The sequence below is a fragment of the Amia ocellicauda genome, chromosome 12 (assembly GCF_036373705.1).
Source record: "Amia ocellicauda isolate fAmiCal2 chromosome 12, fAmiCal2.hap1, whole genome shotgun sequence".
Lineage (NCBI taxonomy): Eukaryota > Metazoa > Chordata > Actinopteri > Amiiformes > Amiidae > Amia > Amia ocellicauda.
In genome coordinates, this window is record NC_089861.1 from 24,626,153 (window position 1) to 24,732,708 (window position 106,556).

General features: G+C 49.1%; 7 protein-coding genes across 8 annotated transcripts in view; 6 read left to right on the forward strand and 1 right to left on the reverse strand.

Moving 5' to 3' along the window:
• b4gat1 (beta-1,4-glucuronyltransferase 1) overlaps positions 1–2,929 on the forward strand; it is a 3,510-nt gene extending 581 nt beyond the window's left edge. Inside the window, exons 1-2 of the mRNA XM_066718908.1 lie at positions 1–1,024; positions 1,126–2,929. The exon at positions 1–1,024 is cut by the window's left edge and continues 581 nt beyond it. Of these exons, the coding sequence (XP_066575005.1) occupies positions 1–1,024; positions 1,126–1,317 (1,216 nt within the window). The 3' untranslated portion in view covers positions 1,318–2,929. The remainder of the gene's footprint in view (positions 1,025–1,125) is intronic.
• Positions 2,930–15,132: 12,203 nt separating this feature from the next.
• On the forward strand, positions 15,133–29,251 carry six7 (SIX homeobox 7). The gene is made up of 3 exons (XM_066718909.1): positions 15,133–15,931; positions 22,040–22,203; positions 22,415–29,251. The coding sequence occupies exons 1-3, from the start codon at positions 15,524–15,526 to the stop codon at positions 22,611–22,613; spliced, it is 771 nt and encodes a 256-aa protein (XP_066575006.1). The 5' UTR covers positions 15,133–15,523; the 3' UTR covers positions 22,614–29,251.
• A 146-nt stretch (positions 29,252–29,397) lies between these two features.
• Positions 29,398–40,307, reverse strand: hif1al2 (hypoxia inducible factor 1 subunit alpha, like 2). 2 transcript variants are annotated; one of them, XM_066718910.1, is made up of 16 exons: positions 39,968–40,307; positions 35,245–35,495; positions 34,879–35,027; positions 34,267–34,351; positions 33,872–33,978; positions 33,505–33,683; positions 33,189–33,295; positions 32,698–32,845; positions 32,406–32,557; positions 31,707–31,783; positions 31,504–31,605; positions 30,808–31,148; positions 30,563–30,701; positions 30,363–30,477; positions 30,056–30,199; positions 29,398–29,838 (listed from the first exon to the last, which is right to left on the reverse strand). In XM_066718910.1, the coding sequence occupies exons 1-16, from the start codon at positions 39,997–39,999 to the stop codon at positions 29,669–29,671; spliced, it is 2,298 nt and encodes a 765-aa protein (XP_066575007.1). In that variant the 5' UTR covers positions 40,000–40,307; the 3' UTR covers positions 29,398–29,668. The 2 variants fall into 2 exon arrangements, with proteins under 2 accessions (XP_066575007.1, XP_066575008.1); XM_066718911.1 differs by having other exon boundaries at positions 35,245–35,523; positions 39,968–40,306.
• Positions 40,308–46,659: 6,352 nt separating this feature from the next.
• dpp3 (dipeptidyl-peptidase 3) lies at positions 46,660–54,815 on the forward strand. The gene is made up of 18 exons (XM_066718912.1): positions 46,660–46,754; positions 47,416–47,775; positions 47,970–48,059; positions 48,175–48,312; positions 48,594–48,668; positions 48,900–48,993; positions 49,086–49,216; positions 49,696–49,826; positions 50,167–50,225; positions 50,393–50,587; positions 50,673–50,785; positions 51,094–51,186; positions 51,463–51,525; positions 51,610–51,734; positions 51,988–52,108; positions 52,211–52,390; positions 53,298–53,460; positions 53,692–54,815. Exons 2-18 carry the CDS (start codon positions 47,506–47,508, stop codon positions 53,832–53,834), a joined length of 2,184 nt encoding a protein of 727 aa, XP_066575009.1. The 5' UTR covers positions 46,660–46,754; positions 47,416–47,505; the 3' UTR covers positions 53,835–54,815.
• A 609-nt stretch (positions 54,816–55,424) lies between these two features.
• On the forward strand, positions 55,425–62,169 carry LOC136764671 (actin-related protein 2). The gene is made up of 9 exons (XM_066718914.1): positions 55,425–55,749; positions 56,946–57,056; positions 57,233–57,448; positions 57,691–57,763; positions 58,091–58,227; positions 58,362–58,511; positions 58,613–58,758; positions 58,968–59,100; positions 60,821–62,169. Exons 1-9 carry the CDS (start codon positions 55,702–55,704, stop codon positions 60,992–60,994), a joined length of 1,188 nt encoding a protein of 395 aa, XP_066575011.1. The 5' UTR covers positions 55,425–55,701; the 3' UTR covers positions 60,995–62,169.
• A 16,212-nt stretch (positions 62,170–78,381) lies between these two features.
• On the forward strand, positions 78,382–82,726 carry gal3st3 (galactose-3-O-sulfotransferase 3). The gene is made up of 2 exons (XM_066718915.1): positions 78,382–78,464; positions 78,890–82,726. Exons 1-2 carry the CDS (start codon positions 78,382–78,384, stop codon positions 80,202–80,204), a joined length of 1,398 nt encoding a protein of 465 aa, XP_066575012.1. The 3' UTR covers positions 80,205–82,726.
• A 6,040-nt stretch (positions 82,727–88,766) lies between these two features.
• On the forward strand, positions 88,767–105,679 carry LOC136764673 (ras and Rab interactor 2). Its single transcript, XM_066718916.1, has 11 exons — positions 88,767–89,091; positions 96,622–96,807; positions 97,964–98,078; positions 98,360–98,432; positions 98,831–98,922; positions 99,362–99,903; positions 100,205–100,805; positions 101,744–102,049; positions 102,276–102,407; positions 103,100–103,263; positions 104,321–105,679. The coding sequence occupies exons 2-11, from the start codon at positions 96,622–96,624 to the stop codon at positions 104,648–104,650; spliced, it is 2,541 nt and encodes an 846-aa protein (XP_066575013.1). The 5' UTR covers positions 88,767–89,091; the 3' UTR covers positions 104,651–105,679.
• The last annotated feature ends 877 nt before the right edge of the window (positions 105,680–106,556 follow it).

A 106,556-nucleotide genomic window follows, 5' to 3' on the forward strand; every position in this document is an offset into this window, starting at 1 on the left:
CCGCCAGCAGCGCTACAGGTACTCGGAGCTGTTCGGCGCAGGCGCCAAGAGGAACGCCTTCCCGCCGCAGAGGAGCGCCCGCAAGGAGCGCCTCAAGTACTCCCTCTCCACCGGCGGCATCTTCGACGCCAGCGGCCAGTACCGCGTCTACAAGAACCTCATCAAGAGCGAGTTCTCCGTGGGCCAGAAGGCCGGGGTGGCACGGCCGGGGCTGACGTTGGCCACCCACACCACCATCAACAACCTCCACTACATCGACGCCCTGCTGGAGCGCTGGCGCCACCCGCTGTCGGTCGCCATCTTCGCCCACGGCCAGGATGTGCGCTTCGCCACGGCGCTGGCCTACGCCCTCAGCGTCTTCTGCCCGTACGTCCAGGCGCTGGTGAACTTCCACCTGGTCTGCCTCTCCGGGGAGACGGCCAGCTTCCCCGAGCAGGACCGGGAGCACTTCGCCGGGCTGGAGGACTGCCGGGGCGTGTTCCAGCGGCTGGAGACGCACCGGGACCGGTTTAAGAACTACGTCATGGGCGGCAACGTGTCCTACCCCAACAACCTGCTGCGCAACGTGGCCCGGGGGGGCACGGAGACGGCCTACGTGCTGGTCATCGACGTGGACATGATGCCCAGCCAGGGCCTGCACGACCAGTTCCTGAGCCTGGTGCACCGGCGGCCGCCCCCTCCAGACCGGGTCTTCGTGGTGCCCGCCTTCGAGATCCGGCACACCCGCAAGATGCCCGCCACCAAGCCCGAGCTGGTGCAGCTGTACCAGGTGGGCGAGGTGCGGCCCTTCTACGAGGAGCTGTGCCAGAAGTGCCAGGCGCCCACCAACTACTCGCAGTGGGTGAACCTGCACTTTCGGTTGGCAGGGGACGGAGGTGGTGCGGGAGGAGGGGAAAGCGGGGAGCTGGAGGTTGCATACACCCTGAGCTGGGTGGACCCCTGGGAGCCCTTCTACATCGGGGCCAGTTCTGTGCCTCTGTACGACGAGAGCTTCCGGCAATACGGCTTCAACCGCATCAGCCAGGTACGGAGGGAGGGAGAGAGTGGGAGTGGTGGGAGCACCCTCTCTCCTCTCTCCTCTCACTGTCTCACACTCCCTCTCTCTGTCTCCCTCCCCCCCCCCAGGCCTGCGAGCTGCACGTGGCTGGGTTCCAGTTCTCGGTGCTGGACTCGGCCTTCCTGGTGCACCAGGGCTTCAAGGTGTCCGGCGAGTTCCACGCCAGGAAGGACGAGGAAAACCGGCGCAACCGCATCCTCTTCCGCCGCTTCAAGGAGGGCCTGAAGGCAAAGTACCCCTCCTCCCCCCGCCGCTGCTGAGAGCGCTGAGCCTGGGGGGCTTGGGCGTTAGGGAATGAAGGGTCTGATCCAAATCCATCTGTGTCCTATACATACATGTATATTGATATATATTGAGAGAGGCCTTGTAGTAATCCCATGCCCTGTTTTATATTGCATGGGGTGGAGTGAACCCACTCACGTCCTACTGAGCGCATGCGAGTGTGAGAGTGAGTGTTTGTGTGTGTTAGTTGGTGCCTGTGTGTCTTTTTTAGAGGCATTTATCTTTTTTTTCTTTCTTTTTTTTTACCTGTGGACAAAACTAAATGGTCACATTTCAAACGGGTGTCTGTAATTGGCGCTTTGTAGTTCTCAAGGTGTCAGTTGCAGGAAGTCCAAGAAAGGTTAAACTCAAAGCCATGACTTCTGAAAACATGACTGTTACTAGATGACTGAGCTGACACGCTGTCTGTGTGAATGCTGCCTGGGAGACAGAGAGAGAGAGTGTGTGTGAGAGTGGGTGGGGGGAGTGAAAGTGAGTGAGGAGAGAGATGGAGAATAAGAGAACAAGAGTGAGTGAGTGAGTGAGCAAGCGAGCATGAGAGAGAGAGAGAGAGAGAGGGGGAGATGGAGATGGAGATATTTGTGATTCAGCTTTACTGGAATAGCTGGTTTGACTCCCAGCAGGCTTTAGTCCAGCAGGGCAAATGAACACGTGACAAAGTAGGAGGTAAAAGATGAGACCGCCCACACAAACCAAGTTATCACTTTACACTACAGGGTGTTTTTCTCCCCTTCTTTTAAGCCTCAAACCATTTCAGTTGCTTTTATCTTCCTAACCACTGCAGTCTGGCAGCGGAGAGTTGTAGATGATTTGGTGTCTAAATGGAGCCTAAAAAGGAATATAGGAGCCTCATCTCCTGATTGACCCTCCCACCCATCCTTACCGAGCTACTGCAGCGCGGCGTGGCATAGTGGGGCCCGTGACTTCTTGAAGATGGCACCCGGTTCTCAAGTTTACCTCGTTGTTCAGCTGCATAACTACTCTTCTTGTCACAGGCTATGGTGTTTATGTCTCCGAAGCCAAGCAAAGGGGTTCGTTCAAGCCTCCGCCGGAACTTTGCTGGGCTGCACTGGGTTCACTGGGACGCGTCGTTTCACAAGGAGGAGGACGTGACGTCTGCTTTTGATTTTCTGCGGAACTGAAGTGGCCTGATGAATATTTTAAAATCAAAACAAACAAAAAACCGCCTTGTAATTAGAAACTGTGACTCCCCCACACTACCGGAGTGGGGGAGGAGGAGACGCTAGTGTGAGTGTGTAGTTTTACTGATGTATGTAAAGATGTCTGTACTCCATTTGTATTGGCCGGTTATACACGAGTCAGACAATACGTTCAGCCGCAACGGGGTACAAATGTGTAAGTTGCTTCCCTGGGCTTTGATGTGGGCCAGGCTTCGATCTGAACTAAAAAATAATAAGAAAAGTGACATTTTGTTTTTGTTTAGAAGTGTGTGTGTTAGTTTTTCTGATTTATAAGTGGAGCAGTGAGTCATTTTGTCTTCGGTCAGTCATTTCGGCTGCATCACAACTTCACACAATGTGCTGCTAATGTAATTTTATTTATCAATAAAGGTTAAAGACGGAAAGCACAGCCTGGTCTTTTGAAGTTTACTAGTGGACAGGACACAGTGGAGTCCACTTTTTTTATTATAATTTTCTGATGTTGAAAATATTGTTGATCAACTGAGAAGATGTTTCTGCTGCAGAAGCTGATCGGTACCACGGGGCTCCTGTCGTAGGTAAATCCAGAATAATTGGTCAGGACAGAATGTGATTACTGCATTTCAAAAGCACGTTTAGAAACTCGTCATACAATTCGCACATTAGGTTTTGAGTTGACATATTTGCTATAGAAAAACTTTTTTACATCCTAGTTTAATGTTATTATTATTAATTATATTATTATTATTATTAACAACCAGTTGTGCACACTAGGGGGCAGCAGATAATAGGAGCCATTGTTGAGTAATATTGGAAACCGTTGTGGATTTGCACAGCACAATTGGCACAGAGAGTCATGAATAATTCTGGGGACTCCAGAAGCTAGAAGTTACATCTCATCCTGTTAGTAACTCAGCTCAAGGGCAGCATAATACAGCCATACGGCCCGGTCTAGACCTACCCTGCTGTGTACTTTGCAACGTTTGGGGAAACTAAGTTACAGTGGCTCTAAAAAGTTTTCACCCCCCTTGTTACAATATGATATCCGAATGGATTAAATCAGGAGTTTTTGCCACTGATCAACAAAGAGAAGTCATCAACACAGTCAAAGTGAAAAATATAATCTGCAAATTGTTCTAAAATAATTACAAATACAAACCAGAAAATACTTGAATGCATAAGTATTTGCCCCCTTCTGTCAATATTTGGTAGAGGCACCTTTGGCAGCAAATACAGCCATGAGTCTATGTGGATTAGTCTCTACCAGCTTTGCTGGATACAGCACTTTTTGCCCACTCTTCTTTGCAAAATTGCTCAAGCTCCTTTCAAGTTGGATGGGGACCTTTGGTGAACAGCAATTTTCAACTCTTTCCACATATTCTCAATTGGATTGAGGTCTGGGCTTTGACTGGGCCACTTCTGGACATTGACCTTTTTGTTTTTAAGCCACTCCAGTGTGGCTTTGGCTGTATGTTTGCGGTCATTGTCCTGCTGGAAGATTAATCTCCCTCTATCTTTACAAGGTTTCCAGGCCCTGACATAGAGAAGCGTGCCCATAGCATGATGCTGTCGCCACCATGCTTCACGGTAGGAATGGTGTTCTCAGGATGATGTGCTGTGTTAGGATTGTGCCAAACATAGCACTTAGTGTTGAGGCCAAAAAGCCATAAAGGCCTCTTTTGTGAAGCACCCGGGCTATTGTTGCAGTCTGCACAGTGTCTCCCAGCTCAGCCGTGGAAGACTAACTCCTTTAGAGTTGCCATAGGTCTCTTGTTGGCCTCCCTGACTAGTGCCCTTCTTGCCCAGATACTTAGTTTTTGAGGACGGCCTGATCTAGGCAGATTCACAATTGTACCATATCCTCCCCATTTCTTAATAATTGACTTTACTGTGTTCCAGGGGATATGCAATGCCTTGGAAATGTTCTTATATCTTACCCCTGATTGGTGCTGTTGAAGAATCTTATTCCAGATTTGATGTGAATGTTCCTTCGTCTTCATGATGTAGTTTTTGTTAGGAATTGTACTAACCAGCTGTGGGACCTCCCAGAGACGTGTATTTAACCTGAAATCATGTGACACACCTTAATTACAGAGGTGGACTCCATTCAACTAATTATGTGACATCTAAAGACCATTGGTTTCACCACAGCTCAACCAGGTGTGTCATAGCACAGGGGTGATTACTTATGCATATCATTATTTTCTGTTTTGTTTTTGTAATTAATTTAGAACAATTTACAGATTATATTTTTCACTTTGACATTATAGATATTTTCTGTTGATCAGTGGCAAAAACTCTTGATTAAATCCATTCTGATTTCATGTTGTAACACAGTGAAATGTGGAAAAGGCCAAGGGGGTGAATACTTTTGAGAGCCACTGTATATAACCTGTGATCCAGACTTTGTCTTTCTTTTTCTTTTTCATCTACTTTTTCATTTTCTTTTTTTCCCTTCTATTTCCTGCTTTTTCTTGTCTTTTTTCTTTGTAATTCTCTTTCCTTCTGTCTATCCTTCTTTTTCTCTTTTCCCTTTTCTTTCCTTCTGTCTTTCCCTCTTTGTTGAGGTTGCCATGACCTGTGCCCTTGGAGACCTCGCTCCCCTGTCAGTGCAGGGGCCCGTACACCAGGGGGCAGCGCAGGTGACAGCCTCTGACAGAGCAGGCTATTCCCATCACAGCAGCACCAGGAATAGTTAATAGGCCGGGATGAGCAGAGGGGTCCTCCCTGGGCACCGGGCCTCTCTCTCTGTCTGCCCATGCTCCTGACCTCTCTCTTGTGCTCCCTCTCTCTCTCCCTTCCCTCGTTTTCTCCGTCTTCCACCACTTTAGCCCCCTCTTCTCTTTACCTGTTTTCCCGTATATTTTTTGTCTGTTCATCCCTTGTTCTCCCTCTCCCTCCCACCCTCTCTCTCTCTCCCCCCCTCCCCCTCAGGGGCAGCAGAAGGAGGCCGTGTGGATAAGAGACTGTCTTAAGCCAGGTTCGGTGAGGCAAAGGGCAGGCTTATCCCGGCATCTTGAGGAGGGCAGCTAATGAGGGATCGAGCGAGGGGATGTACGACATAATCAATTAAGAGCGGGCCCTGTGTTTAATGCTAACAGGAGGTGTTATCTGAGGGGATTAGGTGCCACAGCGGGGGAAATAGGGCAGGGGATACTGCAGTCACACCAGCTGGGATCTCGGTAGCTTTGGGGCGGGGGGGATTGGGGTGCAGGGACAGGACTTCCCCAAACCTCAACCGAGGGGGCAGGGGAATCATTTTGACCGAGAGGGCTACAGTTTTGTGGGGGAGAGAGAGCAAGAGACGAGGCAAAAGAAAACAAGAATTGAGTGCCCTGCTGCAGAGCTCAGACCTCTGTCCCCGATTGTGTCTTGTGGACAGTCACGTCCACCGTCTATTTTCTCTCAGCCATCGGAGGTTAGCACTGAGAGTTGGAGAGCTGACCGGCGTGGCAAAGGTCTGAGTTTAGGCGGGGTGTGGGGGGGTTGATGCGTAAGTGGCTGTGGCAGGGCGGTGCGTGTGTGCAGTGGAAAACGCTGGAGGGGAGGAGCTGGGGGGGTAAAAATAGCCACGGATCGGACCTGCGTAAACACCATCCGCCTTCACGTGAAACTGAAAAGAAGGAAAAAGTGTGGCAGTGTGTGATGTATCATGCCAGGACTGAGTGGCATAATCTTCCCCCGTGAAGCGAAGCTCCTACAAAATGTAAAATGACCTATCGGTTCACCGGAAATGGAAGTCTCCACCATAAAATGAGACCGACTGGCAGTGCTGCCTATAACTTTTGAGTTTGAAAAGAAATAAACTACAATAAACAGTGCAATGATCGCTGTTTATTTACACTCTAGGCAGCAAAAATACAGCGTGCAGACACCCGTTTCAGATAATCATGAGACAGCTTAGACAGCCACCGACTCCTGCATTAGAGCAGGCAGCCCGGTCAGCGCTCAAGCCCGGGCCCCTGCGCGTATCAGCCGGCCGGCAAATGCCCGTTCTTGGCCGCTCCTGTGACGCGCGGTTTAAACGCATCCCACTGCGAGGGCCAGGCCTTAATGAAAGCTGACTAACCGGGGGATGAACATTGGTCTCAGAGGGGTTATGGTAATCCGTCGAAGAGGCAAATAGCTTAATATCATCGGGTTTTAAACTCAGACCATCAAATTAATTACTGAAATGCCCCCGGAGGAAGGCGGGGCGGTGTGTGTGTGTGTGTTGGGGGTGGGGGGGTTAGGGAGCAGCAGCAAAGGAAGAAAAGTTACTGGTGTCAGGGGTTAAGCACCACAGCACCGATCGATACATTTAAACAGACCCTAATTGGATCATATCGCGCCAGCTGCACTGAGATCACCGTGCTGTGGGTGTGTGGTCGAGGGCTGCGACTCCACAACCCAGCCGTCAGCTCTGTCACAAAGTGCACTGAGAGGGCCTCCTGATATGTCGGCCTTTCTCGTGACTTGTATTGTTCTTTTGTTGTTGTATTCATCATAAAATGTGTTTCTGGTGCTGTCATTATTCCAAAGAGGAGAGCCCAAAAACAAAGGTGAGGGCAGTACCATTTTTGTTATATTTCTTAGCTGACACCCTTATCCAGGGCGACTTTTACAATTGTTACAATATATCACATTATTTTTACACACAATTACCCATAAATACAGCTTGGTTTTACTGGAGCAGTCTAGATACAGTGCCTTGCTCAAGGGTACAACAGCCATGTCCCCCACCTGGGAACGAGCCCACAACCCTCTGCTCCAGAGTCCAGAGCCCTGACTGCCCTAACGAGGAAGAGAAAAATCAGAGCAAGCATGCATTCCGCGAGCAGAAAATGACATACTTGCTATGACGTAAAGGCACTGGGCTGACCTGTCTATAGGTAGAGTTGTTCAATAATGTATTTTAACGTGCATCGAGGACCCATCGGCAGCTTTGATGACTGTCGTGTTAATGGATGTGCGTGTTCGATCGCTGTAGTTCCTCACATAAAGGTATTCTGTAGAACTGAACCAAATTAAAGGCCTTCATATCCCCCGTTATAGTGTGTACAGTGTGAAGTGGGGTACACACCTGTGATAGGGCGCCAGTCCCCTCTCTCTGGGTCTGCCAGTCTTAGGGCCTTGACAAGGAGGGAAGGAGGAGGGGGAGAATGGGCAGGGTTGTGTGTGTGTGTGCGTCTGTGGGTCCATGTCTCTGTGTGCGTGTCTCCGTGTGTCTGTGTGTGTGTCTCTCTGTGTGTGTGTGTTTCTGTGTGTGTGAGTGTATCAGTGTGTGTGTCGGGGGGATGTCACTCTAGCAGGAGTTAATGAGTATTAAAGTATTAGGTGAGAATAATCCCTGGCTGTAAGCCCTTTAGCATTCCTAAACAACTCAGATAACACCTGTTATATCACCAGATCGCAGGAGGTTAGCGTGTGAAGGTTTTTAAATACCTCACTTACTAATGACTCGCAGCCCCCCCCCCCCAATTTCCTCTACAGGGTTTCCTAAATATGAACAGCAGTGTGATTATGTCCCCACTTATATGGCCTAGAACTGGCTAATCTGTCATATGTTGTACATTTGTGTTTTTAGTTTTATTCATTTCATTTGTATGAAATACATATTTTGATATAGATATACAATTGTGTTTGTTGCCAATGAGATCTTCTTCCAAATGCGATTAAAAGTTCGACTGCAGCAGTGACCGGTTTCCCAGCTGAAATATGTTATTGTCAACCTACCATGTCCATAAAACTCACAGTCCGTGAGAATGACACACAATACTGAAAAACACAGGTGTTCTGTAATGTTCTGTAAGATGCCTTTGAAATATTTGATGTGTTTCATCATGTGATTAATACAGTATTGGCTGGAATGTATGCATTAATGCCTTAAATTGTCCCCAGATCATATTCAATATAGTGACTTAGCATATATCAAGTATTGACAATATATTAGATCCATGTTTGGTATATGCATGTAAAAGGGATAGAAGTAATATATTCTCCACACATGACTAGTCCCTTTGAGTCTACAATCCTGTGAGTAATAACCATATTGATGTCATAATCTGAGAACAACAACTCACAAACTGAGTGAGAATTAACTGTTACAAAAGATATAAACACTTTTTTTACTTCAAACTAACATCAGAACCCCCCCCGTGCACCCAGAAGTCGTTCCTTTTTCCAGATGACGTTCACTTGACCTTTACCCTCTGAGGCGATACGCAGTTGACACATTGCGTTCTGTCCACGTCATGCGAAGGGGTGGTTTAGTTGTGTTTGGTTCTGGTGCGAGTGAAAATGTGGCCCACACCTGTGACCCCCATTCCCCCCCAGAGAAGTCGACGTTCCGTGATGGTGGCACGTCACATTGTTGTCCCATGTTATGGGTTCCTCTCTGCAAGCGCACACCTCAAGGGTGAACTGACTCACTTTGCAGGCGTGTACACCATTTCTGTGCTCTGTTCTGTGCTCACTCTGCTGCAATGCTGCCGCAATTATATTTTATCAGCTGGGTGACCAGCCGGCGGGGCGACAGCCATGAGATTTACATGCAGCCTCAGGGCAGTGGGCTTAGCGCCACTTGTGCTTACATCATGGTGGAGGTGACCGCTCCTACCCTCCCAGACTCCCCGCTTGCAAGCATGTGAATGATCCTCCACTGGGTATTTTTAAATTTTATTTCCGTGACCCCGGTGTGACCCCGGAGTTGGTTTTATTTTAGCCCCTATCCTGGGAGGAGGAGGGTCTTGGGGGGCATTGCTAAGCTCAACCTAAGAGGAACCCGCCTGAATGACGGCCCACAGAGATTCGAACCATCTGGTACAACTATCCGCCGCTAAGGGCACAATAAAAACCTGAAAAGACAATTCGCTGGCCTCAGCGACCCTGCCAGCTCTGAGCACGACATCCTCGTGGCGACTGGGGGAAATGCCCCGAACTGAACCTGTGCTGGGAACTGGCCTGGTCCCCAGCTTTAGACGTGCCAAGGCAACAAGGGGTCAGTCATAAGCCTGGCGCAGAATTCCACTAACCCTTAAACAAGAGGATTGCCAGTGACGCGCCAGTCCCTAGTGGGCATTTTTAAGCAGCATAGTGCTCTGCCATGCTGAAACAGTACAGGTGTACAGGTATGCTCCACACAGGTGAGCTTTAACACTCTGTTCTTAGCACACATATAGTGTCGATCTATATTTCATATGCCAAAATAGGCCCCTCTTTGGTGCTTTTGAAATATGCTGGATGTGTTTGAAATGTATTTCAGTCTGTAATCCTTCTTTTTGGTTTGATAGGTTTAAACATATATATCACTTTGACAATTTATTTTCAATCTATATAATAAATACATGGATGACAGATGAAAATACACTGAAAAAGTGTTGATTTGTATTGGCAAATACTTAAATTATGTATTTTCACTAGTATTTGATATTCTCCATTTTCAATCATTTGTATTAGAATATTTGGGTTGCATTTGAAAATATGACCTTATTTGTACATCACAACAACATGAACATAGCACATTAACACAACATAAGAAGATTCCTCCTGGAAGCTTTTCAGCTATATGGGAGAGCCATGCACTGATCCTAAGGAATCTCTAACCATTAAGTTCAGGAGCAGCTCTCCGCACCTCATCTTCCACCATCTTCTGAGCCTCTTCAGTTCTGGAACATGCAACTCTCAGTAGAATAGCTGCTGAATACACGCATGTTGCACATAACACATATAGTCAATGATAATCATAATAATGTTAACAATTTACAACATAAAAGTGGCCATAACACAACAGAGAAGGTAGAGACATCAGCAGATCAACATTTACTTTCAATTGGAGTCTTTATGTGTTGGTAATTGTAGACCATCTTCATTGTTGTGCTGAGTTTGTTGTGATGTACAAATGAGATTATGGGGCAGTTTCCCAACGTTTGTTATAAGCCTCCTTATACTGCAAAACCTTGACTTTTGTAGAAACAGCCTTTATATGCAAACAGAAAAAAAACAAATATAATACAATATCAACAGGGCAGTAACAGGTTGCTTTCAATACATTTTGTGCTTGTGGTGCATCGTGAGTAGAAAGAACATGTCTAAATGTCACCACTTTTTCTACCAAACTCAACAGAACTGGACAAATAAACCCAAACCACACACAAAACCTGGGACAGGAGAGGCGGTGTGTGTGTGTGGTGGGGGGTTGTTGCAAATGTTGAAGAAAAAAGCACCCTCTGTGTTACAGAATGGCCATCTTTGCACTACGGACCAGATCTGCACACTAGCCGCCCTCCCGCCCGCTCTGGTCAATATTTGCTTTGGCCGAGGGCTGCCTGTTGTTCCTGGACCTGTTTCCCTGTTGTAAATCAACCATCTCTTCTCTTTCTTCCCTTCCCAGTGGACCGAGAGGAAGCAGTCTGTCAGGAGCTTCAACAAAATCCATTAACATCCTGTCAGCTAATGGGGGTGGGGGCAGGGGGGGGCATTGAGGTGCTAATGAGGCTCTAATTAGACCCTTATTATTACCAACTGTGTTTGGACCTGCGTGCAGGAGGGTGTTAGTCAGTGTTGTTTTGGCTTACTTGTCTCATGAATGGGCCCGGGGTGATTATTAGGAGATAAGGCTAACTGATTCTCCTCCCCATTGCTTGTTAATAGTGTGTGTGTAGATTTACATTGTTTACAGACCCCCCCACCTCAGACCCCCCTCCGAGCCTCCAAAATCTACAGCTGACCCTGTACTCTGTTTGGCAGGGGGTCTGGCCTTAAGCTGTGTTAATTTGTGGAAAGTGCTACACCAGCTCAGTGTGATACCCATCGGGTTGCTGTAGATACCCCTCTGGCCCTCCCCCTTCATACTTAAGCATGGTGTGGTTGTGCCATCTTAGGAGAAGGAAGAAATAATGAATACATAAATAAGTAACAATAATGAAGACTTCTGTGCCTCATTGTTCTATTCCTGCCCACGATTCCACGTCCTGTTTCAGTGATTGGCACACAGAGGAGGGTCCTGCCTTCCTCAGTCGGCGAGGGGTGGGGGAGCAGAAAGCGGCTCTGTCTGGGTCAACCCTGAATACGTCCTGGCATCCTCTTTTATTTCACCCTCGATTATGGTGTGGTATCCGAAATTAAGCACCCCCTCCGATGCGTGCCTGGCTCCTCCTGGGAGCAGACGGTGCAGCCACAGCTCCCCGCGCTGTTGAACGCCCCCCAACATTCTCCGGTGACCTTTGTGCGACCGCGCCGGATGTCAGCATGTCCTTTGCTGGTCTCTGCGGCCGACGTGGCTATGGAGCGGTGGCGTATTGGTCCGTATCTGGGAGGGGGAAGCATAAGAAGGTTACACACGCCAAGCTGTGTAGGAGACCAGGAGGAGGCCGGGTAAGAAGAGTGTGAAGATGAAATCAAAACGATTAGTTATTGGTGCTGAGCAGTTTGGTCACATAAACAGACTATACTATATGAACCGTAGAGTTCACATCTTTGGGCAGCAGTGTGGTATCATGTTTAGTGCTCAGGACACGTGAGCAGAGGGTTGTGGGTTCGATCCCACACTGTTTTATTGTACCCTTGAGCAAACAAACATTTGTTCCTTGAGGGTGGGAATTTGATCTATGTGATTATTGATACATTATTGCTCAAGCCTCTCTTGACGATTTCATTCAGAAATGGAAACCTGGAGATGTGCTACCAGCAGCGTCCCATCAACTGCGTAGAATTTCAACGCCGACAAGTCAACACCCCTAGAGCCAAACACGAGCGTCTCAAACGTGGTTGGAAAATGGAGGCAGTGAAGTCTTTTACCTCACCTCCCACCCCAACCTTAACCTTATCCCCCCTTCCTTCCATTTTCTTCTGATTTCTTCCCCCTGTCCTTCTCCTGCTCCGCTCACCTCTGTGTCATCTGCGTGTTTGTTTTTTTGGCCGGCTTTGCCCGGCTGGAGGAGGAGATGGCGGCTCAGTCTGCTGGGATGTGTAAAGCAGATTGTGGGCAGGATTTGAGGAGCTGTTAGCGGTAATCGGGTGAGCTGTATCGGGCTGCAGCAGGCAGGGTTAATAGATGAGTGTGCAGGGGGGGAGGGGCAGGACGGGGGGGTGACAGTAAGTGTCTGGGACTTGTCATTGATGGATTAAGGGGGGGATCAGTGTGATTTGCACTGAGCTAATTTCTCTCCTTCTGTGCACCAGCAGTGACTTGGAGAGGGGGAGAAAGACAGGGAGAGAGAGAGAGAGAGAGGGAGAGACAGAGAGAGAGAGAAGCAGATGAGACCCAACCAGGGCTCACCTATCCAACAACAGCAACACTCTCAGGACACCAGGCGACTGACGAAATGCTGGAGATGCGAGAGAGGACGTGCTACTTAGAATAGCACTTGTACTTTTAATTTTTTTCCCTCTTTCTCTTGCTGCATTCCTCCCCCAGAGACCTGGAGAAAACCCAGGTAGCCAGGGGGGTGGGGGGAGCAGGTTCACCCAGACAAACACACCCAAGGCCCGGACTCGGACCCCAGGGGCCCAGCAGCAGTGAGGCAGGGTGTCACTAGTCATTTTGTGACTTGTACCTGATAAGTGTCTTCTACAGTCTGGACCAGGGAGTGCCAGATCTTAATTACTTAATTGAACTAATTAACAAAGGTACATTGAAAACCTGCAGGAGTCTGGCCCTCAGGGTCTGGGGTGACCCCACTGTGGCCTGGATGGACAGGAGGGCATGGGAAAGAACAAAACACGCCACTGACACAGTGCGGTGTCATCCAAAAAGCAGTCTGTGCCGCGCAGCCTGCCACGTAAGCTCTGACCCAATCCACAGCTGGCTGAGCGAGGCCTGTCCTTTAGCTTGGGGTCACACAGTGAGCATTAGAGTCTCGGTTGGACAACACTACACTGACATAAGCAGTCAAGCTGAGTTGTCTGTCTCTTGTCTAAGACCTGGGGTGACTCTCTGTGTGGCCGACAGAGTTTGAATAATCATGTGAGTCAGTGTGACCAATTACATCACTGTGGAAGGCAGGCTACATGAGTAATAATAACAATGCATCCTATAATTACCTGCCTGTTTGGCTGTTATTTTCTTCATCTGTGGAACGGTCAGCAAAGTGAATGGTGGGGGTGGGTTAGGGTTTGTGTCGACCCGGCTTGAGAGTGGGGTGCACTTGGCGTGTGTTTTTCAATGGGCAGGTTAAGAACTCACCTGGGTAAAGGAGCGAGGGCGGGCCACTGCGTCGACGAGCGCGGTGGCCGAGTTAACTGGCTGTTTGCTTTTCCAGATCGCTCGGGCCTCTGAGCTTCTCTGGACGACATCTATCTGCAGATATCTTGCAGGTCAGACGGAGGCGAGCATGTGATACTGATTTTCACGGCCTAAGCTCCTAGCATCTCCAGCGAGCACCAATCCCAATTAAAGACAGAACGCCCTGTACAAAGCTGTGTCCTTCCCCAGCGTGGACACCGTGCGAGGGAAGCTGTGCTTGGGGGTTTGGGTCTGTCACTTGCCCCCCAGGTGTGTCTACAGTCTATGGGGTGGGAATAACAGTGAGTCAAACTCTCACTCAGGACCTCCAATGGCGGCAGTGCCGATTTTATTTTTTTCTTCAGCTGGAGATGAGATATTGACGTGTGCGTGTTTTTCCGATCGGGGCTGATGTTGGCCCTGAAATGGGTTCTGAGCCACTTTTCCACAGCCGGGGACGGGGGAGAAAGAAGGAGAGAGAGAGAGAGAGAGAGAGAGAGAGAGAGAGACGACAGGCCCGGTGCACTGTGGGCTTCCTGCAGCGACCGCAGCTCTGACCCGCTCTCTGGGAGTTGTGTTGTGAGCACGCGGGGGCACGCAGTGACACAACCTGGGGTAGCAGGGGTCAGCCCCAGGTAAGAGGAGGCTGGTGTAGGAAGAGCTTAACACACCAATTGCTGTGGCTGTCCTGCAAACGAAGCACAGCGTCTCCCTTGCTGCCTATGCAGAGAACTGAAACACAGCTGCAATCAAGCACCTCTTGTCTCTTGGTGTTTCTCTGTCCTGTTAGTTCTGATTTTGTACTATAGGACAGAATGACAATTAGTGGTACAGCGATGGAAAAAACTGCCACATGAGTCACGTTGTATTAATTTAACTGTCAACATTTATTAATAAATTTAGTCTGCACTTCATTATTTTGGTGCTGTTGCCCCTATAGCTTATAGCCTACAAACTGAATTCAGCTCATGGGACCTTTGCATATTGCTGAGCTGTGCATCTTGTCCTTTGTTTTTCTGCCGTTCATTGTGTCTTTCTGGGAAGTGTCCCTAAACTGTATAGACCCATTCCAGAGACCATCACGTTATCCCAGGCGGCCGTAAGCGGCTACACGTTGACAACAATTATTCCGACAGCCTATCTATCCGTCAGCTAAGCCAAACAACCAGATCAAGCAGAAGTCACTTCCCCACACCCGACCCCCCACTTAGCGGCTAACGACCGAGGGACATAATCCGACTCGCAACAACGACGGAAGATGCTAATTCTATCTGCGTATAAATACGGGCACACCGATGGCATTTCTCCTTTACAAAGGTGAAGCAAACTAAAGGAATACAGCTGCTCTGATACTGTGTGGACACCGGGACAGCGTTGAGAGAGAGAGGGAGGGAGGGACAGGGATGGAGGGAATAAACGGATTGGTATTTCCACAGCAGATCGTTAAACTCAAGTACCTTTTCCCCTGTAAGCGCAAATTCGTTTGAAGAATCACTGTTTTTTGTTTTTGTGCATCATCAATTAAGCTCTAATTGGACATTCTGCACCTCAAGATCCTCTGAAGTTACTGGGATTTTTTTTTTGTTTTTACTGGAGGGGCGGGGGAGGATATTGCTGGAATTGATATCCGATTATATAATTACTGACTTTTCATGTTTTGTCTCAAGGATAAGCATACATCCTCTTTCATTACCATTATTCATCTATAACTAAAACCATTTTCTTAAGCTTCGTGCAGCTGATTGGACACTTTGAAAAGTAACTGAACTGACATCAGTTGCAACTTATTGTAAGCAGCTACCCGTAGCCCAAACCCCGGGCATGTTCCCGTTGCCCATGTTCACCCCGGAGCAGGTGGCCCGGGTGTGCGAGAACCTGGAGGAGACGGGCGACATCGAGCGCCTGGGCCGCTTTCTGTGGTCCCTGCCGGCCGCCGTACCGGGCTCCGCGGGCGACGCTCTGAGCCGCCATGAGTCGGTGATGCGCGCCCGGGCCCTGGTCGCTTTCCACGGCGGCAACTTCGAGGCGCTGTACCAGATCCTGCAGAGCCACCGCTTCACCCGGGAGTCCCACGCCAAGCTGCAAGCCCTGTGGCTGGACGCCCACTACCGGGAGGCGGAGCGCCTGCGAGGTCGCCCGCTGGGCCCGGTGGAGAAGTACCGCATCCGCAAGAAGTTCCCCCTGCCCCGCACCATCTGGGACGGCGAGCAGAAGACGCACTGCTTTAAGGTAACGCCACTTCTAAGGGCTGAGGCCGGTCTAGTACAGTCCATGACCATTATTAACACGGTGTGCTACATCTGTTATCTCTCTTTCCATCTATCCATCAACTTATCAATCTGCTATCCATCCATCTATCTCTCTATTATAGATTTTTTTTCAATGCAATGCAGAGAGCTTGGGCACGCCAAGGTTAGACAAGTATTTCAAAAGCAGTGACAGCAAACAACCAGTGAAGGTTCACTCTCATCTCCAGCCCATATGGACCCATGGTTGGATGAAGGCCACCTCAAAATATTTCCACTCTTTTCCATGTCACGTCATCAAAGTTTATATTGATATATAATGTGACTTTAGAGCATCTGTACCCGCCAGCGTCTTCAATGCCCATGTGGTGCCACCCCAACAAGGCAAAAATACTAAATGATAAGGTATTGGGCAAAGTTCAGTTTTATTCACATTCCGCGTTTGGACACTCCTGTCTTCAGCAGGTATCTATTTCAAATACCAGGACAGGTGTTTAAAAAGCAATTAGAATGCTCAGCCCCCTCCCCCAATTATCATTACATTCCAACAGATAACCATTCATGATTTTAGGTGCAATCAAGGGTCATTTTGTCCCATTCTGTCTCCATGGTCAAAACACACAATCAACAGACCACAATACAATAATAAAACATAATAAAAACACTATAGCTTAGCCAATTATGTCAATTAATTAGTTCCGTTTCTAATACCAGTTGTAATTAAGGCACAGACTTCACATATCTTACTTAATATATCATTAAACAATCTTGTCAAATGCCTTTACAGTTTGATTGCGACTACAGAAACTATTTTTCATATATATATATATATGTATGCATTCATTTATTAATTTGAATTGCACTTAATATTGCGCTTGTATTTTGTAAGTCGCCCTGGACAAGGGTGTCTGCTAAGAAATAAATAATATTATTAATAATAATAATAATAATAATAATAATAATAATAATAATGAATGGAACAAACACAAATGTGACAGATTGCAAGAGGAACAGATCAAAGATGGACCAAGGAGGCTATTGAATGGATCTTAACAGATAAGGAACACCGAAAAGATGAGAAAGAGTAAATAATATACTTTGCAATAGTGACATGGAAAATACATCAAAGCGAGTGGAAACATATTGGAGAGGCCTTCATCCATCAGTGACTTGATATAGACTGATGGCGATGATATATATATAATTAAACCAAATATATGTGTGTGTGGCTCTTTCAAAAGGTGACTTCCTGAGATGCGATGGCTGGAAATCTCAGTGTTAGACAGCTCGCCGTGTGGAAGAGCTCCAGTGATTAACTTTCCATGATATCTGGGCTAAGCCCGTGTGTGTTCATTGCTGTCGCTGTATTAAGAGCGCGGTGCCTGGATCTGCGCTGCAACTGAGCGGCCAGTCGCTCTGTGTAAGTCCCGTAACAGGTGTCAGTTTCTGAGCTCAAAACCGTTGAAACGGCTTAGTTCAGCAGATGTGTTTTGTTGTACTAGTTTATATGTTACAGAGTGTGATTTGCATTTGGATGCAGCTTTTATTGCTATGATTTGAGAAATAAGCCTGAGCAACTGAGAAACGTGCTATAACTCCGGCAGGTTTCTGTTCTAGCTCTGCTTTCAGTGACATCACCAAACCTTTAATTACAGCTCATCATTAGCACTGACCTGAGCTTCTTCTCCATGCTAAATGGCTGTGGGGAAATAGACCATGATAATATGACATTTGATTGGATTCTCCAATTAATTGATTCTGTTAAAAAAAAAAGTGAAATTCAGCCATTTAGTAGTCCAGTTAACATTTCCATGAATTGACCCGAGATCTCAATCCGAACAGAAAGGCGCATGTCAGTGCCCCCATCCCCCACTGCTGGTGGGCAGTGGGATCGGAGCAGGGCGTCACTGTGATTAGGTATCAGGTCCAAGTTGGCAGGTCTTCGGCTTCTCGAAAATAGCACAGTGAAAATCAGACTGTGCTGTCTGATCTCCTGCTTAAAGACGGCCCACAGAGGCCTTGACCGAGGCCAGGGGTGCAAGGAGAATATACACAGGTCACAAAATGGTAATACTTCGGATTAGGCATCAACAATAGATATATAGATAAACATAGACTGTCTGTATGGTCGGTAAAGACGATCGCATTCTGTTGAGTGTTAGTTTCAAATAACCTTTATAAACATCAAGGATTCAACCAGTGTGAGATTGTTTTTCATTTTCTACACTAACAATCAGATCATTTAAGCTGGATCCTCTTATTATTTCATCTTTAAAGTGCACCAAATGTTTAAAATCTACATGATATGCTAATCACCCATAAAATCCAAAATACTACCATATTATTTTTTATCCCTAGCAGCCCCAGCTCTAAGCCTAGAGAAAATGCACATTTTGAATAGCAAAATTACAGACTTGTATCCCACGGCAACATATTTGATTTATACGTGTAGTAAGTAGCTTCCGATTCACATTTAGTATTTCTTTAACATTGGATAGAGTTTAAGTATCCATGTATTGAAGCTGTGGATGTGTACAGAATATGTTCTGGTGTATATCCCCTGCACCTGTGTCTGTTACTTGTTTGAAATGTGTATATATAGCCCACATAGAAAGTACACATATAACCCAGGACGTGTTTTGATCCTCAAGGGATTATTTGCTGTTCTCTGATTTAACTGCTGTCAAACCTTGCGTGGTGTGAGCTCTGTGGAGGAGAAGGGGGCTTGACTGTGGAAAACTCGAGCTTGACTCCAGTCTTACAAGTCTAGCGAGGTGGAGGGCATAAAATGTCCCTGTAAGATGGAGAGGACTCAATGTAGAGTCTGCCGGTGGGGTCGCACCGAAGGGAGGTGGGCTAGCAAGCAGAGGAAGTGTGACTCAAGGCCTGTAAAAATATCCAACTTAGACATGAAGGAGTTGAATAAAGGGAAGCAAGTTACCTACAGTGTTATAACAGAAATACAGGAACCCGGGCGTTATGTAATAACTGTCAGTGGGTTCATATGGAAGTCAGACAGGCACTTCGGTGGGGGTGGGATGAGGTTGCCAGTTGTCTGTGTTGCCCTCGCACCTCATTCCAATAACCGCCAGGCCCCTCTGTGCTTTTTTTGGTAAACTCCTGCACCGCTCCCTAGAATCACTGCGAAGCCCTTGGGTGTTTCTGAGCCCTGTGCAACAACAGCATCTTTCACGAAGGCAGAATGTCCACATCTGCCTGGAAGAGTCGTCAAGGCCTCCCCCATCTTGCGTGCCGGAGTGACAGAGGCTGAAATCCTGTTCCTCGTTTCCAGTGTTCGAAAAACGAGATTTGAAAACAAAAAGTAAATCAACAAAAAGCGCGACTTCCTTTAAAACAACATCCCATCCATGAGACATCCCCCCCCCACCGCCATCGAAAAAAGCAGAGCCCCTATTTGTTTAGTCGAGTGGGCTTGTTTTATTCACCGTGGGCACCACTCTGGGCCCTGCAGAGCTGTGTGTGCCCAAACAACAGAACGCCCCCCGCGCACAAGATAGACGTGCGATAATCGCTGTTAATTATCCAGCACTCAATTAACACAGATCCTTAAGGTCTTAGAAGCCCCATAAAACGGCTTATTTTCCTTTAGTCGTGTCCCCAGGCCTGCTGCGAAAATTAAACCCGGAGTTAAGCGGGGTTAAAGCCCAAGTGTTAAGGGCCCCCTGCTGGCCTTTCTATATGGGTCCTGCCTTTAGGACAGGGGAGCAAATAAGCCTCTTGTGTTAGAGTCCACCTGGGGTATTAATCCACAATTACAGAATGCATTTAACCCCCTGTGCACCCGCCTCTCTGCCCCAAGGAAGAATCTCAAGAGGATTCCTTCAGAACACAAGGGACGTGTGTGTCCTTGCGCTCCCGGGTTACAGGCCTAAATCTGTCCCCCCGAGCCGAAAGACTGTGCCCGTCCGTACCCCCATAAATAGTGTATTTTTGGCAAAGTAAGAACTTTTTCCAATCCACTCTGAAAAGTCTGTCTTGTTGTGTGTGTGTGTGTGTGTGTCTGTCTGTCTGTCTGTAGCAACAGGAAAAGGTGGGATTTATTTATTGATCCCCCCCCCAGAAAATAAGAGCAAACAATTCCCCTGCTAGAGACAGCCAATCAGGTGTGACCAGGAGTCTTTCCTGATTGATGGAATCGGCCCCTGAGGTGGTGTGGCACGGCACAGAACGGCACACAAGGCTGGCCTACACGGTCTCTCTCCCTCCATCTTCTCCTTGGCACTCGTTTCCCACTGACCCCCCCGTGGAAATAGGGGAAGAGACCTGGCCACTGAGTCCCTGATAGAGGGGGAGGTCCTAAAATTTCACTGGAAAATCTGCCAAGTTACCTAGTGTTTTAACAACACCAACAGAAATGCAGGAATCCATGTAATAACTGAAATCTGAGGAGAGAAGCTTTACCCCCCCAGAGAGAGAGAGAGAGAGAGAGAGAGAGAGAGAGAGAGGATTCTGTGTGTTCTATTGCCAGGCCTGTGAGTCCAAGGTTTTACAGCAGCTGGGTCGCAACTCAGAATGGGCCTTTGTATATTTTATTTTGTATTTTTGTAATGATTTTAAATTGTTGGGAGATTTTCCTTAAATATATTCATCAGGCACTTGAATGCTTTGGTGTTTTGATAAGCTGAGTGATTTAAAAATAAATTAAAAATTAAAAAATGAAGCACACTTTCCAAAAAGAGAATAGCTGTCCAGGCCGAATCTCATCAACAGCTGACCTGTGACCTGAGTCTTGTCTGAGTTGCTAGTCCAACTTCTGTTACCAGAGAACACATGTGAAGTTTTGACAGTCTTATTTTTTTGCCTAGAGAGCTGGAATTAGTGGTATTCTTGAGACACAGCCTCTAGCCTCTGTGCAAACACCACCTTACACACACTGGCTCTCTAATCTCCGCAGCCAGAGGATGTGCAAGGCCTTGAATAATGATTCTCACACAGACATGACATATGACAGTGTGCCACACACAAAGAACATACATAAAAGGAAAAGGGAATTGCGTGCCGAACCATTGGCCAAAGACGGTCAGTTAGGTGTGTGACGGGGCATCATCACCAGCAGTGCGGAGGAGATAAAAATGTGGGATCGAGTGCTTAATTAATGAATTAGTCAGTCATATTCCTGTAGGTTAGAGGAAGTCCTTGTGCTGTACTGCCCAGGAAAGGGAGGAGGGGGCTGAGGTGTTACAGGTACACTGTGCACAGGTGTATATGTGGGGGGGGGGACCATTCCACCATTTTAGGGGGCAAGGAGGAGAAAGTGGGGGCACGGAAGGAAGGGGTTCGAAGAGATGTGTGTGTGTGTGGCGGGGGGGCTCATTCTTCCAGTGGGGTTGGTCTGCAGAGAGCACCTAGAGAGTGAGGATCAGTGTTTATGAGCACAGAATCCCTGAACAGTGCACCCCCCCCCCCCCCCCCCCCGTTATTCAGAATTAATGAGCCCCGCCACTCCTGGGCTGCAGAGTAAAGATGTATCTGCTGATCTTTAATGTTGCTCTGACAGGCTGTTTGTTGCCCCCCTGTGGTCGGCAGTGCACACTTCAGGCAAGCAGTAGCCCCCCCCCAGGGCTAAACCTGCCTTAATCGCAGCCAATCTCGCCTGCCTAAGCTCCTTTCCCCCGAGACAATCATTCAAAATGTTTCACTGGCTTATAATTATCTATAAATACTGCTTAATGAGGTGGCAGATTATTTCTAGCATGTCTTAAGCACGCCTCTCTCTCTTTCTCTCTCTCTCTCCCTCTCTCTTTCCCTCTCTCTTTCCCTCTAAACAAACTAACAAACCCATCCAAGCCAGAGGAGGGATTAGGAAAGTCTGGGTGAATCAGGCATTTGTAAATCTGTACTATATCATGTATATTTTATATATTTTTCTTTCGACTCCTAATGGAGCAAACTGTCTTCTCGTCGTCTTTATTCTGTTGTCCTTCGAGAAGCTCAGTCAGTTTCCCTGGTATATCGATACCCCCCCCTTTTTGCTGAGTCAGCCAGGGCCAGACGCACACTTCTCATTGGTTGTGTGTGCTTGTGTGCTGTGACACAGAGGGATCTACCAACATGTGTGTGTGTGTTTCAGGAGCGGACCCGCAGCCTGCTCAGAGAGTGGTACCTGCAGGACCCATACCCCAACCCCTCCCGGAAGCGCCACCTGGCCCAGGCCACCGGCCTCACCCCCACCCAGGTGGGCAACTGGTTCAAGAACCGACGCCAGCGGGACAGGGCAGCGTCTGCCAAGAACAGGTTGGTCTCCCCTGCTGCCCTCCCTCAGGACAGCACACCACAGCACAGCACAGAGTAACACAATACCACAGCGCAGAGTAACACAGCACAACACAGTGTAACACAGCAGAGTATGATTCAGTACAGCACATAAGAGTTTAACACAGTATAGTGATATTTTATAGGCTGTACTAACACTGTGTCTCACTCTCTCTTTCTCCTCCTCGTCCAGGCTGCAGCAGGACCCGGTACATCTGTCCTCGGGGGGTTCGCTAGACTGTACCCCGCGGGAGTGTCACCCCCACCTGCCCGCCTCCTCGCCCCCCCACCCCGGCAGCCCCGAGACTAGCGACTGCAGCACGGGCACCGAGCCGAGGGGCACCTCCACCCCTGACATCTCCGTCTGCAGCGACAGCGACTTTGAGCCCTGAGGAAGGAGGGAGCCAGGGGCGGGGGGTCACATGAAACCTGAAGCACCCCCCTTCAAACCCCTCCTAAAACCAGGACTAACACCCACATACTGAACAAGAGCAGTGTATGGACACAGATTTCACACACTGTCCCTTACACATACACACATTTAACAGATCCCCACGAAACATGGCTGTCTCACACAGCTCCCCCATACCTTCCCTGGCCGTCCAGAGCTTCCCCTTCAATGAACATTCACAGTTTCACCCAGCCAGAAAACCATCAGAATCCTCCTAGGGACTGAGACAGCAGACTACCATCCTGCCATCCTGGCCCCAGTGTGACGCACACCAGCACAGACACCCTGCTGGAGGCAATGTGTGACCACTCCTCTCCAGAGAGACCTCCCCCACTCCACCAATTCAACAATGGAGGGCATCATCTCCAGGGTTCAGCTATCCTCCTGTATTTTGTTAATGCTGGGTAGGTGGGGGGGATTGTGTCCGTGTGCATCAATATGTACACCGATTCCACTCAGGGTTTCCCATCTCTTGATCCGTTCAAGAGTTTGAAAGCTGGGAGGAGAATCTAATTTCAGTACAACGCTGTTTATATATGTATACCAGGGTCTCCAGCCCCCGATCCCCTGGAGATGCCCCATTTGTCAGGTTTTGAAGACCCCTGTTGTGCTGGACTGTGTCTCTCCAGGACCAGGGCTGGAGACCCTGCTGTGCTGGACTGTGTCTCTCCAGGACCAGGGCTGGAGACCCCTAATGTAGGGAAATTCTGTCCCATGATAACTTTCATTAGCTACAAAGATGCAATCCAATGCTTCTGTTTGAGTTTGGTCAGGGGCCCGGGGGGGAGGCAAAAAAATGAAACCATGCATGGTCCCCCCCCTCAGCCTAGAGAAACAATCGGGCATCTTGTGTGAGGTCCCTTCACACACCCCTGTGCCCCAGCCCCTCTTTATTGCCTTGTCCTGGAGTACAGTGAAATCTCCTGACCCCCAGCCTGCTCGGAGTAGCTGTGCCCCTGTCCCTAAAGAACCCAGCGCCCTGCACGTCCCTCCATGCAGCGCAGTGGGGTGAAGTGAGGTTGCAATTCCAGCCAGCTGTCCGTATCTTTATCATGCCCCAGCTCCCCCATCCTCTCATGACCTGCTCTCATCCTCCCTTCAAATTTCCCACCCATTGCCGACTCGTAAAAGCATCCCACATTGGCACAATCTTCGTACTCCTGCTGCGTTACCTGCTCTGTTTTAAATTCGTTCGAATGAGTATTCAGGGGAATTAAAAAAAAGATATATATATCCAGGATCTCAAGCCTGGTCCAAGTTGAAGTTGCTTAATCTACACGGAATCTTTTTGGGACAAATAATCAATTTTTGTTTATGTACGCTAGCACAATTGGAACTGTCCCCAGTTAACGCTGTGGCGGCCGTGCGATACAGTGAGCACCTGACAAAGCGATGTTGTGGGACAGAAAAATGGTGACTCCCAAGAGGGGGGCCCTGCTGCCAAAACATTCTTAAAAAAGCAAGACGTACAAAATCGAAACATATATGTTTATAACTTTATTGAGGAGGAACTATATTTGCAAATGACGCTTTTGAAATACACAGAATAAACAGCTGTGGTAAAATGATTGAACAAAATATACTGTATATTGGTGCAAAATGAAACTGTCTGTGCTTTGAGGTGTCCAGTTCCTGAGGGGGATCTGTGACACAGGCCGTCAACGCGATGACGCCACATTCAGGGAACATTACCATTGTTTGTGCAAATGCATTTCTCACCTTGTCTTTGTCGGGACCAAAAGTAAACCAAACTCACTCCTCGCACGGTGTCGCCAGACCGAAAATGTGTCTGCTGGGGAGACCGCGGAGTACGCCACACTGACCGGTGACTCCGTAAGCACACCGAATGCGTATCAGAGCTTCCGTGTGACTTACAGGCTCCTCACTGCGTCGCTGCTGCTCTGTTTTGCGTAATCAAAATGGAAGCATCTTTAATCTTTGCTGCTTAAACCTTTTTGCCCTTTTGAAAAGACATGGCAGAAGCCCAGTCCTCGTTGCCTGTCCGGGCGGCGGCGAGGCGGGCGTGTCTGCCGGGTCTGATTTTGGAATTCACGCCTCTTTGAGGATCCTGTCCTGCTGGACGGGCCCATGTCCCTCTCAGCTCCAAAAGGATTCTCACTGTGGCTCGCAAAGGGGTTTATCGAAGCCCGCCTATGTGGGGGGCCAATAGGAATACCATGAAGCTGATTCCCCCACGCTCCCCTGCGACGTGGAGCTCCACCGTGAATGGACGAGAGCTGTCGGGGTTCTTGAAACAGCTTGATGGTAAACTTGTACGTGACTCTTGAAGGGTCTGTTGTATAACCTCCTCTGTTTCACAAGGGGGAGGACTGTCTCATTAAGCATTACAGGGCTGTGCATTTTTGGTTTGTATGTTTTCTTCTTGTTGTGTTTTAACCACTCATGTGTGAGAATATCTGCTCTGGGCTTTGGAGCCGTTGAAAGAGACGTGCAGACCCTCCAGTTCAGACTGAAGGCGTTGATCAAAGGATCCCTATTTCATTTTCACGTGGTTGCTCTGCTTTCAGAATCGCTGCGGCTCAACGGCGAAATCCAAAGTTAAGCATTAAAGCACGTATTTGTGTGCGCGTAAATCCCTAGTGCCGGGCCGAGCTTTGTGCAAAAAGCAGCCCAATGTCAAAGGCTCTGAGGCCGCAGAGTGGACAGCCCTGTGATTTATAACTGAAGTCATCGCAGTCGAACATCTGACCAATCATTTATTCCCAACCGAGGAGGCAATGTCCCCAGCGGCCCAGGTAGTGGCTCAGTAGCTGAGGCTGCTGTTGTTCCTTTGAGGTCTTTCAGGTGGGTGATTGTGACCAACTCCTGCTCCCGAAGCCTCTTGGGTGTCTCCCAGAATCTGGTTCAGCTGAGTCCCGACCACAGCACCCAATTGATAAAGTAACCCCACTTAAATGGCTTTTCCTTTTTGAATTATTGTCGGCGGTCGAATGGTTGTTCACAATCGTCCCGCTCAGCTTCGTGAAGGCATAAGAGCTCAGCTGAACGTAGGGGGGGAAACTAAGTTGCCTTGGGCAAGGGGAAGGGGGATCTCCTAATAAATAAATAAATAAATAAATAATAATAATAATAAAAGAAGAAAAAGGAAAAAAAGATGCTTTAGATTCTTCAGATCCTGAATCCACCCTTGGTTACATGCTTCTTGCGATGGCTTTAGTCCCTGTGTCTATTTATTCACAATGTAATATAATGTGTAAACTGGGGGGGTCACAGCAGTATGACCTCCTTTGACCAGAGACGTTCGTCTCATTTGTACCGACTATCTACCTACCTGTACTTTTATTGATTGATTTGATTTGTTTTGCATGTACGATATTTTTGGGAGGCTCATTCATGTGGGGACAGTGGTCGGTCCTCCTGTTCGCTTCTGTGTTTATTCATATGTTCTTGGTCTTTCAAATGCACTCCAATCACAATGTGAATGAGCCACGGCACGAATTGCTGCGCCTCCTCCCATGCCTGCCTGTGCTTTAACCCCCCCCGGCCCCTGTCCTTGTCTCCTCCATTGTTCTTCGCTGCACACCGCCATGGCTCTGTGCAATTTCGTCCCCTGTGCTTTGTGTTCATTTCTGTTGGCTTTATAGCACATTCACGTGAGATACTCTCTGTGGTGGTAATTAACTCCGTGCTCTCCCTCTCTCTCATATTTTCCCCTATCAAAATGGTTGCTCCCTCCCCTTAAACTGTACTGTGCTTTTTTGCCTTGTGCCTCTGTGCTTTAATCTGTCATCGCCGTGCTTCATCGCACTGGCTGGGGGGGGCGAGTGGCTTTCTGTTTGCGACAAGGCCACAGCACCCCCACCCTCATCCCCTTATGTTTTTGTTTTTAATTTTTAAAACCATTGTTTCTGACCGGTGGCATCGCTAGCCTGGGGTACCTAAGAGGGGGGAAACCCCAAAACAAAATCCCAGTAAACTATGGCCCCCTGTACATGCAAAGGCTATCTGAACAAAACCCGAAAGCTCGGGGGCGCTTGAGAGACTCCACAAGCTGGGCTGTAAGCTCCAGTTAAAGGCAGACCACTTCAACCACCTTGCCTGTCCCCTTCAGACACACAGGACAGGATCACATCAAAAACCTGTGACTGACCCACGAATGGCAAAGCACAGACCTGTAACCTGCCAGGATTTTATTTATTGCTACTTAAAAAGTTTCTGGGAGAGAAAGAAAAAGAGAAAAGAAAAAGCCCAAAATGGACACTGCATCAGAGCATTTCTTTTTTGTCAATTTTTTTTTAAATTATGTCTGTTAAGCCAGCTGTCGGCCCTCTTGTCCGGCCGTCGCACCGGACCGAATTAATTGTTTTCCTTCCAGCTGATGGGAGGGAAATGTAGAAATCGTGAAATTGTAAGAGTACGTAGTGTTTGTGTCTCTTACTTCGGCATCAAGCTCAGATTTGGGAAAGGAACCGTGGCCCTCGGCGTTTCAAGATTTTCAAAGCAGCCAAAGCTCCTGATCCTAACTACTTTACTGAGAAGGAAACTCATATAAAATGACGTTCGCTTTTGCAGATGCTTCGAGCGGTTAAGTGCTATATTATGTATTGGGTAAAGTCAACCTAGGGATGTCTTTGTCACATAATGCCAAAACGAAATCAGAGAAACTAAAACGGGAGAAAAAAAGTAAACAGGCCGCTTGTTGCTGGAAATCCGGTTCGAGGCGCCGCGAGGTATTGGTGCCGAGGTTCCCAAACTTAATGCCGATTTATTTATTGCGTGGAGCTGAGAGGAGATTCTTCTGGGGACTTTTTTGCAAAGATGTTTCATTTGTCCATAGTTAGCTACTACCGGAACCAGAAGAGCTTGAGGGGACCAGAACCTTGGTCTTGCTCGGAAGGGTTCCTGCAGAGGTCCTGGGTCCGTTTAGGAACCGGACACAGATGGACCCGGTGGCCTCTTGACCTTCCCGCCGCAGCGGTACCGGCGTCAGATGGCGAGAGTCAAAAAATGACGGACAGATCGCGGTGAGCCAAAAGCTTATTCTCGGTGGCAGAAAGTTCTTCTCCTCTGAAGTTTTTGGCTTGCCGGGTCAACTTCAGGAGCGGCACAAAACCAGCCCAGCCCAAAGGCTGTGTGTGTGTGTCGGTTCTCAAGCAGTTTTCCGGTATCGTTCCTGTATAGAGTAGGACCCAGAAGAGTCTCGCGAGTCCGACCACTTCACATGTTTTTTTTCACATGGTACTGAGGGAGGCGGGGGATGTTTATTATTATTATTATTATTATTATTATTATTATTATTATTATTATTATTATTATTATTATTATTTTTATTTCTTGGCAGACGCCCTTATCCAGGGCGACTTACAACAAAAGTGCAATACAAGCACGCATGATGGGCCCCTGCTCACCCCTTTCTCTGAAAACGTATGTGTTCCGGAATGAGAAATTCTAAAGAATGGGGTTGGTTTTGATTCCCCCGTTGACTCCACGTAACGAAGCCACCAGTCTTTGTGCTCTCGCTGTCTCCTTGTGCGGTGCCCTTCCTGCCTTTTTTTGTGTTGTCCCTGCTGTTGCCAATGTGGCTCCCCCACCCTTGGAAACCTCACTGCATGTTTCCTTTTATGTCTTGTCTTTATTTTATGGTTTTAATGCGCTCCCAATGTTCAGCTTGTGAGACAGAGAGCTCAATCTCATCCCCTGCTGGACAGCACTCGACCGTACCGATTGCAGTTCCCTAGCACCAAAAAGCATTAGAAATATGTAAACAGGAAAAAAAGAAAATGGGCAGTAAACCTGTGCGGATGTTGTTGTTTTTTTTTGTTTTTTTAATGTCCTTTTGTTGTTTTGTTATTTAAAAGGAAAACAACAAAGAAACCTATTTACTGTATCATCATTGAAGGTGCACCTGATTTTCTCATCGAGTCAATGCCTTCTACCGTCAGACCTACCTGCCTGGGTGTGCGGCTCTTGAGATGGCAGAATGCCCCACTTGGCAACGCACAGCGTTGCGTCAAATACTTTTTGGTGTGTTTTTGTTTTGTTTTTGGGGGGAGTGCAGAAACCACAATTGCAGTGTGTGTCCCACCTGTGTTGGGCTGTGTTGGCAAACAGCATACTTGCGCAATATTAGGTTTTCCAATACTCCCAGGCGGTTTAACTTTGTCTCAAGAATTGTTTTTTTTTGTGTTGTTTTTAAAGGCAAATTTCAACACCACGAAGGAGGGAGGATTGGAAAACGGACCTAAAAGCTGACGCCGGATACTTGGCGATGGGCTTTTTCAGCTGTTAAACAGCCAAAAAGCCCATGCCGTGACACGTAACAGAACTTAAAGGGAAAACGAATACCAATTGACGCACAAGTTGAACTTTATGGAATTATTGTGCCTGTGCCTTTAAGGACAGGGTAGTGGGCATGGTTATCTGGCTGTCCGTCAGCATTTGTGACACTTCCGTCGTGTGTGTGTTCGTTTTTTTTTATTCGTCGTTGTCGGTGTTACCGTCTCCAAACTGAATTGGCGAATTGAAAAAAAAAGCGAATGCGACAAACTGGAAAATCGACCAAAACCAGAAAAAAGGAGAATTAAAAACTGATTTTGTACATATCTGGTGTAAATAAACTCCAATAAATGACAAATTATTTTTATCCAATGCATTGTGTGTTTGTGGATTTATTCACTTGTCTTTTCCTGTGGGCTACAAAGCCGTAGGGATTTAGTAGATTTGTAAGTAGATAATAATTTAAATTAAAAAAAACACAATACAGGTTACAATAGTATAAGAATAGTTTAATGGCCTTCCTTCTTTCCAAGGTGTTCTTCTCTGACAGACAAGTACAAAAGTCACATCTTGTTACACAAATACATAAAAAATACAAATGTATAAACAATAGATACATAAAACGCTACCAAAACCTGGTCAGATTAATGTACAGAAAAGGGGAAAAAACAAATATTAAAGCTGAACAAAAAGCCCAGTTTATTTTCCTCAGGCAAATCCAATCCAAATTCTAAACATTGTCAGCGCAGCGCCAGGTCCTCACTCAGTGCCCAGCCGCTCCGGGCCGAGGTGGGAGGTGGCCTGGTCCAGTACGCGGAGGATCTCGGCGCCATGCAGCAGACTGGAGGCTGTGCTCAGCGGGGCATTGACCTCGCACTCCCACCGCGTCAACACAGGCAACGCTGGACACACACTCCCCGCTGACCAGTCTAGGGCAGAGACAGAGAGAGGCGCGGAGGGGTTACTTAATATATGGTTTGTGTAGTGGTTGCACTGGCCCTGGCTACGGGGTTACATACATAAGACTGAGCTGTCACAAGGGAGAGGGAGAGAGAGGGACAGAATGACAGGGAGAAGAAGACAGTGAGAAGGAGATAGAGAGATGGAGAGTGAGAGAGAGGAAGCAAGACACAAAGTGAACCTTACCGGAGCGGTGAGTGCTTTTGACCGGTGTGTCCGTGCTGCAGAAGGGGGTGTCAAGGCGGGGGGCCCCCCCTGCAGTCTCCGTGTAGCCAGGAGCCCATGGGACGGAGGCCTGGGGTCCCACACACCCACAGCAAGCAGCCCTGCCTGAGACAGAGACACCAGTGCTGTGAAACCAAAGAGCAATGACCAAGCTTTCAAAGTAGCTTAGGCCGTAAAAAATAATAATGAATGAACTATTATTATTATTATTGTGGTGGGTATTGTTTCTCCAGGTGGTATTGCGGTTGTTCTGACGTGTCTGCAGTACCTAAACTCCAGGGGTCTCGTCTCCGGCCCTGCGTGATGTAACTCTGCAGGTTCACTTCCCCAGGCACCTTCATTCTCTTCCACAGGGGGGCACTGCCATCTAAAACCCAAGTCTCCTGAAAGGCAACAGGGTGGGTCAGACACCAGCTGCTCCCACACCTGCTCTATGGCCACACAGTTCTGACTCAGGGTCTGCAGTACCTGTGTATTACAGCTCCAGAGGGGCCCGGGCTGCTCTTCCCTCCAGTGTCTCTTCTGGTGCCTGCTCTGCCACCCACGCATCTCCTGGGCAACCTCTGCTGTGCAACGCTTCCCAAGGCAACAGCACTCTGCCCGTTCACTGCAAAGGGGGCGAACAGACAAACAAGACAGTCCTTGTGGTGGGACTGCTAAACACATCGGAGCACTTCCTGTACTCATCTCTCAGCACCTGCTCGGGTCCTTACCTGGGCTGTGCGGCCATGAGATGTGGCTGGGGCTGGCGGGGGTCGAGGTGGGAGGGGTCTTTGATGTCAGACATCTGCAGTGACCCTCTCTGCTGAGCTCTGGGAACAGGAGGGGGTGCAAAGGGGGTCTCCTCACCAGGCACAGCTAGGCCCCTGTAGCTGCTGTCTGGCAACTCCCACGAGGACTTGGGGAGAGGACTAGGGCCCAGTTCTGCTCCGTCGCCAGGTCCCAGGGCCCCCCGGTCCCCCGCTACCTCAGGGATGGGGCTGAGCTTGAAGTCCTCTCCGTCCATAGGGATGTAGGGGGCCAGCGAGTCCAGGTCCAGCTCATTGTGGTTCTCCTGTAAGGAGTCAAGGTTACTGGGTGAAGCATCTTCACCGATCATCTGTCCACCCCTCTGTTCACAATGGTCACTTCATCCAGAACAAGGTCAGAGAGATGGAGCCCAGGCCAGTGGGCACAGGGGCACAGGGCAGGGTACAGTCACACACACACACACACTCAAATGACTACAGGGCAATCTTAGATTAGCCAATCAACCACAGCAGCCGGAGACCCTTGCTCCAGTAGAAACCCGGATGGACAACAGCAATGAAGAATACAGCTCAGAAGAAGCTGATTGATTTCAATGCTGACAGCAAGATATGGGTGGATTGAAACAGAGAGAAGGGAGATGGGGGCTGGGGGGGGTGTACCTGGTTTTTTTTCTGGAGCCCTCCCTCGCTGTCCCACTCCAGAAGTCTCTCCATCAGAGAGACAATGGCTGCCTTGGCCCCCCCATCTCTGGGATCTGTCTCCTGCAGAGAGAGAGATAGAGAGGATGTGAAAATTGAAGCTACACTGGTAGGCCAGAGCAGAAACCCTCCTCTCCTCCTCTCCTCCTCTCCTGTGTACTCACTGTGTATTCTGCAGGAAAGCAGCTCTCCCCAGCGAACCCAGTAGAGCCCATATACCCTCTACCCTGGCCACATCGCACTGGAACAGAGAGAGAGAGAGAGAGAAACGTTACCCCACAGAAATATATCAATACAAAATGTCTCCACAGGAGGATTTCATAGGCTTGTGTGACATGGTTGCAATTGGGAAATGTATTTAGTTGGCATAGTGTCACAGTTTTGGGGGGTTTGTGTTTAATTCACATTTAATTTGCATGGTTGCATTAATGTTTACTGTGGTTATTTCACCAGGCAAACTGCCCACTCTGCTATGCCTTCTAATTGTTTGTTAATTGGATAATTGGGAACAGCATTTTTGCTCTGGAATAAAACTCCTGCCTGGGCATTTCCTACATCTCCTGTCCCAGCCTTGACCCCTTTCAGGGGACAGGGTAAACCAGGATAAACCAATGCCAAACCTCCCTGCTGTTTCTGAGAGGCGTTCACAGTCACAGAAGTGCAGAGGTGGGATTGTACCAACTGGGCCTGACAGGGGGACTTTTTATTCACTCATTAGCTATGTTGTTGATTATTCAGCAGCCAATAGAATATGTTAGACTTCCATATTTCATCAGCATGTCTTGAATATTCATTGTACTCCCACTTTGATCCCATATATGGGTACAGTGGGCACCCTGGCCTGTTTTGCATGCAGACCTAACCTTGTGCTCTGCTTTCCGGGACCTGGGTCGGGCCGAGCAGGGGGGTGGGGACAGGAGCAGGCGCCAAGGCATCAGTGTCGTGGGCTGGGCAGGGTCTGAACAGGCTCTCTGTCTGCTCCAGGGAGAAGGTCACCTCCGATTCCTCCGGCTCACTGGAGGGAGGGGGGGAGAGAGAGAGAGGAAGGGAGGGAGGAAGGGAGAGCGAGAGTGAGAGGGAGGGGTCACCATTAAGATGATTGGCCTCCCCCAGTATATGCCTTGCCTGACACACTTATACACTACATTTTCTCACCTGAGGATGTAGTTGACGCAGAGGACACTGTGGGGCTGTCCTGTTCGCTCGTCGCAGACCACCGTAGCGTCGGTCTCCGCCCACACGTAGCCCCCCCTCCGTGCCAGCAGCCTGTAGCGGCCCGTGGACATCTGACCTTTGGAGAACACTGTCCGGGGAGGGCAAAGATCAAATATCAACAACGGTCACACTGAGGTGTACAGTGTGTCGGACAGTCTAAGGCAGTGGTTTTCAGACTTTTTTGACCCAGGGACCCCTTTGACATACACATTTTGGCTGAGGACCCCCCCCCTACCGTAGGATGACGGGGGGTGCTGAGGGAAAAAAAAATTGAGAGCGTGGGGGGAGGGGTGGGGGGTAGAGATGGTAAAAAGTTGAAGGGGGGGAGGGGGGTTAGAACTTAAAAACTTGTGAAAGCGGGCGGGGTTGGAGAGAGTAAAGGTGGAGGGAAGGTACAAACTTGTGAGACCAGGATTACAAGGGGGTCTTACAGTTATGGTGTGCCTTGAGGATGCGCCGGCAGTCTTGCGCGTGGCAATACTGGAACACCGAGCGGCCCAGCAGCTCTCCCTCCGAGTAGCCTGTCAGCTCCGTGACACTGGTGGGGGGGAAAAAATCACAACGCCACAGTGGTCAGGTGCGCTCCCTAGCACAGAAGTACTGCCCTGCCAGTGTGCCCACATTGCCATGGTGATGTGTGTGTGTGTGTGTGTGTGTGAGGGGTGGGACTCAGAGAGGTGTGGCTGGAGCGCTGTGGGCCCCGGTGGCGGTTATGGTTGGCCCGGTGCCTTTGCAACACGGCCGTACCTGGGCTGGCAGTAGGTGAACTTCATGTCTGGGCTGTGTCTACTCAGGAAGGCGTGGCGGTTCACACTTGCATCGCTGGCACTGGGCAGGGGCACCGGCTGGCACAATAAGATCAGGTAGCCAGGGAGGTTATTGATGGTGACCTGGGGTACCTTCGCCACTCCGGTACAGTGCAGCACCTGGGGGTGGGGGTGGGGGTGGGGGTGGGGGGGATACAAAGAGGGTGCGGCATGTGGGAGGGGGGTAGAAACAGAGAGAGTGCAAGTTACTGGAGAGGAAAACCAGGAGTAGCAGAGGGAGAGGGAGAGAGGGAGAGAGGGAGGGAGGCAGGACATGAGGGGGTCGCAGCCGACGGGGGCTCACTCACTTTCCACGAGGCTGACTTGAGGTGGACCGTCCGCCCCTGAGAGGTCAGTGTGCATTTCACCCGGGTGAAGAAATCGCAGTCCTGCTTTTCTGCTTTACCCCTGGTCTCTGGAGAGATAGAGAGAGAGTTAAACCTTGCTCCTGCTCTGCCGCCTCTTTCAATTCCTCGCTGGTGTGTGGATTAGCGTTGAACAGTTTCCCTTGACATGGCTGTAAAGTCTGCACAAAATGTGTGTTTCTCCGTGACTGTGGGGGGGGATTTAGAATAATAGAAACAACTGAAAGGGTTCAATGAATAAAAATAACACACCAAGAAATCCCACTAGAATGAAACTGGTCAGGGACCCTGTTCATCCATACAAGGCACAGCCTTTTAGACCGAAACGGCTTAGTCACCTTGTCTGAAGTTCAGAATATCTTTAATTTCCTCCTGGTCACAGGGGTGGATGAACTCAAACACACTCTGGCCAATGAGCTCCATCTGCGGCAGAGAGAGAGAGAGAGAGAGGGAGAGAGAGAGGGAGAGAGAGATAGGGAGTCACTTTGGTCTTGGGTCTTCCCAGATATTATTTTTTCAACACCTTTTTTTAATCCCACTGCACAATTTTCCTCCCCACGTTAACTGACTGCCTGGAGGGGGACATCATCGAGCCCTGGACCCCCAGATACGTCATTCTCTCCTGGGGGAGTTTTTGTGTTGTCCTCTTGACTCTTATGGCACTAATGACTGTATTGTAACTGTCCTGCATCTGTTACAGCCCAGTGCGCTGTGGCAACTTTCTGGGAAAAGTACTGATTGATTGATTGGTTGATTGATAAGTGATTAATTAAGGCTAATAGCGTTGGATCAGCCTAATGCATTTACTAGGTTTTCACTCCAGAAGCTTCTGTAATAATAACACAAACTCCTTCGTGGACTACAATTGTGGCCTCTTGTACTACCCCCACTTTTTTCCTGGGGTGTGGGATTGTCACAGTAAAGAGATGGGGGGGGGCCCACGCCGGTACCTGGGGGATGCCTGTGTGCTGGCTCACACCCTCTGAGATGTAGACAACCTGACCACTCGGGGACAGCAGCAGCAGGAAGCCCTCCAGGGCCGTGCCCAGCACCCTCTCCACACAGGATGTCCCATCAGCACCTGGACCCGGCCCAGCGCCTGCAGGACAGAGCACACATAGGGGGTCACAGGCCAGCCCAAAACTTATATCAGTGAAACTGGGAAGTATAACAGGTGCTTCTTAAAAAAAAAAAAAAAGATATGTCTTTCAATAAGTTGGGGGGGTGGTGGGTATTTATGTCCAGTGGGTGGGGTGGGAAGGAAGGGTCTCCTGCGGAACCAGGATGTGACGAAGCTCCGAGGTGTCTGTCCTTACCCTCTGCGGAGGCCTGGGTCTCGATCTCTGCACTGGTGGATGCCCAGCCCGGGGTCTCGGCTTCGTCCAGCAGGGCTCGGAGCTGCAGGTAGCTGAGGGTCAGTCTCACCACGGATGCTTTGTCCAGGTGGGTGGCTGTGCCTGGGGGAAGGGGCAACTGCTGCGCCAGTTCGCCGAACATCTGGCTCTCCTGGCCCCGCCGGCTCCGTGCCGCGTTCCGGGACTTCTCTCGCCGCTTCTCAGAGAAGGCCCTGCCAGAGGAGGGAGACGAATATGAGACTGAAAGTGAGAGAGAGAAAGAGAGAGAGAGATGGAGAGAGGGACAGACACAAGACATAGAGAGTGAGACAGAGAGAGGGAGAGACATTGAGAGACAGAGAGAAAGACTTGTATATGTTTGCATTTGAAATCTGTGATTATTGCTTTGGCAATACCGGACATGCCAATAAAGCACTTCGAATTTGAATTTGAGAGACAGAGATAGAGAGAATGAGGGAGAGAGTGACAGAGAGACACATAGGAGACTCCCCCTCCTCCTCCCTCGTCTCTAACTGCAGATGATTTTGCCTCCTTCTTCTCCTCCAAGATCGCAGACATCGGCTGGCTCTTCAACAGTCCCCCCTCCTCTCCCATCCCGCCCAAGTCTCCCACCGACCAACCTGTCTTTTCTTCATTCTCACCTCTCTCAGACTCTGAACTTTCCTATCTCCTCCTAGGTCACAAACCTACAACGTGTGCCCTAGACCCTCTCCCTTCTCGCCACCTCCAAGTGACTGCTCCTGATATACTCCCCTTCATCTCCTCCCACCTCAACTCCTCTCTTCTCTCTGGCTGTTTCCCCTCTGCATTTAAACAAGCTGCTGTCATCCCACTTCTCAGGAAACCTACTCTTGACACCACCTCTCCTCAGAAGTACCGCCCTGTCTCCCTACTCCCCTTCCTCTCAAAGACTCTCGAGTGTGCGATGCACCGTCAGCTCTCTGCCTTTCTTTCCCAACAATCACTCCTTGATCCTCTGCAATCTGGCTTCTGCACAACTCACTCCACCAAGACGGCTCTCCTGGCTGTCACTGACTCCCGCAGCTGTGCTCGGACAGCCTCCCTCTCCTCCGTCCTCATCCTCCTTGATTTCTCTGCAGCATTTGACACTGTCGATCACTTCATCCTCCTCTCCTGCCTCGCTGACTTCGGAATCTCTGGGATTGCTTTCACCTGGTTCTCCTCCTACCTCAGTGACCGGACCTACCAAGTGACATGGCGAGGTTCCTCATTCACCCCCCAGCCTCTCCTCACAGGCATACCCTAAGGCTCCGTCCTGGGCCCCCTCCTGTTCTCTCTCTACACTTGCTCCCTGGGCCCCCTCATCACATCCCATGGTTTCTTCTACCACTTCTATGCAGATGATGCCCAGATCTTCCTGTCTTTTCCCTCTTCTGACCCTCTCATCGCATCTCTTCCTGCTTGTCTGCTATTTCCGCCTGGATGAACTCGCACCACCTCAAGCTCAACCTCTCCAAATCGGATCTCCACTTTTTTCCCCCACTCTTCCTCACCTTCTGCTGATCTCTCCATCTTGATCCCCTTGGAATCCACCACACTCTCTCCTTCTTCTTCCGCTAAAAATCTAGGAGTGACCCTCGATCCTCCGCTCTCCTACACTCAGCACATCACCACGCTGACACGCATCTGTAGATTCTTCCTGAGCAACATACGCCGAATCCGTCCCTTCCTCACAGACTACTCGACTCAGCTGCTCGTCCAGTCACTGGTCCTCTCCCGCCTGGATACTGCAACTCCCTCCTGGCCGGCCTGCCTGCAACTACTACCCGCTGCTCCAGCTCATCCAGAACTCTGCGGCTCGTCTGGTGTCTCTCTGCCCCGATTCACACACGGTGCTCCACTGCTCCGCTCCCTCCACTGGCTCCCGATAGCGGCATGCATTCAGTTCAAGACTTTGACCCTCACCTACCGCTGTATCAACCACACTGCACCAAGCTACCTTCAGTCACTCGTCTCTCCATACATCCCCTCCAGACCACTGCATTCCTACTGTGCCAGAAGGCTAACTCTGCCTCCTCTCCACTCTCCTTCCTCCAGAGCCGCTCCTTCTCATCCCTGGCCCCTAAGTGGTGGAACAACCTGCCCACCGAAGTCAAAACAGCAGAGTCCTTGACCTCATTCCGGCGCTTAACTCAAGACACATCTCTTCAGACAGTACTTGTAATATTAGTCCTTTTACTCTCCTGTAAGATAGCACTTCACAACATTTTATCATGCTTCTTGCGTTACTAATACTTGTATTATTGATTTCCTCCTTGCTCCCTTTCCCGTAGCCCTTGACTGTGACCCTACATCTTGACAGCACTTAGTCTTTATTGTCCAGGATGTATGACCTCACTTACTGTACTTGCCTGTGTAAATTGGAAGTTGTAAAATGTATTATATTTTGAATTGCTATGTAAATTTGAATTTGTAATGTTTGATGCCTTGTACTTGTATTTTGTAAGTCGCCCTGGATAAGGGCATCTGCCAAGAAATAAAAAATAAATAAATAAATAAATAAATAATAATAATAATAATAATAATAATAATAATAATAATAATAATAGAGAGAGAGAGAATGAAAGAAGGAGGGGGTACATGGAGTCAGTGTTGGAGGTCGAACACCACTCGACTTGGCCTACTGTCCTAGGAAGGGGAGGGAAGGCGAGGAGGGTAGGGGAGGGGTGGCTGGGCACAGGCGCATTTGAACGCCCTGGTACATTTTGGGTAAAAAAAGGAAAAACAACCCAACCCACTAACAAGAACAAAAACAAGAAAAGGTACTGCATGTCCCGTCAGGCAGCCCAGAACACGGCCCCTGCGTAAGGCCGAGCTATCAGCCTGATCGACGGCTCCCAGGGACCGGCCCAGGCAGGGAGATAGAGGGCGAGCCCCTCCCTTCCCCGCTAAGTGCGGGCTCCCTGGCACGTCACCAGGGGCTTATCAGAGGGACACCGGGGGGGCTGGTCTCCGCGATACGCAGCCTGTTCCCTGAAAGCACTGCACACGGGCGGACACAGCGCTTCCTCACAGCACCACCCACAGCAATAGACTGCTAGACACACGAGACCCTTGTCGTTTTTCATATGCCAAATCTCCCCTTGGAAGTCTAAAATATGTGAGCCAGTATTTTACATATATTTGAGTGTCATCCACATGTTCGTCTCACAGATTGACAGCTTCATTTCCATGATATCTGGAACCACCAGGAAATGAATTAATGAATTAATTGCCAAATCAAATATCTTGCAAATGCCGGCCATTGATTTTTCATATCATTACATGTCATTAAGCCTTACCCAGAAAGAACAATAACGTGAATTTATTCTGGCAGAAATTCCTATGGTTCAATAATTAGACCAAACCCACAGATGATCACCAAGCACATGTTGTTTCTCCCATCAGACAGAGAGACAGAAGAGAGAGCGAGAGCGAGAAACCGAGAAAGAGAGAGAGAGAGAAAGCAAGTGGGCCCCCGCCAGCCAGGTTAGCCCCACTCGCTGGCAGACGTGGGGGTGGTCGGCGGGTTGCGCTGCCTTTGTGTGTCCAGAGAGGCTGACAGAGAGACAGAGATGCCCGCTGGGTCGCCACGCCGAACACAAACACGGCGCCGATTAGCAAATTTCCCCGTCTGGGAGATTAGATATGCGCTGATACCGTGACCATTTTGGACAGCTTGCTGCAGCGTACGTCAGAGCCACTGCATCTGACACGGCCATCGTACCCCCACCCCGTGATAACTGTGGACCGCATGAGATGTTTGTACACACATGGGTTAAAGCAAACTGGGGAAAAAGCCCCATCCTCACCGCCCCCCATCCCCTGAGACCCAGCCAGAACAAATAGCATCCGATCTATCCAGTTGCAACCCCAGGGCCGAGGGCGAAAATCAAGGGCCTAGACGTCCCCCCAAAAAAGCCTTGCCCATATCCCAAAAAGGTCAGAGTTCACTGCCCCTCTTGCGTGACACCTACCTCTTCCCTCTCAGTAGTGGATCGGTGGCTCTCGTGGGCCACAGGTGGCTGGCTTTCTCGGAGACCAGAAGACATTCACAGGCAAAAATTGCACAGCACTGACACGCACGCAACGCCCCCCTCCCATGGCGCGATCTGTGCACCAGCCAAGCGGTGGTGCGGTTAAGGTGATTTACAGACACCCTCCTCTGGTTCACGAAGGCCCCTCTGTTCTGTACTCTCCTTTACTGTGCTGTAATATACTGTAGTGTGCTGTACTGTACTGTGCTATACTGCACAAACACTAATGACAGATATTCAGGGACAGAGGTTGAGCACAGTACAGGACAGTACAGCTCCTCATTCCAGCAAGATGGACGCAGAAGGGCAGTAGGAGCATCAATGACAAATACCCAATGCTACCAGCACCACAAGGGTCAACCAGAGAGACGGTCCTGCCTTGAACGTGCGCAGCTGTGCGGACTAGCTCTCATTTGACTCGATTTTCTTGTCTTGTTCCGCAAATGCCAAAAGACTGAATCGCACACCGTTCCCAATGCCACCCCACCAGTCCCGGGGGGAGCCAAGCATGGGAACAAATCAGCTGCCACACAGGTGACATCCCTGTGGGTTCTCATGTAGAAATCCCCAACTTAATAAAACAAAAAGAACTTATTAAAGGTCCCAAGTTTTAGCAGCTGTTTAAATTGGGCAAAGCCAGCACTCACCGTTTCTTCTTCCCTTCGCTCTCGCCTCCCATCTCTCCGCCGGGATGCAGGGGTAAAAAAAGTCCTAAACACCAACAGTCATGTGGTGACGGTGGCAGGAGTCAGAGTCTCTCTCCCGGGGGTGCCTCTGTGTCTGTCTGAGCTGGTGTACAGTATAGCCCGAGAGCCAGAGAGGGAATGAGAGCAAGGAGAGAGAGGGTAGGGATTTGAGGAGCAGCTACCCTCGTCTGGAGTGGCTCCTCTAATGTAAACTCTCAGCCCGGCTCGTGTTGACAGGTCATTAATCAGACAGACTGACACCCTAATCATGGCAGCCACCCTCTGACCTGGGGGGCTCCCTGGGTCCTAGTGCCCAGGCAGGCTTTTACTCACCTCTCTCTCTCTGTTCACCACTATTAACTCTGTATTTCAATAATCTCTGGGTCTCATAGGGGGCTTCTTCTTGTGTGTGTGTGTGTGTGTGTGGGGGGGGGGGGGGGGGGGTCTCCTGTCTCAGTGGGATCCTCAACTTTCCAATTATTATTATTATTATTATTATTATTATTATTATTATTATTATTTACTAGCAGATGCTCCCACCAGGGCAACATACAGTTATCAGAAAACACATTTTGTCTCTAGTAGGTGCACAAATACACACCAGATACAACGACAACAACATCCAGCGCAGGTCCTCAATGAAGTAAACAGGCAGCCCACAATACAGGGGTAGTGACGTCAGTGCTGTGAGCAGTGTCGTCACAGCAGGCAGGGCGACCAATAGCACAGAGGCAGAGAGGAGAGAGAAGGAGAACAGAACACATACCCATATTAGCAATGGAGTGGGGGCACCGAGACGCTTAAATGCAAATTAGAAACAGTGTCATATTGTCCAAGAGTCGGGGTGGGGGGGGTTATCTAATTTTGTAATTAGCATCTGCATTCTCAACCACGCAACTCAAGAAGGTGCCAGAGTTTGGAAGCAGGCGGGCGTCGGTCGTTGGCACGGCGTGGACCGGCGTGCGTCGCCCACCGGCGTCGGTCGGGCATCCCTGACCCTTTCCCCGTCAGTTGTGGCCCTGCTGAACTGGATACGTGAGCTGAGCTTCTCCCGTGTATTGCTATGCAGTCGGAGGCGCACAGGACAGTCCAGCAGGATGCCAGTTCAGTAGACGGAAAGCGTGTAGAGAGAGCGCTTAGCATACTGAGCGCACTGTGTAAACTATAAACTGGTGTGTGTGTGTGTGTGTGTGTGTGTATGTGTGTGTGTGTGTATGAAAATATAATGGATTCAGCTATCCAGGTCAATTTCAGATTGGTATTTCCAGGTCAAACAGTGACATCTGGTGTTCAGAGAGTATTGCAACACGCTCGAAATTTATTTGCTTCCTCAGACAGTAAACTCTCAGTTACCTGTGGTTTGCTTTGATCACCTTCCTGACTGCTTGAAATTACACATATAAGTATAAAACATACTACCCTCCTCTCCACCCTGGAGGGGCGACCCCTACTGCCCCTAGGTTGGGTCCACACTCTCACCCCTGCTCCCAGTGAGCGGGTTGGATGCCCTCAGTGCGCCAGTCCTGTCGTCTCTCTCTCTCTCTGCAGTGCATCAGGGTCATCTGCTGGGGTTAATGAGAGCTAACTACCACAGACTAACTAACCACTGTCTACTAGGCCTTGAGGAGTCTTGTACTTTTCCAGTGCTTGTGAACTATTCACCTACCTTCCCTCCTCTATATTGAGTAGAGGAGCGTCTCTCTCTGCCATGGCTGACTGGCATCCGATTGGCTAGCTGTAATTGCGCTGTGTTTACTCGGGGCTCTGCGTGTTGGCAGGGGCCCTGGCTTCCCCTGCTCGGGGTGGCGCCACTCTCTCTTCCCACTGTAAACATGCGCCTGGGCAAGAGAGAGTTCAGCAACCCATTCGCCATGGCTTTTTATGCAACCTTGTGCTGTATTCGGGGAAAAGAGACGAGAGCCTCTTGGGGCCCGAGCAGAAAATCCCACCGAAAATACAGAACGCTCGGCGTGGGAGGAGCTGCACAATCTATAGGTGGCCCAGCGGCTAAATCTTTCTGTTTTTGTTTTGCTTGCTTGTTTGCTTAATCCCCAAAACAGGAACCGCGGGTCACATCTCCTGCAACTGTCCGCCTTCGTTCATGTGCCCGAATTTCCGCTCCCATTTTCTTCCCGTCAGCGACCTCCCCGGGGTGGCGGCCTGGATTGCAGCTCAGTGCTGCAGTGAGGTCAGTCCAGACGGGAATCTGGGCCCCCCGGGCTTTGTCCAGTTCAAGCAGCCGCCCATAGCAAGACCAAAAGATAAAAGAAGGATTATTGTTAAATAAATAAATAGGATTAATAAAATATATATATATTTTTGAAACCCACAAGTGTTTTGTAATCCAAACATCTTTTTATTGGATTGGACATATTTATCATAATTAACACAGACCTACCAGCTCAATATGACAGACTATTCTGCCGTCGAACACATATTTCTATTTTCTGTCAGATCAGGAGGAAAATGGAAGGTTTAGAGAGTGCCCCCCCCCTCATTTATCAACCCACAACAAGAACAGCGTAAAACTGATTTCATATTGATTGATTCACATTTTGTAGGCCTCTCATAATCTAAAGCCCTAAACTGCAGCCTGCTAAGCATCTGGCTAATTTCGTCCCGGTCACTGTTAATTAACCCCCTGATGAGCCATTTCCACTTTCAGGGTTGGGCCCGGGCCGTTTGTGTCACCTGGGTCCCTGCAGGAGCTCCTTCCAGAAAGTCCCCGATCCCTCACTCTCTCTCCCATCGCTGCAGCGTCTCTCCTTGATTCCGGGCATCCCGCTGGCTTAACAGTAACACTGCTGGGAGCCGCCAGGCAGGGCACCTCGGTTGGGGAACCCTTCAAAAAATCAACTCATCCCTTTTCCCTTCTTTTCTATTTTTCTTTCTTTCTTTCTTTCTTCCTACTTCACGCCCAGGATGGTCCGCCAATAGCCAATAACATACCTTGGCAAGAGAGCATCCAGAATGTGCATTTTGTAGTCCTTTTAATGTTGTCTGTGGTGGGTAGAACAATAAAAACAAAACAAACAATTCACCTGCTCAGAAATCCCAGGTAGGCCTCGGCACCCCAGTCTAGCCCTCAAGTGTCACTGTCGGGATCCCCCTTCGATCATGTCCCTCTTCTCCTTCTCCCCGTCTGATCTCTCTCTCTCTCTCTCTCTCTCTCTCTCTCTCTCTCTCTCTCTCTCTCTCTCTCTCTCTCTCTCTCTCTCTCTCTCTCTCTCTGTCTCTCTGAGCTGTCCGCCCTCTCTCGCGGTGTGGCCACGGGCGGTGGGGCACCAGGCCTTTTTGCCGGCCCAAAAAGTTGTCAAGTTGCGGTGATTTATGGAAAGCTGCTTCCTGTAGCTGGTGGGATGGTTGCCTGGCTGTTGCTCTCCAGGCCAGAGCGGGGATTTTTTTTTTCTAGTTTGTTTCTAATGAGGGAGAGAGAGAGAAACAGATGAGAGAGAGGGAGAGAGAAATGGAATGTTTACTTCTATTTTGTTACATTCTCTTTGCTGTATCGGTCGATGCTTTGGCAACACGGGTGCCAATAATGCTTGTTTTGAATTTAAATTTGAATTTGAGAGAATTTCTACCGTGACCGAACAAGATGTAACATGTATTTCTAGAGTGGGTTTACAGTAATTCAGGTTCATTCCTCATATGTTAATGCTGGTGAAAATCCCTAACAAGGCTAACGTGTCTGTGTATAATAATCAGTCCATTAGAGAGCCCGTTGGTGCCACCGATGGGCAGGTAGCGGCCTCCAGTGGGAGACTGGACTTGTGTTCCATGTCTTCGGCTGACCATTCGTAGCGTTATTCCAGGGTTCATTTCCCTGGCGCTTTCTCAGTGAAGCGCTGGAGTCACACACAACTAAATACAGATTTTTTTAAGGGTTTCTGGCTCATATTTCTGACAGGGAGATTTTAAATTATTATTGTTATTATGATGATGATTATTATGTCATTTCAGCTGGCCAAGTCTTCTCTAAACTCTCACTCATGGACTCCAGGTCAGGATGAATACCATGACTGGGACCCTGCCCCCTCCCTCGGTCCCAGTTTCCCACTACACACCAGCCCTCCCCCTGTGGAATGCCATGACAGGGGGTGATGGATGTGTTTTGGTCTGAAATGGCGGCACTGAACAGAGGAAGAAGGGGTGGGGGGGCTGTATACACCCAGTTCACCACCCCAACCGGTCTCTGGTGGTTTCCGACCTCCCTGCCTCCCAGTCAAAACATCCCAGGCAGGCACCTTGCTCGGGGCTTATGGGACGGAGGGCGGGCACGCACCCCGTTGGGATCTCTGGACATCCCGAAACCCAACCCAGATTACTTCACACACCGGCTACTGTGTAAACAGGCTGAAAGCATGCGGGGTGTGAGAGCGATAGTGATCAGAATTAGACTGGGAGGAAGACTGGGGAATAAGGAGGAAGAGCAAGAAGACCAAACAGGAGGAGTAAGAAGAGGAGAAGACACTGATTTCATTAAGGGGGGTTTGAAAGCAATCGCAGGCTGCCTACCTAGATTGTGTGTGTGTGTGTGTGTGTTAGTGCTACCCTGCCATGGCCTGGCGTCCCATCAAAGTGGCCCTGTGTCGGTGGCAGCAAAAGACAGCAGCAAAGTGTGAACACAGAGGACACACAGGGACAGTGTGAAGACAGAGGACACATGGGGACAGTGTGTAGAGAGAGGACACACAGGGACAGAGTAAGACAGGACACACAGGGACAGAATGAAGACAGAGGACATAGAGGGACAGAGTGAAGATAAAGGACAGTGGCAAAGGGACAGTGAAGAAGGACGAGAACCGGGCACTGGTCTGTGCTGCACCGGCACCTCAACGGTCATGGAGACTAGGAGCTTTGGCACGTAGGGATAATTTCTTCGTATCAGTCCTGGAGATCTGGCCCATCTAGGGGAGGCGGGGGTGAGGGGGAGGCGGGGATGCCAGGGGGGAGAAGGATGAAAGACATGGCTGGGTGGTCGAGAAGCAGCTTAATAACACAATCAGGCCGTTTCCTGTTTAGGGAAGCCCAGCACAAGCTTGTTAGAGTGGTAATAATAGGAGTGAGAGGGCACGGGGGGGGCGAGGGGCACAGGTGAGGGGCACAGGGGAGGGCAAAGGGGCACAGGGGAGAGTGAGGGACAGAGGAGAGAGAGGGGCACAGAAGAGAGAGAGGGGCACGGAGGGGGCAAATTGGTGCTGGGGAAGGTGAGGGGCACAGGGGAGGGCAAAGGGATGCTGGGGAGGGAGAGGGGCGCAGGGGAGGAGAGGGGGACAGGGTAACGACTACACTGGAATGGAGACTGACGGAGACAGGGAGATGGACAGTCAAAGAAGGAGTGAGAGAGGGAGAGGGAGGCACACTGAAAGACAGACAGAGGAACAGAGAGAGACACACAAGGCCCTCTAAGAAAAATCCAGAGAGAGGGTTCCTTAGACAGAGACAGAAAGGTGCCCAAATGAAGACACAGACACACAGAGAAAGGGACTGACAACACAGACAGAGACTTAAAGACTTAAAGATTCTTCAAAAACTCTACCTACATGTGCGGGAAGTATAACAGGAGATTCAAATCATTCGTACACACTAACATACATACTCAACACAACACAACACAACACAACACCGCCCAACACAATACAGCACAGCACAAACACCAATCACATAAACAGGGGAGTTTTCAATCCCGAACACAGATTTAACGGATTAAAAAACAGAAAGGAAGACACAATTAAAAACAACAAGGACAGCCATTCTCCCCCATTGCTAATTACAGAAGCCGGGAGCTGCACAGATAAGGCACTTGACTCTAATTGCAGTCAAGGGTCCCGGGGAGGATGTGGGCCTCTTGCAGTGGGCCGGCCCCAGTGTCCTGTGATTAGGGGCCAGTGGCACGGGCACACTGAGAAATGTGTCCGTAAAAGGTCCGTTAAGGTGAATTGCATGGTTTGTGTATGTATTGTTCCCAATGTCCCTGTTACTGCGCACTGGTCATTTCTGTCAATGCTTTGGCAATGCTAGTGTCAATTGTTCCTGCCAATAACGCTTTTTTGAACTAAGTAGAATTAAATTGAGAGAGAGAGAGAGAGAGGGAGGATTGTTGATTAATTGTTTTCTGTATTATTATTTTTATGCTGTGGTGATTGAGGGAAAGCAAGCACACAAATGGTGCTGCCATCTACCGTCTGGTGGTGGTATTGCGCATAGGTGTAGAAAAACACACCTATCTATCCGTACATAAACGCGTGTAGCTGTTTGAACATTTTAACATCGAATTAGTGATATCAAACATTCCAATTTTTAGATCAGAAATGTAATTATGTGTTAATATATAAAATGGAATGAATAGCAAAAATACATAATTGATACAAAATACAGTTCAAGAGAACCATAAGGCAAATTAGGTAGATGACTATTAAGACTAATGGTGAGCGCAAGTAAATGTGCGTCGTCAGTTATTTAACGACGCAAAACGTTCCCTTTAAGACACACTGCTAAGGCAATTCTGTGCGCCGTGATTGGGTGAATGCCCCGTCAATCCGGGAAAGGGGGGGGCAGAGTCCTCGCTTGTGATTGGTGGGAGCGCCTTGTCAGTCCGCCGAGCCGGCAGATGATTGGCCGAGGGGGCGGGCTGGGCAATGAATGAAAAGCGGAAGTGAGGGTGGGTAGGTGAGAGTGCAGTTTGAGCGACGGAAACAAGGGACGGACGGTACGCCGTAGGTGATCGTGCGAGAGAATTACAAATGTAAGTTACATCGTGTTGTAAGTGTTGCGTGTCTGTTGCAAACGGCGCACGTCCTTGTGTCCGCGACGCCCCCAGCAGCCGGCCACTCCGACATCGCGACTTCCGAAAAGAAACGAGGAGAAACGAAAGGAAAAGCAGAGTTAGAAATGTGGACTCTGTCCTGCGTCGCATTGGACCCACTGAGATTGGAAACGCGTTAGTTTAGCCTGATCATGGCGAGCTATTCAACAGCAGTCATTTAAAATCGTATTACTATTATTTTATTTAAATTGTGGTCTCTGTGTAGTTAATTCATTAATAACAGTAATATATGCCTGGCCATCTGTGCGCAGCTGCTGCAGCTGTGGGCTCTTGTTGACGCTCAGCCGTCACGCCTCTGTCAAAACACGGCTGCGCAGTGTGCTCCCTGTACCGCCTCTGGGCTTGGGTTACACTCCAGTCTGGGTTTGTCTGTTTATTTATTTATTTAGAAGTGTGTAGGACATTACTACATCCTCTGTATCTTTCTCCTTTTCCTCCTCCTACCCCTTCCATCTTCTCCTCCTCTTCTTCCATTCACTGGTAAAACCCATTTCAACATACAACAACCCTTCCAACTTGTTTACATCAATTTCTGATCCAAAACTGAGCGTCCTCTCCCCTCTTTGCCATCCGTTTCCAGCGTTCTTGCCCCTGCCCGCCCACCTCGCCCGCCCACCTGCTGCGGTTTGCCCAGTGTCTGTGCACATCTGCCGGACCCTCTACCCCGAAGATGGTGGACTCCCAGTATTACCTCCCCAACGACGTGGGCATCTCTGCGCTGGACTGTGGCGAGGCCTTCCGGCTCCTGTCCCCCCACGAGCAGCTGTATGCCCACTACGTCTCCCGCGCCGCCTGGTACGGTGGCCTGGCAGTGCTGCTGCAGACCTCGCCCGAGTCGCCGGCCATCTACGTGCTGCTGCAGCGGCTCCTGCGCCGCCAGGCTGCTGCACAGCTGGAGCCAGTGGCCACCGCTGCCGGCCTGACCCCCGAGGAGTTCCAGGTACTGCCCGCCTACCAATACTGGTCTGAGGGAGGGAGAGTAGAGTGGCAGAGGAGAGAGAGAGAGCGAAAGAGGGGTGGGGGTGATATTTCACTGCTTCATTTTCATACTTACACTGTAGTGACGGGCAGAATACGAAAGGAAAGTCAGTGTGTGATTTTATGTAACCTTTGACCTCTCCTGCTCCACCACAGGCTTTCCTGGTCTATGCTGCAGGGGTGTATGCCAATATGGGCAACTACAAATCCTTCGGGGACACCAAGTTCATCCCCAACCTCCCACAGGCAAGTGGCTCCCTGCCCCTGCCCTTGTCTAAATCTTGTCTGTGCTGGTGTGGAATTAACCCTATGTGGAGGGTCTCTGTGCGATTAGCCCTGTGACGTGTCCTGTGTGTTTCAGGAGAAGCTGAAAGCACTGGTGTGGCAGAGCCAGGCCTTCCAGGACAATCCCGGTGAAATGGAGGCTCTGTGGGCCAGCTGTGCTGGCCTCATGTACTCCCTGGAGGACAAGCAGAAGCAGCTGGGGCTGGGAGACAAGGCAAGGCCACCGACCGCACCCCACCTCCCCCGTGAAGCCTGTAGTGTCAGGGACCTCATCCCTCCCCCTGTTATGTGATCTGGATCGGTTGGAGTAGTGGGGTGCTTGATCTATATGTAGAGCTCAGATGAAAATTAAAAACATCCTGTCTCTTCCAGTATGCCCCAATTAGAGGTGTGCTTAGGCGGCCATATTGGAAAGTTGATTTGACAACATCGGCCTCAGGATCCGATCTCACAGAAGTGACAGACTCTGCTCATCAAATTTTTTCTCTCTCTCAGGGAATCACCACCTACTTCTCTGGGAACTGCTGCCTGGAGGATGCGGAGCTGGCCCAGAAATTCCTCGACTCGAAGGTACGGACTGGTTTGCATACAGCGGCTACTGAGAAGGGAGGGAGGAAGCAAGTGAACACTAGAGTCCTACCTCAACATTGTGGAAACTGCCCTATGTGTTATTGATCTTTATTTCTGTGAACTGTTAAATGTTTAGAGCGGGGAGAGAGATACAAAAAATAGAAACAAACCCCAGGTGATGTGGCTGGTTAACAGAAAGGTGTGCTCTTGTGCTCCCCCCCACCCACACAGAACCTCAGCGCGTACAACACCCGGCTGTTCAAGAGGGAGGAGGAGGGGGGCAAACGCCACTATGAGGTTCGCCTGGCTTCGGCGGTGAAAGAAGGTTGGTTTGGGGGCGGTGGCCAGTACTGGATTTCTCTGCAGTGTTTGGCTGCCCAAACAGTCTTGTATATTATTGTCCTCCCTCTCCCCCAGAGAGTGCCATGGACGGGGAGGCGGAGAGTCAGTGCGGCAGGTTTGAGTTTGGAGAAGCCGTGTTCGAGGTGCGGCGTGGAGACTACGCCCCCCTAATGGAGAAAGCGGCAGAAAACCTCGAGAAGGCCAAGGTGAGCTTTCGCACAGCGCTGGCTCCAGTCTGGGCCCCTATACTATACTATAGTCCCCACAGCACTGGCTCCAGGATGGGCCCCTATACTATACTATAGTCCCCACAGTGCTGGCTCCAGTCTGGCCCCTATACTATACTATAGTCCCCACAGCGCTGGCTCCAGTCTGGCCCCTATACTATACTATAGTCCCCACAGCGCTGGCTCCAGACTGGCCCCTATACTATACTATAGTCCCCACAGCACTGGCTCCAGTCTGGGCCCCTATACTATACTATAGTCCCCACAGCACTGGCTCCAGTCTGGGCCCCTATACTATACTATAGTCCCCACAGCGCTGGCTCCAGTCTGGGCCCTATACTATACTATAGTCCCCACAGCACTGGCTTCAGTCTGGCCCCTATACTCGCACTTTAGTCGGCACGAGTACTGGAAGGTAGTAGCTAATGTGCAACGTTTCGGGGTGGGGGGTGTTTCAGGCCTACGTCGCAAATGACAACCAGCGGCAGATGCTGGAGGAGTACGCACGCAGCTTCCGGTTCGGCTCCATCGATGCGCACAAGGAGGGCTCCCGCTACTGGATCAAGGACAAGGGCCCCATTGTGGAATGGTGAGTGGGGTGGGGGGAGTCAGTCTGTTCACCAGTGAGGTGCAAAACTGTGTTGCCCACATTGAGCCCCCTTGTCGCACTGGCCACACCCACACCAGCCAGGGTTCGGACCCCCCCTTATTTTTTTTAAACCACCCCCAAGGGGAAAGAAATGTTTAATTGTAGTGAAAGATACACCCATGAAATAACAAAAGCTCCCTCACACTTTCTGTTCTGCCACATATATGTCCGTTTAGTCTGAAACCCTCGGTGACAACCGAGCCATTGCGTTTTTTTTTGTTTTTTTTTGGCATTTTCTGGTGTTAAGAACTTTCTGCAGCAACTCTCTTCTCTATTTCAGTTACATCGGCTTCATTGAGAGCTACAGGGACCCGTTCGGCTCCAGGGGGGAGTTTGAAGGTGTGTGGGGGGTTCTCCTGATGGATACAGGGAAATGCATTTCAGAAATTTTAGTTTTTTGTTTTTCATGTTTTTATTTATTTTTGTTCATTTATAGCAAAGAATTGGAGAAGAAAAAAATATTTACAGATTATAACCGCTCTCTTCCCCCCCCCTCACCCCCTCAGGGTTCGTGGCCGTAGTGAACAAGGCGATGAGCGCCCGGTTCGCCCGGCTCGTCAGCTCGGCGGAGGTGCTGCTGCCCGAGCTGCCCTGGCCGGCTGACTTCGAGAAGGACCGCTTCCTCACGCCCGACTTCACCTCCCTGGATGTGCTCACCTTCGCCGGCAGCGGCATCCCCGCCGGCATCAACATCCCCAACTGTGAGTGCCTGTGTGTGTGTGAGTGACTGTGTGTGTGACAGAGGATATGAGTTACTGAGCTGTGTGTGTGTCTGTCGCCCTGCAGACGATGACATCCGCCAGACGGAGGGCTTCAAGAATGTGTCTCTGGGGAACGTGCTGGCCGTGGCCTACGCCACCCAGAAGGAGAAGCTCACCTTCCTGGAGGAGGCAGACAAGGTGCCCCCTCTCCCCTTCTCTGAACCAGCTGGTCTGGGCTCCGCTCCCCCCAATACCTCCCTCGTCCCTCATTGACAGCCTGGCAAACCCCAGGCAAGGTACCAGAGCTCCTACACCCACCCAGAATGCACCGCTGCTGCTTTCAGTGCACTCTGCTGGGCACCTCCTACAGTGTTCATAACGGATGTACATGACTGTGCTTTCATTCTCTTCCTCTCACTCTCCTTCACTCACTTCCTTTTTACCCCTCTTGCTCTTTCTCTTTTGCTCCCTTCTTTTACCTCTCTCTTCCCCCCCCCCCCCAAAAGGATCTGTACATCAAGTGGAAGGGCCCTTCGTTCGAGGTCCAGGTGGGCCTGCACGAGCTCCTGGGTCATGGCAGTGGCAAGCTGTTCGTCAAGGTGAGTGCCCCCCGGCCATGCGACTCCTGCCTTGTTTACACAACACACTCTCACATAGCGATAACTTGTATTAACTTTGCTGCAGTGCGGGAGAGACTGGGCAATCGGTCAATCCATTTTTGCAGGGTAGTCACGGAGTGCGTTGAGTATAAACAAACGCATAATACATTCATAATTAAGTCAAACAAACCATTTAGCCCGGAGAAGTAAAATGCACATTCCCACAGGAGGACAGAGAAAACAAATCTCTCCAAATCTAACTTTCTCCTCATTTAGGACGAAAAGGGCAAGTTCAACTTTGACCAGAAGAGCGTCCGCAACCCAGAGACGGGAGAGCTGGTGAGTGTTTGTCTAAGGGGGGTACCGTGGTCCTGAGGGCCGAGGGCTGGGTGGTCAGTGAGGCGTCCCGCTTTGTTCTCCCAGGTGTCCAGCTGGTACCAGGGCAGCGAGACGTGGGACAGCAAGTTCTCCACCATCGCGTCGTCCTATGAGGAGTGCCGGGCGGAGTGCGTGGGGCTGTACCTGTGTCTCAACAAGCAGGTCCTCAGGTCAGAGTCCCTTCTACACGCACACATGGTGGAGACTTGCCTATTAAGACTTAGGGCTGTAACTGCTGCCGAGGGGTCTGAACACTATCGATATATATTTTTGTGCTCTTTGGTTCTCGCTGATGTTTCCTGTAACTTCTCTTCCTCTTAACTTGTAACTTCACAAAACGGGACGCGGTGGGAAGGGTCTGTGTGCTTTGCTGCTGTGACGGGGGGGCTCACTGTTGTCCGTCCTGTTTCTGGCGGCGGGCAGCATCTTCGGCCATGAGGGAGAGGATGCCGAGGAGGTGGTGTACGTCAACTGGCTGACGATGGTCAGGGCCGGTCTGCTGGGCCTGGAGTTCTACACGCCTGAGAGCAAGAGCTGGAGACAGGTGGGCCGCCGCCTCACGCACACACACGCCTGCACGCGCCCTGCGGGAGCTGCCCGTCTTGCGTACTGCTTCTCTGGACTGATCCCTCCCTGTCTCTCCCAGGCTCACATGCAGGCCCGTTTCGTGATCCTGCGGGTGCTGCTAGAGGCGGGCGGGGGGCTGGTGACCCTGCGCCACACCACCGGGGCCGACGGCAGGCCCGACGCCATAATCTCTCTGGACCGGGACAAGATCCGCAGCGTGGGTCAGCCCGCCATCGAGAAGTTCCTCCGCCGCCTGCAGGTACTCCGGTGTGGGAGACCACAGAACCTCCCAGAGTGACCTCTGGTCCTGTTTATAATATTATTATTATAAAAATGGCAGCCTTATCTTGCCTATTTTACTGCCAAGTTTTAATGGTGTCCCGTAAAATTAGGCAATCCAGCCCCTGGCGTTAAAGGGGAGGTTTCTACTCTCTGCAGCACAGAACTCGCTTAAACTCCCCTTTAAACGCATTTGAGCCTTTAAGTCGCATAAAGGCAGCACTGCTTATTGACTTTATCTTTTGGCCAGTAAAGAGATGCCAACAGTTAAACTCTATTTACATTGTCATAATGTTTTACAACATTGTGTCTCAAGTCCACCAGCTGTATGTAAACATGGGTTATATTAATAAAAATAAGTTAAGATATTTTTTAACCCATTACACTGCTTACAGATTTCTGTTCATGACAACGGCAAATCACAAGTTACAAAAATGGCAACTGTCGTGTTAAACTGCACATTATACGATCTAATATGCGTTAAACATGATGTAGCATTTAAAAATAAAGGCGATAGACAGAAAATACAGTGAACCTTCCCTTTATTGAAACTGGGGTCTGCGTCTGGCGCTATTGGCTGATCAGCACACTGTAACTTCAGCACCGGCGTCGCAGTGATGTCATCAGCCAGCGGCAGGGAAGAAAAACGAATTCTAGAATAACACAAGCATTTTCACCGTCCTGTCACAGGCAGGAATACAGAGGATTCACGCAGCCCGTGTGTGTTAACCGCGCCCACTGCATTTAACAAGAAATATAAAATCAAAATGGGTTCCACATGTCAACCTGTATGAGTTACTGAACAGTGGTCTGTCTGAGCTATGTATGTAGTGTATGTGAGTTGCTGAACTGAACGCCCCCCTCCACCCCTTGCCTCCATCTCCAAGGTGCACAAGTCCACCGCGGACGTGGAGGGGGGCCGGGCTCTGTACGAGGGCTACTCCGCTGTGGATGATGCCGAGCCGCACCACTTCCTGCAGCTCCGCGACACCGTGCTGCTGCGCAAGGAGGCCCGCAAGATGTTTGTGCAGGCCAACACCCGGGTCAAAGGTTAGGGTGCCGTCCAATCACTGCTTTATATGGGCTGTTTTGGTGTTTGTTAGAATTTTTGTATTTTTTTTTAAAAACTTAATGGTTTCGTGAATTTAAGTTTCTACCCCTGTGCAATCCCGTCCCTCTCCCTTCCTCTGTCCCTCTTCCCCATAAATGGTTGAGTGAACAAAGCCTGATTACCTCGCCCTCCCGCAGCACTAACCGCTGCCAATGCCGTGTGTCCCGCAGGCGAGGCCGTGGAGCTGCTGGAGTACGAGGGCAGCGCGGCCGGGCTGATCCGCTCCTTCACTGAGCGCTTCCCCGAGGATGCCGAGGAAGTCGAGAGCGCACTGCTGGAGCTGAGCAAGAGGGACGCCCCCTGCTGGTGCTGAGACCACCCTGCAGATGGCACCATTTACACACATAGAAAAACACACATGCGCGCACACACACACAAGCACACGCACACTGCAGAGCTTGACCTCTCACTTGCCTTACCTCCCACCCGCTCTCCAGCTCACATTTCAAAAGGAGGCCTGGAGCCATGCCATATTAGAATGAGCAGCCCCGACAGGACATTTGTCCCACGCCGACACGGCACCGATTCCAAACAAACAAACGCACACACACAACAAAGTGATGCAGCCATCTGATATCTTCCAGTGCGGTGGCCTGGCCCGCAGCTCGCAGACAGCCACGGAGGCGGTAATTTTATATATATTTGCTGTGATGAAACCGACTACAGTTGCAGTTTGATAGGGCAGGCCTCCGCCGACCGGGTTAGAGTAGGAGACTTGTGGACATTAGACAACAGCAGCAGGGCCTTCCCGTATGCAAATTCACAACCAAGGAACTGGTGGACGCACTGACTGCCAGCCATAGGTATGGCACGGAGGTGGCCAGCCCTGCAGACACGTCACAGCGGCCCACGATGCGGTTATACTAACAATAAAGCACTTAAATATTTATGCACTTACGTTGAGAGGAGTGGCCGCGTACCCTGGTCCTGGAGAGCAATAGTGACATCATACAAATGCAACGGAGGAATTTAGCCAGTCACGTCAAAGAGTCCGTATCAGCCGCGGACACGAGACTCCTATGCACACAAATTAATGGCATCCTGAGTTGAAAACCACTTATTTGGGGATTTTGATACTGGGGTAAGCAGGGAAATCTATTAATCTATTAATTATGTCGCAGAATGGGGATGAGTGTCTGAGTGACCTGGACACATCCCTGCGGCGAGTCCCAGGAGTTCCCAGCAGATTGGTGTGTGTGTGTGTGTGTATGTGTGTGTAAACAGATGTGAAATGAATTGGATATTTCTGTATCCATGTAAAAATTCAAAATAAAATCTTGGTTTTTTTGCACTACTGATTTGTGCGTGTGATGTTTATGATTGGCTAATTGCTACAGGTGCCCTATAGGTCACTAATGAACCCCGCCCCCACGCTTCGGTGTTGCGTGTGACAAAGGCGAATAAACAAATGTATTGAGTCGCTGGAGGCTCAGCCAATGAAATTAATCCCTTTTTGCAGCGCATACGATGGTAAACATCTGGACGGGATTAACTGTGACACGCCGATTTATAAAGAAATAAACCGTCTGTTTGAACGCAATCCACAAACCCCATAGCTAAGACATGCGATGCACATCAACGCATTAATGCAATTGGGACCTTTAAAGAAGTTAACTAGTGAAATTGTATTAGGCCTTATCAAAGGCAAATGTGTTTATTAACAGAATCCCTTACCCACGGCGACTCCCAGCTGTCACACCCATTGCGCATGACATTCAATTAATTGCACCGACCTAATTAATGTCAACATCTGGCACAGTACAGTGCAATAGGCACTAGCTGTATGCGGTCAGTTGCATCAGTACTCTGTGCCGTGGAGTCTGTAGGCATGAGTATATTATTTATGATGTATTTTCCACTGACATTTATGGGGATTTTGACGCTACGGACACAGGCTGCGAATACAAATTAGATGTCATAGGCGGGACGGCTTTTTCTCTCGGCGCCGAGGGGAGAGCCCGCTTGCAGCCCCCCGTCCGCACCGATGGGACTCCCATCCTTTTCTCTGTAGTTGAGCAGGAAATTGCGCGCTGGTCCACTTCATTTCCGCTTTCGGCTGGAGAATCGTAATAAGAAAAAAAGGGAATTGGAAGAAGAAAAAAAAGGGGGAAGCGAGCTGAGGAGAAGAAATCCCCACCAGAGCGAGCGAGAGGACGCTGTTTGCGCAGGACGCCGCCACCATGGACAGCAAAGGGAGAAAAGTGGTCGTGTGTGACAATGGTACTGGGGTGAGTGCATTGCATTGTTTTTATTGTCCCCCCCCCCCCCCCCATGAATATAAAAGCATGCATTAATAACAAACTACAAGTCATAACTAGCGGAGGAGAGTTGCATTTGGACGAGCGCTCTCAGTCCCCGTTCCTGCTCGGGCTGCGCGGGGCTCATCTCGGCACCGACAGCCGTTCTGCCGTTGAAAGCCGGGCACGGTGACAGTGCAACTAGTGTCGGTGGTTAGTGACGGGGAAAGTCTGCTTAAAACACTGATTTGCGTGTTTGGCAAAGTGGTCAAATAGAGGGAACCAAACAAACGATAATCAATTCCTGCACTGTTGTTGTGATGCTGGATTCTGGGAGATCTGCTGCTCAGTCCTCAATTGCATAAACCCCCCCGCTAGAAAACTGATTATTGAGATTGTTATTGAGTCACACTTTCTTTTTTTTAAGTGTTTAGCTGTCAATTTGTGCATGCACAGCGCACTGTACTGCACCTCAGTGTGCGTCCGCATTCGTTCACCGAGCACCAGATTTGCGTATAACCGGCTACGAGTCCTCTTTTTGGGGGCGGTCATTGGCATGCATGCACTGTGTCAGCCCACCTAGACGTGTCATTGAGCTCCTGGTTATGGCTCAGCTGTGCCAGTGAGAGCGGCCGGTATCGGGGGCAGCGCTGACCGTTCGCCCGTTGTTTCCAGGGCCGTTCCAGCCCAGCCCAGCCCAGCCCAGCACACGCCTTGGTGCGGGGGAGGAAGTGGTTGTGGTCACGTAGCTGACCGCTCCCCGCCACTGCAGCTCACACACATCGCCTTACAAGGTGAAAGCTGGGCTTGAGGAACCAGCGCATAGGGAACCGAGAGCGGGAGGGTCACACACCTTCCGTTTTCCCCCGTGTAGCTGAACAGCCACCTCCTGCAAGATTGTGTTGCAGAACTCTTGTTTCGTTTGTAATGATTACGTACCTTGCCATTGCTTGTAGTGTGCTCCACTGTGTAACTTTTGAACTTCCTCTTGAAAATTGGTTGTTATGATTATCACTCGCCTTGCCCTATCTCATACTGTGTTGTCTTGAGAACGGGGGTACTGCGTCCAGTCCAGTCCAGTACAGCAGGGTCTCCAGCCCTGGTCCTGGAGATACGCAGTCCAGCACAGCAGGGTCTGCAGAACACTTCAGACATCTCTCTCTCTTTATTCCCCCCCCCCTTTGCAGTTTGTCAAGTGTGGTTTTGCTGGCTCCAATTTCCCCGAGCACATCTTCCCCGCGCTGGTGGGTCGGCCCATTATCCGCTCCTGCACTAAAGTGGGCAACATCGAGATTAAGGTGAGGCAATTCCGCTGGGGAGGAGGCAGGATAAAGGGGTGGGTGGACTGGTAACTTGAGACGACTTCCTTTTCTTCTGTTTTTTTCTCATTGGGTCTCTCTCTCCTCCTCCCTCCCTCTCCCTCTGCCCTTCCCATCACCCTCGTCATCCCTGTTTCCACTACCCTGCCTCTCAGGACCTGATGGTCGGGGAGGAGGCCAGTAACCTGCGGTCGCAGCTGGAGCTGTCGGCCCCCATGGAGAACGGCATCGTGCGCTGCTGGGAGGACATGCGGCACCTGTGGGACTACACCTTCGGGCCGGCCTGCCTCGGCCTGAACCCCCCCGACTGCAAGATCTTGCTGACCGAGCCACCGATGAACCCCACCAAGAACCGCCAGAGGGTCGTGGAGGTAGGCAGTGGGTGGGACGGGGCAGGGCGGGCACGTGGTACTGATGCCACACCCACAATACACAGACACACCCAGTGTACATGGACATACACACACAATGCATGTACTGTACATCTATGCAGACTACACACACACACACACTGTATGCATTGCAGAGACGCAAACACTCACACACGGCACAACTTCAGCTGCCGTCTACAGGCCCGCGCTGACCCTTCCTGCTTTGTGCCGCTTTTGCACAGGAAATGTTTGAGACGTACCAGTTTGAGGGGGTGTACATCGCCATCCAGGCAGTGCTCACACTGTACGCGCAGGGTAAGGAGGGACAGGAGGGAGATGGATGGGGTGGGGAGGGAAGGGTGGCAGGGGCAAATACTATTGTGGTATCTTTCTTTCTCCCTCTGCCTGCATTAGTTTGCATGTGCCTGTCACTCTCACTGTGTGCCTCTCTCTCTGTGTCCAATCACTTAAAATTCAGTTCAATTCAACCCAAAAAATGCTTTATTAGCAACAGTGATGAATTGACATCAGTGATTCCAAAGCAGTGACAGATGTATCGCCAGTGCCCCAGAACAGGACAATGGGAACAATAAATACACATTATTAATTTTACACTCTCCCCCTTGCTCCCCCATCCCCCAGGGCTGTTGACAGGGGTGGTGGTGGACTCGGGGGACGGGGTTACCCACATCTGCCCCGTGTACGAGGGCTTCTCCCTGCCCCACCTGACCCGCAGACTGGACATTGCTGGACGGGACATCACTCGATACCTCATCAAGGTCAGTATTGGTACGCTCCCCCTGGGCAGAAAACAAAGCATCGACTCCATGCAGTGCACTGGATTCTGTGTAGTTCAAGATGACTCTACCTTTTTTCTCTCTCTCTCTCTCTCTCTCTCTCTCCTCCCCTGCAGTTGCTCCTGCTGCGAGGCTATGCCTTCAACCACACGGCGGACTTCGAGACAGTGCGGCTGCTGAAGGAGGAGCTGTGCTACGTGGGGTACAATGTGGACCAGGAGCAGCGTCTGGCCCGTGAGACCACCGTGCTCGTCCAGACCTTCACGGTACCCCCCCCCGGCTGAACAATGTGCTGACACTGTTCTGGAAATGTACTTCCACTGAGCGAGCTGTAATAAACACTGCAATAATCTGCGCTCTCTCCCAGCTCCCAGATGGCCGCGTGGTGAAGGTAGGGGGGGAGCGTTTCGAGGCGCCCGAGGCTCTCTTCCAGCCCCACCTCATCAACGTGGAGGGGGTGGGCGTGGCCGAGCTGCTCTTCAACACCATCCAGGCTGCGGACATCGACACCAGGTACCCACCCCCCTCCAGGCTGCTGCCCCTCCATGTTGTTTGTAGTTTTTTGGGATTTATGGGGCATTTTAAAGCAGGTCGACACCAGCTGCTTTAAATAAAAGCACTACCGGTGACCAGTATCTCATCGAGAACTGAGTCTGTTACAAGCTCTCTCCCTCTCCCTCTCTGTCCACCCCTCTCTCCCGCTCTCCCGCTCTCTCCCTCAGGTCGGAGTTCTATAAGCACATCGTCCTGTCCGGCGGCTCCACCATGTACCCTGGGCTGCCGTCCCGCCTGGAGAGGGAACTCAAGCAGCTGTACCTGGAGAGAGTGTTGAAAGGCGACACGGAGAAACTGACCGTGAGTGTGTGAGAGCGAGACCTGAGAGAGACAGAGGTGCTGCAAGAGCCTATGGTTTTTATTTTCATTTGAAGATTCAAAAAAAAAAATTGTGGGGGGGAAATTTGTTTGGGTCAAAAAATCAGTAAAAATGGTATGGGCTCAAATTAGCGCCATAAGTAACGCATTATAAAAATATATATATATATATATTGTAAACAAACAAAAAAAAAAAACTTGTTGAGATCAAAAATAAAAAAATAAAAAGCAAAATGTATAGAATTGTAAAAAAAATATATATATATCTCGAAAGCAAAAAAAAAAGCCTTGTTAAATCGAGAGCAAAACTCCTGAACCTGCAGTCCCTGTCTTTGCTTTCACCGTCAGTTTCTTTCTTTGCTTTTCGATTTATTTGTTCTCGTTTACGAGTTTTGGTGCTGTTTTGCCATGAGGGCGGGATTTACAGGGAGGCGTGGATCCTGGGTCTCCATTGGTCCAGCAGGTTTGAGTGATGGTTCTTCCTGACCCAATCAGCGAGCAGGTGGGCTGGTCTGGATGGTATCGACTGTCTCGGTTTCAACAGCAGCGCCGATTCAGCGACTCATTAAAGCCCCTGTTTGCGCAGACCTGCAGTCAAGAGCTGCATAATCACTGCATCACCACCATTGAGCCCAACATACAGCACTGACACACAACACAGGATCCACCTGCTACGTGCACAGTAACATGTTTAATATCATGTTCATATTAATGTAACCTGCAGACTTTAATTCAGCTGCTCAGATAACACCGTGCCAGACTGATGAGCTCACAGCATTTAGCAAGAGGCAAATGGAGGGGCATCGTATTCATTAAGAGCATGTGATGTCCCAGTTTGTGTAGGTAAGAAACGCACACACACACACACATGCATACATATACACATGCACACATATATATGCACAGTCACCTACAAAACTACTGGCGCCATTGATGAAGATGAGAATAAAGGCTGTATAAAATAAACGCATGTAATATGTAGATAGAGCCACTTCTATTAAAAGCATGCTTTGTTTACAATTAAATTCCGAGGCCATGTAGCTGCACCGCTCAGTCTATGGGTCAGTCGGCGGTGACTGTCAGACCAGCCCACCTGCTCACTGATTGGGTCAGGAAGAACCGTCACTCAAACCTGCTGGACCAATGGAGACCCATGATCCATGCCTCCCTGTAAATCCCACCCTCATGGCAAAACCGCACCAAAACTCGTAAACGAAAAAAAATAAAACGCAAACAAAGAAACCGGCAGCGAAAGCAAAGATCGCAGCATCGCAAGCAAAGACGGGCTGCAGTTTTGCTCTTGATTTAACATTTGCTTTAAAGTTGTTATTTTGCTTTCAATACACTTTTTTTTGTTTACAATTCTTTACATTTTGCTTTCGATTTTTTTTTTTTTTTTTTTTTTTTTTTGAATGCGTTACTAATGGCGCTATTTGAGCCCATAAAATGGTTCTCACCCCCACGCACCTCTGCTCTCCCCCAGACTCACTTCCTGTCGTCGCCCGAATGGCAGGGTGTATTGAACACATCTGGCGTGCGAGGACATTGTGTCCTATGTGCCGGCGCTGCATGTCGATACACAGTGAGGTGTGGATACTGACAGGCTTCAGATATTGCAATGAATGTACATGTAAATACATCTCTCTCTCTCTCTCCCCTCTGCATTCTGATTATCCCACTCCTTCTCTTTTCCTCGCTGTAGAAGTTCAAGATCCGCATCGAGGACCCCCCCCGCAGGAAGCACATGGTGTTCCTGGGGGGGGCCGTACTAGCTGACATCATGAAGGACAAGGACTCGTTCTGGATGAGCCGGGCGGAGTACGGGGAGAGGGGTGTGGCCGTGCTGGACAAGCTGGGCGCCTTGGGGAGGGCCTGAGATCTCCCTGAGACACGCACGCTGAGTCGCAGACAGACCGACACACAGACGGAGACACACACGCACACATATGGAGACGGATAGACACACGCACACACTGGGACAGAAAGACACGCCACACATTGAGACGGACACACACTAGGACAGAAAGACACGTGCACACACTGAGACAAATACACGCGCACACTGAGAAACATGCACACTGAGACAGATAGACACACACACACACACTGAGACAGCCACACACGCTGAAATAGACACAGACAAACATGTACACACACACTGAAACGCACGTGCACGCACACACAGATACAAAAATTGGGCTTTAGAACCTATTCACTGTGATTCAAACCAAACCCTGTAACATCCGAATGGGACTCAGACTAGCAACATAAACTAGGAAACCAAAAAAATTAATAAAATAAAGTGAAGTATTTGTCTGTACCCCATGGGAGAAATGGTACAGCCCCACTCTTAACTGCTGCTGGCTGGCAGGTGGAGCATACCACTTTCAGTTGGGGTGGCTTTTTGTATTGCTTCGTTGAGCTAAATCAGAACGCAAGTGTAGTGTCCCCCCAGCCCTGGTCCTGCTGGACTCCCAGTGTCCCCCTTTCCAGAACACTCCCGACACTCCTCGTTAATGCAATTCAATTAAGAGCTCAAGTGGGAAAGAAAAAATAAAAGCAGCAGACACTGGGAGCCCCACCCCAGGGCCAGGGCTGAGAAGCAGTGGATTATTGCTGGGGTAGGAAGTGCTAGCAGGGTGGGGGCTATTAGTTAAAAATAATAATATAATAAAACGAGGAAGACAGTCATCTCTGGTCATACTTGCTCATTGGGGTGACAGGTCTTGCTTGTGAATGTAGCTGTGGAGAAGCATCTATGTGTGCAGCAAGATTTATAATCATTTATCATTTACATTTATATATTTATATATCTGGATTATAATGGTACTGTACGAGCAAGTGGGTAAAAGAGAAGGTGCCCGTTTTGCCACAATCAATAAATGAATAAATACGGAGATGCATTCCAACTCCCAGGAAACCGACCTTTTTGGCTATTCCTGCTGTGATCTGTTTATTCTTAAATATTTTGTATACTTCGTCAGTAGGTCCAGGACACGACACCTCGGAGGCCGAAATGAATAAATTAATAAAGGATGCTATATTAAACAATTATGGATTGAATGGGTTATTATTTATTTTTGAAGTGTTCTTATACATTTTGAGGGTCCCAGGAGCTCAGGGCACCCTGATGTCTCTGTCTCCATCTCTCTCTCAATTCAATTAATTCTAAACTATGGATGTTTTGAATATATGTATACAACCCCCCCCCCATTCAACAGCAACAGGCAGGTAATGCACAGTGTGTGGAAAGCACTTCCTACGGCCAGGCTGTGGTCACCGAGTCGGTACGTGGTCAGGATCGCCCTGGGTTTCGTGTTTTTAACCCTGACTGGATATTCTGCCAGGGTGAGTTTTTAGTTTAGGGCCAGATAGCATTGAAGTCTATTGTTTTATTTGATTTTTCCAATGTCGTTTATAATTGTCTTCCAGATTTAGATTAATTTGGTTCAGTACCGTGTTTCTGAGGGGGTGCTCTTGTGGGAGCTGTGTGCTGGTAGGATTGTGGGTCAGCTGGCTGCAGGTGGACCCAGTAGTTTAACGCTTGTTTCTGTATGGAGTGGAGTAATGGAAACCCGACCAGTTTGGCCCTGCAGGTGCTGTTTGCTCCTGTGGACCTGCAGGAGCTGTTTACAGATTTAAATCAAATATATATATATAATCAGGGTTCATAAGGGGGCCCCAGACTTCACGGTCATACAGGATTGGCTTCATTATGCTGTAAAAAAAATAAAAAGTGTGTGTGTCTATGTCTATAGCACCCTCCTGTGGTTGAGAGGTTGAACTGGCCTCCCATCCCTGCCCTCTGTGGCCCAGTGTATATTGGATTGGTCAACACCCACCCTGTACTGGATGGAGCAGCTGTTGCGGAGGGGTGAAGTTATTGATACAGCCAAAGCATGGCTGATACTTTCTTTCCAGTCTGTACGAGAGATTCTGTGTGTTTAATCGCAGCACCACACAGCAGTAGACTTGGCCTAGAAAGTGAGTTGATGCAGTAGCACAACCCGACCATTGGGTGGCGGCGTGGCTCCAGGTCCCGTGGCACCTTCCCCCATATGGTTCAATCAGGGCAGGATATCGACCACCTCGGGAGGAAACGCATCTCACTCTCACTGCGGAGCTGGGGAGGAGGTGTGTGTGGGACGGTGGGGGGAGCAGTGACAGATGTGAGGTGAGCCTGCGATCCAACCAGGCTGGTATTCCCCTGGGAGGCAGCAGCTGGTAGCTGGGGCTACCTGTACGAGAGACCTTGACTTTTTAATGGCCTTTATTGATTAAAAGACCAGACGTAGCACACAGATGCACCAATCAATCTCCCTCAATAAGACCTGTGTGTCTGTCATCCTGTGGCATAAACTCTTATACAAACAAGTGTACCACGAACTCCGACTGTGAGCAGAATGAACAAGCCTCCAGTCGATCACACCAGTGTAACCTTTAGTTAAAACTGCCCTCTATTTTGAGTCCTTGATCTCCCGCAATATGTGAAAAAAGGAAGAGGGAGAGAGAAAGAGAAGCAGATAGAGGGTGATGGAGAGAGAGGGAGAAGCAGAGGCGGAGAGATATATCTGGTGAGACGGAGAAAGGGTGGAGGAAGGGAGTTGCGAGCAGAAGTGTGATTGAAAGTGGGCAAATAGTGTGAATGTGTGGGTCAAAGACACATTAGCATAGATGCCCCCCCAATCAAGTGTCCTCTTCATGGCACGTGGTGGCGTGAAAGAGAGCCAGGTCAAGTCCTTCAATGTTCAGGTGTTTGGTCTTCTGTAAAGCCCTGGACCGCTTCCCAGTCAGGTGCGTGGAGGGGGGAAGAATTGTCCAAGACAGTGGGAGGCTGTAACTGGATTCTGCATTTGTATTGTTTTTTAGGGAAGAGGCTGTTTTGGATCGTCTTACACCCTGCACGCTGTGGGCACAAACAAGCCTGACACGTCTCCTCTTGCCACATTTGCTTTCCGATCAGTGACGGGGTGGAGGGGGATGACATGGTCTCATATGTCGCAAGGTCCTGGATTTGTTCTGCAACATCCCTAATAAATACATTTTTTTTCCATGGGTTTTATTTGCTTAGAAGGATGAGCTCGCTGGTGTCACCACCTGTAAAACCGGATAGAGATGGACGGCCTTTAACAAGCGTGACATCTGGGTTGTCATGTCAACAGCGGACCCTTGGACTGCCCCCCCCCACCAAACCAACATTACAGCTCTGAAGATCTCCTGGACTTGCAGGGCTGAAGATGAGGACTTCAAACAGCTCACTGTCATGGCTGCAATTCAGTTCCACACTCTCACACAACGAGTTGGTTGTGTATAGGATTAAATCATTTGAACATTCCCTGGAAATGTGATTTAGAACTCAATGTATATATGAACACAAATAACTCTGGAACAATTATAAATAACTCTAAACAATATGATTCAGCTAGATATAGCCTCACTTACAGCCCTCTAATTTGAGATTTAGAGAATGCATGAAATTGTATTTATCCAAGACACACACTTTATTGAAAATTAATAATTCATTCGCACATCAACTTGTATTGAAAAGTTTCAAATGTCAGCCTGCTCTTAAACCAGATCACTTAAGAATGATAAACCAATGGAAAAAGTGTAAACAAACATGTAGGTCAGGTAACAATAGTAGCAAGCTAGCTAACTAAATCCTACAATTACGCCTATGCTGATAAGTTGCAGTGTTGTTTGTCATAGTTAATAATTTTCCAACTTTTTGTTGTTGTTTGAGGAAATACACAGACACTTCATATATTGTTTCATAAAGAAATGTAATATATCCCCATCTGCATGTAATGCCATAGAAATGTATCATAGATTAATTGAAATATAATCTACCATAAAACAACACCACCACATAGTGGAAACAGATCTGTGATTGTTATAGCATTTTGGACTGATTTCCATGTCTGAAAGAGAAGTACACTTACATTATCAATGGATAAGACAAGCACTTTCAGGGCATGTTAATGATGTTGTATTTCCATCAAACTGATAAACCCTTATTTGCTTAAATGAGTGAATACAGCAATTACTCCATATTAACCTTGATTAGTAGACTGAGGAAAGAGACATTCAAATGGTCTCCATAAAGCCAGCTAGTTACTTAGCATGAATATTCTGCAAGTTAACCGTCTGGCTTAGGAAATGTTAAGTTGTGAATACAGTACAATTAAAGTTCAATTAACCCTTTCCAAACGGCCTGACATTCTAATTTCTTTCTAATTCGTACGATGACAATTGCACAGTGACAAGTATGCGTATTTAGCTCAAATTACCATAAAATCCTTCGCCAGACTTCAGACAAAAAAATTAAAAATTCTCTGAATTTAGCTGGGGTGGCAAGTGGGGTGGCACAGCTCATTTCAATGGTAGAAGCTGCCACCCCATGCCAACCTTGTGGACACGTCCAATTCATGTGTTGTGCTTTGGTGAATTGTAACAAAGTTGCATTGTCCTTGAACAAACGAATGCGTTCTTAGAGTGTATAAACACATCCCATTCTGTTGTGGCGGTTGATGTCATGCACCTATACTGTACAATGTGGTGTAAATCATTGATGGAGAACACAGTTTAAATTCTAACCATGTGATTTGTTATAACATATACAGTGAGGGAAAAAAGTATTTGATCCCCTGCTGATTTTGTACATTTGCCCACTGACAAAGAAATGATCAGTCTATAATTTTAATGGTAGGTGTATTTTAACAGTGAGAGACAGAATAACAACAAAAAAATCCAGAAAAACGCATTTCAAAAAAGTTATAAATTGATTTGCATGTTAATGAGGGAAATAAGTATTTGACCCCTTCGACTTAGTACTTGGTGGCAAAACCCTTGTTGGCAATCACAGAGGTCAGACGTTTCTTGTAGTTGGCCACCAGGTTTGCACACATCTCAGGAGGGATTTTGTCCCACTCCTCTTTGCAGATCCTCTCCAAGTCATTAAGGTTTCGAGGCTGACGTTTGGCAACTCGAACCTTCAGCTCCCTCCACAGATTTTCTATGGGATTAAGGTCTGGAGACTGGCTAGGCCACTCCAGGACCTTAATGTGCTTCTTCTTGAGCCACTCCTATGTTGCCTTGGCTGTGTGTTTTGGGTCATTGTCATGCTGGAATACCCATCCACAACCCATTTTCAATGCCCTGGCTGAGGGAAGGAGGTTCTCACCCAAGATTTGACGGTACATGGCCCCGTCCATCGTCCCTTTGATGCGGTGCAGTTGTCCTGTCCCCTTAGCAGAAAAACACACCCAAAGCATAATGTTTCCACCTCCATGTTTGACGGTGGGGATGGTGTTCTTGGGGTCATTCCTCCTCCTCCAAACACGGCGAGTTGAGTTGATGCCAAAGAGCTCGATTTTGGTCTCATCTGACCACAACACTTTCACCCAGTTCTCCTCTGAATCATTCAGATGTTGGCAAACTTCAGACAGTCCTGTACATGTGCTTTCTTGAGCAGGGGGACCTTGCGGGCGCTGCAGGATTTCAGTCCTTCACGGCGTAGTGTGTTACCAATTGTTTTCTTGGTGACTATGGTCCCAGCTGCCTTGAGACCATTAACAAGATCCTCCCGTGTAGTTCTGGGCTGATTCCTCACCGTTCTCATGATCATTGAAACTCCACGAGGTGAGATCTTGCATGGAGCCCCAGACCGAGGGAGACTGACAGTTATTTTGTGTTTCTTCCATTTGCGAATAATCGCACCAACTGTTGTCACCTTCTCACCAAGCTGCTTGGCGATGGTCTTGTAGCCCATTCCAGCCTTGTGTAGGTCTACAGTCTTGTCCCTGACATCCTTGGACAGCTCTTTGGTCTTGGCCATGGTGGAGAGTTTGGAATCTGATTGATTGATTGCTTCTGTGGACAGGTGTCTTTTATACAGGTAACGAGCTGAGATTAGGAGCACTCCCTTTAAGAGAGTGCTCCGCATCTCAGCTCGTTACCTGTATAAAAGACACCTGGGAGCCAGAAATCTTGCTGATTGATAGGGGATCAAATACTTATTTCTTTCATTAACATCCAAATCAATTTATAACTTTTTTGAAATGCGTTTTTCTGGATTTCTTTGCTGTTATTCTGTGTCTCACTGTTAAAATACATCTACCATTAAAATTATAGACTGATAATTTCTTTGTCAGTGGGCAAACGTACAAAATCAGCAGGGGATCAAATACTTTTTTCCCTCACTGTATGGCGCTCTTCCAAAGCACCTGATACTTTATTAAATCATGTCTGCGCAAACCACCCCACCTGCCCTACTTTCTTGGTGTGTACGGACTTCACTAAAGGGATCAACTTCCAAATTACCTCTACATGGAAATATGTTACTTAAAAAAAAAAAAAAAAAAGATTGGGCAATTTTGAATCAATTTATCTTCTCCTGGTACATTGACGTTTTTGTCCGCATTTGTCCGCATTTGAGCAAGTTCACGGGGTAATTCGATAGCGTGTTGTTGATGATGAAGAAAGATGATCCCATCGGAAAGGAAATATATTGCAATATATTATAAAATACATATTCAGTTCAAAATACATTGTCCTACATTTTAAAATATATCGTTTTTTCCAATAACATATTTTGAAAAATATACCCTGCATATATTTCATTTCAGTAAGGGATTTTAGTTTTTACGCGCAGGCACCACCACTGTGTCGGACGTGTTGGCAACTCCGGGTTGATGTCCTGCTTTATGTTCATGCACGCCCGTGTGTGTTTTTTGTTTTGTGTGTTTATTTTTTTTAGCTGTACAATTTTATTTCAGATTGTTTTATGCAATAGAGGGAATTATTTGAGAAACAAAAAGGTATATCATGTTGCATAGGGTTGGATAGTGGCGGGGCAGACGAACTGCAGGCAACAGTGAAGCATGGTGGAGGTTCCTTGCAAATCTGGAGCTGCATTTCTGCAAATGGAGTTGGGGATTTATAGTCAGAATGAATGGTCTCCTCAATGCTGAGAAGTACAGGCAGATACTTATCCATCATGCAGTACCATCAGGGAGGCATCTCCATCACCCTCTATTATCATGATGCGCTTACTTGATTTTTGACCTGTCCATAGGCCTCCCCTGTGCTCCTAGACGTGGAGATCTATGAAATAACATATCATTTGTGCTAATATTCCTACACATAACCTGTGTTAAGTCGAACAAAGTTAATCACACTCAGTAATGTGTTAAAAACAACACATCATTTGTCCTAACCCTATTCCCGATGGCTTAAACAGTCCATATTACAATACACATATCATAATCCCCAAACCTATAGGATTTGTTTCGTTATTCCTATATGATATCCTCTAATTACTGTTCTTACTTGGGGAATTGAAAACACATTGTAGAGGGGTCTGAAAACAGGTGGCAATTGATTTACCACTGGGGGGATTTTCTGTTGTGCACCCCTCAAACCTGCATAAAAGGCAGCTGCCAACCCCCCCAGGTCTACACGGCCGTCCGGGGCTGCTCGGTTAAACGGCCGGTGACGGGTATCCGGTCCGGCCTGGGGAGACACGTGTTCGTGCTCCTTCCAGGGCATGGATAGGGATTATAAAGACAGCAAACTCGCTGCCTGAAGATGACTAATCCCCCACAGGAATTACTTTTATTTCTTCCTTTTCTTTCATATTTCATCTTCGTGTGTCCAACAGAATTGGCATGAGGTATGAGAGAAACAGATACATCAGCTAAATTAATAAGGGCTGGGCAAAAATCCATGAATATCACCAAAACGAGTTCTGCGCATTAAAATATGCGGCTTGGTTTGTGTCAGCAGTACAGCAGGTTAATTCATTCTTGTGGGGGGGGGGGGTGAAAAAGAAGTGAAGTAATCGGACGCCCATCGGGTAATGCGACCCGCTCGGCTGAAATCACTCTCTTCGGGGTTAATTAAGTGGTCCAGTGGATAAAGATCGTGTATCACCGGGAGCCACTGGACCGCGGGCTGTGTGAGATGGGCCGGCGAGGTGTAGTGGACAGTAGTGGACAGTAGTGGACAGTGTTGTACCTCGATATTCCATATCGTGAATAACTTTATATGAAAGGGCACATTGTATGCTTTATTGTCGGCGCTGCTATATCGTTGTTAATTTTTCAGTTTAATCTTTATTACTCGTTTAATAATAGACTGTTTTTTACACAATCACTCTCACACACACACTCAGACACACACACTTACACTCACACACACAATCACACACACCCACACACAATCACACTCTCACAGCTGCACACATAGGCACACATAGACTGGCCATCAGGTCATTTTTTTAGTTCGGTGTAGACATATGTAGACACCCGGATCGCACACCGCCAACACCCCCCCCCGGAGGACCGCACATCGTTGGCACCCATGACCACACTCTGGCATCCGCCCCCCCGGTTTTTGGTCCCAGACCGACCCTGGACACAAACACAATCACACTCTCTCTCTCTCTCTCTCTCTCTCACACACACACACACACACACACACACACACACACACACACACACACACACACACACACGCACACACACACACACACACACACACACACACACACACACACACACACACACACACACACACATAAACACAATCACACTCACACTTTATCACAGCCACACGCACACACACACTCATATACATAAAACCACACAATCTCTCTCACACACAAATCCACCGATTAGCAGTTTCCACTGCGCACGTTATTAGCGATACATATTATCTTAACATCTTAACAGTTCCAGTTCGGAGAAAACAAATATTAAAAATAGAAGAACAGGCAAGAACAAAGGTGACCGATCTTACGTGTGTGAACTCAACCATTGGTTACCGAGAGACAGAGAGGGAGGGAGGGAGAGAGGGAGAGAGAGAGAGAATGACACCCGCTTGCAGGGCTGTCGTGTAATTCAGTGCCGTACCGTCCACACTGGCAGCAGCATCTCTGTGCAACATGGCGCACTAAGCACCCTGCACATCACAGCCACACAATAATTCATCTTCAGAGAGAGAGAGAGAGAGAGAGAGAGAGAGAGAGAGAGAGAGAGAGAGAGAGAGAGAGAGAGAGAGAGAGAGACTGCAGCACTGCCCGTGTCTGCCAGCCTGGGGGTCGGTCCGGTCCGGTGCGCAGAGCGGGAGGGATGACAGCACCGCCGCAGCTGCCGGAGCCCCAGTGCAGACCGGCGGGCGACAAGACCGTTTAAAGAAACCCAGCACACACACACACACAGAGCAATGTAGCTTCTTACATTTCTCAATTATTATTTATTTTTTATTATCTAATACAAACAACCCCTTTCCAAGAGACGAACAAGAAAACGTCGTTTGCTGGGTGCCGGGGGATCATCATCTCTGAGTGCGGTAAGATTATTATTATTATTATTATTATTATTATTATTATTATTATTATTATTATTATTATTATTATTATTATTATTGCTACACAACCATCACCTCGCCGCGTTGCAAAGGAATTCGCCGGCTTGCTGTGAAGTGAATGGAGGAGAATATATCATTTTAATTTTGCTTGTAGGCTGTATACACAGACAGAGACTGGATTAAGCGGGTTCTCATTTGCGGGTGAGGGAAGGTTTCTTGGGGTTTGTGGCGGCCACTGCGCCGCTCTTCCCGCAGGGCTGTTTAAATATGTGTTCTTGTATTGTGACGAGACAGCAGCACGGACTGTGTATCCACGTCTGTGGCCAAAGCGACACGGACACTTTGCATTTTGGGCAAGAGGCGAGACTCCTTCGGACGTTTGAAATGAGGTCAGGGTTTTAATTAGGCGACCCTCATTATTTGGGGGATTGCAAACACCTGATTTGCTTGTCTTTCTTCTCTCACCTTGGTGTGTACGGTCCACAGTGTTACCTTGACGGATGCTGTGGCATTTAACACGGCCAAGTGCTCGGCTGTCTTCAAACGCCGAGTCTCTCTGTGACTTGTAACGGTTTTCTGTACGTATCCAAACTGAGCCGATCTGCGGTGCTTTCATGTTAGGGTTGTATTGCAATGTATCGATTTAGTTTATTTCTATTTTCTTGCTGGTAATTGGCCATCTCTACCGAATACAGCTGTATGACGTGCGGCAATAGATTCAGTGCTAACTGCGAAAACGTTGACGTTGATTTTTGTCTGAAATAAATTATAAGCTGTCAAAAGCAGTCTGTGTGAGTGAGTGCGGGGGGGGGGGGGGGCGGCGGCAAGAACAGAGTAATTTCAGTGTAGGGAGATGAAGAGAGGGGTTATTTCCTGTTGGAGAGAGAAACGACACAGAAATATGAAAACGCAGGCAGGAGAGAGAGACAGAGGTGAAGAGAAGTACTTGGGGACAAGTCTGAATACTGGGATATGAGAGAGAGAGAGAGAGAGAGAGGGAGAGAGAGAGAGAGAGAGAGAGAGAAATTGAGATGTATGCTTGGAAAAGAATATGTTCTTGTCTGTGATATATGTATATATCAACAAGCCATTGTCAATTCACCCCTTCACCCCTCACTCCCAGCGTGTCTCCCCCCCGTCCCTCCAGCACATCTTCTGCACTCCTCCTTTCCCTCCTCTGCGCCCTTCTTCATTCTTCTTCTTCTTTGTCTCACCACCCCTGTCATCCATCTCTGATCTGTCCTTCTTTTAGCTGTGCGTCCGGTCGGGTCTGGTTTGGTAAGTTCCGGTCCAGTCCTCCCATCCCCAGAGAGAGAGAGAGAGAGAGAGAGAGAGGGAAGAAGAAAGAGTGAGGGAGATGTTGTGTGAGAGAAGCACAGACAATTGGGTTGGTTAAAGGGAGAGAGAGAGACAGACAGACAGACAGAGCCGAGGAGGAGAAAGAGATGTATTTTGCAGTGACTCTACCTGGGAGAGTATTTCTCTGTCTCTCTCTTGTTCTCTCTCCCATACTCCCCTCCCTCTCCTTGATTCCCTCCCTCTCTCTCTCTGTGTTTTCTCCATCTCTCCAGTGAAAGTCAGGGGGGTTGATTCAGGTGTGCGCACTGGCGTGGTGTCGTGGGGCCGTGCAGCTGTGACCCCAGTGCGTCAGTGTGCCGGTAGATGAGACCGGCGACTCGTTAAATATGAACCTGCTGGCAGGCTGGCGGGAGGCCGCCGTGGTGAACAGATTAACGTCACAGACCGCTCACCTCCACCCCTGCTGGTTGCTGCCGGGGGCCCCTGGCAGCACCTGTACCCCACAGAGCACACAGCAGTGTTACTTAAAATGGACACACGGGGAAAAAAAAAGAGAGATGGAGAGGGAGAGAGAGGAAGCTAAGAATTACATTTTTCATTTGGAGCTGCCTGATTACCCTCCTAAAGCTCTCCAGGGTCAGATTCCCCCACTCTCTCTCTCTCTCTCAAATTCAAATTCAAAGGTCCTTTATTGGCATGACCAAGATACAATGTCTCTCTCTCTCTTTCTTTCACTTTCTCTCTCTCTCTCACTCCCCCTCTTCCCCTCTCTCACTCCTAGCCCGGTACGTCAGTGCTTGCGCTGGCTTGCCAGCTGGCAGGGACTCACAGATACAGTTTGCTTATCCTCAGTTCAGCACTGCCTCTGACAGATCACAGAGCATAGGGGAGGTGAAAGAGTGGGGGGTGCAAAGGCAGAATTAGGAGTTCTGAAATAACACCACAAACCTTTCTTGCGTGAGTGTGTGTGCATCTTGCAGGTGTGTGGTGTGAGGGCCGTGTGTCCGGGGGCGTGCCACCATCGACGAGGCGGGCGCTGGTCGTTCCGCAAGGAGCTGAAACAAAACAAGCAACAGCAACAGACTCGGGTCACATGACACAATAATAAAAAACAGATAGAGAAACAGAGGCAGAGAGACACATAGAGACAGAGAGAGAGACAGAGACAGAGACACACTTAGAGACAGAGAGAGAGGGATGGTGCCATAATTGTCTGTTCTACATACCAGCCTGAATTAACACCACCTCAATGTCCCAACACTATCTTTAAAATACATCCACAAAGCTAACAGACCAAGACAGACCACTGGAGGACAGCAAAGGAGAGGACAGCGCTCTTCCATTGCAACACTGAATCGACATGTCGTTCAGATTGGCTGTCCCCCTGCCCCCTCGCCCCAGTCTTCCCACCGCTCACTGAAAACTGAGCCTCCAACAAAAACCGAGCCGGCTCCGACCGCGCAAGCTGAACTGGAGATCAGATTGCACACTTGTCTTTGTTACCACCGCCCTCGCTCCTTCCCGCTGGACCCCCCCGCCACCCCAGCTCCCAAAATACTCGGGAGGGGGGTGTCCGGCGGGAAGGAGCGAGGGCGGGTATGCTTTTGTGTCGCAAGGGACCAATTAAAGGTCCCAGCAGAGCTCAGTGAAACCTTAATTGAACTCCTAAATGGCTTAATTGGACTTCATTCCCCGCAATCGCTCGGCTCACAAAACGTGGGAGAATTAAAATGCCTGATATCGATTTATTTTGATCTTCAAATCTCTCAGGCCTATAAAACAATTTGAAAAAGAAATAAAAATAACAATAACGATTAGGCAAATCGGCCAACTGGGAGCCAATCTAAGTGGAGGGAAGGTGTAGGGGTTTGTTAGCACTTCTCCGCAGGGGTGTTTGCGCTGGAGTCCCAGAATGCTTTGCCTTACAGGCGCAAGGGGAGGAGTCAGGAGAAAAGATGTCATCACGTCAATTGTTGTTGACATTTTACGAGTGGAAGTTGAGGCAGATAAAAACATTTTAAATCTATGATCAGGATTTCATTATATGGTGAGCAAGGACACATTGGGCTCCAGAAATCGTTCGATTGTGGCTGGAGGGCTGGGGGGGGGTTAGTGACCTGAGTCATGATGGCTGAGTGCTGCTTGCAGATGTGAAGTGAAGGGCGCCGATGCCACGGGAGACTGGCGCAGAGGAGGAGGAGGAGGGGAAGTGGGGCACTTACACAACCCTGCCTGGAGCCACCCTGCAGCTCTGCCAACGCCCGCCGCACAGCCCAGGCCTGCCGAGGGAAGGAAGCAAGGAAGCCATTCGACCCACATTGCTATTATTATTAATATTTATAGGAATCATTTCCCAGAAGATCCCATTACCCAGTGCGATTTGCAGTAGTCACTTCACCAAAGCGCTGAATAAACCCGGTCCACGGCACCGTCCAGCACATGTCCGCACCGATCTGCAACCGAGAACATATAGCAGGGTGACACCAGAGCTGTGCGCAGCGGGTCAGAGGTCAGAGGTCAGAGCAGGCTGGGTTTCGGCATCGCAGGGAGAATCTCCCATCAGGCAGAAATGAGAGCGTTATAGTTCAGAGAGCAGCGGGGGGGGGAGGGGGTCCAGGCTGGCAGCAAATTTGAAAGCACAAAATGCAACACAACACGGCCTCGTCCAGGTGTGGGCTAGCTAGCGTCAGCTAGTGTGGCTTCTCGAAAACCAGGACGTGTGCAGAGTGCTTGATCCCCAGTAGAGACTGCGTGACCTGTTTTTGTGAGCAAAGTGTAACAAAATGTACTTGTACCTGGTTTGCGGTCTCTGCTGCTCCTATTTTTGGCAAGTTTGCATTGACTTTTACTTTGGAAAATGACACAGTAATTTGAAAAGCCCCAAATCAGTTTAGCTCAGACTCCACTGTATTCTCCACAAGCAGATCCTTGCGAATTCCTCACCTGTGGGAATTTTTCCCTGACAGGGGGGAGGGAGGGGTGGTCGGTATTCCCACAAAAGGGTTAATCAGATAAAGTCCAGATGCCAACAAAGAGCCTTTGGAAAGGGAAGAGGCAGAGCAGGGCCTAGAACGGTATTGATCCTGTGGTGATACGCTTGTGCACCTCCCTCTCTCTCTCTCAGTATCGGGTGAAATGCGGGGGTATCGGGGGGGCTGTAGGGATGGCAGGCAGCAACATGACACCCCCGCCACCAAACCTCCAGTCCACAGAGGGGCCGCCCGCCCTGTGAAGAACCTGCCGCTCTCCATTGTGATGCAAAAGTGGAGAGCCAGAGCGCAGTCTGCCAGCCGGCCCCAGTTTCCCAGGCTCCCCCGGCCACCGCCGCACTCCTCTGGCAGACAAACAGGCCATTATCAGGGAAACGGTGCCGTCTTGCAATCCCACAGCGCTCTCCTCTCTCACTGCGGCCTGCTCCCTCTCTGAACTGCACCCCCCGCCCCTCCCCATCCAGTCCAGTCAGCCTCCGCTATGATCCAGTTCGGCATCCATTCAAAAACTTGCACATACCTCTGGCATGGGGAGGATTGACTTTGAACTTCATTTTTATAATTTTTGATCCTGACAGTCAAATAGTCTAAATGTGACCTTTGACTCCGGTACTCACAAGCCGGGGGAGAACCCATTATAGGGGCACAGACATGGCAGGGATGCAGAATTTGAACACCAATGGGGCCCCTACAGTGGGGCCAATCTGCCCTGTAAAAATAACGCCCAACTCCACAGCACAGATCAATGCTGCGACTGCAACGCGATCTCCGACTCCCCACACTGACATGACCTCACTGTGCGTTACAGATAACCCCCCCGTCAAAAACTAAACAAGAATCCAACAATAAGTAATTGATCACGTTTTCAAAAGCTACTGACCCCCCTGCAGTGCCGTCTGTCTGGGGAATGTATCCAGTGGCACAGCCAGACATTCACTTCAGTGTACTGTACATTTTGTGGCACAAGTTTGGATGATCGGTTACTGTAAACTTCCCTTCTTCCATGGATTCTTCTTCAAGGTCTTTTCTCATCCCATCATAACTCCAATGATATATCTATATATATATATATATATATATATATATATATATATATATATATATATATATATAGGGTTGAGAGAGTTACTTTTTAAAAGTATTCCATTACAGAATACTGATTACCTTGTTTTGCTAATTACTGATATCATGTAACATTTTCTTGAAAACTTAAATAGGTACCTTCTCTGTAAAGTATAAGTACATTTAATGCTCATAAATACTACAGTTTATGTTGCTATATCTGTGAAGATACACGGATCAAGCAACTTGCTGCAATAAAGGGGATTTAAATGCTGTGTATTGTTCTAACCATGAGAAACGCAGTCACCGGTTTCAAATCACCAGCACCGAAAACACGGATTGAAATCAATGCAATTATAGTTATTTTTAAGTATCAACGAGTGAGGAATATTATGCATCTCGTTTCCTTAAAAAAATCTGTTAAAGAGCACTGCACGCCACGCCACAATGAAGACCAGTTCATTCAGTCTGTGTGATTTGTTTGGTTTTAGACTATATTATTATTATTATTATTATTATTATTATTATTATTATTATTATTATTATTATTATTATTTCTTGGCAGACGCCCTTATCCAGGGCGACTTACAACATAAGACTATAAACAATTTGTATGTTGTTATGTTGGTATTATATTAAGTATTTCATTGTTAAGGACACAGAACCAGGATGCACAGGAACTATTTGTAATTTATGTGGATGTATCTTAAATTGAGATAGGATAACTTATTACTGCAAATACAAACTATCGATAACGTTTTTGGTTATACTATGCCTGTGCTACCGTTTTGCTTAGTATTATACTTTCATACAAGTATGCAATTATTAAATCGTGTTTATTATAACTGTTATTAAAATGTGTATTTTTTTACTCGCATGTCAAGCACAATTTTAACAAATTAAAAATGTATATATATATAATGTGCTTGTTTATATTTATGCACAATGTATCGAATTCATACCGAAATCGCGATTTCACCATGCGCGATTTCTAAACCGCAGAAAGCTGCGATTATGGCTTTTAATTCGTAATTTGTTTTACAAGCAGTCAATAACACCGCAATATATATATATATATCACCGATTCTGCCTATTTATTCCTGCAAATCCAGTATCGCTTGAGTAGAAAAGACAACAAATAACTATTATGGTGAGTCTCGGTAGGATAAGAATAAACATTGGAATACTGCACAGTCATATAATTTACGTTTGTGTATCAAGCAAAGAAAGGAATATCACCATGTAGTCAAATAACTCCTATTAACTATCGTAATATTTATATGTTATATTCACAGTGTTGTTGAAAGACTGTTGTGATGAGACATTGAAAACGATTGGTGTGTATTATTATTATTATTATTATTATTATTATTATTATTATTATTATTATCACTAGTGAATTAATTAATAATTATGACAAAATAATATTAAGTTAGAATGTCAAAACCTACTTCATGCTCGACGTCCAGTTTATCCAGCGGTGAAGGGCGAGGGGCACAGCGACACTTCATGCCGGGCTTTTTGTTATTTGATTTTGTTCTGTTCATTTTGTACAGGCCGTATAGTTACAGTTTTTAATCTGTACGGCATTTGAAAAGCTGTCGGGGCTGAAGTGAGCTCCACAAATCACAGAATTACTGTTGACCGGAGAAAAACATTTTTTCGTTTGCACAAATTAAACCTTAATATGTCGCCTTATTTATGGGATCTTTCAGGAAATAGCGGATACTATGTCCACGCACACAAACGTTCACCACACACCGTTTAACCATAACTTAAATAATATGAATTTGAAATTCAGCGCATTTTGCTAATGGAGAGGTTTAGTTTGTGTTCCACTTCCTGATTGCAGTTTCTTGCTAGTGTGATTTTCAAATGCTACTTTCTTATATTTATAGCGCAAAACAATACAGGATATATATACATACTATGGTTTTGTGCTTTAAACAGGGCATTCTGAATACTGTTCTGTTGGGAAATTAGGTGCACCTGCTCATGCTTCAATGTTTAAGGGTTTCCAGAAGCTACAATAATATAAATGGTGCTTCAACGAGTTTTCAAAATCAGGGGAAAATAAATCCCAACATTCTAAATAATAAAACGGATTTCATATGGCATTACATGGAGATGGAAAACACAGATCCACTGCCCGCAAAAAAGGCAAGGAAATCATTGGGCAGCTTTTTAAAGATGATCCACCAGCATCCTATTCCTCTCTGCAACTTGAGGAAGCCATAGCTGAGCCGAACAGCTCCCTGCTTTCCCCTCCATTGACAGTGAGGAAGATCATGTCACAAAGAAGTGTAAAGTGTTGACCTAAATGATTATCATATCGCAACTGAAATCACAATCATAATAGCTATAGAAATAATTGCAATATGAATTGCAGCCCTAATTTATATATATAAACAGATTCAACATTTTTATGTAAAGACAACTTATAAAGCTGGTCTCTTGTCATCTGCTGTCCCCAAAAATTTTTGTAATGTCCAGTGTGCATGACCTAACCAAACCCCCCCCTCTCTCCCTCCCCCAGGTCAGGATGTCTCGGAAGAAGGCACTCTTCGCCCTGCTGGCGGTCAGCATGGTCAGTCTCCTGCTGCACCAGCGCGGACACCTGAACTGGTACTTCACCCTGCTGCCCACCCTGATGCCCATCCTATCACCAAGCTACCCTACCCAGATATGCCCCTGCTGACCAGCTGACTAGCCTGCACTGGCAACGTCACTCATAAATTCCTGCACCCTCACACTGGCACACACGCGCAATACAACAACCCACACACACACGCACACACACATGCAATACTAGAACCACCCACACACATCCACACAACTCCACTGAACTCTCTCTCCTCCTTGGTTAATTATTTTACTATATAAAATTTCTTACTATTTGTCTGCTCTTTCTCTCTCATACACACCTCTCTCAATTCAAATGTATTGGCATGACCAGAGTGCTGAGGTGATGCCAAAGCTATCATGTATTACATTACAGGGACAATACAACACAGAGTAATTATCTCTGTCTCTCTCCCCTCCTCTCTCAGGAGCAAACCGTACTTCCACCAGAACTGCCCGGCGCCGGCGCCGCAGGCCAAGCACACGAGCATCGCCTTCCTGAAGACGCACAAGACAGCCAGCAGCACGGTGCAGAACCTGCTGTTCCGCTTCGCTGAGCGCCACAACCTGACCGTGGCACTGCCCATGCAGTCCTGCGACCACCAGTTCTGCTACCCCCGGCCCTTCAGTGCCCGCTTCGTGCACCCGCACACCATGCCGCCCAGCATCGTCACCAGCCACCTGCGCTTCAACCGCTCCGAGCTGCGCCGCCTGATGCCCAACGACACCCTGTACGTCACCATCCTGCGCGAGCCGGCGGCCATGTTCGAGTCCCTGTTCAGCTACTACAACCAGTACAGCCAGAGCTTCAAGCAGGTGCCCAACGGCTCCCTGGAGGCCTTCCTGGCCGAGCCCTTGCGCTACTACCGCCATGACGAGAAGTACTCCATGTATGCCCACAACACGCTGACCTTCGACCTAGGTGGGGACAAGGACTGGCCTGCCTCGGATACGGCTTACACGGTGCGCTTCATCGCCGAGGTGGAGGAGGTGTTCTCACTGGTGATGATTGCCGAGTACTTTGACGAGTCCCTGGTGCTGCTGCGCCGCCTGCTGTCCTGGGAGCTGGAGGACGTCCTGTACGTGAAGCTGAACATGCGCACGCCGGGCTCCAAGCACACCCTGGGGGCCAGGCTGCCCGCCAAGATCCGGGCCTGGAACGCCCTGGACGCCCAGCTCTACGACCACTTCAACGCCAGCCTGTGGAGGAAGCTGGAGGCACTGGGGTCCGAGTGCGTGGCCCGCGAGGTGCGGCAGCTGCGGCGGGCACGGGACAAGCTGGTGCGTGGCTGCTTCCAGGGGGGGCTGCCCCAGCTGCGCCCGGCTGCCCAGATCAAGAACAAGGAACTGCGCCCCTGGCAGCCCAGCGCCAAGGTGGACATCGTGGGCTATGACCTGCCTCCCAGCAATGGCACCACGCGAGCGGGCACGGTGGGGGGGGCGGGGATGGGCATCCCCGGGGGGGTGCCACAGGACTTTTGCCTCAAGCTCATCATGCCTGAGGTGCAGTATACCCGGCTGCTGCTCAAGTCCCAGTCTCTCCGATACCGGCGGAACTACCCCATCCGCGCCCCGCCCCCGCCCCCGCTGCGCTCCGCCGTCTCCCGGCACCACCTGGCCATGCCGCTGAGCAGGGGCCTCTTGAGGGGGACCCCAACGCTGTCCCCCCAGTCGCTGCCTGAAGCCCTGAGCCGAGTAGCCAGGGGCGGCCTGCAGCACCCCTCACAGAGACAGACCTCTTAGCAACCTGACCCCTCCCGCATCTCTCTCTCCCACTTCCAGAGGACGTCACACAGGAACTTCAGTGGGGCAGGAAGCAGGCACTCCCCGCCTGTCCATAACGCAGCACTGGCGGCTCTCCGCAGCGCTCCCCCCCCCGTCTCTCCAGGTGCCCCGCCTCTCTGGCGCCGTGCAGCCCGAGGTGTCCAGGTCCGGCCAACTTGTCAGCTGGGCGGGGAGCTGGGAGAAGCACGGAGTCTCAGGGAGGAAGCCAGTCTCCCCAGCGGAGCCCAGCACTAGAGATCAGAGCTAAACTAAAAGATCTTGTAGCTACACTATCCCCATTTTGTGGAGGTTTGTTTCTGTTTTTTTGGTTTGACTGAAGAATGTCACACAGAGGGGAGGGTCCAGCCCACCAGCACCCCCCCCACCCAACCCCTCACTCTGTGCGAACGTTTGTTCCCTTGGAGCTGCCAGTGCCACTTGGAGGACACGGCACAGTCTCTGCCTTCTTCCCATTTCCCTTCGCCCCTCCTGATGCCTGGAAGCTTAACTCTGACCAAAACTCTCATATTCATAAAAAAGAAATAAAAAACACACATTCATGCTGCTTACATAACCATGGAGGTGGGATGGGGGGGCTTCGTCATTTCTATGCTGAAGAGACGCAGCAATGGGAGATGCCCCCCCTCAAAAACTCTCGCCAATCTGTTGTGAACTTTGAACCTGTGAGACATTTAGTGTTTCATTTCCGATATGTTTCTTTTTCCCAGGACTGAAAACAGATCAAGGATGGTCGATTTTATTTTGACCCCCAACACACACAAACACACACAGTGAGTAATGGAGAGGGAGGTCACGTCCAAAGAAATTATCGAGATGGGCCAACTTATGTAACAAAAAGTAGGACAATCAGATATATATTTCTATGTACTTACTAGCTTTAAAACATCAGTGGTGTCTGGGCAGATAGAGTGGGCATAAGACCCTTGTTGCATGGGAATTAATATGTGTGTGTGTGTGTGTGTGTGTGTGTGTGTGTGTCAAACCCTGTTGGGCTCCCATCTGGAAACTTGCACAAAGACTCCTCCCATCTCCAGATACACAGGCCCGTCTGGAGGCGGCTGACCAACCATAGACAGAAGGGGAGCAAATTATCTAACTGGTTGATCTAAGACCTCTGTCAAAATGTCTCCCGTGCATCAAGTCTTGGCTTTAGCTGCAATGTGGAGGGCCTGTGATGGGAAGGGGGGGTGGAGCCAGGTCACATAACCCCCCCCGCCCCACTTCAGCAGATTCTGTGGCGCGCACACAGCCATGCCACTGAAACACACTAACGAAATGAATGTGAACTTCGCAGGTACCCTTAAGGACTAAGCCATGACCCATGCCCACACTTCTGTCTCACCGGTGGTATTCGCTGGGCTGGCACATCTACAGCTGGCTGCCAGTTTCCCCACTGCTCGGCAGCTGGTACTGTGTCCCACGAGGCTAAGGATAAGATAGCTGAGCACAGCGAAAATTCATGCCGACCTCACTGATATTTTATAAGAAAAAATCTGAGCCTGTGCCAACAGCAAAGAGTTAAAAATAAAACACTATTAACAGATAGACAGGCCATGAATGGCTTCCGCTGCCTCATTTGCAATTGCTTCTCATGCTGACTGGTGGCCCCCATGACCTGCAGATTGCAACAACTGCGACGCAGGGGGCGCATGGGAGACGATAGCCCTGCTTTCCCTCCTGGCCCTGTGGTGCCTGAGCCGGCAGTGCCAGCAAAGCGCTGTGTCATGTTTGTTCAAAGATTACGTTCTCCCTCCCGGGCACTCGGCACTGATGGAGACAAACACACTGCATTAACAATAAAACTGGTGCCCATGACAAAGCACAAACCCGGGCCGTTTTTTCGACATCCTTCCACCCTCCCGTATTTAAAGTCTGCCCTGGCAATTGGCAGCTGAAACCGGTCCAATGGTCGTCCCCATACCATTCAGTTACCGACAAAACTCAAAGGAAAGTAGAGCAAAGAAGAAAAAAAAATCCAAAAGAAGCCAAACTTGTTTTTGGGTTTTTGTGTCTCTCCTCTCTTTCCCTGCAAGGCTGTGGCTCTAGGGACACGTGTCAGATGGAGTTGATGTCCTGACCCATATAAAAATAGCTGGCCGTGTTCACAGCCGTCTCTCCCCAAAGCGCCTGAGAGAGACAGGTGCGGTTGGCGTTGGCACAGTGTTCTCGCGCTGGGCTGGGCTGGGTTGCAGTCCTGCCTCCTTTTCTTTCTTATAGAGCAGAGAACCGGTGTGGGGTTCGACCACTCCCAGCACACAGAACTCCCCAGGTTAACCAGTTAAGATCCCCACACATCCATCCATCCAGGCCTCTTCAACAGCCTCCATTAGGGGGGGCTCTTTAGAGTTCTCTTCAATAGCCTGGGCTGAGATCTCCTGTTACATGGACTAAGATGGGGGCGGGGATTAAGAAATAAAATAAGTGAAACTCACATCTCCGCTATCAGTGTTGTCAATGCTACCCCCGCCCCCCCTTCCTCGGGGACCACAATGTGAAGACCAGCAGGCCCTGCTCTGGTCTCCTCATAAGACTAGTCTGAGGGGAGGAGGGAGTTGGGGGGGGGCAAGGACTTTATACTGGGACCGAGCCGGTAACTGGAACCCACAGATAAAGCCTCCGGAGCACAGCGCTGCAGAGAGTGAGGCTTCGGTCAAGGGGGGGATCTTTTGCTCCACTCGGGGGGGTGGAAGAAGAGCTATTGACTTGTCTGAGAGTAACTCGATTCTTTCCAACACCCCCCTCTCCCCCCCTCTCTCCCCCTCTCTCTCTCTCTCCCTACCTCCCTCCATTCTACAGCCCAGGTGCTCAGAATTGAATTACCCCCTTCCCCCTCCCCCCCCTCCCGGTTCAATACAACATTCATTGCTTTTTACCCTGGCCAGCTCAGGCCTGCAACAATAGCCACTCCGTGCAGGACCCCTGCTATCTCTGGACGTGTAATCGGAGCCGGGGCAGAGTGCGCTTCGGGATCGCTAATTGGCAGGCCTCTGTTCCCAGAGTCCCCTGGGCTCCAGGGCCTGGGCTAGATAAGGAGGCTGGTGTTCAGTGTGGAGCAGTGGGTAGGGCTCTGGACTGCTGAGCAAAGGGTTGTGGGACGCTGCTAGATACTGCCAAGAAATAAAATAATAATAATAATAATATTAAGGGAATCTACACCTGTCATCCCTATTTATTTATGTATGTATGTATGTATGTATTTATTTACACCGATCAGCCATAAAATTATGACCACCTGCCTAATTTTGTGTAGGTCCCCTTTTTGCCGCCAAAACAGGCCTGACCCGTTGAGGCATGGACTCCACTAGACCTCTGAAGGTGTGCTGTGGTATCTGGCACCAAGACGTTAGCAGCAGATCCTTTAAGTCCTGTAAGTTGTGAGGTGGGGCCTCCATGGGTTGGACTTGTTTGTCCAGCACATCCCACAGATGCTCGATTGGATTGAGATCTGGGGAATCTGGAGGCCAAGTCAACACCTTGAACTCGTGATTCATCAGACCAGGCCACCTTCTTCCATTGCTCCGTGGACCAGTTCTGATGCTCACGTGCCCATTGTAGGTGCTTTCGGCAGTGGACAGGGGTCAGCATGGGCACCCTGACTGGTCTGCGGCTACGCAGCCCCATACGCAACAAACTGCGATGCACTGTGTGTGCCGACACCTTTCTATCAGAACCAGCATTCACTTTTTCAGCAATTTGAGCTACAGTAGCTGGTCCGTTGGATCGGACCACACGGGCCAGCCTTCGCTCCCCACGGGCATCAATGAGCCTTGGCCGCCCATGACCCTGTCGCCGGTTCACCGCTTTTCCTTCCTTGGACCACTTTTGATAGATACTGACCACTGCAGACCGGGAACACCCCACAAGAGCTGCAGTTTTGGAGATGCTCTGACCCAGTCGTCTATACATCACAATCTGGCCCTTGTCAAAGTCGCTCAGATCCTTACGCTTGCCCATTTTTCCTGCTTCTAACACATCAACTTAGAGGACAAAATGTTCACTTGCTGTCTAATATATCCCATCACTGACAGGTGCCATGATAACGAGATTATCAGTGTTATTCACTTCACCTGTCAGTGGTCATAATGTTATGGCTGATCGGTGTATTTATTTATGTTACAGATTGTTCTAAAAGATGATCACTGATGTGTCAGTGACGTGTGTGACGTGTGAGTTGACACATTGCCTCCCGTTTCATATTAAAGCAGGTTCTCTGTCCCCATCTTCCACCCAGGCCTTGTCCACAAACCTGTGCTGTAAATAAACGTCCAATGTGACGAAAACAGATGAGAAAATAATTAAACACATTGAATAATTGGGGCCCCAGTCTGGAAACAAAACCACCGATAGCCACCCCCCTCCAAACACACAGATGCCAAAGAAGGAAATAAAGAGTTTTATTACGGGTGCTTTTCCAGAAGCTTAAAGATTGATGGGCATTTATTCCGCCACCTCATGTTGTTTTCCCCATGTAGAAAACGGGTGGGGGGTAATGGTGGAATTTCTCCAGAAAGTCCACAATCAGGTCGTGCATTTGCGTCAATGTTTCGAGCCGTTAATGTACTGCTTTACTTTTGATCTCGTTAGGATCGCGTTGATAGACTTAGCTGCCCTGGAGTCGGCGTTTAAAATTGCTTTCCGTCAAAACTTGGAAGCCCGGGCAGGGGTTAGGAGAGGAGATCAAGCGCATTTGATTACGTCTGATCCGCGGTGTGTCCTTGTGCAGCTGGCTTATCACTTCGTTATCCCCGGCAGTGGCGGAGACAGCGGATTTGTGAGAATGCAGACATGCGCAGAGGCCTCAGAGCGCGGCCGCTTACCTTCAGCAGGTTCAAAGGCTACACGCAACACAGCTGGGCACACATCTGGGCTGGGCGGGGGGTGGCGGCAGTCTGGCTGAGATGTCCTGGGATTGGACGAAGGGAGGCCATCAGTGTTCACCAGAATCTATCACATTCTACTTAAATCCACCCTGGAAAAAAAATCCATGCACATATGAAGAGATGTGAAGTGCTCCGTGTTGGTACTGCAGATTTTATTGCAGGCCCAATGACGTTTTGTTTAGGTTTTTCTTTGAAAGCGCACAGATTTCTTATGTATTACAATATATCACCTTATTTTTACATACAATTACAAATGTATACAGCTGGGTTAGTACTGGAGCACAGTTCCCACTCTCAATGGTACAAATGCTGTCTGCTGTCCAGCAATGAACACTAATGCAATCCAAATAAAGGATTCATGGTCAATTAAGGAGAAAATAAGGATTCATTATATATATTGTTGTGTCAGTCTGTTTTTCTCCCCTTCCAGTCAGAATAAAGCTGTGCCAGGACCGCCATTTGAAATATTGAAGGTCTGTCTAGAGTGGTCTACAATTCGTTGTACTTCAGGATCCTGGAAGGACTGCGGTTTAGGTATCCTACAAAACAACATCAGAAAACAACACAACCTAGGTGAACAAGGGAAGATTGCTATGGAGAGAAAACAGGTGCAATGTGGGGCTACAAGGCGCTGACTGCCCCGGCGTGACGTCAGCGCAGTGGTGGTGGGCTCAGGTTGGCACGACGATGGGCGAGCTGATAATGGGTATACGAGGCCCATAGCACAAGCCCAAGTGTTACGGTTTACCTATATCTCTACCAGAACATTTTTATGCTGGGTGCATTTTCCAAAGTAACATTTTCTGTTGTTGTTGTTGTTGTTGTTGCTGATTTTAAACAGGTTTATTTTTGTTTAAAGAAACGCACCTCGTAAAGCTCACTATGCGAAGTAGAAATGTCACCCAAACAAACACGTCCCCATTATCGTTCGGTCACTAGTGTTGTCATTAGTTATTATTATTATTATTATTATTATTATTATTATTATTATTATTATTATTATTATTATTACTTGTCATTCCTTAATGGCAAATGCAGCTTACCTGCAATAAATCCACAGCGCAGGTGCGCCCCGTCAGCGACTGCCTCCATCCAGAGTCCTGCGGCGTCTCCTTCCCGGACTGTGCCGACATCTAGTGGTGGAGTACTGCAAAAGCAAGACACACAGAAGTGATTATTTTACATGTCCAGTCATCTTTACCCCAACTCATTTATTATTATTATTATTATTATTATTATTATTATTATTATTATTATTATTATTATTATTAAGCCAGTAAAACGCCATACAATATATTAATTGTGATTTGGATTATGCCTAAAATGAGTAGACACAATTTCTAACGTAAAAAGAGCAGGAACTGGTGACGTTCTGCAGTGAAATATGATGGTAACACGACATACAGACATATATATGTATATACACCGATCAGTCATAACATTATGAGCACTGACAGGTGAAGTGAGTAACACTGATAATCTCGTTATCATGGCACCTGTCAGTGATGGGATATATTAGACAGCAAGTGAACATTTTGTCCTCTAAGTTGATGTGTTAGAAGCAGGAAAAATGGGCAGCGTAAGGATCTGAGCGACTCTGACAAGGGCCAAATTGTGATGGCTAGACGACTGGGTCAGAGCATCTCCAAAACTGCAGCTCTTGTGGGGTGTTCCCGGTCTGCAGTGGTCAGAACCTATCAAAAGTGGTCCAAGGAACCACAAGGAACCGGCGACAGGGTCATGGGCGGCCAAGGCTCATTGATGCCCGTGGGGAGCGAAGGCTGGCCCGTGTGGTCCGATCCAACAGACGAGCTACTGTAGCTCAAATTGCTGAAAAAGTGTCTGATAGAAAGGTGTCAGAACACACAGTGCATCGCAGTTTGTTGCGTATGGGGCTGCGTAGCCACAGACCAGTCAGGGTGCCCATGCTGACCCCTGTCCACTGCCGAAAGCGCCTACAATGGGCACGTGAGCATCAGAACTGGTCCACGGAGCAATGGAAGAAGGTGGCCTGGTCTGATGAATCACGAGTTCAAGGTGTTGACTTGGCCTCCAAATTCCCCAGATCTCAATCCAATCGAGCATCTGTGGGATGTGCTGGACAAACAAGTCCAATCCATGGAGGCCCCACCTCACAACTTACAGGACTTAAAGGATCTGCTGCTAAGGTCTTGGTGCCAGATACCACAGCACACCTTCAGAGGTCTAGTGGAGTCCATGCCTCGACGGGTCAGGCCTGTTTTGGTGGCAAAAGGGGGACCTACACAATATTAGGCAGGTGGTCATAATGTTATGGCTGACCGGTGTATGATATAGTTTATAAAATATACTTCATATCATACACACAAACATATGTATATTCAGCTATAATCCACAAGACAAGTGGAAACATCTTGGGGAGGCCTTCACCCAGCAGGGGATCGATATGGGCTGATGGTGATGACGATACAGACAGTATTGGAGACACGATGGGCAGCAACAGCTTCGTAATTGTTTCACTGCTCAAGAGGGTACAAAGTAATGATCCACCGTGCGCCCAAACTTCACCACCTGCCCTGACACACGGGTTTACTGTCACATGGCAGCTGGTCTCCACAGATTGCGCCTCCTGCTACAGGGAAGATCTTCACCCCCTCACTGCAGACAGCAACTCTGTGCCGAGACGCGGTGCTCCACAACAAATCGCCACACACGATGTTCAACAGGGTGTGGCACAGAGCCCGCCCGCGGCTGTAATGACCGGGGAAATGCGGCCACATGCAACCCACTCAGCGGTGTCTAATGCAGCAACGAGGAGAGGGGGTCCTCTGTGGGGTCTCGCCCCCGATCCAGATCATCCCAGAGGTGCTCTATAACCTGGGATTGAGGCCAGGGCTGTGCAGTGATTTCTGTGTCCGTGTGTCTGTGTCTGCACGGCTGCACGCACAGTTTGAATACAGACATTTTCCTGTAAATGTGTATGCATGAAAAACACAAGGAAAAACAAAATGACCAGCTCCACATTGACCAAAGCAGTTTATTATTATTATTATTATTATTATTATTATTATTATTATTATTATTATTATTATTATTCGAGAATTCGCGACGCAAATTAATTCCACAGCTGCAGCCGTGAGTCACCGGGACTGCCCGCCTGTGAAGCCTGTCTCGCCCAGATCTCGTCCAGATCCTGAAGGAAAAAAATCTCTCCACAAGCTGGAATGCAGTACATCGATCACATCGCCACAAACACTTCCGCGACATTCCCCATGTCCAACTATATACCGCTGCTGCAGTGTCCTATTAAAAACAACCCCACAGCAGCAAAATAATACATGTTGTGCTCAACGGCACACTTTCTATACGTATACAAATCTCTCTTCTATCTGTTGGAGTGCATGTACTTTTCTTTTCCTGAACCAAACGAAAAAACGCACACACATGCAAACAAACACAGATACAAAAGCCCTTTCATTGTATTACAGTCGACCGCACTGTAACTATATACAAAACAAGTGTTCCTGGAGACACCCTGCCCTCCCTCCAAATCAAATCAAGCCTTTCTCATTCTTTCTTGCGCGGACGCATGCGTACAGCCGAGGTACAAAACCTTCGTCCAGGGGAAAGAAAAAAAAAAGTTTGCTGCTGAGTCTCAGGAAACTAGAGAGAGAGAGAGAGAGAGAGAGAGAGAGAGAGAGAGAGGGAAAGAGACGTAAGAGACGGGGAGTGAATCACGGGCTCAGACCGGAGAGTGTGGGCTCTCTTTTTACGCACTTGGTTTCTTTTCCATTCCTTCTTGTTATTGAATGCTTGTCTTTTCTGTCCATAGTGTCCTGCCAATCAGGGAGGCGAGCCCATTGCGCAGCCCTGTTTCAGGACATGGGCGAGGAGAGAAGTTAACCTGTCGCATCCACATGGGCACATCTGTCCAGTCCTGAAGAGAGAGAGAAAGAGAGAGAGGGCGAGCGGAAGCGACGGCAGAGGTACGTGTTGCATGTTCACTGTCTGGTCTCGCCTGGATCTGAATTCAGCCCGATCGTGTCAGGCGGGGATGTCCCGGGCAGAGACCGAAAGGCGGACACGGTTCAAGCGCCGGGTGTGCGTAGACGAGCCCGCAGGACCGGGTTTCACACTGGACCCGAGGGTGCAGGGTGGGGAGGGTGTCACAGTGCGCAGCCGGGGGCATCTGGGGCAGCATGTGGTGCAGAAGAAATCAGTTATAGACTCAAAACGACTCGACGGTATGATCCTAAACACACAGCCTTTCTTGGAAGAGTTTGAGAGACACAAACTCAGGATTGCTCTGTCTGTTGTGTGATACATGTGTGCCTGCGTGTAACCGGGCTGTGAGAAAGCGAAAGTGCGCAGGTGGGGTCCGGGGCTGCGCTCACCTGGGCAGACTCCCGCAGCCACCGCGTCGCGCCGCCGGGGATCCCGTTTCCAGTCGTGACTGAAATTAGCCTCTGTCAGTGGGCAGTGTGGACGTGGGACCAGTAATTATAGGCTAGACACTGCAATTTTGCGGACGGTGAAGATATTATAGAGTGTATAACTGACTGGTTTATTATTATTATTATTATTATTATTATTATTATTATTATTATTATTATTATTATTATGTATTCAATTAGTTGTCATTCTCATCCAAGCCCTTTGATATCTGGCTCAGGTTTAAATTCCAAATGGCGTGCCCTTTCTTTTTGAGAGCAAGAAAAGTTTGTATCTCATTTTTCAAAACAAATGGGTTTTCTCTTCTGCACACAAGCTCGAATATCCGAATAGTCGCCAGGCGTGAGGAAATAAAACATTAGACATTGGCATGGATGCTGGTGATTGTTAATTGACTACATTGTTTTAGTGGGATACCCTTTAAAAAGTTTGTATCTGACATACACGAGGTTTGCGCTCATATATATATATATATGTGTGTGTGTGTGTGTGTGTGTGTGAGAGAGAGAGAGAGAGAGAGAGAGAGAGAGAGAGAGAGAGAGAGTATCTGGTTGTGTGTCAAAAGCTATCAAACACTTTTATACCCTTCAATACTCTTCCCGCAAATTGTTCCATAATTTGTTATGTTTGTTGTTATTATTATTATTATTATTATTGTAATTATTTTTTTATCCGTATATGCCCATCTTTGTAACCTTACGTTTTTAGTTTTTTCTATCGGAATTTATATTTTTTATATCTTTCCAGTTTTGTTTTAATTCACATCCTGACAACATGAGGAAGAAATAAACAGTCACGTGTGGCTCTTGGAAACGAGCTCAATAGATACAGAAAAATAAAATACCGTGGATATTTATTTAAGATAGGCTAAGTATTCCGCTGAGTAATGCGGCTCTGAAAAGCGGAGAGCAATGAGGATCAAATACTGGTATCAGTCCTGATACAGGTGTGAATGCATCTGATCTGGAGAAAGAGCGGCACCAGCTGTGCGTGACTGACCTGCTCCTGGGCAGATGTTACAGTTAGACTCGCTGCTATACGCAGTATCTGCTTTAGGAGATGCGGGGAGCTGAACAAAACCAACCATTTATCATACAATTTGATATTTGATACTGGTGGGCTGGCGTTTCGTCGCTGTCGTGTCCACCTCTGCGACGAAGCGGCTCGTTTTAGCCAGGCTCGACGTGTACCTGATAAATTGCTTTTTTTTCTTTTACCGGTACACTTGTCGTTTACGGAAAGCGGAAAGCACACCGCCCACCTGCGTTTAAAATCAGAAACAGCTTAATATAAATGAATCGTCAGATCCTATCATATACCACGAAAGCCCATGAGATATAAGTTTTCTTTTTGCTCCAACTTTTTTTTTTTTCTTTTTCTTTTTCGTCTGTCATCGGTCGCTACGGCAACACGAGAGAAAGCTCTGTGACGCAGCTGGCAGTTGGGCTCCCGGTCCCGTCCTTCACGTCTCCCCTCTGACAGGCCTGCGTCAGTGGCCCGTCACACCGCCACGCTGGGGACCAGGGGCCTCCAGTCCCAGGCGCCTCAATCTGCATTTGATTATTTGAAATATGTTATTTCTCGCTGAAAGAACAGAGTAGAGAGGAACTTTAAGAATAGGCAATATGGGAGATGCTTGTTTCTGTGCTGGGAGTTATGGTCACCAGTACACCAGTCAGTGCTGAGGAGGTCATCTGGGGAGGGACTCCCCAGTAGAGGGCGCTAGTGTGAGAGTGGCTCTAGTGAAGCGTGACACACATTATCTATCCACCCAGGCGTCCCAGATCGCCCCTCTCTGTCAGCACCCTTTACTATGACTTTTCAGTTTCTCGTGTGAGGAGACTGAAGAATACTATAGAGGCTTTCATAGCCTGTCCTGTTTTTTTAGAAACGTAGTTAAATGTGTGTGAATATGTACAGGATTTATCAATATTATTATGTCTTCGTGTCCCTGTAGTCAGTGCCTCTGCAGCAGCTACTCTGAATGGAAAATAACTCAAACGTTGCCGCTGCCTCACAGGGGAAATTAGGCCACACCTGTAATTATGTCCTTTAATTAAGGGCTTCTCCTCTCTTTCGTTTCCTTGGACACTGGCGTGCGCCTGCTCTGTGGGTAGACCGCATGCGGGCATGTAGGAACAGGGAGGCCGGGCCGGGGCAGGACGGTGCCTTCACCCAGGCGGGGGCCGGGAGGGGACTGATAGCTGAGCCAACCCTGGGATTACAGGAGCCGTCAGGCATCTGGGAGCAGGGAGAGATTGGGAGGAGAGAGAGATGGAGAGGAGGGAGGGCAAGAAAGCACCCTCCAGAGCTATGGTGCCCGGTCTACTTTGCTATACTGGAGGCCTGGTGCTGACTTCAGTATTTTGTGTGAAAGTTTCAGCGTCCTGTTCAGACAGGCCCAGACATCAGCCATCAAATTCCCTCGACACCCACCCCAGCCTGCTTCCAGAAGCCTAGACTTGCCATGGAGGGATCAGTCTGACCGAGTGGTGACAAACAGGGAGTTAGTGGAGTCAGACAGGGATAACATGGTGAGGGACTGCAACGAATACGCGAAATTTGTCTTTCCTTTCCCAATCAAAACGGGTCTGGAAGTCATCCTGGGGGGCTCTGTCAGCATGTGTCTCCTGCGCCCGGCTCCCAGGAGCTCTCCTTGCAGGCTGGGAGAGGGGGGGAGGGTGTGTGTGCATTCCAGGGCTCAGCCAGACCTGTCTGTGGGGATTGCAGGTGTCCCGCTCCCCTGCCGGGCTGTGTTCAGACTTGCCGGGTGGCCGTTGGCACTCATGTGAGCGGCACAAGCACCGTCGCCCGGGTCTCCCCAGGCCGCCACCTGCCACCGGAGCCTCCAGCGGAGGAGAGGAGAAAAAAGAAATAAGGATGTGGTCGATCAGCTTTGTAGTCTGTCAATCCTTTTGTTTATTCAAAAACAAACTGCGTTTTATTCCAATACCTTAAAGGCGTACGCTACAGCAGCAGTCAACATGGGTGCTTGAAAAATAGCCTTGTTCATGCTGCGCCTCCTCTTAGCCAGGGGGACCCTTAACCCCTGCTGCCCCGTGGTTCAGACACGCGCTGACCCACTCCAGTCGTCACTCTCTCTCTTGCTCTGTTGGCCGACTGGTGGGCTAGTTGACCCACTCAGCTGAGGAGAGCGTTATTCTTGACCCACTTTCTCCCCCGTGTGCAAGTTGCTCTCGCCCTGACGTGAATCCGAACCCGGGTTGTGGGTCAGAACCCGGGAGGGGTGTTGGTAAAAATTCAGAACAGATAGAAATACATAGAAATTAAATCTATGGATTACAGGGCTGGCCCCAGTCCCCTCTTCTAGGGGGGCACACCAGTTTCTCCCCTTCCCCTCAAGAGTCTGTAGTTAAAAAACCTCCAGAGAATAAGTAGGTTGCGCCCTGAGTCTTTCACAAAAAAAATATAGAAAAAACTACTGATTTACGTCGATTACAGGAGCCAAGTGGACGCTGACTGGGGGCCCAGAGGGACTGTGCCTCCGAACACCGAGAAGTGCTCCTGCATTTTTATTTATTTATTTATTTGGGGGTGGGGGGACCCGGTTGGAGTATTTTCACAGTTGCCGATACAAAGGGGAGAGAGTCAATACGTTCATCTTTTCTTCTCTAGGTCCCCTCCTGGTGCTTTTCAGTTGATTACATAAGAGGCGAGAGCTGAGTGGGCCGGCGGTCCCGACGATGTGTTTTATATAAAGGAGACCCCAGTGGCCTGTGTGCAGCTTACACTGTGGGACGCCCAGTGCCTGCCAGCATGGGCGGGCAGCTCTGGGTTCAGGGGGGCCTGGGGGCCGGGGGAGGGAGGTGCCCAGGGAGGTTCAGAGGCTCCTCGGGTCGGAAGTAAGCGTGGATTTTTATAGTCAGGTTCTGTCCTGGAAGTGATAAATGTGTTTTTTCCTTTTTGCAGAGGCGGCTCCGGACGCCCACGCGTGCCTTGTGATGTCTATAAAAAAATTAAATAAATCCGCAGCAGTCTCTCGGTGCCATCTGCACGATGTGTAAATTAGATTGCTGCTTCCCTCCGACCATATTTAAAAACTGCTGCCACCCCCCTCCCCATCTATCATCTCCACCCGCCTCTTCCATATCTAACCACATGCATCTCCACACCTTCCTCTGCAGCCGAGCCATCGTGGCCTACGTGCGATGAGGCCGAACTTTTTGTAGAACAGCGATACAGTGCAAGACCGAATAGAGTGCGTCAATCTAGTAACACATGACCTGCCCACATCAGGCCAATGCCAGGCCAATACCAATTCAATGCCAGGGCAACACTAGGCCATGCCATCCCAAGGCCACCCCTTTGCTAGTCCAATGCCAGGAAGGTCCTCTCGCTTCTGCTCCCCACCCTGCTCCGCTCTGCCTCCGGTTTGAAACCTCACCCGGTTCATAGCCGGTAACGGAGTCGGGCAGAACACAGCGCTGAGGTGCTAGTGGAAGCAGCGTCTCTCAAAGTGTGGTCCCCGGACCACCAGGGGTCCATGCTGGTCCTGTGGGTGATACGGCTGGACCCAAAGACTGCAGGTTGATCTAGAATTAATGATAAGAGAGACAGCTCTTATACCGGTGGCTTGGGACACAAATTAATATTCTCCGTAGGATATTTAATTTAAAAATGAACTCTGGGACACGGAGCTAAATTAAAGGACCCAAAAATAATGAGAGCCAGGACCTGCGCTAGAGCCAGGGCCTAAATCTAAACTTTTCTCAGGATATGATCAAAAATTTTTCTCTCCCCACCACCACCTGAACTCCCCCGCAAATCATACGATTTAAATCACGAGGCAGATTCATCTGTTGCAAAGAGAGGCCCCTGTACACATTGGCACAGATCAGTGGGAGCACGATGCGTCTCGAGAGCCCCCCCTTCTGAACAATCGCCCCTATGTTGTATCACTGAAACATTTATTTTTCGTAACTTCCTCGGCTTTCCCCGAAACAGAGAAAAAAGGCAGAAAAAAAAGGAATAAACATAAATAGACAAATAAATAAATAAACACACTCCTTCCCTCCCCTGCCGTGCCAGCCAGATTCCGGCCTCCCCAGGACCTCTCTCCCAGGGCGGGGCAGGCCCGCTAACTTGAGTGGGAGGACCGGGTAGGATGTGTAGGCCTCGGTTTCCACAGCAACCATCTGCTGTTATGCTCGAGAAACTCTCTGGCTGCCCACACAGTGTCACCACAGCTGACACGCAGCGCAGTGCCGAGAGATGGAGCCGGCAATCTCACAGATAAATGGGATTTTTTTTTTATCCACTTAATAATGCATAGATCTATATATATATCTCAAAATATATGTAAACAACGTGGAAAGATCTATATTTTTGGGGGGTAGCCGCCCCCACTCTCATTCAGTGGTCCTCACTTGCTCAGAGGGGTTGGTGATGACCTCAATTATAACACCAACCCCCCCACCCCTCCACTTTTCCTAAAGGCCAAAGTCGTGTCTGCATTCTTACCCCCCCCTCCCTGTCCGTGACTGAGGGCCTCATCTGTTTTCCCCGCTCTCTGCTGTAGCTTCCACCGAAGCCAGGCCCGAGGGTCCGTGGGTGTCCTGCTGTCTGTGTGTTGTGTGTCCTTCAGCCAGATGGCTGGTTTATTTTTAGACCGGCGGAAGTGAAAACATTACTGAGTTTGGGGGGGCCTGGCTCGGGAGGGGGCTTGCTGGGGGGGGTTCGCTTCTGCCAGTCTCTGCCTGGCATTAGAGGGGGTATGTCTAATAGTCAGTGCGGGCAGTCATTGAGCCACCCCTCCTCTTCCACATCGTTCAAGCATTCGGATTGGTCTCTGTTTCACCCCCCCCATCATCATTGTAATGAAAATGATAATGATAATAATAAATGGTAATGATAATGATAATAATAAATGGTAATGATAATGATGATATTCTGGGAGTCAGCTGTGACACAAGGGGCGTGCGGTCACCGGTGCTGATGCACAGTTACCACGGGGCAGCCAGCTCTCAGCCATCTGGGGGAAAGGTTAAGTGTGAGCAACACTAGACACAAGGGACGGGGGGGACTTCCAGTTTCTGTGTCGCTCTTTCCCCGTGCCCTCGGCGGAAAAATGGATGTAGAGTCATGTTTATTTCAATAACAGGGGTTTTCCAACACCTTCTCGGTGGGTGGCAGAATTAAAAAAACTATAATACAAATTAAAAATTTGGCCACAAGTGACCTGTCTTCTGAGCAAGGTGGCACGCACGGGTGAGAGGGGTTCAGACCAGTGTGTGTGTGTGTCTGTCTGTGTGTGTTTGTGTGGGTGTGTGTGTGTGTCTGTATATGTGTGTCTTGCAGTTGATGCCCCATTACACAGGTGTGCAGGGCAGAGGGCAGCAGGGCTGGCTGGGTGATCCGAGGCAGAAGGCAGGAGGAGGAAGGGCAGCGAGTGCGTGACGGTCAGCCGCAGTTCTTCAGGAAAGAGGAAGAGAATAATTATAGCTGATGGAAAAAAACAACAACAAACAAACCAACAAACTCATTATGCTCCAATGTCCGAGAGAGAGAGAGATGAGGGAAAGAGAGATAGACGCAGAGAACAGAGAGAGACACACAGAGAGACAGAACAGAGAGACACAGTGGGAGAGAAAGAATACTGTTTTATTAGGTGTAGTATTTTACATTTACTTAAAAAAAACAATTCAAATTTTTAATACTTGTGATTAAAAACTTTTAAAATCAATTCTTAAAATCACTTAAAAATTTTTAAATCTTTGTGATTTTAACGAAAAACAAAACAATTAACTTCAAATAAACACGTGCACAAAACAACAAAACAAACGTGATTAGAGCAAAACTGCTCACCAACATAAAAGTCAAATACATTGAAAATAACTGAAAATGCATTGGACAAAATAAAGAAACAATTAAAAGGGTAAAAATAAAAAACAAACAAAAAAGGTCCAATGCATTTAAAATTAAATCCAAAACGGACAATGTATTTGACAAAAGAATATAACAAAACTCTGGGCGCTCAGTTCCTGTGTCCTACACACACGTCACCCATATTCTTACAGCTGTGTGTGTGTGTTTGTGTGTTTCAGATGCAGGAGGACCCCGTGTACGACTTCCCCGAGCCCCAGCAGAGGGAGGAGCCGCGGCCGGCCCTGAGGGGCTCTCTGAAGAGCATCAGCGTGCTGGACCGCCTGCTGCTCACCCACCCTGTCTGGCTGCAGCTGTCCATCAACTCGGCCACTGCCCTGCACATCCTGCAGAGGGAGCCGCCCGGGGTGAGTCCTGGCCCGACCCCACACACACTGCCTGCACTAACCACATTCACAGGTGTCATGGGTGGTAGTGACACTTGACCCACAATGAAAGCCCAGACTATGCCACCCCAGTTAGTTCTAGAGGATGGGGAGCCCCATCACTAAAATTACAAAAACCTCCCCACACAGGTGCTTTTATCTCAGAGCAAACACAGGACGGACTCAAGACAAAATAATTATATTTATTCAGTGTTCAAAATGTACACACACACTAGTCTACTAACAATACTAGCATTCATACTTAAGGGGCAGGGGGAATCAGTCATTACAACTGTAAAACAGAGTTGCAACAGGTGCACTCAAGGGGGAAATAAGAGCTTAATTAACCATTTCACAATTAATTTGAACATAAGGAAAAAATAACCAATTAATAGCAATTAACCCCCTGTCACTTCCTGTGACACTAGTTTCAGAGCGCCACCCCGGAGCCAGACATGCCACAAAGCGCTTTCTCCACACTGGTCGCGTTCCTGAGTGGGTGCTTTTATTTCTGTCCTGTTGTTACTTCTCACTTGCTTTAAGTGACGGGCGCTGGGGAGCAGCGGGAGAGCGCAGAGCAGCCGGGCCGCCGGCCTGTCGAGGGCTGGAGACAACAGAGGTGTCGCTTTACATAAGCACGAGCGCACAGGAGCCAGCGTGCTCCATGGCAAAGAGACACAAGCCTTCCTGTCTTTTCTCTTCATGTTTTTTAGTTTTCACACACCAGCAGGTGTGAATTCACAGGAATATTTTTCCACGTCTCTCGTTTTTTTCCCTCCTCCCCCTCTGGCTGCTGGCAAGCGCGGGAAGAGCTTTTTTTGGTGTTGTCATCCTTGGTGTCAATGTCATTAGTCTTTTTGTCATTCTTCTAAATGATGGCAATATTTTAGCTGAGATATAAAAACATTTTATTAAATTGAAATTCTGCATCCTTCAGGATTAATGCCTGCCCTTGATCCGCTAATATGATCTTTCTGATGATGCACAGGGCAATATAACAGTCTCACATGGCACGTACTCCAAGCCCCTAGCCTACTGCTGCCACTACACAAGCCCATGCAGGGGTATGGGTGTGCAGAATGAAACCCTACTGTCCCACTCCTGACTCTCATCTCCAGCCTGTGCCTGCCCTCCACAGACATTCCTGGTGCGGAAGTCAACCACGTCCCAGAAGAAGGTGCTGTGCATGCGGCTGGAGGATGACAGCATGCCCTCCTTCGTCAAGCAGTTCATCATCCGGGCCGAAGACTCCAGTGAGTTCAAAATTGCAGGGCTGTGTGTGTATCCAACACACAAACATACAAACACAAGGCCACTATGACTTGGCATGCACTCTCACACGGACACAAACACACACACACACACACTCTCTGACACACTGTCACACAGTCACACACAGACACACACTCACCCACTCTCACACACAGACATACACTTGCACCCACTCAGAGACACACATTCTCACAGTGTACAGTGACTGCTTCCTGGTTTGTAGTGACTACATCCCGGTATGCACTGACTCTTGTTTTCACAGCCTTCTCCCTGGAGAGCTCTGCCATCAGCTTCCCAGATCTGTGCCGCCTCATCGCTTTCTACTGTGTCAGCAGGTAAGGGTGGGGCGATAGTGCCAAAAAGTGAGCACAGAACAAAAGTGGGGTAAAAACTCCCTCTGCCAGTGGCGCCAGGGAGACTCCAGGCAGGTGCATGTAGCTCTGAAGTGAGCTTGGGCCAGGCATACAGTCAAGAGAGCGTATTTAGACTGGCTGGACTGAGGAATCGGGGGCCAGAGTGATGATGACACTCACCAGCATGTCCAAGCCACTGGGGGGGAGCGATGACATAATCCTGGTCTGGACAGGAAGTGTTGCTTCATCTGTGTTCATCTTCATCTGGTACATCAGACGGAGGGGTCTGTGACCAGTTTGCTCAACAGGCCCGAGGGAAACTAATGCTCCAGCCACCTTCCGCCACACAGACCCCCCAGATCCTGTTCAATCTGTTTCAGGGATGTGCTGCCCTTTCCGCTGCAGCTGCCCGAGGCCATCGCCAAGGCAACGTCGCACAAACAGCTGGAGTCCATCTCGCACATGGGCGTGGGTAGGTCTTTGCGTCTCTCTCTCTGTGTCTCTGTCTATCTCTCTCTCTCTGTCTCTCTATGTCTCCCTGTCTCTTTGTCTCTCTCTGTCTCTCTCTCTCTGTCTGTCTCTGCTGTTGGTTCACTGTACTGCATCAGTCCACAATCCTCAAACCACACTGCACTGCAGGCGGATGGGACCACCCCCTGCTCTCTCGTGTGCGCAACACCCTCGTTGTTGCACAGAAGCAGTGTATCTTGTAGCTCGGCCAAAGCATTCAAGTTTTATGAATGTTTTAATTACGTCATTAGTTAGGCAGCTTTCACGGGCAAAGTGCCCAAACAGTAGTTTCATACTGTGTGTGTGTTTTTTTTTTTAGGCTTGTGGTGTAAAAATAAATATACAAACAAACAAACAAACAAATAACAGAAGTACTTTTCTGCGCTGTGCTCTTCCGGCAGAGTTCTGGAGCTCGCCGCTGAACTTCCGCGGCCCCCGGAATGGGCCCCCGCCTCCAGATCCATCACCCCCCACCCCCGAGGACTGCACCACGCCCCAGGAGACCCCCTCCCTGTTCCAGGAGTTCTGCCCCATCCGCACGCGCAGCCCCCTGGAGCTGGATTGCGGGGCAGGGCAGGGGGCCCTGTGTTTCATCAACCCCCTGTTCCTGCAGGAGCAGCCCAGCCGGGGGGCACTGCACAAACGCCACCAGTTCAAGCGTAGCCTGAAGGTGCGCGTCTCCACAGAAACCTCCAGCCCACTGTCTCCGCCTGCCGCCCCCCCACCACCGCCTCCGCTCCTGGACAAGGGGTGCCGCCGCAAGGCCGGGGGGGGCAGGGGGGTGGAGCCAAACCCAGCCGTGCAAGATCCGGGAGCGTGGGCACCCCCAGAGGTCTCGGACTACATGCACCCCCCCTGTGCACCCCTGAAAAGAGGGGGTGTGGGGGCTCTCTCCCCCACCACAGAGGAGGAGGACTATCAGATGCCCAAGGCTCTCGTGCAGGTAGGGTCTGAACCAGCAGTGTATTTCCGTGTATCACCATTAGGCAGTGCATTACGGGTTGCTTTTGAGAAGGGTGTCTTGTGAGAAGTGAAAGTGGCCGTCTGGTGAGAAAGAGAAAGAAAGAAAAAGAAAGAGAGAGAGACAGAGAGAGAGAGGTAGAGATGGAGAGATGGAGAAACAGAGACAGAGAGACACACAGAGAGAGAGAGACCATGTGCCAGGGCTGATTTCTGTCTGTCACCATGAGTGTCATTGCTGCGGTCAGTCTCTAACCCCATCTCCCCTACGCTGTGCCTCGCAGGGCCGGGAGGAGGAGCCGCAGGAGGCCAGCGAGGAGGAGACGGTGGGGCTGAAGGCCAGCGAGGAGGAGACGGTGGGGCTGAAGGCCAGCGAGGAGGAGACGGTGGGGCTGAAGGCCAGCGAGGAAGAGACGGTGAGGCTGAAGACCAGCGAAGAAGACGATGGGAGTCTGATCCTGGAGCAGCGGCGTGTGCCCTCCCTGAACGAGCTGGACAGCAGCAGCTCCCTGAGCAGCCTAGAGGAGGTGGAGGAGACCCCCGAGCGGCCGCCCCTGACCAGAGGCACCAGCTCCCCGGCCGCCCCACTGTCCCACCAGCCCGTCTCCGCCCTGCGCAAGATGAGCGCCGCCTTCATCTGCTTCTTCGCTCCGGAGAAGCGCGTGGCACGTCTGGTGGAGGAGCTCTCCCGAGACCGGCGCAGCGCCTTTGGCACGCTGGTGCAGGACTTCCTGCGGAGGCAGCGCGAGGCCCGCGAGGGGCAGGAGTCCAGCGCCGCCATGCTGCAGGGGCTGCGGCTCTTCCTGTCCGAGGCCCGGAACTTCCTGCTGGAGAGCGGGGAGCTGGAGCCACCCATCGAAACGCTGGTGCCTGACGAGGAGAGAGGTATGGGAGGGGACTGGCTTAATTGGTTAATTGTTTGCTTAAAATGGGCTAATGAGGAGGGACTAATTTCAAGCTTGTCTGTTGTCTTCAGCTCAATTAAAGAGGTGCTGACTGCTCAGATCAGCAGATGAGAACCAGGACCAGCATGCACTGGGCCAGAGCATCCAGCGGTCAAGGCTTAGATTATTGTGACCAGGAGGTTCAACTTCTGGCACATAAATAATTACAGGGTGATTGTAATTTGTTTAATTAGTTGCGAACCAACAAGCTGCGATCGTTACAGAAGCATCACCCTGTCCGGTTGAGAACTCCTGCCACATCCTACCGCAGAGGTCATTTCTGGCAGTTGTCCGAATGGCACCCGATCACTGACGCAGCATTCAAATGCAATTACACCAAAGAATCGGAAGCGGGGGAGGGCAGGAAGCAGGGCTATTGAGGAAGCCAGGCTACTTTGCACACAGCTGCTGGTTTCAGTTCCAAGTAGTCAACCCACTCATGAAGTCTGTACATGGGTCTGTGTGTTTTGGGAAAGGGGGGGCTGGTAGAAACTGGCCCAAAGTCAGATTGCTCTCCCTGCCACGGCAACAGGCGAAGTCAGACGATCCGGCTGACTTAGACTGAGGTCATGATGGAGCTGGCTGGGGTGCTCTTGCCTGCAGGAGTTTCCAGAAGTTTCCTGACATTTTTCATTCTCCTGAGATACCAGTCGCTGGTCTGTGAGATGGGAGAGGATGACTAACAGACAGTCAGTTGGTCTGTAAGCTTCTCATTTTTCCTAGGAATGTATGAAGAACTAATTGACTTCTGGTTCTGGCCAACGACCGCACGGCTTGTTAAGGTGCCTGGTAAAGCAATCGAAACCCCACCGCCCCCCTGGCGTTCGGCTCTCGTTGGCAGCCCTCCCTCTGACCTTCTGCCCCCCCTTCCTCTTGCAGACTTCACCCTGGAGAAGGCCCTGTACCGCTGTGTGCTGAAGCCCCTCAAACCCCAGATCGACACCACCCTCCGCACCCTGCACACACGTGATGGCTCCACCCAGCTGATGGCCGACAGCCTGCGGCGGGCGCAGGACGGGGCACTGGCACGGTTTGGGGTGCGGGTGGGGGTACCGGACGCCCAGGGCCTGGAGAGGGTGCGTCAGAAGCTGGGGCTGATGCAGCGCGCCTACTCCCCTGTCGACAAGGTGGTGCTGCTGCTGCAGGCCTGCAAGTGCGTCTACAAGGCCATGAGGGGCGTACCCGGTGAGTGTGTGTGGCCTGCCCACTGCAAGGGGTGTCCAGGGGCGGGGTTTAGCACCCAAGGCCTGCTCCTGCCGTCTCAATGATCTGTTGCGGTCAGCTCTCTGTCCAGCTCTCTGTCCTGCTGTAAAGTTCTCTGGACAGGGATAGTCTTTGTCTCTGCATTGTGGCTTCCTTCTATGACTGACAGCCTCCTCACACCCCCTCTCCCGTCCCTTACCCCCTCCAGGGCAGGAGTGTGGCGCAGACGAGTTCCTGCCAGCCCTCTCCTACGTCCTCGTGCAGTGCAACATGCCGGAGCTCCCCCTGGAGGTGGAGTACATGATGGAGTTACTGGAGCCCTCCTGGCTGATGGGAGAGGGTAAGCACTCCTGCCTCCTGCCTCCCGAATCCCAGACAAACACTACATTTAACCACAGTGGGGTACAGGTTTGTACTCAGCGATTTCCAGGCATGTCAGGGGTTTTATTTGGCTTAGCCCTAGGTCTGGTAACAGTATGGTGTCGCCGATTGGCGGACAGTCAGATCATGGCAGCCGTTGCTGATGTCCTCTCCTGCTTATACTGTTTATTAGGTTAAGTATTTTACATATTAAAAAATAAAAAAACATTCAAAATTGTAATGCTTTTGATTAAAGATTTTTTTTTTTTAATACAATTCTAAAATCACTTAAACTTTTAAAATCCTAAAGTGTGACAGAAAACCAAAATACCAAATAAACTCAAAGTATGTGCAATAAATCAATCAAAACAATTAAACTTGTGATTAAATGGCAAACTGCCAAACCAACAAAATTTAACAAAACAGTCAAATACATTGAAAATGAACGGAAAATGCATCAGATAAATCAACAAAACAAAACAAAAGAACAGAATCAAAACAATCTGATGCATTTAAAGGAAAAAATTACGTTAATTATGCATTTGACAAATAAGAAAACAAAAAAAGGAAACAAGTGCATTTTAAAACTATTAGGTTAATTAAAAACAATGAAAAAAACATTTTTAAAAGCAATCATGTTCTTCAAAGAATAAAAGCACTTGTTGCTCATAGGTGGTTACTACCTGACGAGCGTCTACGCTAGCCTATCGCTGATCAAGAGCCAGCTGGAGGCCCCACCCCTGGGCGGGCTGACGCAGGAGGCCCGGGAGTCGCTGAAAAAGTGGACCAGACGCCGCAACACCGAGGCCAGCCAGAGAGCGTCCCAGCACAACCAGGTCAGACCCACACAGACGCACAGACGCACACATGCACACACGTTACATTCCACATCCTTATCAATTTCAAGGTTGCCACAATAATTTCTTAGCAATGAAAATTAAGAATTACAGCTACTTTTTCAAAAACTGTTTTTATAGATGTGCTGAGAACACAGTCACTGCATTTGATATACATTGGTTTGTTTGACGCATCTTAGCAACAATCACCACAGCACTGCAATGCATGCTGGGACAACGGGCCTGTGAGATCAGTGGTATTTAATCCTCAGGAAATCAAGACAGATTACCCTCCGCTGGGGGAGTAATTCAGGGTGCAGGGAAAGAAGGCACACAAGCCTCTGAAACACAAACAGGTGGGCAGGCGTGCGTGTTGAGACTTCTTCAATCCACCTGCAGTGCTCAGTCTGGGGGGTCTTGTCTTCAGTAGAGTTTGAACACCCAGGTGCTATAGTTGGCTGTTTCTTTTTTGTTTTTTTGCAGTGGAGTAGCGACTTGAACCCCCCACCCCAAAATATTTAATCACATCCAAAAAATTCATAAATGGCCGTGTACACACAGCTGGATCGGACCCTTGCAAAATTCGTCTCAAAGAGGTCTTTCTGATCATGGTGAGAGGGCCACGGCAACCCTCACCAGGTGGTCCAAACAAACAGACCATTGTACAGGACACACAACGAGCGCACTGTAAAATACTGGTACCGTTCTCACTCATCACATTTCAATACTGAACACATTCTAGGTAGCGGACGGCTTCTGTCTCATGTCGGCTATATTGATTTGATCTCCTTTGTTTTGTAAGTGTAGTGTTGTAGTGTATGAAACCATGAATATTCATTAAATGCTGATTAATATGCAAGTGTAACAGATTATATTGGCTAGAGAATAATCAACCATATAGCTAATTAGTACATATGTCAAACCCTTTGCTGCACATGATATTGCAGTGATCTGGCTTCGGCCACTAGGGGGACTGTAGGTGAGGCTACTGGGGGTTTCTCCCTTTGTGACTGGGGCCTAACGGGGCTCCGGTGTGCTGTGGCTCTTGTGCTTGCAGAGGTTCCTGCGGGTGCTGTTCCAGGAGGGGGGGTGCAGCACCGTGAAGACCCTGCTCTGCAAGGCGGGTGACACGAGTGACACGCTGGCACAGGTCTGCGCCCAGAAGTTCGGGGTGGCCGAGCCGGAGAGCTACGCCCTCTACTGGCGCTGCGGCGGAGAGACGCGGGCCCTGCCCCCGCAGACCGGCCCCCAGGATCTGCTGCTCCAGGCGGCGGCCGGCTTCTCCCTGACCTACCAGCGCTGCGACACGGACGCCGGCAAGGCGCGCAAACTGACCAGGGGGGGCGCCGTGGACCTGGGGGAGCAGCCGGAAGCGCAGGGCATGTGAGGCCGAACACCTACATTGGGGCCTCATCTTACTCTCGGGTAACAGGGGCAAGATCTGATGCCCCCGTTCACTAGGAAAAATGCACCCCTGAAGGAGGGAAAGTCATAGGACTGAGCACTGTATCTTTAAAGCTTGGGGAAAAGTCCAGTATGGAATCACTTTGGCTCCCCCTGCTGTACAGTCTGATAAATTGCATTCAGCCCATCCATCCACACTCCCGCCTCATGCAGCACCAGACAAGTGAATATCAGAGATTCAATATATAGATCTGTGCTCAATTTCTGTACAAATCTCAAATTGAAAAAGGCGTCTTGCCATTCCAATATCAAACCATTATATCTGTAGACTGTAGACTCATATCCTCATGACTGAAAACAGAACAAAACTAATTATAATCAATATTGCCCATTTACCTCAGATTCTACCATCAGTGTTTCAGCCGTCCTCACCTCACACAGTTCTACTCCACCGGGAGATGTGTGTCGAACCCTTTCCCTTTCAGGTTTTTTGTGATCAGCGGCGGCGACGGCTTCCCAATATTTGAAGATTTCTCTGCACTTCAGTGCCCAGACACACAATGGTCTCCTTCATCCCCCGTCAGTCGGACTCAGGTGATCCAGGCTTGCCAACAGATTGTATATACACATATATATATATATATATATATATATATATATATATATATTTATTGGTGGTTGTTTATGTTTTTTTAAGGAATCTAAAAGGTCATAGGTTACAGCCTCACTCTGGTGACCTCCTGCATGCGACTCCTGTATGAGTGGCGCTGTGCTATATGGTGCGTGTGCATTGTATGCTTGGCAAGAGGTAGAAATCGCCCATTCTCTTACTGAATACTATTTTTGTCTTGTAAAAAATATAATATATAGATAGATATATATTAAAACAGCCCTGTCCCTTTACTGTAGCAGTCCAGGCCTGCTGAGGTCCAGACTGGTGTTACTATTTATATTGAAATTATTGCCGTGTTCGTTCTTGTGCCGTTTTAAAGAGTAAGGAATAAATATTTCTATCACCATTGGGGCCTCTGTGTTCTTTGAAACTCACACACGCAGCCAGCTATAGAAAAACAGGGGCCACCCTCGGGAGCTGGGGACCCCGTTCGAGGGCCCGCGATCACATCAGCCTGCCAGCTGTGCCAGACAGGGTCGCGATCCGAAGGCCAGACGACTTTGACGAGCAGAGCGCTTTCACTCGCTACCAGCAGAGGAGGGCTGGATGTGGTGCCAGCCTAGCAGGGCATGTATTTTTTGGGGAGGTTTTGTCTGGTTTAATTTGTTGTTTGTGGGTTAGGCTTTCTTATTTTTCGGTTAAGTTTATTTTGACCTTTTTTAAAAGCAGCACAAACAGCCACGGGGGGGCTTTGCATATTTTTAATAACACAGTGGCCGATCTCTTCACCTCCACACACCGGGATGGCCGAGGAAATCTCAGTGAAAAGTCCCGGCTGACACCCCCCCACCCCGTCACAGCATAATTGTAATCAATCAGGTTACAGCCCAGGTAACTGGAAGGTTCCATAAACCAACCAAAATATAAAGGGAAAAAATAAATAAACACACTCACACACTCTCCCATGTGCGCATCAATGAGTTTTTAAATAGAAAAACAAATCACACATCAACCCTCGTCTGAGTGAATGGACAGCAGTTGTCTCTCTGGATGGTTGGGGGTGGGCTGGCAGATGGGGGTGATTCAGAACTCCAAACACTGACTCATTAGGAAGTGTCTCCTAGTCGCCCCCCCCAAAGACAGAAGAAGGGGGGGGGGGGGGTTGCTGCTTTTAGCCCAGCTCACACCTCCCACGGGGTGGAGGCCGAAATCTCAGTCATGATCTCTCAGTTTTCTTCTTCTCAGCAACATAAAAAAACACAAAAACAGCTCATGG

Excerpts from the sequence above, each read along its gene's own strand:
- LOC136764673 (XM_066718916.1), top strand. The coding sequence starts at position 96,622 with ATGCAGGAGGACCCCGTGTACGACTTCCCCGAGCCCCAGCAGAGGGAG. Across the intron at positions 98,433-98,830 it reads GCTTTCTACTGTGTCAGCAG|GGATGTGCTGCCCTTTCCGC; the intron begins GTAAGGGTGGGG and ends AATCTGTTTCAG. Across the intron at positions 98,923-99,361 it reads CATCTCGCACATGGGCGTGG|AGTTCTGGAGCTCGCCGCTG; the intron begins GTAGGTCTTTGC and ends CTCTTCCGGCAG.
- gal3st3 (XM_066718915.1), top strand. The coding sequence starts at position 78,382 with ATGTCTCGGAAGAAGGCACTCTTCGCCCTGCTGGCGGTCAGCATGGTC. Across the intron at positions 78,465-78,889 it reads CAGCGCGGACACCTGAACTG|GAGCAAACCGTACTTCCACC; the intron begins GTACTTCACCCT and ends CTCCTCTCTCAG.
- hif1al2 (XM_066718910.1), bottom strand. The coding sequence starts at position 39,999 with ATGGGAGGCGAGAGCGAAGGGAAGAAGAAACG. Across the intron at positions 35,496-39,967 it reads AGCGAAGGGAAGAAGAAACG|GGCCTTCTCTGAGAAGCGGC; the intron begins GTGAGTGCTGGC and ends CTCCTCTGGCAG. Across the intron at positions 34,352-34,878 it reads AGCACACAGGCATCCCCCAG|ATGGAGCTCATTGGCCAGAG; the intron begins GTACCGGCGTGG and ends TCTCTGCCGCAG.
- LOC136764671 (XM_066718914.1), top strand. The coding sequence starts at position 55,702 with ATGGACAGCAAAGGGAGAAAAGTGGTCGTGTGTGACAATGGTACTGGG. Across the intron at positions 57,057-57,232 it reads TGGGCAACATCGAGATTAAG|GACCTGATGGTCGGGGAGGA; the intron begins GTGAGGCAATTC and ends CCTGCCTCTCAG. Across the intron at positions 58,759-58,967 it reads GCTGCGGACATCGACACCAG|GTCGGAGTTCTATAAGCACA; the intron begins GTACCCACCCCC and ends TCTCTCCCTCAG.
- six7 (XM_066718909.1), top strand. The coding sequence starts at position 15,524 with ATGTTCCCGTTGCCCATGTTCACCCCGGAGCAGGTGGCCCGGGTGTGC. Across the intron at positions 15,932-22,039 it reads AGAAGACGCACTGCTTTAAG|GAGCGGACCCGCAGCCTGCT; the intron begins GTAACGCCACTT and ends TGTGTGTTTCAG. Across the intron at positions 22,204-22,414 it reads GCAGCGTCTGCCAAGAACAG|GCTGCAGCAGGACCCGGTAC; the intron begins GTTGGTCTCCCC and ends CTCCTCGTCCAG.
- dpp3 (XM_066718912.1), top strand. The coding sequence starts at position 47,506 with ATGGTGGACTCCCAGTATTACCTCCCCAACGACGTGGGCATCTCTGCG. Across the intron at positions 48,669-48,899 it reads AGAAATTCCTCGACTCGAAG|AACCTCAGCGCGTACAACAC; the intron begins GTACGGACTGGT and ends CCACCCACACAG. Across the intron at positions 50,226-50,392 it reads CTCCAGGGGGGAGTTTGAAG|GGTTCGTGGCCGTAGTGAAC; the intron begins GTGTGTGGGGGG and ends TCACCCCCTCAG.